Raw genomic sequence first — 119,098 nt, 5'->3', positions numbered from 1 at the left:
ACCTGTGGTAACTGTGGGTCCCAGGACTGATGTTTCTTCCCTCCTCTCCTCCTTTCTTTTCCTCATCAAGCCATTCCTGAGGATTCCGGCCACTGCTAGCTGTGCCATAGTTCAGGCTCACCGTTTTTACACTGTAAGCGTATCCATGGCATTCCACAGTGCCATGGCGTCCCAGCTACAAGTCAGTTACAACGCTAAACCTGTAGGACAACCAGACGTGACATCTGCTGAGTGGTATGTATAGACAGGCAATACATTTATAAAGTGAGAGAGGAATGTAGCAGGTGTGGTGAGTCAGAAGTCTTGATGTGGACTGAAAATGTGTTTGCTTCTTCAGAAACCAGGGATTTTTTTTTATTTTCATATTCAACACTTTTCATAAAATGTATTACCTAAAAGAGTATGACTCCCAATCATAGTTTCCTGTACCATCTCTGGATGTTAGATTATGGAGGTTGGATTGTGTTCCTTCGCCGCTGTATAAACCTAAATGGAATTTACCTCCTGGTGGGCATTCATCAGACTTCTGTGTGGAAACCTCCTTTGTGGTATTCAATGAGTGATAACTGGTATATTAATATCTCCTTTTCTGTCTCCTACTAGAGAGCTGGTGGCTAATTCACTATCTTAAGGACACTCCTCTGCATTAGAATTATTAAAGAGTGAAAATATTTGCTAAGAGCGTTAGCTGATCTGTCCTCTGCTGTGACATCTTTTATGTATGAAATGTAAATGCCAAAAGGAAATCGTAGGCCTCGGCACATGGCCTTTGGGAAGCCGAAAGCCATCCATGACAAAACTGATTTGACAATGGATGTGCTAACAGATTCTAAGCAGGAGTTAATGGCTCAGCTTTCTCAGCAGACACTCCATTGTGAAGGGAAAGGTGCAGAGTACAACCCTGAGTCCTAAGAAAGGCAATTGCAATTAATTTAATGATAAATTTGCTTTTATCACTGTCTTCTGTGGTGTTGACAGAAATGTTGGTGGAACCCTTCTTTCTCATCTGGAACCCTTCTTGCACATCTGGAACTTAAGAGTCAGTCCTGGTTAGTAACACTTTTATGTGTAAAGTCATAGCAGCTGGGGGCTGGTATAATTCCTATAGAGAAACCTGTGCTACATTCGTAATTCTGAATGAAAGCAATGACCATTAACCCACTTCCTGGTTCTTCTCTACGTATTCTCCAGTAAGCCATGATGAGAATTTTAGAACAGAAGGACCCTAGATTTGGAGGTAGAGTGCCTAGATTTGAGTATAGCCTCCATCTAGCTGTGTGATCATAGGTATGTAGTTGTGATCATCTCTCTGTCTCTTAGATCTTTGTCTGTAAATAGTCACCAAGTTGCCAAACAAGATATTAGGACAAAATGAGGTAGCTCATGGGAAAAGAAGCACAGAAAATCCTCTCAAAAACATTTGAGAATGAGTGTTTTGATCCAAGCCTGGAACTCCATCACTCTGGAGGCCGAGACAGAAAGAACGAGAGATGGAAGCCATCCTGGGCTGCTCAGGAGAACTTATCTCAACAAACAAAACAAAGAAAAACAAAACAAAAACACCCTTTTAGTCTGGGGCTGTAGCGAAGATATAGTGTGCTTGTCAACATGCACAAGGCCCTGGGTTTGCTCTCTAGTCATGTAAAACAAAACAAAACAAATAAAAACTTCAGTTGATATATATTTCAGCCATATTCTTCGAAAGAAAAGCAGGAGCTGGAGAGATGGCTCAACAGATAAGTACACTTGCTGTTCTTGCAAAGGACCAGAGTTCAGGTCCCAGCACCCACACTTGCCTGTAACACTTGCCTGTAGCACCCACACTTGCCTGTAACACCAGCTCCAGGGGATCTGACATCCTCTTCTGGCCTCTAAGGACATCTGCATGTGTATGTACACACTAACACACACACACACACACACACACACACACACACACACACACACACACACACACATATAAATAAAATAAATCTTGGCCAGGTGTGGTGATTCATACCTTTAATCCCAGCAACCCGAGGGAGGCAAAGGCAGGTGGCTCTCTGTGAGTTCAAGGCCAGCATGATCTATATAGAGATTTTCAATATGAAGGAGAAGAAGAAGACCACATTTCGTGTGTCAACCAGACAGTGTCAACAATTATCTGCTCACAGCCAGTAATGTTGCATTCACATTTCAAACCCATGTCCTCCGGATGAACAGCTAGTGCTCTGAACAACTGAGCTGTCTCCCCAGGGCCCCCCAAACCTCTTCTTGATAAAAGCAGTAGAAGAGAATCTTCTCAATCTAAAAAGGACACCTATGAAAAACCAAAAGCCAGCTCATACGCCATAATAAAAGATTGTTTCTGCCTAGAGTCGGGGATAAGACAAGAACAGCACCCCTCTTCTTCTCCACTCCCCTTTTGTTTTTGAGATGGAAGTCTTGATGCTGCCCATGCTGGTGACCAACTCCTGGGCTCACTTGATGCTCCCACGTCAGCCTCCCAAGTAGCTGGAGCTATAGGCTTGGCCCCCCATGCCCAGATTATTCTCATCAACTCAAATGAACATTTCATTAGACATTCTTTCTAGGTAAATTGGGCAAGACATTTAAAAAAATGATATCTGAATTAGAAAGAAAACAATTAAAACTGTTTTAAATTAACATGATTTTACATGTGGGAATGGGGATACAGCTCAGTGATTACATGCACGAGGCCTTGGTTTAACTACCAACTGGCATCACATAAAATAAAAACAAAAACCTTATGAAAATATTATTCCTTGATTCTGTTAATATCAATCCTCTAATTCAACAGGTGTAAAGACACAAGAAGTGACTGATGAGGCCTTGGGTGTAGAGTTTGGAGAGGGTGGGTAGGGATGGAGGCATATGTGAAGGATAGAAGCTTTTCTACAGTTGATTGTGGTGGCAATGGCCCAGCTTCTGTAACACAGTCAGTCCCTTGTATCTGCAGGTTCCACATCTTCACAGTCAACCAGCTACAAACTGGGGGTAAAACTATGCATATGGGGGGTTGGGGATTAAGCTCAGTGGTAGAGCTCTTGCCTAGCAAGTGCAAGGCCCTGGGTTTGGTCCTCAGCTCTGGAAAAAAAAAAAAAAAGAAAAAAGAAAAAAACCTATACATATGTGCGCTGGACGCCATACCCAGGGCCTGTGCATGCTAAACATATGCTATACCACCCAACAAGACCCTCAGCTGCCTGAAAACGTTCCTTTTCTCTCACTAACCTTTTAGTGTACAAATGAGTTTGGTTATGACATTGCGGCACACCTTTGTCAGTGTGCCTTGCTCATATCTGCCCCTCTTCTACCCTCCACGGTCCTTCCTCTCTGCTTCTCTGGCATCCTTTACCCAGAATTTATTTTCTCAATTGCTCCTCTTGTGGCTGGAGAGATGGCTCAGCAGTTAAGATCACTTGCTGATCTTGCAGAGGACCGGGTTTGGTTCCAATCACTCACAAGATGGTTCACATTTGTCTGTATCTCCAGTTCTGGGGATCTGATGCCTCTTTTGGACCCCATGGGCACCAGGCATGGACACGGTACACAGACGTACATGCCGAAAAACATTTATACACATAAAATAAAAATAAATAAATCTTTAAATCAATGCTTCTCTGCTAAAACGTTTAGATTTTCATGGTCTTGCCATTATCTTTTTTTTTTTTTTTTAAAGACTTATTTATTTATTATGTATACAGTGTTCTGTCTGCATGTATCCCTGCAGGCCAGAAGAGGGCACCAGATCTCATTACGGATGGTTGTGAGCCACCATGTGGTTGCTGGGAATTGAACTCAGAACCTTTGGAAGAGCAGCCAGTGCCCTTAACCACTGAGCCATCTCTCCAGCCTGCCATTATCTTTTAAACAGTATAGTATAACAACTAGTTGTGTGCTATTTTTTTTTAATGTTTTAAGTAATATGGAAGTGAGACACAGTTACATGGGAGGATGGCTACAGATTATATACAGATACTATACCATTATATCCAAGGGATTTTTATCACCTATAGATTTTGGTATCTGTGGAAGGACCTAGAACCAATGCTGTGGTGGCTTGAATGAAAATAGCCCCCATAGGCCCATAGGGAGTGGCACTATTAGGAGGTGTGGCTTTGTTGGAGGAGGTGTGGCTTTGTTGGAGGAAGTGTGTCACTAGGGGGTGGGCTTTGAGGTCTCAGAAGCTCAATCCTGGCCACTGTGTCACTGTCACTTCCTGATGCCTGAGGATCCAGCTACCTCTCCAGCACCATGTCTACCTGTGTGATGCCATGCTTCCTGCCATGACGACAATGGACTAAACCTCTGACACTGTAAGCCAGCCCCAATTAAATGTTTTCCTTTGTAGGAGTTACCGTGCCATGGTCATGGTGTCTCTTCACAGCCATAAAACCCTAACTAAGACAAATACCTTGTGGATATTGATAAATGACAATATACTGTAATCAACTGAATTAATACTTTAAGCAGGCAAATTATATTTATTTTGTGTTAATTATATCTCAATAAAGCTATATTATCTTTTAAATATTTTGTTAATCCTCTGAGAATTTCATACAATGTATTTTAATCATATTCACCTCTGTCTTTCAGCTCCTCTCAGATTCACCCCCACATCCTTATCCACCCACCTTCCTGTGCTCGCCCCCCCTCCCTCTAAATTTAAAACCACTGAGTCTGATTTGTGTAGCCCAGCTACTCTTGGGAGTGGGGCTCGCTCTGTAATATGATCAACCTACCAGGGTCACATGATTAAAGAAAATGAACTCTCCCTCTCCCAGCACTATCAGATGTTAATAGCTCCTCAGCTCCGCAGGGGTGGGACTGCATGCCCACCTTCCCCTTCCCTGCTGGGATTATGTCTGGCTTGAGCTTCCACGGGCCTTAGGCATGCTATCACAGGTATTGTGGGTTCATATGTGCTGCTGCCCTGTTGTGTCTGGAAGACACTTGGCCTGAAGTCGTCACCACCTCTGGCTCTCACAATCTTACAAGAAGCTCCCTGGGCCTCGGGGGTGGGACATGACACAGACCTCTCATTTAGAGCTGAGCACTCCTTAGTCTCTGGTCATTCCTACACTTGCCTGCACTGATTGTCACCTACAGCAAGAAGCGGCTTCTCTGCTATCTGTTGAGAGTCACACTGATCTGGGCTTCCAGGTCAGGCTCCACTTCCACAAAGCTGTCCTTTTTGAGGAGGGACGTGAGTCTCTCCTGAGTTCAGTGCCTGGAAAGCACAGCTGAGTTGGCCATTGCTCTCCTTTCCTCTTGGCTCTTCCTTCCTGAAGGCCTGTGGACAAGCTTCAGCTTGGCCCCATGGGGATGCAGCACATTCAAGATCTTGCCTTATCTGCTACCTGCTCTGTGGACTTCGGGCTTGCTTAACTAGCCCACAATCTCAGAAGCCAATTCTTTATAGCACAGTAAGTATGCTCAGTTTCTTTGGTTGGAATCTGACTTTGAGAGATGCTGGTGGAGAAGAGTTTTTCTGTAAATACTCATTGCAAGAACCTAGGCTGGACATTTGGTTGAGGATTAGGGGAGCCATGGAATCTGCCAAATAGCCAATCAACACCACTTCCCTTGGGAATGGCTATTGTGTAAGTTCTTTTCACCAGGGGTTGGAAAAGCAACCTTGTGAAGGATGGAGCAAATTGTGCTGATCCTGTCCTTATTGGACGGGAACAGCTGTCTCTCTTCTTAACCATGGATATTCCTTTATAAGATCAATTTTACAAAACCTGGAGGACACTGTGGATGATGGAGACATGCCCATTAATTTAGCATTTCTTTAGCATGGTTCTGTCTATTCCCTTACTCCTCCCAAACAATTTGATCATCGGAGAAAATTCTGAACTTGTACAATGCCCAGAATAATAACTTGGACCTTTTAGACTGAGGGTGCTGTGGTTTGTATAAATGGTACCCCAAATCTAGGTTGTAGGCATGGTCTCCAGGCGATACTGTTAGGAAATGGTGGAGCCTTTAGGAAATGGTGTGGCTTTGTGGTCATAATGGACTCATTCATCAAAGGCTCCAAACATCAGGCCCAGATGGTCAGGAACTAGAACCCATGAAATTGTGCACCCTAAGAAATCTGTTCTGTTCCTGTTAATTGTACTGAGTATCTTATTATGGTGATGAAATGTCAGCAGGGAATCTAGATGAACCGACCGTAGGGTCCATGTGGCTGCTAGATTCTAACCCACAGAAGTTTAGTACTCATCCCAAATCCTCTAGTCTTCTAGTGATAAGTTGGAAATAGAGTCTGTATTTTGTTTTTTTAGCCCATTGTACTTTCTAGCATACCTTACCTCTTCCTGAATATGCTGAGACAAAAAAAAAATAGAATGTTATGCTATTTTTCCCTCATTTTACATGCTTCCCTGGTGATCAGGATTTTGTCATTATTATAGATGAAGAAACGTGTGTACTGTGGGATAGATACTTTTCTCATGGCCATGGTGCTTACCAGAGGTAGCACTGGAAACGAAATCTAGTACTCTAATTTTAGTCCCAGGCTGGAATCGTGAGATTATTTTTCTTGTCAAAATGCCAAATTAAACTGAAGAGAAGAGTAGAACCCTGTGTTGCTAGGACAGAGTGCCTGGCTGGTGTGTTAATTCAACTGCCCAACTCTGGTTCCTTTCCAGCATGATGTCACAGTATGTTGTGGAATTAAAATTTCCTCTCAAAGAATAGAAGGAAATAAGTAGAATGGGGTGTTACTGCCTAACTCCAAGCCTGTGATCTTAATTAACTCTGATGTGTTACTGCCTCCCCAGGAGTGTAAGGTGCAAACATAAATTTGTAGACAGCCAAAGGAAAGTTTCGCCAATTGTCCAGGAGCAATTAATTTATACATTATTCATTAAGTAATAGAACTTAGCACTTGTATATTCTAGGTTTCCTTAAATAAATCTCCCTGTGGTATCATTACAAGAAATCCAATAATGTGAAAGATACATATTAGGCCACTCGTTGGCCTGGAGTGGGTTGCTGGTGATTTTTTTGCAGACTGCCATTTGTTAATGAGGCCATTGCTCTGGCTTTCTATGAAATTTATAAGTTCATTTAGATTTTCTGCAGAAAGTCTTTAACCACATACATATATCCGTTTCCTAAGTTGAGCATTAAGTTACTTATCCTCCACTCTTCATCGGGTGCTGTTTTAGGGACTGGGAGTAGGGCGATATATTGAATAGAGCTCCTGGTCTCTTTATGCAGAAGGTATTATAAAATGATAGAGCTCATTTGCGATTAAGTTAGGCTTGCTGCCTGTTGATACGCTTGTGTCCTTGGGAAAGAAGAAAAAGATGCACAGGAGCTACAGCTCAGCAGGAAAGAGCCCTGGCTGCTCCCCCGAAGACCTGTGTTCGCATCTCAGCACGTGCGTGGTGGCTCACAACCATCAAGGCTGCCCACTCGCTCCATACCTATTCAATATGGTACTTGAAGTCTGAGCTAGAACAATAAGACAACTGAAGGAGATCAAGGGGATACAAATAGGAAGAGAAGAGGTCAAGGTGTCTTTATTTACAGAAGATATGATAGATATACATGTGTGACCCTAAAAATTCCACCCGGAAATTGCTACAGCTGAAAAACCTTTCAGCAAAAGTAGCAGGACACAAAATTAACACACAAAAACCACTAGCCTTCCTATATACAAAACAACAAAAGGAAATCAGGAAAATAGCACCTTTCACAATAGCCTTAAAAAAATATAAAACATCTTGGAGTAATTCCACCAAGCAAGCAAATGACTTGTATGATAAAAACCTTAAGACATTGGGCCAGGCGGTGGTGTCACATGCCTTTAGTCCCAGCACTCCAGAGGCAGAGACAGGCAGACCTACAGAGCGAGATCCGGGACAGGCACCAAAACTACACAGAGAAACCCTGTCTCGAAACAACAACAACAACAACAAAACAAACAAACAAACATAAAACCTTTAAGACGTTGAAGAAGATATCAGAAGATGGAAAGTTTTCCCATGCTCGTGGATAGGCAGGATTAATATAGTAAAAATGGGCCGGGCGGTGGTGGCGCACGCCTTTAATCCTAGCACTTGGGAGGCAGAGGCAGGCGGATCTCTGTGAGTTCGAGGCCAGCCTGGGCTACCAAGTGAGTCCCAGGAAAGGCGCAAAGCTACACAGAGAAACCCTGTCTCGAAAAACCAAAAAAAAAAAAAAAAAAAAAATATAGTAAAAATGGCCGTCCTACCAAAAGCAATCTATAGATTCAATGCAATCACATTAAAATTCTAACACAGTTCTTCACAGGTCTTGAAAGCACAATTTTTGGCTTCATACAGAAACACACACACACACACACACACACACACACACACACACACACACACACACAACCCAGGATAGACAAAACAATCCTCAATAAAGAAGAACTGCTGGAGGTATCACCATCCTGATCTCAAATTGTACTACAGAGCTATGGTAATTAAAATAGCATAGGTCTGAGGTTGGAGAGATGGCTCAGAGGTTAAGGGCACTGGCTGCTCTTCCAGAAGTCCTGGGTTCAAATCCCAGCACACACATGGTGAATCACAACTATCTCTAATGAGATCTGGTGACCCCTTCTGGCATGCAGGCAGAACACTGTATACATAATAAATAATAAATAAATAAACAAATCTATTTAAAAAAAGGAAGAAAGAAAAGAAAACAGCATAGATCTTCCTAGGAAGGGAAGATAGAATAGTAACGGATAAACTGGCGGGGGGTGGGGCTGTAACAGGAGGATCAGACAAGTAGGGGAAGGGAGTATGAGGAGGGGACAGCTAAAACTAAGGGCTATTGGAGGGGTCATATGGAAATCTAATACAGTAGAACCTTTCTAAAGTATATACATATAGGAAGATGATCTAAATGAAATCTCCAAATAATAAGGGAGACAGAGCCCTAGCTGAACATCTCACCAAATGAAGCTTCCAGTACCAGGAACTGGTTACATCTAACCTAGTTGTTGGCCAAAGGGGTCCCATGGGAACCCCCAAACAACCTAGGCGACTGCCAAGGCTGTTGGCTGCTCTCCACCAAGTGATGGTAAGGGCCTATTGCTGAAGACAACACCTTTACAACTCATTGAACACGGAGAAGTCAAGCTGGTGCCTACCTCTGTAGCAGGGCCAAAGTTTCTCCATTTTGTCTCAGCTGAAGCCATCTTTGGTTTTTAGCCCCTGCCCTGAAAAGTCCCATGGGAAAGCACCCTCCCCTGTTCTAGAAACTCGGGGTTGAAATGCCCCAGCTAACTGCATGGTTTTGTTTTTGTTTTTTGTTTTTTTTTTTTTTTTTTTTTTTGGTTTTTTGAGACAGGGTTTCTCTGTGTAGCTCTGCGCCTTTCCTGGATCTTGCTCTGTAGACCAGGCTGGCCTCGAACCCACAGAGATCCGCCTGCCTCTGCCTCCCGAGTGCTGGGATTAAAGGCGTGCGCCACCACTGCCCGGCTTAACTGCGTGTTCTTGACTCTTGTTCAACTGCTTGCTGGTCAACTACAACCACCAGCCCGGATGTAGTTTTTTTTTTTTTTGCTGTGTTCTTTGTCTTTAAAAACTCCCTGCAATATGCATTTGGGGCTGCTCTGTGAGAAGTGTTTCTCTCCAGGCAGTCGCTGGCCGGCTGAATACAGACTCTCAATTTAAACTTCGGTTGTACTCAGTGGTCTTTGGGGTTTTTACCCCATCATACCTAGAGCCTTCACCCCTATGGACTAGTGTTCTTGGTACTGGAAGACACTCTGCATGCTACCAGAGCAGAAATGTAAACACCAACCCAGCCACAAACCCTTCCATCTATAATGGTCTATAACCTACCTGCAAGACATGCTGATACAGTAGTTACACACACTTGTGGGAGTAACCAATCAATATTTGATTTGAGTTGGAGTCCACCCCATGAAATGGAACCCATACCCAGTGCCGCTTGGGTGGTCCAGAATATAGACCAGATGGGCCAGGGACTGTTTACTGCTCTATGTCATGAACCTGGGAGAGCAGGGCCCCAAAATGAAGAGGACTAAAGTCTCGTGCAATAGTCAACTTTATTGAGAGCATCAAGCAGTTTATACCTTGAGTGTTAAGAAAGGTCACGTGAGTAAAATTCTCACGTGTTCAAGCTGTATACAATCACAAGGACAAGTTACCTGTGGCAAAAACATGTTTTTCCATAGAGGCGCATGAATAACAGCAGCTGAAGTCAACTCACTCTTTTTTTTTTTTTTCAAGACAGGGTTTCTCTTTGTAGTTTTGGTGCCTGTCCTGGAACTCACTCTATCGGCCAGGCTGGCCTTGAACTCACAGAGATCCACCTGGCTCTGCCTCCCGAGTGCTGGGATTAAAGGCGTGGGCCACCACCGCCCAGCTGTTAACTCACTCCTATCTGTTACATCTGGGAGGAGCATGAAAACACATTCCAAGAACAAATTGGTGTTTTTGAGGAAACTGAGGTCACAAGATTCATATCTTGTTTTCTTGGGGTTTTCTCACAAGCACTCAGAAATCTCCTCACACTACTCCATTCTTGGACCATGTTCCAACAAGGGACCTAGAGGAAAAACCAAATACTACTGTCCTGTTAAAGGAACTTGACAGTAAAATGACCCCCTAATGACATTCTGATATACTTACAGATCAGTGTCTTGCTCAGCCATCACCAGAGTAGCTTCTTCCTGCAGCAGATGAGAACAAATACAGAGACCCACAGTCTGACAACATGCAGAGAGTGAGAGACCTTGGAACTCTCGGCCCTAAATGAGATGTCTCCATCAATTCTCTCCTCTCAGAGCTCAGGGAATTCTGCAGAAGTGGAGGTGGGGAGGATGTACAAGCCAGAGGGAATAAAGGACACCAAGGAAACAAGGCCTTCTAAACAGAGCACTACAGATGCACAGAGGAACTCACAGAGACTGTGGCAGCATGCAGAGAAGGCCTGCATGGGTCTGCACCAAATGTGAGACTGTGGCAGCATGCAGGGAAGGCCTGCATGGGTCTGCACCAAATGTGAGACCGTGGCAGCATGCAGGGAAGGCCTGCGTGGGTCTGCACCAAATGTGAGACTGTGGCAGCATGCAGGGAAGGCCTGCGTGGGTCTGCACCAAATGTGAAACTGTGGCAGCATGCAGGGAAGGCCTGCATGGGTCTGCACCAAGTGGTGGCGGCCTAGAGCTGAGAGGAGAGGTGGACACCCATACCCATCTCTAACCCAGATGACCATTTGCACATGGAGAATTAGTTTTCTCCAAGGGAGTCTCACTGGGGAAACATGCCACTCTAAAGGGGAGGTCCTATGCCTGGCAATAGATGGCAAACACAAAACGAACTCGGTTTTGTGTTTTTATGGGTTTTCTGTGCTTGAGAACATGTGTGTCTCTATGTCTATATTGCATTTGCTGTATTTTTCCTTAGGCTCCTTTTCTTATATTTCTTTCATTTTATTTTGATTTGTTTGTTTTTGTTATGTATTATTTTATTTTATATTAGATGCCTGTTGTCTTTTAATGAGAGACAGATGAGATATAGATCAAGATGGGAGGGGGAGATGGTGAGGAAATGTGAGGAGCTGAGGGAGGAGAAACCATAGTCAGAATATAGTGTATGAAAAGAATCTATTTTCAATCAAAGAAAAGAATGGTAATAAAAATAATTCCATACATTCAATGTATGTAATTCAATGTATATGTTTTGATCAAATCTACCCCCCAATTCCCTCCTCTTAAAACCTTTTACCCATTAAATTAAATAGAAATATACAACTAAACAGCACAAATATAGAGCTTTTGTTTATAATAAGAAGACTACCTCTGTAACCCAGCTCCAAACTCAGATGTGACCCAGCATCCTCCGGTGTCCCTTGCTATTCACACCCGTTTCTCCTCCCCAGCTCCTCTCCTGGCTTTTGAACCAGCCACTCTCTGGTGTCCTCTACAGCTCCTTCACTCCTATGTGGTACTTGTACACTAATTTACTATTGTCCAGAATCGTGCTTTTAAAAATTGACATGTAGCTCCTGTCTTTGGATTTGATGAACTTTAGATTTTGATAAAGATGGTTAAGCTAAGTGCATATCATTAATGATAGTACTGACCACACATGTGTCCTGAGTGTATTCTACCCCTGTCAGTGGTTAAAAAAGTAATAAATAATGAGCCAGGCATGGCACCAGGAGGCCTGGGCTCTTAGCATTAGTAGTACTGAGGCAGGAAAGTCATTTGTGCCAAGTGAGACCCTGTCTCAAAAACAAATGAATAAAATGCTAATGAACATTTTGAGATCTTTATTAGTATCAGCTTCACACAATCTCAGCAGATACCTGATGTTGGAGGGAAGCCCCCCAAACATTTGTTGTGTCTTTGGAGTCTCTTTCGGTCTCCAGGTTTCTCCTCCACTCCTTCCCTTATGGTTTTGTATTGTTTTGTTTACTGTGGAATGCAGTGTGTCTGACTTAGACCTCCTTGCCGTCTCTATTTTGTTGACGACACACTCATTGTATTGTTCTTCTTGTTTGTCTGTCTTCTGTGTTTCTTAGAAATTGGCCCGAGGTCCAGAGGCATCATCAGACTCAGGTTCAATTCTTCTCATGCTCTTTATTTGTTTTTGTGTGTGTTTGAGATGGGGTCTAGGTATGTTAGACTTTAAACTTAGGATCCCTCTGCCTCAACCTTTCAAGTACTGGGATTACAATTGTATTCCACCATGATGATCCCTTGCCTCCTCCCTTGTTTTGACAGTCTTATTTGTATTTGCTGGGACAAGGGACAGGGGCGTCTGGTCTCCAAAGCTTGCTGTGTATATAATGGAGAAGAAGAAGTGTGTCTATCCAGATGCCCAGACAGTGCAAGCTCCTTCAGTAAGCTTTGCCCTCCATACAGATTTCAGCAGGAGTTAATCTGCTGCTATCACTCACTATTCGACATCCAGACTGTCTCAGGTTTAGCTAATGGGAGACCTTCAAACTGGCTCTGATCTTTCTAGCACTTACCCATCATTCTTTGAGTGCTTGTTACTTTCTTGCTCAACAAGATGTTCCAGGAACACTTTGACCTTACCCTGTCCCAGCAAGCCAACCATTTATTCGTGGATTTTTGTATCTTGTTTGTGGAGAATGGAGCTCCCTTCCTGTATTAATTCTCTTCTTTGACCGTGACAAAGATGGCTCCCATAATCACAATGCCCTCAGATAAGCTCCCTGTGTATAAAACATTTCCCCACCAATGACTACCTTGCAGACCAAGCCATCACCTTCACTATGGCTAACCCAGGAGAAGAAATGAAGCAACCCATCTGCTGTTCCTACTGTAACTTGTAAAATACATGTTATCCAAAACATGAAACATTTTCTTTTTAAGTAATGCCTACTCTGTGTGTAAAAGTTTATAGATGAACTTTGAACTCCATTTATTATAACCTTAAGAAATGTATTTCGGCCGGGCGGTGGTGGCGCACGCCTTTAATCCTAGCACTCGGGAGGCAGAGCCAGGCGAATCTCTGTGAGTTCGAGGCCAGCCTGGGCTACCAAGTGAGTCCCAGGAAAGGCGCAAAGCTACACAGAGAAACCCTGTCTCGAAAAACCAAAAAAAAAAAAAAAAAAAAAAGAAAGAAAGAAATGTATTTCACATTTATTTATTTTGACATTGATGGTATATATATATATATATATATAAATAAATAAAATAGCTGGAACCACCTTACTTGGTGCATGTGCTCTGTTTACGAACTTACTGCACTTGAGAATGGTTGTTTAGCTTCTTTCTGGATATACAAACTTGATAAATGAGATCTGATCAGCGGGGGAAAGGAGTGAGAAAAATTTAAATTCAATTAGCCACAGATACCAATCTTGAAGAGGTAATGAAAAAACTAAAATCTCACTCTTAACTCAATGAATGTGTTCCTAAAGTATTTGCTACATGGCTGTGAGCATGGCTGTTAATAAAGGTAGCTTTTATCTGTGTGAGTACCGTGGTTTTCAAAGCATTTAAGAGCTAACATCCCAATTTCTTCTGGCTCTGTGGCATTACTGAGACCATCTTCACTTAATAGATACATCACAGACTTGTTAAGAATGTAGCTTGTTAGCTGGGCAGTGATGGAGCACACCTTTGATCACAACACTCGGGAGGCAGAGGCAGGCAGATCTCTGAGTTCAAGGCCAGCCTGGTCTACAGAGTTCCAGGATAGCCAGGGCTATACAGAGAAACACTGTCTCAAAAAAAACAAAAACAAACAAACAAAAAAAGAATGTAGCTTGTTACTAGTAACTTAGCTATTAGAATTAGAACCCAGACATAGTTCTTTTTAAAATATATATTAAAGTATTTTATTTTATTTACGTGTCTGAGTGTTTGAGTCTGTGCACTGTATATGTACCTGGTACCTGAGGAGGCCAGAAGAGGGCTTCAGACCCCTGAGTCTGGAGTTACACATGCCTGTTAGCTCCCGTGTGGGTGCTGTGACTGAACCCTGGTCCTCTGTTAGACAGAGCTGAACCATCCCTCCAGCACCCAAACACAGTTCTTTTAACCCATAACTTATTGGTCCCTTTTCATTACTTATTTTTCTAAATTGGGATTTTTTTTCTCTCTTCTCCTGCTTGTCTTGTTTGCTATATTAGAAATGGATCATCACCTTCCCAAGTATTAATAAGTCACTCCTGTGTCACCAGGCTTGAGGCTTGAGGGCATTCTATCAACTGCACTAATCTCAATTCCTTCCTTTTTTTTTTTACTTTTTTTGTTTTTTGTTTGTTTGGTTTTGTTTTGTTTTTTTTCCGAGACAGGGTTTCTCTGTGTAGCTTTGGAGCCTGTCCTGGAACTCGCTATGTAGACCAGGCGGATCTCAAACTCACAGAGATCCACCTGCCTCAGCCTCCCGAGTGCTGGACTAAAGGAGTGCACCACCACTGCCCAGCCCTAATCCCACTGCCCGGCCCTAATCCCACTGCCCGGCCCTAATCCCACTGCCCAGCCCTAATCCCACTGCCCGGCCCTAATCCCATTTCTTTAGAGCAGCTGAAAATGCATATTGTTCCCAAAATTTATTTCCCCTTGTTTCCTGTCATAGACTGTTTACAGGAAAATGGCCACCCCAAGGTAAAGTCCCCTTCCGAGTGTGCGTCTCAGGTAGGCGTGGCCATGGGACAAAGGCAGTGATGTGCCCAGCTGCTGGTGTCCCATGCTTTTTCTTCCTTGTACCTTCTTCGTCCTGCTGCCGAGGGTTACGACAACGAAGGTTGAATCCTAGGAAGGCTATCAGGATCAGGGTCCCAAGGACAATGGAGAGAGCTATGGCCCAACCCTGTATTATCACGTTATAGACGCTAGTCAGTAGAGAGAGCCGCTCTGTTTGATCCATTGGTATTCTGACTTACCCGGGCACATCCCTATGTACACATTTATCCTTCTGTAGGCTCTACTGATTTCCCCAGCATCAACTTGCCTTCTGTCATCATCAATCAGAGCAGCAGGTAAATGACGTTGATTCCACGGTCTACCCTCCTGGGAATAGGGCCACTCCAGGTCATTTCTACAGGGTGTGAAGAACTGGCTCAATAATGAGTGTTAGTTCATTAGTGACAGTCAGCCTGCCGCCCTTCTGTGCTCCTGGTGATTGGTTCCGCTGACACAAATGATTGGAGGTTTGGTAGAGGCACCTTCTCCTCAGAAAGAATGCAGTTCCACAGGCAAACATGCAAGCCGCTAGCTGTACAGAAGCCAAGGCAAAGGGAACGTAGTTGGTGGAGAAATGTAGATCCAAGGGAATTGTGGGTGATTTCTCTGAGATTGGACTAATTCTAAAGCCAACATGTGGTCATTTCAGGAAAATGCCAACATATATCTAGTAAGATTCTTTAAGCTCAGCTGACTTGGGTTTTCTGTTACTAGCACGAAACATATCTCCTATTACACCTTCCAGTGACTTCAGGGTCACATCAGTGTTCAGTAATGCCCATCAAGCTGAGTGTAGTGACACAGGCCTATAGTTCCCAAGCCAGAGGAGCCCCTGAGGCCCAGAATTTGAGGCTAGTCTTGGGTTCAAGGTCATTCTTGGTTATATAGCAAGTTCAAGGTCAGCCTAGGCTACATGAAACTTTGTCTTAAAAAAAAAAATCAAAGATGGAGAAGTTAGCATGATGGCACACTCTTGCAATCTGAGCCCTCAGGGAGCAGACAGAGGGTAGACGCCAACTTGAGCCCAACCTAGTCTATATAGCAAATTCCAGTCCAACAAAGACCACATAGTAAGACATTGTCTCAAAATATGAAAAAAAAATCAAAACCTCTCCTTCAGTGCTAAAGTCAAGATGGTTGTGGTGTTTCCTGTGTGAAATCCCCTCAATTGCGAGACTGACGCAGGGGATGTTGAGTATTCGAGGCCAGCTTAAGTTTCCGTGTGATTCCCACCCTCAAAAGCTAAGTTCGGGTCCTCATTCCCCAAAGAAGTCGTCCGCTCTCTCCTCTCTCCTCCTAGAATCAGATACACAGTGGACCAGTCTGTCAGAGGTCATCTTTAGCGGACTCTCTAGCCTTTGTCGGAAGCGCTACCATGGTGCCCAAACTGACCTGTGGGACCTGGTGACCCTGTAGATCATACAACCTGAAGGCAGACTGCTATAAGTCCTCCCCTGCCCGGCGTTTCCTCTTTCTACTTTGATCTCCAGAATAAGAAATCCTAATCCCTTTTCAAAGAAGCAGACTAAATCAGAAGAGTGGTAGCTGACATGAAAAGCAAGTGGTCCTGGGACTCGGGTGAAGGGGAGATTTGAAAGAGAGAGAATGAATCTAGCACTAGGGAAGGAGGGGGCTGCACTGAGGAGTGGGGGTGGTGGGGGTGGGGGGAGGGGAAGGCTGCGATCCGGCCCCGGTGAGGGAATTTAGGGTAGATACGGAAAGAAGCAGAAGCATCCTTTATCTCCAGCGGCACAAAAAGCCTCTTTGTACATTTGTCCAGACTGCGAACATGACCTGCTTGGTAAGGGCGAGTAGCAAGACTCTTTGGTAATGAGAACAGAGTTATCTTCCTTCTGGAATATAAACATAATGCAACAGTGAGTCTCTGGCTGTCATGGATGATCTACTACTGAGTTGTACTGAAGAGTTTAGTGGAGACACTATTTTCAGAACTATGGACCAGGTTAAGGGATCCAGCAAAGACTGGGGAAAGACCCGAGATTCACAACAGCTGGAATCTATTGCTACTGTAAACCTGAAGAGATCAGGGAGGGAGCAATATCTCTGAGACCTGGGAAGCTGGAGCTGTGGCCATAGAGTCGCACAGCCATGGCCAGAGGGACACGGGGTGTAGCTCCTTACTTTTCTCTAGTCCCCCATTTCGGGGGGTGGGGGTGGGGAATGCTCCTTTTTAGTCATTTCCTGTGGAAAGTTATAGAAAAAGGGAGCCCAGGGTTTGAGGTCCTTGGACATCATCCTTCTAAGGGACAGAGGAGAGTGGAGAAAGAGCAGATAGATGGTGGATCAGAGATCAACCCAGAATGTGCATCACTCCCGGGTTCTAACAGTCTGTACTCTAAAGGGGGCTGTACGGCACTTACTCTGCAACTCCATTGCAGTTTCCGACCAGCATGTCCTTACCTTCCCAGGAGCAAAAGGTGTTTGAACAGTACACAAATAAACTAGGTGTGGGTCCCTTTATGAACTTACATCCGGTGGGCAAGCTCTGGGCACTTAGAATTGTCCATTCTGTGCTGCTTTTATCTTTTTTAGTGGGTTTTACTTTTTCAGAGTCCAAGAGCAGAGATGTATCCAGGTCATTTCATATGATGTGAGTTTTATGGTATATTCTGAAACAAACAAAAAAACTCTAGAATCTTAGTACACATGCTGTGGAGAACCTAGAGAGTCCCCACCACTGCCTTGTAGATACGTGTCTGAATCAGATGATTGTGGCTCTCTGCATTCCATTTCTAAGCTGTCTCCCACACTTTTTTGTTTCTTTTTTGTGATGTGTGCGTGCGTGTGTGCGTGTATGTGTGTGCGTGTGTGTATGTGTGTGGTTTATGTATGTGTGTGTGTGTGTGTGTGTGTGTGTGTGTGTGTGTGTGTGTGTGATGTGTGCAGGTGTTCATGCCTATCACAGATGTTAGGAGGCTAGAGGAGGAGATGAGGGGTCTTCCTCACAATATCCCAACATTCTGGATGTATCAGCGTGGCTTACAGGCTGTGGTCTAATTCTTCTAACAATGGTTGTCTACCAGCATTGAGGGGACACTAGCCCACCTGAGCACGTGGCCCTGGCAGGCCTTGCGCTCCTACCCCCTTTTTAGCCTTGCTAAAAATCATTAGATTACATTCCTAAAGTTAGCCATCAAGGTCTAACTTTATTTGGCCATTTCTTCCAAAAAACAAACAAACAAAAAAAAACAGCCCCCAAAGAAAGCGGGAATATTAAAAGGTATGGCTTTACTGGAGTAGATGTGGCCTTGTTGGAGGAAGTGTGTCACTGTGAAGGTAGGTTTTGAAGTCTCATATATTCAAGCACATCCACTATCTCACACCACTTTATGTTGCCTCTGAGTCAAGATGTAGGACACACGGCTACTTCTCCAGCACCATGTCTGCCTGCACACTACCATGTTGCACCATGATGATAATGGACTGAACCTCTGAAAATGTAAGCCAGCCAAATTAAATGTTTTTTTCTTTATAACAGTTGCTGTGGATGGTGTCTCTTCACAGCAATAGAAACCCTGACTAAGACACTCTTCCTGAGGCTGACTACCCAGGTGCAGCTATGAAAGTATTGAAGTCCAGCAATCAAAATGTCCTTTGGCTCACCTAATTAACATGCCCAGTTAAATTTAAACACCTCGTCCTAACACAGGAATTCCCTGTTGCAACTTTATAAACTGCCATTTTCCTATGTTCCACGTCCATCTCCCCTCTATCCAGAGGCAGTCCTTTGTCTCCACTGCCCCTGGGACAAATACCTCTGCTCCTTTTCCTTGTCCTGTTGTTTGTTTTTGCTCTTTGGGGGGCCTGCCACCCAGCTCCCAAATGATTCACACACAGAGGCTTATTCTTACTTATGAATGCCCAGCCTTAGCTTGGCTTATTTCTTGCCAGCTTTCCTTAATTGTCCCTCTATCTTTTGCCTCTGGGCTTTTTTGTTCTCTTACTTCTGTAAATCTTACTCTTACTCCATGGCTGGCTGTGTAGCTGGGTGGCTGGCCCCAGGAGTCCCCATTCTCTGGCCACTCCTTTCCTCCCAGATTTCTCCTTCTATTGATCCTCTCTGGCTGCCAGCCCTGCCTATGTCTCTCTCCTGCCTCACTCTTGGCCATTCGGCTCTTTATTAGACTATCAGGTGTTTTAGACAGGCAAAGGAGCACAGCTTCACAGAGTTAAACAAATACAACATAAACAAAAGTAACACACCGTCAAATAATATTCTACATCATTGTTCCCTCCCCCTTCTCCCTGGTTCTCTATCTCCTGTCTTGGTCTTCTATGCCCTGCTTTCTGTTCTGGGGCAAATAAATCTCCTTTGTGCTGAGAACTTGGCCTTGAGGGTCTTGGGCCGATACTTTTCTTTTCAAGCATAAAATCCAATGATCCAATAGTTGTTTGGTCCACAAGGCTAGACACCTCAGATGCTCTTCAGAATATGCCGGAATCCTGAAGAAGTAGCCTCTAATGCCAGTGAAGGAATCAACTCACCAATCTCTTTCCTCACCCTCTTCTGTCTTTGTCCAATGGGCCCATGACCAACATGGCCAGGGTGGCAGAGATGAAGGCTATGCATGGGTCGACAACATGGACTTCCAGTCACCAAGGCTACCTAGCTACACCTGTTGCTGATGCCAGATCTGCTAATAGCAGAGGCCAACACTGAGGCCCAGATATGGCACCATTCTCCAGGTAATCAGCCAGCAACCTGATGGCAAGTTGACTATATTGGACCACTGTCTTCATGGAAGGGACAATGGTTTGTCCTTAATGTTGCAGACACTTATTCTGGTTATGGATTTGCCTGGTAATGCTTCTGCCAAAACTACCATTCATGAACTTACAGAATGCCTTATCATGGTATTCCACACAGTATTGCTTCTGACCAAGGGACTCACTTCACAGCCAGAGAAGAGCAACTGTGGGCCCACGATCATGGACTCTATTGGTCTTAATCATGTTTCACAACATTCTGAAGCAGCTGGCTAGATAGAATGATGGCCTTTTTTTTTTTTTTGGTTTTTTCGAGACAGGGTTTCTCTGTGTAGCTTTGCGCCTTTCCTGGATCTCGCTCTGTAGACCAGGCTGGCCTCGAACTCACAGAGATCCTCCTGGCTCTGCCTCCCGAGTGCTGGGATTAAAGGCATGCGCCACCACCGCCCGGCTAGAATGATGGCCTTTTGAAGACACAGTTACAGTGCCAATTAGGTGGCAGCTGCATGGAGGGCTGGAGCAGGGTTCTCCAGAAGAGGTATATGCTTTGAATCAGCATCCAGTGTATGATACTGTTTCTCCCATAGCCAGGATATATGGGTTCATGAATCAAGGGGTGGAAAAAGTAATGTTTCCACTCTCCTGCCTAGTGACCCACTAGGAAAAATTTTGCTTCCTGTTCCCATGACCTTAGGTTCTGCTGGCCTAGAAGTTTTGGTTCCAGAATGGGGAGTGCCCCTGCCAGGAGACACAACAAACCTTCCATTGAACTGGAAGCTCGGACTTCTCTCTGGCCACTTTGGGTTTCTGATGCCCTTAATCCAACAGGCTAAGAAAGTAATAGTGTTAGGAGGGGAGATTGATCAAGATTACCAAGTGGAAACTGGATTGCTTCCCTACAATGGAAGAAATATAGAATGGGTAGTAGAGAAAGGTAGTTATAAATACCGACCAAGGCCACATGACCAGTTGCAAAAGCAAGGATTATATAACTGACATGCATGTTTCTGTCATATTTTGTTAAGAATGTGCTTGTGAAGATATTTGTGTGTTCTTTTCTCAATTCTATATTGTGTAATTTAATATCAATCGAGAGAATATCAGTGATTATCATATTTAAGTTTTGAGTCACTAAAAGAATGTCTCTCAAGGGACATGGCCACGTATTCTAAAATTTATTATGCATTTGTGGTCATACGTGGAGTAGTTATATCACCGTAGGCACAATATGGCCTGGTTGTCATTTTCATTTTGAAATTAAGCATGACAAAGAGATGTGATTGTGCATCAACTTGACAAGGAGTGGATTTGTGATGGCTATTCTTGGTTGTCAATTTTACTACATCTGGAATTAACTAAAACCCAAGTAGCTTGTGCACTTGGGAGAGATTTTTATTAATTAAATCATTTTAAATAGGAAGACCCATCCTAAATGCAGATCTTTTGAGGTGAGATGATCCACCTTAAGTCTGGGCCACACCTTCTGCCGCCTATATAAAGGACATGGAAGAAGGACGCTCTTTGCTCTTTGCCTTTTTGCTAGCAACTTCATTTCTTCACTGGCACTAGAGGCTGAAGACCATTTGAGACATCCAGTTTTGTGGGCTGAACAACTACTGGATTCTTAGACTTTCTGCTGGAAGACAGCCATTGTTGGATTAGCTGGCCCACAACCTGTAAGCCACACTAACAAATCCCCTTTTAAATAGACATTCATTCTCTCAGTTCTTTCCCTCTAGAGAACCTTGATTAATACAAGAGGAATTCTTATTCTCACTTTTATGGACATCATAATGTTTTAAGGGCTTCAGAATAAAAAAAAAATTACAAGAAGAAAAGAGTCATTGGCCAATGTTTTACCAGCACTTTCTGTCACATCTACTGAGGTTTATACCTGGTGTCACTGTACTATTGAAGAGCTGGGTTCAATCCTTAGTACTGTAAAAAAAAAAAAAACTGAAGTTTTAAAAGAAATGACTACATACTGACTTCCACTCTGGAAAAGGTTATGGAAACAAAAGAAATTATTGATCACCAGGGATGTGTGTGGTAGGGAAGGATGAACCATCCAAGCATAGAAGGGCTTTGGGACCGTGAAGTTATTCTGTGCAATACCACAATGATGCGTGCAATCACTACACCTTGGACCAAACTTGGAGAATGTATGACATCAAGTGAGAGCTCTGACATACACAATGAACTTTAGGCGAACATGATGTGGAAGTCTAGGCTCATCCCTGTAAGAAGCACACCACCACCGTGCTGTAAATGGTGGAAGATACTGTGCACAGATGGGAACTCCGTACTTCCGACTTAATTGTGTTAATGGACCTCAGAATTATTTTTTTTTTTTTTTTTTTTTTTTTTTGGTTTTTCGAGACAGGGTTTCTCTGTGTAGCTTTGCGCCTTTCCTGGAACTCACTTGGTAGCCCAGGCTGGCCTCGAACTCACAGAGATCCACCTGGCTCTGCCTCCCGAGTGCTGGGATTAAAGGCGTGCGCCACCACCGCCCGGCCAGAATTATTTTAAAAATACAGTTTATTAATTAAAAAATCTAAAGTTTACAAGAAAGGTTATAAGGATAATACAGAAAACTTACCAAAAAAAGTCTTAAGCCAGCCTGTCAAGGTGGCACTAATCTACAGTCTCAGAGTGAGACCCTGTCTGAAGAGGGGTGGGATGGGGGAGACAAAGTCAAATAGATAAATAAATAAATAGTAAACTCTTGCACCATGTAATCATCAACTCAGAGGCTAACATGGGTAAATATCGCTACTGATTCCTGAGCTGCCATTAGATCCAAACTCCATCAGGAGTTCCAATAATGAACTACTGCTAATAAAATTCAGGTCCCCTTCAGAGGAGAAGGAAAGGGGACTAGGAAACTTTCATCAGTTTTAACGGAACTGACATTTGATAATGGCCTGGGCTTTGCCAGATCTTTCCTTGGGTTTGAAACCAGGAACTTAAGAAAGAAAAGATGCAAGCATTCAAAACAAATTGAACGTGATTGACAGTGTGAGGATGATTTAGTCTTTAGAATGTGTGACAAAACACACAAGCCTGCTACCAAAACAGAATTCAGAGTGGCTGACAGAAATGCCAGCAACGTCAGAAGCACTGAAAGGAGTTTGGGTGAAAAGTCTGATTATCAAGAAAGCATAACACTGTGTTCACAAGAAGCTGAAGAATGGAACAGAAGACTGGAGGAATTTATCTCACAGAAAGGAAGTCTACACACGCTTAGGACATATGGAACACGTTCTAAACAATTGGAGGGGGGAGGCAAGCGTACGGGCAAAAGTGGCCAAAAATGAGAAATTGGACTCCATTGGAGAAAGATTGGAAGAAAACCACACAATGTGAGAAATTTGAAATTGGACGCCTGAACGGAGTGTGAAAGAAAATGGATTGTTACAGATGAGTTACTTGTGCAAAAGCTTTTGAAGAAAAAGTACAGATGGGAGAGAAGAAATTGGTGGCCATAGCAGACATTTCCAAACCAGTACCTGATTTACCACAATCATTATTTTTCAGCCTGCTGTATTTTGCTCTATTGATGTATCTTCTGCCTTCCTCCCATGACTTCAGACCTTACATCTATATCCCAAGAAGGCAATAAAAGGACAGTTGTTGGGGTCCTGAGCACCTCAGGCAATTAGAGAGGGGATAGAAACCACAGCAGTCATTGAGCATGACACAAATTAACAATCAAGAAATCTAAAGCAGAGTGGGAATGGAGGGCAAACAAGGGTGGGAAGGGTGTGAAAGAAGAGGTACCCATTTTGTTATGAGGGCTGGAGAGACAGCCTCAAACACTAAGGGGTAAGTCAAGAAGAGGGGAGATGGTGTTAGAGCCTGAAGGGGGATCTGGGGGTTAAGGAAGGGGTGTCTTTCTTTTTGCAGAATGGAACCTACCCCCAACCTCAGGACAACAGCTTCACAAATGGTAGAGACATTTTGATCCCTGTAGGCAAAGTGTAGAAAGACAAACGAAACTATGGAAAGAAGTCTTCCTGGAAGTCCTGGTGTAGCTGACCCATAGAGGCACTGTTCCTGTGGAATGCCATTGTTCATGAGAAAGAAAGACAAAAAAGACATCCTCAGCTCAGAGATAAATTTGATTTCAGATCAAGAACTAGACTGATTAAACTTGAGAGCAGAAGGCGCCAGGTAGTTCTTTCACCTGGGTCTCCTATTCCAGTGTGGAACTTTTTCCTACTATCACCAGGACCTGGTCGGGTTATGTCCCTTGAATTTTGTCTTCAGAATGGTACTTTTTGACTAGATGGTCCTCTTTATATTAGAACGTCATTCTTCCACAAATAGAACCAAAATGAACACAGAGCTCTCAGGAAGGGAGAGGCCAAGCTCTGGCAGAATGTCCAAGTTCTTTCAGAATAACTTCAAGGAAAAGAAATGAAATTTCATCAAAAACAATTCAGAAGCAATTTCGCTATAGATAGGGATAGAAGCATAATGATAGAAAGATGTGAAGAGCTGAACAAAAAGTCAAAGCCAAAATTCCTTCCAAAGAGATAGAAAAGAATTGATGAGATATCACCAAAGCTAGTTTATTTCTCCATAAAAGAAAGACTCTTAACAACCAGTTGAGAGTTATCTTGGTTGGAGAAACTTTGATAGTTTAAGAAGAGAAAATGTGCCTTTAATTCCAGCACTTGGGAGGCAGAGGCAGGTGGATCTTTGTGAGTTCGAGGCCAGCCTGGTCTACAGAGTGAGATCCAGGAAAGGCACAAAGCTACATAGAGAAACCCTGTCTCGAAAAAAAACCAGAGAGAGAGAGAGAGAGAGAGAGAGAGAGAGAGAGAGAGAGAGAGAGAGAGAGAGAATGAATGCATTTAGGTGCTTGGAAAACACTCTTAAGTTCCTAGCTTTCACATTGGTCAGAGATCCAAGACTAACCATTAAGGAAGCGATCCTCTTACCAATCATATCCACAAGGAAGGACTATCCAGCAATGTCGAGGAGACCAAGGGTCTGGAGACCTATTTGGATCATATGTTTCTCCCTAGGGTTGGAGGTCCCTCTGATAAAAGATTCTTCTCTTATGCCAACCCCATCTTAACTCCCATCTCCTAGAGAATCAAAAGACTTTATCCTAGTGTTCATCATGCTGACTGACAGGTGCTCAGAATTAGCTTTTGGTTCCACTCGCCACCTGAATTGGAGATGAGTGATCTGAGTGGTGTGGTCCTTCCCTTATCCTGCTGTCATGGATCTAATGTTACAGAGAAGCAGAAGAGCCTAAGGACATAAAATGTTATTTTCTAACTCTTTGCTGTAGCGTCCACATCAAAAGCTCCCATATCCTGGAGCCAGCACCGAGGAACTGCTGAGAGCCGACTCTGAACTTCCTTTCCCAACTCCAACACATCAGTAGCCTGAAACTGACCAGGGTGGGAGTATTTACACTGCTCTTCAAGCAAGTGCTGTGACCATCCAATTGGAGCTTTGCTGCAGAGCTCCCCCAGCCCACCTCCAAACCCTCTTTATCCACAGGTGTAGTGGTATTTGCTGAAAGGCTGATTCTGTGATTACACACCTATTAGAAGTTACGGTCAGCCGGGCGGTGGTGGCGCACGCCTTTAATCCCAGCACTCGGGAGGCAGAGCCAGGCGGATCTCTGTGAGTTCGAGGCCAGCCTGGGCTACCAAGTGAGTTCCAGGAAAGGCGCAAAGCTACACAGAGAAACCCTGTCTCGAAAAAACCAAAAAAAAAAAAAAAAAAAGAAGTTACGGTCATCATGGGAATACCTGTACAAATTAAGATTGACAATGTCCCAGTATATGTCTCAAATAAAATGAGACAATTTTTTGCTTATTACGATATAAAGCATGTTCCAGGTATACCACACAATCCCACAGGCCAAGCAGTCATAGAAAGATCCAATCGAACTTTAAAGGATATGCTAAATAAACATCAACAGGTAACAATGACTCCTAGAAATAGATTGCATAATGCTCTATTAACTTTGAATTTTCTCAGTGCTGATGAGAAAGGAACAACAGCTGTGGAGAGACATTGGACAACAGACAACAAAAATTCCCAAGCTAAACTAACTGGTTTACTTCAAAGATGTGTTGACCTCGGAATGGAAACCAGAATATATCCTACATTGGGGAAGGGGTTTTGCTTTTGTTTCTGCAGGAGAAGAAAAGCTATGGATACAAAATTAATAAAAATTCAATTTGAACAGGAAAAACCCCTTGATGAGGAGAAATAATAGCTCATCCACCAATGTGACATCTCTACAAGTAGTAAGAAAAATTCAACAAACAAGGGTCGGGGCAGGGTTCTGTTTTTGGCTTTACAAGATAATAGGAATTCCCATCTTCAAGAAATCACAAGTCCTTGGATACCCAGAGGTCTACAGCAGAAGGGAAGAGCCTATTGGTACTAATATACTCTACAGGGCAATATCTCACTGCCTAACATCAATATCTCTTTAACTCTAGAATAGCTGTGGTCCTGATTCAATTATAAATCAAGATGGCTTTGGAGTTGGAATGTGCCTCTCTCCTCTAAACCCAAGTATGCTGTTAAAAGAAAAAAATTAAGAGATTCTTTCTCATATCGGAAGAGCCAACTGGTGTGAGACAGAAGAAAACCAATAATCTAAGGACTGTTGTTTTCAAGATTCTATTTCTTTCCATGCTTATTATTGATTTCTCAGAATCCTTCCTCACATGTCATGTCATCTTTAGATCCAAACTTTCCATTTTGATATTAATAATGTTCAAGTTTTCCACAGTAGAAATAAGTCTTCCCAATACCAATCGCTGAAGTCTTTAGAAGGAAGATGGAGCCCCACAACAATGACTCTACTCAGTCCAGAAAGATGCCATGGTACCTAAGAACATTACTCAATGATCAGCTTTGCACTGAAAACTCTTCAGGACAGTTCTAAGATGAGATGATCCATCATACTTCACTTCTAGCCAGAATCTCAGACAATCTTATCCATTGCTGAGACTGGCTGCAGACTCTACTGCTAGCCCTATTGAGACCTAACTATCTAAGCTTTCTTACAGGACCCCACAGAGATGCCATTGCCCCCTAAACAACAGGAAGTAGTTCTAAGAAAATGAAGCCCCTCTCCCAAATGTTTCATTAATCTCAGGGTTATGGATGGATGGTTGTAGGGTTGGGGGTGGAACAATACAATTTGGACTCAATATTCTCCTTTAGAAAAGAAAAAGGGGAATGGATAGGTATACGACATTAAGGTAAATTATTGTATTTACTAGTAAACTAATTCAGTAAATATCAGCCTTAAATAATTTGCACTGATATGGATTCTTGTATATTGATGCAAATGTAAACTATTCTTATATTCCTATTTAAGATAATTTGTATATTGATACAAATACAAAACTATATTTGTTGTATTGTACACATATTCTTACTTTTGTTTGAAATATTTTGTATATTGAGACAAATGTAATATTTGTCATACTGTATGTATGTTCTACCTCTGTTTAGGATATTTTGTATATTGAAACATATTTAGGATTATTGTCACATTACATATTGCACTATACGTTCCTATCTCTGTTTAAGCTATTTTGTATATTGTCACAATTTTTAGGTCATTGTCCTTATATGGTACATCTGCTTACAGACTGTTTATCTTTTCTTGGTTTTTTTTTTTTTTTTTTGGTTTTTCGAGACAGGGTTTCTCTGTGTAGCTTTGCGCCTTTCCTGGAACTCGCTTTGGAGACCAGGCTGGCCTCGAACTCACAGAGATCCGCCTGGCTCTGCCTCCCGAGTGCTGGGATTAAAGGCGTGCGCCACCACCGCCCGGCCAGACTGTTTATCTTAATATGAAGCCTTAGTCCTTAAGTTATTTAAGTAGAGAAGACTTACTGATTTATAGTCATTCATGCTTGTTATTTCTATAGCTGTGTTAGTTAGGTTCTCCAGATTTACAGAAACATATGTCAGATGGATAGATAATCTTCAAACACTTAATAGACCTAGAGAATATAGCATTTAAATGTTTTTAGAATTCTGTTGGTGTGAGACATCATTGCTCCTGGCAGCACTGATCTGACCCCAAGAGAATGTTGGGCTTCTGAGACATTTCTGTTTGGAAGTTTGTCTTCTTTTTGGCACATAATGGACTGCTGGGCAAAGAACTGCCCTTGCCTAGACTGTTGACAGTACTAATGCTGTCCTTTCTGGATGAGCAGGACACAAGGAAAAGTGACTACTGAACTTTGCCAAGACAGGGTAAGATGGTCTTCTAAAATTCCTGCTTCTGAAAATGGTCTGTCAGATATTCTAGGCCTATAGCCAAATTGGTTGCCCCAATGATGCTGAGAAACTTTAGGTGACTGTCCAGGCTGCCAGCTGTCTCTGTTTATTCTTGAAAGAATTTTGGAAATTGTTTGCATTTTCCACTTTCTCAGGTATTATTATGTTTTTTCTCAGGTCTTTGATGGAGTTGAAGACTAGATGGTTACAGTTACAATCTTCTCATATCTTTTTTTTTTTTTTTTGGTTTTTCGAGACAGGGTTTCTCTGTGTAGCTTTGCGCCTTTCCTGGGACTCACTTGGTAGCCCAGGCTGGCCTTGAACTCACAGAGATCTGCCTGGCTCTGCCTCCCGAGTGCTGGGATTAAAGGCGTGCGCCACCACCGCCCGGCTCTTCTCATATCTTAGCTAGAACATATTAATACTAGAGTTAGAATCTTCAAGACAGAACAGCTATGGGAGTAATCTTGGTAAATATGCTATTTGCCAATGTTCTGGACATTTAGCATGCCTTTCTTATTTGTTGTTTTCTTGTTGGTTGTAGTTCCATTTTTGTTTATGTTATTACCCTTTGTTTTTCCTGGACAATACTTGATAATCATTCTTATTGTATATAGTTTATATTAAGATTAGAACCTTCTTATTTAGACAAAAAAGGGAAATGTAGTGGTATTTGCTCTACCCATGACCTTGAGCTATAGGGCCCAAAGGAGGCGGTGCTTCCTGCCATTGTACATGACCTCTTATAAGGAATTAGAGAAGGGTCACATGCCCCTTCTCCCTGCTCCTACCCGCAAGGTGGATTTGCTCATGGTCAGATCAGAGGACGACTTCTGCTGTATTTGTGAGTGTATTTCCTCAATTTATATCTTCATAAATTCTGTTGCCCATTTAATAGATCGTAATACAGAGGTCCCTGGCCCCTTGGCAACAATTCTTCCTTGTTCTTCAGTCACTGATGTGCGGGCATCTCCTAGAGCTCCCCAGTCAGATGGTCAGGGGCAATGTTTCTGCAACCCACTTCTCCTCTCCTGGACCCTGGAGGTAAGTAAAGAACAGCATGAAACTGGACCAGACTGCCTGCTGTGCTGGCCCAGCCTTTTCTCAACTGGTAATCACACTGCTGCCATTCACTTCCCTTCTTATGCAGTATTCAACATGGTGGGAGAATGTCTTCTTTATGCTGAATGCTGCCTTTGGCATAGGTCTCAGTTACAAATTCATTTTAATTTTCATCACAGTTATTCTCTTGCGCTCTGTGTGTGTATGTGTGTGTGTGTGTGTGTGTGTGTGTGTGTGTTTGTGTGTGTGTGCGCACACACATGCTTTTTGAAAAGTGTTGTTGGTGTTTTCAAGTAAGACTTGGCAATAGAAGCATCATTATGGCTGCTAAGAAAATGTCAGCAAACTAAGAAACTGCACCAGAAGTTGCTGGCTTTTTCAAAGAACTCAATTCTGAGTAAAATTCATTCCCTGGGCCATTTTAGCAAGCTATGTAACTAGGTTATTTTAGCCAGACAGTTCCTCCTTGATGCAGCAGGTGCCTGCTAATTAGGTGTCCAAGTGCTTAACAGGAGCAAGGGCAGGCTGGCTGGTCTCACGCACATGCTGAAGGTTCATCCAATTAAATTGCAGTCATTAGGATATGCCATCTTCTTAAAGATTTCAAAATGGCACATGAGATAATCGTGGTTTATTTAGAGAACACTGCCTTAAGCATTAATAGAAAAAAAAATTCTCCCTATCACTGATTTTTATTAGCCTCTGATATAACTAATTCAAAAATATCCTGGAAGCACAAAAATAAAAATTATTTTATTATTAGCCAGCTACCAAGCTTGTTTCCGGAAGAATAGGCCAGAGTCTTTCTTCCCTTATTTTGTTTTCCATTCAACCTACTAGACAAAATAAAAATATACAATGTATACGCTAGGATGTTTTCAGCCACAGAGTTTTTTAAGCCCCATAAATTCCTTAATAATAATGGGACATATGACCTCATCTGACAAGAAGTCTCAAGGGTTGGTTTATCAGTTTCGTTGATACCATGAAGGATGCAGGGAACTTCCATTCTTCAGCTTTGCTATCCTTGTTAATTTGCTTCTGCTAACTGCTCCGAGGTCCAACATTCCAGACAGGCACTGTTCTGGACACCACCACCTCAAACAGGCATCTCACAGCGGTATTGCAACCTAAATCTTATGTCCTACCTCTCTCCCCTCCTCCCCCTCCCCCTTCTCCCGTTCCCCCCTCTCCCTCCAAGCAGGACAGTGTGTGATGCATTTTTGCCTGTCTTCTTTAAGGTTAAGAAAGGTCCTTTCACCTCAGCATGGAGGTGTGCACCTGTTAGGAGGCTGAGCCAGAAGGATTGCTGGAAATTTGTGGATAGACTGAGCTACATGGTGATAGATACCAGGCCAGTCAGGGCTACACTGTAAGATCCCCTGTGAACAAAACAATAACCCCCTTTCCAACAATGTCTCAGCAAACTTCCCTGTGTATTTTATTGCCAAGATTTGAGTCTCACTCACTGGAGCCAATCATTTACAGGGAGGATGGCCAACACTGTTTTGCTCAGGACAGGGTTTCTCAAGTTTGGGATTATTGGTGTTTTGGGTGTGACCGTGTGTCGGGAACTGTACTCCCTGATGCAGAGTTTGGAGCATTTATTGGACACCTACAGTGTCTCCCCTTAAGTGGTGACAATTGGTCTCTGGAAATGGCCAAATGTCTTTTGGAAGTGAAATCAATCTTCCTGTGGAAGGAAAGTGATTGACTTAGATCAATGGTTATTCACTCCACAGGTGCAGACCCACTGCCTCTGGAGCACAGAAAGAGATCAGTTATGTATGATTTCTCAATTAATGCTAGTCTATCTATATCAGTGGTTCTCAACTTTCCTAATGCTGTGACCCTTTAATACAGTTCCTCATGCTGTGGTGACCCCCAACCATAAAAAGATTTTCGTTGTTACTTCATAATTGTAATTTTGTTATTGTTATGAATTATAGTATAAATCTCTGTGTTTTTGATGGTCTTAGATGACTCTTGTTAAAGGATCATTCTGACCACTAAGGGGTCGAGACACACAGGTCAAGAACCACTTATCTTACTGCTCAGTGACTAGTATACATAGTTTTGTGATCAGTTGGTGATGAAGAATATTTGATCAAGTGTAGCTCCTGAGCCAGGCATGGTGGCACATACCTTTAATTCCAGCGCTCGGGAGCCAGAAGCAGGAGGATCTCTGTGAGTTTGAGGCCAGCCTGGTCTACAAAGCAAGTTCCAGGACAGCCAGGATTCTGTTACATGGAGAAATGCTATTTAAAAAATACAAAAAAAAAAAAAAAAAAAAAAGCGCAGCTCATATTAAAATAATAGCATTACTTCGGGGTGCTCTCTTGTTTTTAGGAGACTCAGGTGTCCCCAGGATCAGTGTGTCTCTGCAGTAATTCAGGATCTTTCTGACGGCCACAGCTCTCGACTCTTGTCACTTTTATCAGTCATTTGATGGGAGTTAGCACTTATGTCCTAGATTCAACTATTTCTTAATGAGAAAAACTATGAACAGTTCTATTAATTTAACAACTATATATTGGGACCTGTTATGACTGGGGATGTGTGTTAATAAAGGAAAATGGCTGGGCTGAATGACTAGACTTGACAGTTAGGGAAAGCTCTCGGAGGAGAGACATTTTAGCTAAGACAGGGGAAGTGGGAGAATGAACGAGGATGAGGGCCTGTCTGATAACCATGGATCCCACTTCTGAGAGCATACGGAAGAGTCACAGAGCTTGGAGGCAGCGTGGCGGTGATAATGGTGATGTTGACGCCAATGGCGACTGTGTGCGTGATGAACTTTGTCCTCGGAACGAAGCTGGCTTTAATTCCTTGTGTGCTACAATAGCTCAGGATACAAAGGTTGCGTTCTCTCTCTGTGATTTTTATTCTAACTCTGAAGTCTGCATTGTCATCTCAGCTCTTGGTTTTCTCCTAGGTCGTTTGCTTTAAAAAGTCCCAACTTCTGTGGTTCTGTTTGATCCACTTCAGACCTCCGACTCTATGGCTTCAGACACTTTCTCTTTTCATTCGACTTCCCTGGCTAAGGGCCTCTGGGAAAGTTTCAGGAAGAGTCTTGAGATCAAGACGTCTCTCTTCTTCCCATTTATTTTTAAGCTGCTCCCACCGCTCATAACTATAGGGGCTAGATGCTTCTTAATACAGTTGTTCTTATGGAAAAATCCTTAAAGCACCCCTTCAACCATTGTTTACCAAATAAGAATCACAACTTGAGGTTAGCTGCTTGATATATTGATAACTATAACTCATTTCCCCATCTCTTCTGAGCAGTTGTGCCACAGGAAATGGTACATCAAAGTGAGTGGCATTCGTGCTATGAAAGAACTACATGGTTTTGTGAAAGAACATACTTTTGGGAGACTAGGTAGGATGGTAAAGGAAGTTTAGCTGTGACTCCACACCTCCTAAAAGGACAGGCAAAATCTCCACACAAGACGCACTTGCTCAGTAAATGTACCAAGTCAACCCCCCTCCTAATACATAGATCATAGCATCTTTAGTGCTCTTAGGGGACCCTTAAGCCAACACCCAAACTAGGGTTGTGGCTAACCAGTTACAGAGAGAGAACTTCTAGGCTAAGGGATAAGAACAGGTTTTGAAAGTGAGCAGAGATTGCTCAACTCGGAAAAGGCTCTAACAAAATGACGTCATTGATTTGTGCTCCGTATATTTACTTAAACTCTGCTAGAGAAGGCATTTCATTCATATGTTTTGAGACAGGGTTTCATGTATCCCAGACTGGTCTTGAATTCATTAGGGGCTGAGCACAGGGTCACACACTGTAAACCCAGGATGTGGTAGTATGAGGCAGGAGGGTCTTGCGTTTCCAGGTTATTCAACAAACAAGTAAACAGGGAGATGAGGCAGGAGGATTGGTAATTGAAGGCCATGAGAACAGCAGGGGTGAAGCTTGTTGCTAAGCCCAGAATTCTAGTAGAAAGTCCAATATGAAGGGGTGGGATTGGAAAGCACTGTATCCTGTTATCAGAATTTGCCCTGGTGCTAATTTCCATGATAGAAATGGGGAGTCTCTGGCTGGAAGAAGGAATCAATTACTTCTTCCATGTTTCCAGGAAGTGAGATATCTACTGAAGTCGCCACAGCCCACAGTGGCAGAGGTATAAAAGCCATCTTCCGAAAGTTGCTGAAAGATCAAGGACACTGTTGACAATGAGATCTTCTGAGGGTGATGTCATAGGCATACAGAGACGCAGGGCCTTACCTAGGTTTGCTATGATGTTGTCAATCATCAACCCTTATGTTCTTTATGAAAGTGAGATAAACTAAAGTAAGTTGACCTAAAGAACTTTAAAAAAATAATTAAAAAAATATAACTCTCCTTTTTGAGATAGACTCTCATGTAGCCTAGGTTGACCCGTTACTTGTAATACTCCCGCCCTCTGCCTCCTGAGTGCTTGACTACAGATGTCTGCCACCATGCCAGGTCAGTTTTAGACCTCATGTGTGTCCATCATCAAGTGTGTGTGTGCATGCACATGTGAGCACATGCCAGGTGTCTTCCTCAGTCATCCTTTACCTTAGTTACTTGCTTACATTTTAAAAATTCAACTTGTTCATTTTACTTTATGTGTGGATTTTTTGACTACATGTATGTATGTACACCACATACATGCCTGGTGCCCTCAGAGGTCAGAAGATGGCATTGGGTTCCCTGCAACTGGGATTATGGATGGTTTCAAATCACTGTGTAAATGCTAAGACTCAACAAGTGCTCTTAACTGCTCAGCCATCTCTCCATTCCTTACTTAAATATTTTAATGTGTGTGTGTGTGTGTGTGTGTGTGTGTGTGTGTGTGTGCGTGAGCTCACGGATGCACGAATGCACATGCCATGATAGGTGTGTGGAGGTCAGAAGACAGCTTGGGGGAGTCAGTTCTCCATTTTCCACATGTGTGTCCTGGGGCTCAATCTCAGATCACCAGACTTGGCAGCCGGCGCCTTTACCAGTTGAACTGCCTCTTTGGTTCCGTTTATTTATTCATTGACTTAAGATATTTTTTATTTCATTTATTTACTTATTGCATGTCTTTGTGCATGCATGCACAAGACATAGGCAGGTCAGAGGACAACTTATGGGAGTCAGTTCTCTCTTTCTACCATGTGGTACCCAGGAAATGAACTCGAGTCATCAGGCTTGGCAGCAAACACCTTAGCCCGCTGAGCCTTCTCCCTGCTCCTATTCATTCATTTTTGAGTCAGGGTCTCATGCAGCCAGATTGGGCTGAAACTTACTACGTAGCTGAGGCTGGCCTTGAACTCCTGATCCTCCTGCCTCTACCTTGAGAGTGGTAGGGCTATAGGTGAGCCCCACCATGCTCAGTTTATATGGTGCTGGAGGTTGGTGAAGCCCGGGCCTTTATTAACATTAGACACACATTTTACCAAACTGAAATACATCTACAGTTTCCTTCCCATTTTATTTTTTGGGGCCTCATGAGCATGGAACTGAGTGATCTGACTAGACTGGCCAACAAGGTCTCGGGTTCCTCATGTCTTGATTCCCCCGCAACTGGGACTACAAGCTTGTGATGTCAGGCCTCCATCTTTCACATGGGTGCTAGAGAAGAGCTCAGGTCTCCCTGCTCACTGGGGAAGCACAGTACTGGCTGAACCATCTCTTTGGCCCTGAGTTTAGACTTTAGAAAAAGCACTTTTGCCCTTTTTTTTTTTTTTTTTCCGAGACAGGGTTTCTCTGTAGCTTTGGAGCCTGTCCTGGACTAGCTCTGTAGATCAGGCTGGCCTCGAACTCACAGAGGTCCACCTGCCTGTGCCTCCCGAGTGCTGGGATTACAGGCGTGTGCCACCACCACCTGGCCTCTTTTGCCCTTCTTACTGGATCTTCACAACAGCACAATCCAAGTAGACAGGAGTGGCCTGTGTTCTTGCAGCAAAGATGGGCCTTGATGCAAAGCCTAATGGAGTCTGCCTTCTGTTTCTTGGTTTCCTTCCCCTGAGATAGGGGAAGTGAGTGCTGTAAGCATTAAGGGTTTGAGGAAGAAGCTAAAGATGGAATGGGTTGGGGGTGGGGTGGTGTTTTGCCTCCTTTGGAGACAGGAATATGGTTATTAAACAGGAAGTGGTAGGGTCTTAGCTTTTTTCTTAGTTGATGTTGTGTTCCACCCCCACCTCCAGCACAGAACAGCAATGAAACAGAAGCTTATGCAAGACAAAAGCCACTGTACTGGTATTAGTTTAAGGCAGCGTTTGCTGTCTTGAGAAAAGTCATTTCTAGTCATTGATATGGTAACCAAAATTGTGTATGATATATTTAGACCTTTTCTGCTGCTGGGCCATCTTGGCCTCTTCCAGCTTCCTATAGGTTTCTCTGTATCATCGTAACTGATGCCCCCGACCCCACCACCACCACCGCCGTGCACACCGGGAGCACCGTGTACTGAGTGTCCATTACAGGGCTTGTGGTGTTTTGTATTGCTTTGGCTCTCTGGCCCTTTTTCTTGCTATTATGCAAATGAGAAAGTCAAGGGAACATCTTCCTAATGTGGCTTCACAGCTTTACACTTTAGACCAGTTCTGCTCAGGGAGGTCCAATGGCTGGTCTGTGACAATTAAGTGTTTAAAACTTTATTGGCTGGCAACTAGGCCGAATAATTTTATGCATGTTCTGTGTACTCATATGTGTGTATGTTTATGTGGACACACAGGCATGTGGAGGTCAGACAGACAGGTTTTGTTTCTCAGACACTGTTCACTGTCTTTTTTTTTTTTTTTTTTTTTTTTTTGGAACTTGCCGAGTATGCTAGACTGGCTGGCCAGCACACCCTGGGGATCTGGTTGTCTCGGTCTCCTCAGTGCTGGGATTATAGCCCAGGCTACCACACTTTACTATTCTTTTGCTATGATTTCTGGGGATTGAGCTCAGTTTCTCAAAGCCCCATTGTATGTTTCAGACAGAATCTTGCTGTGTAGACAAGACTGGCCTGCAACTTGCAGCAGTCCGGAGCCTTTTCCTTCTTGGTGCTAGAGCAGGCATGCATGTCTAGCATTGCAGTTTGTTAACAGCCAACGTTCACTGCACGTGTACCTGGATATTATGTTACGGACATGTACATGTAGTTTAGTTGCTTGATGTGGTTTGTGGTTTGGGGGAGAAGGTTTCACTATATAGTCCAGGTTGACCTGGAACTCATGGCAATCCCTCAGCTGCACAAGTGCAAATATTTTATGGGCATGGGCCACCACTTACCACCTTACTTACTCTGCTGTTACCGGGAGTTTCATGAGTTAAAGAACCAACCCTGCAAAGCATAACACAGATAGCATTTTACTGAGGTGACAATGGTTTGCGCATTGATAGCCTATCATTATCCCAAGTTCTTCCTGATTTCCTGCGCTCCAGTGCAGTATCTGTCGGGGGGGAAAAAAACAGGGCTTTGTTTTTGCTTTAAACATTTAACACTGCATCCAGGGAGATGGCTAAGTGGATAGAAGATCTTGCTGCGAAAGCCTTGCGGCCTGAGTTCCACCCCTGGAACCTACACACACATCCATGCAAAACCTTGCGCTGCTCAGCAACTGAAACGACCAAAGATATTGCCTCAACAAGGTGAGAAAGACTCATCCTAAATGTGGGCAGCACCGCTGGATGGGCTGGGGCTCTGGACTGACTATAAACAAGATGCGGAGTACCATCACTCACCTCTGTCTACTTCCTGACTGTGGACGCCATGTGACCAGCTACCTCATTAATGCCACCGTACCTTCTCTGCTTCAAATTGTGAGCAGCAGAAACCCTTTCTCTATGTAACTAAAAAAAAAAACTTTAGGTTTATTAATTTTACTTCATATTTATGAGTTTTGCCTGCATCTGTGTCTGAGCATCATGTGTGCCTGGTGCCCTGGGAGGTCAGAAGAATGCATTAGAGCCTCTGAACCTGTAGTTACAGCAGGTTGTGAGCTGCCATTCGGGTGCTAGGAATCAAACCTAGGTCCTCTGTAAGAGCAGCAAGAGCTCTTAACCACTGAGAAATCTCTCTAGCCCCACAAAATAAGTCCTTCATTTCTTAAGTTGTTTTTGTCAAGTATTTTGATCACAGCAAAGAAAAAGTGACTGGTATAGCCAGTATGCCTGGTACTGATATAGCCCTGTAGGCCTGGTACACACTATAGAGCCCAGAATGGCCTCAAACTGCTAACCACCTCCTGTCTCAGCCCCCAAATTTGGGGATTATAGATGTGTGCCACATGCTTGGCTTATTTTTACATTTAAAAATTACGGCGTATGTATGTGTGTGTGTGTGTGTGTGTGTGTGTGTGTGTGTGTGTGTGTGGTGTGTGTGTGTGGGGACATCCATGGTACACATGTCGAGGTCAGAGGACAACTTTTGGGGGTCAGTTCCCTCCTCTCATCAGGTGGGTCCTGAGGATTGAACTCAGGGTGTCAGGCTTGAGGTTAGGTACCTTTATCTGCTGAGCCATCTCACTGGCCCTATTTTGACATTTTGACACTTAAGACTTCACATGCCTGTCATACATACATGTTTTAGAAGAGATTTTTTTTTCTCCAGTTTGAGTAAGGTGTTTTAAAAATTGTTTTATGTGTATGGGTGTTTTGTCTGCATGTATGTGCACCCGGTGTGTGTCTGGTGCCCAAGAGGGTGTCAGATCCCCTGGGACTGAAGTTACAGGTGGTTGTGAGCCACCATATGGGTGCTGAGAATCACACCTGGGTCCCTGGAAAGAGCAGCCAGTGCTCCTAACTGCTGTTCCATCTCTCAAGACCCTCGAGTCAGGGTTTTACTGTGGTACACTGTACAAGTTGGTCTTGAATACTGTGATACCTCCCGCCTGAGACTCCCAACAAGCATTCCTAAGAGTAGTGTTACATTAAGAGAATTGGCTAGAACTAACTTTTTAAAAAATGTGTGTGCGACATGAGTTTATGTGCACTACGTGCATGCAGATACCTGCAGAGGCCAGAAGAAGGCGTCAACTCTCCGGGGACTGGAGTTCCAGGTGGTTGTGAACCACCTAATGTGGGTGATCAGAGTCAAATTCAAGTCCCATGCAAAATAGGTAGGTGATCTTAACTGCAGAACCATCTCTCCAGCCTCTACTTTCTTAAACGGCTGGATAAAACCAGAGTTTTCTGATTTTGGTGCTAGGATTTGAACCCAGGCCCTTTCAGACACTAACTTGTGCCCAGTCCCTGGGCTAACCTCCAGAAGGCTCACAACCACCTGTAACTTCAGATCCAGGAAATTGACCCCTTCCTCCGGTTACTTGGAGCTGATGCAGAGGCCATGGAGGGGTGCTGCTTGCTGGCTTGCTCCCCGTGGCTTGCTCAGCCTGCTTTCTTACACAACCTAGGACCACCAGCCCAGGGATGTCACTACCCACAATAGGTTGGGACTCCCACATTAATTACTAATTAAGAAAACGCCTTACAGGCTTGCCTATAGCCTGATCTTATAGGAGGCATTTTCTTATTCGAGGCTCCCTCCTCTCAGATGACTTTAGCTTGTGTAAAGGTGACATAAAATTAGCCAGCACACTGTCCAATGTGGTTAAAATTATTCAATGGGCCAGGCGGTGGTGGCGCACGCCTTTAATCCCAGCACTCGGGAGGCAGAGCCAGGCGGATCTCTGTGAGTTCGAGGCCAGCCTGGGCTACCAAGTGAGTTCCAGGAAAGGCGCAAAGCTACACAGAGAAACCCTGTCTCGAAAAACCAAAAAAAAAAAATTATTCAATGGAAACAATAATTTTAAAGATTATTAAAAGGTGTTTTATTGATTCTCTGACTTGAATATAAATATTACAAGCCTATTTTTTTTTAAATTCATTGACAAGCCTGTAGGTTCCTGTAGACTAGCAGTTCAACCTCAAAGTTATGTACTTTCTGGTAGGTACTTCTGTCATAATTTCATATAAAATATAATTTTTTGTAAATTAAAATTTTATCTGCATGATGTTTTGCCTGCATATGTCTGTGCACCACGTGCACGCATTGTCTGTGGAGGCCAGAAAAGAGAGTCTAATTCCTTGGGACTGGAGTTACAGACAGTTGTGAACCACCTCGTGGTACTGGGAATTGAACTGAGTTCCTCTGGAAGAGCAGTCCAGGCTGATCTCAAATTTGTGTAGTTATTGAGGATGACCTTGAACTTCTGGTCCATCTGCAGCCACTTCCCAAATTCTGGGATTACAGATGTGAAGCAGCGTGCCCAGTGTATACGATGCTAGGGATCAAACAAACCTAGGGCTTTGGGCTTGCTAAGTGGTTGGTTTTACACACTTGAACTCGGAAATAAAAACCATGTAAGCTCGTGGCGGATCCGAGATTAGGACCCAGGTATGTTGGCTAACAGTGACAAGCATATGACTTCTGGACCACCTGGGAGCGCTACTCAACTTGTCACTCTAGCCTTGCTCTAGGGTTAGGGTCCTTGCCCCGCGGTCGCCCTGGAGCTCCCCCCACCCCATCTCCACCACTGGGGGGGCTCGCAGGCGCTTCTTCCCGGCGCCTTCCACCTCTCTCCGCAGCGCTCGCGGCCCCCGGCAGGGGGCGCCGGCGCACGCAGGCTCCGCGGCCCCGCCCCCGGGCAACCGTCGATTGGGCCGGCGCGTGATGTCACGCCGGTTTAGCCAAACAAATGGGTTTCGGGGCGAGCGTTGGGCTCCGCCGCACCGCGCTGAGCTCCTGGTCCGCCTCAGTCTTGGGGAGCGAGTCAGGCCTGCCGCCGCCGCCGCCGCCGCCGCATCGGGCTGCCGCAGCCCCGGGCCAGGCCCCGGCCGGGCAGAAGCACAGGTGGGCCGGGCGGGGAGGCAGGGGCGCGAGGCGGGCGGACACCGTGGCGGCTCCCGCTGCTCCCCGCGGCGGGGCCGGGCCTTGGGGGCGGGGACCCGCGGGTCGCCGCGCTCGGGGTGCTGCCGCCGCCGCCGCCGCCGCCGCCGCCGCGTCCTCCCGGGCGCCGTCCGCGCGGCCTGGCCCCGAGGTCGTGCGCCCGGTGGGGTCCCTGGGCCCCCGAGGCGGAGGACCCGAGCTAGGCCGCCTCCGGTGAGCTGTGTGCGGGGCGCGGGGTCGGGGCGGGGGCGGGGGTGGGGGTGGGGGGGGTGTCCCAGCGCAGGTGAGCGGCGCGTCTCCTCCACCCTCCCCCGGGGGCCCTGGCGTGTGAGCCTGCGGCGGTGAGGTCACAGTGCCCAGGCTCCGGGGGTGCCTGTGATGTCAAGGCTCTACCCAGAGAGACCGTGATGTCACAGCAGGCCCCGAGTGGCGACCTTGGCGCGCGGAAGGGCTGGGAGGACCCGCGGGGAGAAAAAGGAAGTTCAGTCCCTAGCTGATTTGAACCGAAATCGTGGGATCGCGGCTTCGTTCAGTTTGAATGTAATAATGGTCAGGTGCTTAAACTTCATTTTCAGAAAGCATCGTTAGGACGCTCTGAGGACGTTTTTGGTTTGGAAATAGAGAAGTCATGGGGGATCTTGGGGGGTGGGGAGGGTGAGGAAGGGGTATTGGGGTAGTCACTTTCAGGAAGCTAAACTCAGTTTGATGGTTTGATAACAGCAGTGGCAGGGGAGGGGTGCGCGGGGGGCAGAACCAACTGGAGTGCTGATAATTCAGTTGGCTTTATTTACCTTTTTTTTTTTTTTTTGGCCAGTCATCTGCTTGTTAGCCTTTTTATTAGCGAATGGCCATGGCCAGCAGATCTTAAACGAACTTTGTCTTGTAAGGAGGGAGAAGCTTGAATGAATCCAACATTCTTTTTAAATAATAATCGCCCGAGGATTTAATATATCCAGGTGTTTTTTGCACCACCCCTCCTCCCGCCGTTCATCAAGGATAATTGGAGGTTTTCTGTGGTTATAGCTCAGCAACAAGGCTTTTTGCTTTTTTTTTTTTTAAACCATGACTGGGGCTGTAACTTAATATAATAACACATCGGAAGCTTGCTTTTCGGGACAGGTAACTGAAATTTGGTAGGTCGTGCTTTTGAATGTGAAATTATAAATTTTAGCAGGTGATTTTGTGAATGTTGTTTTTCCTCGGGCTTTCAAAAGATAGAAGTTCTGCGTAGAACCTGGCGTGCTCAACTAACCTGCTTGGGATATTCCAGCGAATCAGTCTTTTCATCCTTTCTTCCCTCTAGAATCTGGTTCAAAAGGTAGCGGACTCAAAACTGAAGCATAATTACGATTAGGATTTTCAGCAGGAAGCCTTCCTAGGAGCTGTCCCGTGCGTCCTCAGGGACAGTTACTTATACTAGTAGGGTCCCCTCCCCCCAATACTTCCTGCTTCCCATTTGTTCTTCAAATATTTGCATATTATTTAATAACTTCTTTTTTGACTGGGTCTCACTCTGGTTCTGAGTGGTGCAGTACTTGACTGTGCGGCCCAGGGTGGCCCTGAACCCTCATCAGATACCCCTGTCTCTGGTGTGCTGGGAGTGCCTGTGTGTGCCATCACACCTGGCTCCTTGAAGAGTTTTAATGTCTTTTTGGATTTTTGCATCGATATGCAGATGAAATGCCAATTAACACAGGAAATGAAAGCAAAAATTATCTCTGTTAATATTGGATTTGGGTGTGTGTGTGTCCAGAGATTCAAGTCCAGGGTCTCCTACACAAATATTGGCACTGAGCTACATTCCCAGGTCCTTACTGTTGGATTTGACTCGAAGTTCCCAAGACAAGACTTCTCATAAATCTTATTTTATCCTCACCAAACCTTTGGTAATTCAGTAGCCATTCGGTGTATTGTTGAACAGAATTTTTCCCTTTAAAGAAATTGGAAATTGGGGTTGGAGAGATGCCTTAGTGGTTAAGAGCACTGACTGCTTTTCCAGAGGACCCAGGTTCAATTCCCATCACTCACATGGCAGCTCACGTGTAACTCCAGTTCCAGAAGACCCTCACACAGACATACACACAGGCAAAGCACCAATGCACATAAAATAAATGATTAAAAAAAGGAAATTAGAAATTGTATACTAATAATGTCCAGGTAAAGCTTTTACTAAAATTTGAGCCTTTGGAGCACCTAGCATGTGTTATTCACATGAAACTGCTGATATGGGGGTGGGGCAGGTGGGTGTTAATCTACCTACTATTTAAGGTCAAAGAATGGTCTCACAGGGGATATGTTCCGGAGTTGACTGTGATACTAAAAGGGACACCTACAGGAGCCATTGTTAAGTAGGCTCCTTCCTGGCTCTGTCAGTGGCTCTCAACCTTCCGAATGCTGCGACCCTTTAATACAGTTCCTCATGGTGTCGTGACCTCCAACCATAAAATTATTTCTTTGCTCCTTCATAACTGTAATTTTGCTGCTGTTATGAATTGTAATATCTGATTGCGACCCCTGTGGGAGGGGTCACGACCCACAGGTTGAGAGCCCCTGCTCTATGTAAATTGACTGTGCTGATGTAAATGGGAAGGGATGGAAGTCAGTCTGAATGGGAATTGCAGACCCTGGGGTGATGGCTGTGCTTGGCGGTGCTTGTCCGCCTCACTGCCTACCTTGCTTGGGTGTTAGTTTTTGTTTTGACATGGAGAAAGAAGAGTTAATAGGTGGAGAATGAAAGTCTTAGTGGGTTCTGATGTTACTAAGAGACACTGGTGGGCATAGAGAAAGCCTCCTTAATGTGTATCGTTGCATAACAAGCCATAACTATGGAACATTTGTATAACCTGCTTCTACTTTGGATGCTTCTCACCCACGCCTTGCAGATTTGGGTTCTAGGAAGCAGCTTTTACTTCTTAAATGGCTTTATGGAAATTGGAGGTTAAGCTTATTTTAAGAAATTTTGTCATTGAATTCGCTTCCAGAACTCGAAGGGACTGAAGCAGTCGTTAGTGATGTGGTATCTTTCTAATGGGTATGGAAAACACTGTGATGAGGTGTAGTGTTAGAATTCTCTCGGATAGGCTTATTGGGCCAGTTATTTTACTAACATGCAGAATTTAAAATCCTATAAGCATTTTCTAAACTTTGTTTATGCTCACCGAGTGTAATTTCTCCAGTATTGAAATGCCACTGGACTTCACTCTTGTCTTAATACTTGTTGGTAGGAGAATAGTCTTGAGAGACTTCATTTAGAGCTACTTTCCCAAATTTGCAGCTGTTTAAAACCAGATACTTGGTGGAAGCAACCATGGTGTGATGAATGCCTCTCTTGTTAGGTCATTGGTGACACGCAGGATTCAGCAAGTGCATAATCTGCATGCTGTCCTCTGGAAGCAGCAACAGAAAAGAGCAGATCAGCTCTGATGCACGGTGGGGCATTTAGGAATGGATTTCTGTCCGTCCTTGTCTACTTTGTCGCCCCCACTTACGTTTATGAGATTTTGAAGCAGATGAGCCTACTGTATCATCCAGGATGGAATTAATAATTAAAATGTATGTGATTCTCAGTGTTCATTTAAATTATTTAACCTTTCATTTTCAACTCCATCTTCTAGTTACTGCTCCACAGGACTCTGCTAGAGCATCCCGTTGGAAATACTTAGCTTCACAGTGTAAGTCTTAAGTGTGAATCCAAGCCTGTGCTAGTGTGCCTGCACAGCACTGTCAGCCAGCACACACTTTTTGAGCATCTTTGTGCCAGAGACTGCGGTACATGATGCAGTCAATGCCTACTGCACATTCTTCTTTGCATTTTCTTCTCTTTTTTTTCTTTTGGTGTGTGGGTGTGGGTGCGCACTTGCGCACTAATGCACCTTCCTGCGTGGGAAGATGTGTGGAGACCAGACATCTCCCTCAGTCGCTTCTCCACCCTAATCTTTGAGACAGTTTCACTGAAACTGAGGGTCACTGCTTTATCTAGACCTGCCTGGCTAGTGAGTCCATGGGATCCAACTGTTTGTCCCTCTCCCAGGTACTGGGGATACAGACATGTGCCACTGTGCTCAGCTTTGAATGGGTGCTGGGGATCTGAACTCAGGGCCTCATACTTGAGTAGCAAGCACTTTACTCCTCTGAGGACCTGTGTCCCCATCCTTTACCTTTGATTGACATTGACTTAGCAGAGAGAGCACGGGGTCTGAGGGATTAGAGTCAGACCGATGACTGCTGGTACACTTGGCTGGTCAGGTCTTTCCAGACTGTTAGTTTAAGGAGGCGTTAGAAACGCAGGTAGAAAGAATAGGGAGGACGCTATCATAGCCTCAGACAAAGGACTTATGTCATTACGTCACTGATTGGTATTGTCCTAGAATGAATGGCAAGGATAAGTGCCTAAGGCCAGAGCTAGTCTGTGTAGGCAATCAAAATTACATCTGTTCTCTGTTCCCCCTTTCCTTCCTTCCCTTCAATTTTTGGTTTTTTGAGACAGAATATTACCACATAGTTCAGGCTGGCCTTAAACTCACAATTTCCCTGTGGTAGCCTTCCAAGTTCTGAGACTAGGCATGCTTCACCACGCCTGACTGTCTTCACTTCTAGACGTGCGTGCGTGCGTGCGTGCGTGCGTGCGTGCGTACCTTTTTATTAAAGTGAGTTCTCTTAGTTTGTGGCCTTGAGAAGTGCATGAGCCCCTCATAGCCTTCATTTTTAGTCTTTTGACATGTTATGGGGAAAATTGTTAATCATTATAGAAAAATATTTGAATGTTGAATACCTAAATACCCACCATCTAGATTCTGTAATTCCATAATATTCTGTGAATAGTCAGCTGACTTTGTCTTACTACCTGTTTATTTCCCTCATCAGCCAATCTTTTAGTTTCGTTATATTTTATAGTGAGTGTATTTCACATGTACAGACTTCAGAATACTTAATATTTACTTCGTTTTAGGTGACATTTATAGTAAAATGTACAAATCTGTATCTCCATATCCATGTAACCTGTGTATCCTGTCAAGATCACAGGACATTACCATCACCACAGAAAGTCTCTCATCAGTTTAAGTGGCCATTAATCTTTCGCTGTATTACATTCCCCAGTTTCTTCTGAAACTCTTTAAAAACCCGCTTCCCTGCTTTGTTAGTGCACATCTGGGCAGGATTATTCTGGGTGTTAGGACAGCAAATGGACGCTCAGGTGGTGTTATCGAGCGGGTGCCTTTACCAGAGAGGCTTTGGGATGACTGACCTTGTTGTCCTGTGAGGGAGTCAGCAGGCCACACAGTGCAGCATTGGCTCCTGTGAAAGAACCTAGGTAAGCTGTTTTGTTTTAGCAGTCCTACTGAGGGAGGGAGAGTGGACCACCGGGAAGCAGTAACTGAAAAATGGGATGGGGCTGGGATGGGTTGGGGGCGGGGTAGCCGGTAGCCAGTCTGGGAGTGGGCTGCTGGGAAAGGAGCTTAAGGACAACTGTGGACTCAGGTGGAAGTGAGGAGTGGGTTGGAAACTAGAGGGCTGGCAGTCCGTGTTGAACGTGGACAGAACAGGGCAGTTGTGTCCTTGTGCTCTCTCTTCAGAAACACTTTCCGAGCAGTGGAAGAGTCACCTCGGCCAAGTGCTGCCGGTGCCCGTGGCCTCTCTTGACGACTTACTGTAATATGATGGCAACAAAAGCAAGTTCCACAGGAGATTCATAATGAAAAGGGACAAAGAGGGGACAGAGTAGAACACAGTTCAGACTGGCCCTGTTAGAAAAGAAAGAGATACTCAGGAGAGAGCATGCAGGGTGTAGCCAGGTGAACTTTGGATAAAGAGATTAGTGTGGGCCGGTGGATGCCAGGTGCTGTTCATCAAGACAGTAATCCTGAAGGCATGTCAGCTCCTTGCAGCTGCCCTGCCCGTCACAGGCCCAAATGACTTCAAGGTTCTGTTCCTCACATTCCAGTGTTGACTTCCGACTACCCCAGGTGCAGTCTAGGTCACAGTGGTCACCTCTCTGGAGGTCTCAAAGTTTAGCTGTGTGCCTCGGGCTCCTCCAGAGCAGAGTGCCTAAATTGTGTATGTGAGTGTGTATGTGTGTGTGTGTGTGTGTGTGTGAGAGAGAGAGAGAGAGAGAGAGAGAGAGAGAGAGAGAGAGAGAGAGAGAGAGAGAGGAGAGAGAGAGAGAGAGAAAGCGCACAAGAGTATGGACAGGGCATTCTGTATTCACCTAGATTTCAAAGCATGCTCTGGAGAACTTTGGATTCCAGTCAGAGACCCCACCCCCATCCAGTAGGTGGGCCATGATGGAGAGCTCCCCCACCCCCATCCAGTAGGTGGGTCATGATGGAGAGCTCCCCTACTAGGGCCAAGCTCCATGGAGCTTTAGGGATGGAATTGCCCCTACAGCCTCTGGAGTCTCCAGCTAACAACTCCAGCTTGATGAGATTTGCAGCCTGGGCTGTGTCCAGCAAAGCCACGGGAGTGGCTACTACTTGGATCCTTGGGGGCTCAGTCCCCAGCATAGTTTGTCTGGAAAGCAGGCTATCAAGGCAGAGAGACTAAGGAACACAGTCTGTGGGAGGTTCTGTACTTCGTGACAGCTTTAAGAAATGATTGGTTGATCTTTTAATGCGTGTTCTACTCCCCTTTGGAACTGTATCTGACTCACTGTTGGGTTTTGGAAGCGCTTGAACTGTTTGGTTTTTTGGTTTCACAGGCCGGTACTAGACAGCAGTTTGCTTTGTGATGATTTTCATTCATTGATTTAGTTGAAAGTCTGGACGTTAGATTTTTGAGTTGTTGCTTGGATTGCCTGAGACCTTTGGGGCTGTTGCTAAGGAGTGAAGATATTTTGTGTCGGAAGTCTGTGGCTCGAATATGTCCCCCCAGATTCTGTAGTGAATCCTAATCTCAAGGGACGATTCTCAGGAGCTTCGGGCTGTGATTAGGTGTGTCCTTAGAAGAGCCTTGTTTTCTTTTTAAAAGGACTGGAAGTTTTGGTGTAAAGTATCAGTAGTAGAGGTGCCAGAATTTAGGGAGAATTTCTTAAAAAATTGTTTTCAGCCGGGCGGTGGTGGCGCACGCCTTTAATCCCAGCACTCGGGAGGCAGAGCCAGGCGGATCTCTGTGAGTTCGAGGCCAGCCTGGACTACCAAGTGAGTTCCAGGAAAGGAGCAAAGCTACACAGAGAAACCCTGTCTCGAAAAACCAAAAAAAAAAAAAAAAAAAAAAAAAAAATTCGTTTTCAAGTGTATGAGTGGCTTCCTGTTATGTGCGTGAGTACCGTGTACTGCCTGGTGCCTGCGGAGGTCAGAAGAGGACGTCGGAAACCCTGGAACTGGAGTTACAGATGGTTGTGAGCTGCCCTGTGGGTGCTGAGAACTGTACCCGGTCCTCTGAAGAGCAGCCAGTGCTCGGAACCCTTGAGCATCTCAGTCCCCCCTTAATGACATGCTTTGAGGACAGAGGAAGGTGAACAGCGACTTGGTAAATCTCTTTCCTGTCTGTCACCATAGGTTTTGTTGACTTGGTTATTTCTGTGCCCTTTCATTTCCTGCCTGCCTCTGGTTCTCACCTTTGCTGGCAGGCACTTCTTTGTTTTCCAGATCCAGACCCACTTAGGGCTTCTCATGAAGTCACCCTTCTATTTGTACCCCATAAGCTTTTAATTTGCTAGGGTTCCCTCTGCTAAGAGGAGACCCTCTTTGGGGTATCTGTTCATTTTGTACTCACTACTCAAGATGTATGGCATTCTCCATAGTAATGGCACCAAATGGGAGTTAATGAGAAAGGATTTGTAGACGTTGGGATGGCTCTCCATGTGAAATTGAGCTTCTAGGGACAAACCCCAGGGACAGTGCAGAACTTGCCTGCTGAATGCCTCCTGCCAGCACAGACCTTAGGACCAATGTTTGAACCAGAAGCTGCCGCCACTGTATGTGATGGAGTTCTTTGGAGAAAATGTCATGTTAGTTCTGTCTTCCTTTGAGACTTTTGCTGCCATGTGATGTCATCATTGGAGTTCTTCTTCAGTGTACTGTGTGAAGAGCTGAACCGATTCGTCCAGATTATCCTTTGGGTGAAGACAAAGCCTTTTCTAGTTTTGTTGCTGCTTCCTTTTTTTTTTTTTTTTTTTTTTTTTGGTTTTTCGAGACAGGGTTTCTCTGTGTAGCTTTGTGCGTCTCCTGGAACTCACTTGGTAGCTCAGGCTGGCCTCGAACTCACAGAGATCCGCCTGCCTCTGCCTCCCGAGTGCTGGGATTAAAGGCGTGTGCCACCACCGCCCAGCGTTTTGTTGCTTCTTAACAAAGCCATGGCTTGTAGTTTTCTGAGAGAGCCTAGTGAAATCAATGGTAACATTTGTTTAATTTTTAAAATGTTGGGATACCAGAAAACTAGCTCATTCACTAGCTAGCACCATTGAGAAATCCAAAGCTGAAGTGGAATGCATACGTGTGTTCCTGACTTTATTTTTTCTTCCTTCCTTTTTTTTTTTTTTTTTTTTTTTGAGACAGGGTTTCTCTGTATAATGGTCCTGGCTGTCCTGGAACTCACTCTGTAGAAGCCTCAAACTCCTAGAGACCTCCTGTCTCTGCCTCCCAAGTTCTGGGACTAAAGGCTTTCCTTCCTTTATTTAATGAGCTCAACTTTTATGCTTTTTGTCCCTTTGTGGTCATAGTACATTTGTCATAGTTCATATCTCCTGTCCTCATGCCATATACAGAGGGGAAAGAGTCCTGTAGAAGCTGTGGGAAGGGCTCCTAAGCTATTCTGTAGAACTTTGGGCAGCATGAAGTCTGAGACCCCCGCTATTCTGTAGAACTTTGGGCAGTATGAAGTCTGAGGCCCCCTTTCTTGAGCAGAACTTTACTAACATACTGCTGACACATGGCAGTTGGAGAGGAGGGGGTCAAGGCCAAGGACCAGTAGATGCAGACAGCACACGCCCATGGTGCCATCCTGAGTCCGCCTTTCCTGGCTCCCATTGGTCAAGCACTTGTTCATGACTGTGTCTTCTCCTCTTTAAATCTGCCACTCTCCTAAGCCTCTGGTGTGGAGTAAGGATAGTCTGGTGGTTGAAGAAAGAAAACTCCTTTGTTTCAGAGCATGTTAACAGTGGGAAGGAGCATGCTAGAAGAGGTGGGAGGACCATGTAGGGTAGTACTGTCCAATAAAAATACAGTGTTAGCCACACATGCAGTTTACAATTGTCTATGCAAATCATTTTGCGTGTGTGGTTTTGGACAAAAAATTCCAGAGACGATGTTCTCTCCTCCTTCCTTTGATCACTTTCTGTCTTTGAGATATGGTGTAGCCCGAGCTGAGCCAGAGTTCAAAGTCCTCCAGGCTCAGCCTCACACCTGTGATCCTACTTTTGAGTTTGAACCCACTCTGATTTTCTTGAAAGTCATTCTTGTAACTTTTTTGTTTTGTTTTGTTTTTTTTTGATTTTTCGAGACAGGGTTTCTCTGTGTAGTTTTGGTTCTTGTCCTGGATCTCACTCTGTAGACACTTGGTGTGTGGTTCCCTTCAGTAATCCTAGTACTCCGTTTCTTCAGCTTTGCCTTGCCTTTTATGTTGCTTCAAATACAATTAGTCCAAGCCAGGTATGGTGGCATACACCTGTATTTCCAGCACTTGAACGGGAGAGGAAGGAGCATCATCAGGAGTTCAAGGCCAGGCTCAGCTATGTTTGAGGGCAGCCTGGGCTACATGAGACCTTGTCTCAAAAACAAAAACCAAAAATAACAAAAAACAAAAAACCCCCCAAAAAACCCAAACCAATATTCAAACCCAAACCACAGTAATCCATTAAAAAGAAAAATCTGTTTCCATAAAACCTCCTTGGGGTCCTCAGTTCCTTCTTACCTTTCCAGTTCCTTAAACTCCTACTATGTGCATATTGAATACTTAGCTACTTCGTACTTCTGCTTCTACATATATGCAATTGTTTAATTGTTCTGTTTGTTTCATGTGTATTAGCCTTATTTCCTCTTCTAAATCATAAGCCTTACATCTTATTATGATCCTAAATTGCAGGCGTGCAATTGAAGATTTAGCTTTCCCTTAATAAGGTTATAATATAGCTGCCTATTTAAATTTGTATCCTTGAAATTTTTAAAGTTATTTTGTTTTCTACTCTGTTGGCTAACTTTGAGATATGTTTTTAGCAGATTGGGTTGTTGGAGTTGGTGTGTGTGTGTGTGTGTGTGTGTGTGTGTGCGCGCGCGCGCGTTGCTGGAGATTAAATCCAGGTTTCACATGTGCTAGGAAAGTGCTTTTTAAAAGTTAAAATGGTTATGTGCTAGGAAAGTGCTTTTTAAAAGTTAAAATGGTAATGTTTATGTAATTGCTTATTTGAATCACTCTAGGAACGAACTACAGAGATAATTACTGATTAGCTGAAGTTTCTTAAGATAAAATCTGTATTTGATAAGGATGTCTCAAGAGGACCCATTTGCTTTATTGCTGAAGAACCAGGAGAGGCAGACCAGTTTCCAAAGTAGGACAGGAGATCTTATTTCAAGTTCAGACCTCAGTCTTAGTCTCTGGGGTTCTCAGTACCTCACAGCCCCCACTCACTGTAGTCGGAGGGTGTAGGCTGCTGTAGTGGAGGGTGTAGGCTGCTGTAGTCGAGGGTGTAGGTCTCTGTAGTGGAGGGTGTAGGTCTCTGTAGTCGGAGGGTGTAGGTCTCTGTAGTTGGAGGGTGTAGGCTGCTGTAGTTGGAGGGTGTAGGTCTCTGTAGTCGGAGGGTGTAGGCTGCTGTAGTCGGAGGGTGTAGGTCTCTGTAGTCGGAGGGTGTAGGTCTCTGTAGTTGGAGGGTGTAGGCTGCTGTAGTGGGAGGGTGTAGGTCTCTGTAGTCGGAGGGTGTAGGCTGCTGTAGTCGGAGGGTGTAGGCTGCTGTAGTCGGAGGGTGTAGGTCTCTGTAGTCCGGGTTGTCAGCTGCTCTAGGTGAAGAGCTCTCTGTGTTGTGGTATGTTGGGCCTTCCAGGTGCTATGAAGAGGACCATCATAGGATCTGGAAAAGAAGTTTAAAGAGGGTCAGAACTTGATGCTCCAAAGAATTGCTCCTCCCCCCAGTTATTTGACATGTTATGATAATAATTAGCTTGATGAAATAGAAATATGTTAACATTTTTAATTTGTGGAATTTTAAGACCCATTATTTTCCTGGGAAAGGTAAACTAGGCATGGATGCTACTAAGTGCATTAGTTTTTTTGTCTGTTTGCTTGAGATGGTATCTTCCTGTGTAGACCAGGCTGGCCTAAAATTCATGCTCCTGTCCTGTTCTAGTGCTTGGATTACAGGCATGCTTACCAGACCTGGCTAAGTCCTGTCACCTTTGCTCTTAGCACACTTTACAGATTTTCTGTTCTTTGACAGGCTTTAAGAATTCTCCACGTTCTGCCGTTGGGTTCCCTGAATCCCTATGGAGCACATGTATTCCAGAGGACCCACTCCTTACTAAGAATTTCCAAATAGTTGATGGTTTGGTTTGAATTTCTAAATAGTTGATGGTATTTTGGGTGGATCCATACCCGAGTGGAAGTCTGTGTCCTAAGGCTGAGTACTGGTCCAAGAAAATAGGGCTTGCTGGAAAAAAAGCTGCAAGACTCCAGTAGTCTTTGGTGCTAAATATCTCAGATTTAATTTATATTTCTAAAGTAAAGGAACATTTTTTTATTTTATGTGATGTAATTATTATCATTACATAGAAATATGTAGAAAATGGAATCTAAAATTATATATCCAAAAATAGACCCAACCTCAAATGATCTAAGAGTAGTCAATTTACACATGATGATTACCTGTACCTAACAGGGGCCGGGGTGCTGAGGCAGGGGGATTTTGTGTTCAAGGTCAGCTTGAGCTACACACAGTAAAACAAAACACACACTCTCTCTCTCTCTCTCTCTCTCTCTCTCTCTCTCTCTCTCTCTCTCTCTCTCTCTCTGTGTGTGTGTGTGTGTGTGTGTGTGTGTGTGTGTGTGTAGGCAAGTCTTATTTAAGGAACCCATCTCTCTCTCTCTCTCTCTCTCTCTCTCTCTCTCTCTCTCTGTGTATGTGTGTAGGCAAGTCTTGTTTAAGGAACCCAGGCTGATCTTGAACTTCATCCAGATCCTTCTGCCTAGTTTTACAGGAGTGGGTTATATCACCAAGGCTGGTTCAAAAAATAAAATTTTAGAGAACTCTTACGTTTATGCCGTGGAAAAAGGTAAGTTATGCATATGTTAAGGCCGTGTTGACAACTAGATGGGGTGGCTCACACCTGTAATCCTTTGAGGGGCTGAGGCAGCAGGATCATCAGGAGTTTGATGACAGCCTGACTTACACAGTGAGTTTCAGCCTGCCTTAAGCTACCTGTCTCAGAAAGAAAAAAAGGGAGAAACAAAACTATTGAAAAGGTCACCACCTTTGGTCAGCTTGATACATCTCATTTATTTCTACATTGAGTCAATCTGCAGGCTTGCAAGTGTTCCTATTTGCAATTCTTCAGGATCTTTATTCTTGACCCCCCACCCCAAATCTTTTATATGATTTCTTTGGTTAATGGGACCTTTTTTTGTTGTTGTTGTTGTTGATCATTTTTTTCCATAGAGAAAACAAAACGATTTATTTTTATTGTATGCCTCTGAGTGTTTTGCCCGTGAGTATGTCTGTGCAACGCCTGCATGCAGTACCCACAGAGGCCAGAAGAGGGCATCAGAGCCTCTGACATTTGAGTTCTAGACAGTTGTTAGTTGTCATGCGGGTGCTAGGATTTGAACCCTGGGTCATCAAGAAGAAGAGCAGCAGGTATTCTTAACTGCTCAGCCATCGCTCTTGTTGGCTTTTTGACTGCATTTGGTTACTTTTGTCCGTTTCTATTAAGAACACCCGATGAGAGATTAAAAGATAGCTAGTGTAGCTAAATGGGACTTATTTTCTTATCCCTTCTCAAAGGAATTGACTTCTCAGACTTTCCATTCCCTTTCTACTTTCCAACACTTTAATTCTCTTATATCTAGTATGTGGTGGTTTGACTAGGAACGGTCCCCATAGGCTCATACATTTGAATGCCTGGTCATCAGGGAGTGGCACTACTTAAGAGGGTTTCGGGGATGTGGCCTTATTGAAGGAAGTGTGTCACAGGGAGTGGGATTTGAGGTTTCAGAAGCCCAAGCCAGTCACAGAGGCTTGCTTTCCTTCTGCTGCCTTCGGATCTGGATGTAGAACTCTCCGCGGCTTCTCCAGCACCATGTCTGCCTGCGTGCTGCCGTGCTCCCTGCCATGATGACAGTGGACTAACCTCTGAAACCGTAAGCCAGCCCCAGTCAAATGCTTTCTTTTGCAAGAGTTCCAGTGGTCATGGTGTCTCCTCACAGCAGTAGAACACTGAGACATAGTGGTTCTTCCGGCGCCTAGTTCCATGCGGGATCATCAAACTACGGCTTTTGAGAAAATGTTTTTTGACTAGGTCATGTCTTCAATGGTTCAGAATGCCAAAGGTGTCGTTTCCTTCCTCTGTCTACTGGCTACCCATCCCTCTTTATAATTTCCTTTTTTTTTTTTTTTTTAAGATTTATTTATTTATTATGTACACAGAAGAGGGCACCAGATCTCGTTACCGATGGTTGTGAGCCACCATGTGGGTGCTGGGAATTGAACTCAGGACCTCTGGAAGAACAGTCAGTGCTCTTAACCTCTGAGCCATCTCTCCAGCCCCCATCCCTCTTTAGAAACAGCAGGATCGTTGTGTCTTACCTGTTCTCAGCACATATAAAAACAAACACAGAAAATACAAAGAATCTAAAAAAAATTAAGAGCAAAGTGCCATATATTTATTTTTATTAATTTTTTAAACTTTTTTTCAATCTTTACATCTTGGTATATGAACAAAGTATTTGTGAGCTAGAAGGCCTGAACAGTGGGTTAAAAACAAGTGTTTCCAATGTAAGAGTTGAGGAAGCACTTAGGCCTGGTGCAGTACTTGTAATGGTTCTTTTTCTCTCTTTTTTAAAATTAAGGTGTAATTAACTCACGTACAAGTGCTGCAGTTGTGGGAAGATCGTCTAGTCCGTCTGTCCGTCTGTACTTCCCTCACCTTCGCTTTCCAGATTGTGTAGGCTCTTTTTCTTCCAAGTGTGGTCCAGGTCCTTGGTGACCTATCTGGATCTTCAAGTGAGCTCTTCCAGGCAGTGTGGTTCAAGGAGCGAAGGGTACATGCCCACCTTTTGAAAGGAAGGTGTCTAGAAGCTGCCCCTTGGCAGCAGTTTTGTTAGCTCGAATGCGTTGTTATGGTCACCCCAGAGTCAGGGAGGCTGGAACCCAGACGTCAGCATCTCTGTGTCGCCGGCTGCCATGCTATCTTGTGAATGAGCCCTGCAAGTGGAGTTGCTGCTCGCACTGGTGGCAGCTGGAGAGCACATCTGCTTGTTCTCTGTCCCAGTTTTCATAGTAGGTGATGTCAGAAGTATAACCGAACTGTGGCCGAGGCCATCTCTAATTGGCCCAGTAGGATAGGTAAAGTAATTCTATCCTAATGCCCTAATGGACTGACATTCCCTTGAAAATGCAGCCTGTACATCAAGCTGACGTCATGCTAAGTCAGATTGATACACATGCAGCACATTTTCATTGTCCCACAGGAAACTAGTGGTTGATGTCAAAGAAGAAAGGCTTTAACTCATCACTGCTTCCCAGTGAGCTCGGGAGGATGGTAGATGGTGATGTAGTGAGGTGAGCTTAGCGTGTTAGTATGCCTGGAGTGCCAGCTACGGGGGAGGAGGACCAACCGCTGGAGTCCAGGAGTTGGAGACGCTCCTTCAAAGCAGATGAAAGGTTAATCTAGCTCTCATTGTTATTTTTTCTCCTCTGTTTTCCTTCCGTGTACATATAACCTGTAGAAGCAGCATTCACAGCCCACCTGCTTCAGCATCCCAGGGCTGTGAGTTCTAATTGTTCTCTTAGCCTAAAGAGGAAAAAACAAAGTAATAAACGTATGTCCTGTTTGGTTTGCTTTTACAGAAAGATGCATGTTTTGTTTTTTATATAATTGTTTTTGTTGAGATTCTCTAAATTTTCTTTTTACTCTCCAGTTCAAATGGATTCAGATTACATAACATATATTTTGCCAAAACTCTTTAGGAGGCTATTGAGTTTTTTCAAGTGCATTTCAATGCTGGGTGTGGTCAGGTATGCCTATAATTCCAGCACTCAGTTTACATGGTGGCAGACCAGGAAGCATCCAGGACAAGGGGCAGGTATGACTTCAGTTGTCCACCCTAGTGACCTTCTGCCACTAGCCAGGCCCCACCTCCGTGTGTGTGTGTGTGTGTGTGTGTGTGTGTGTGTGTGTGTGTGTGTGTGTGTAACAAGTGTCCAGAAGAGTAGCAGACTTTCCAGTTCCAACCAGACCAACGCAGTAGCAGTGTTTTGGCCTTTCTAGGAGGGAAGGGAACTTAATATTATAATGCCAGTGAGCATACTTTTGAATTATCACTAATTAAAGAAATTTTAATAAGAGCTTGGTACCCATGACCTAAAACAAGGGTTTTGAGATCCTTGTAGTGTAGAATCATTCACTTGCCTGGGTTCAAATTTCTATACATTTCTCTTTTATTTTATTTATTTTAAAAAAATATTTATTTGTATTTTATGTACATTTGTGTTTTGCCTGTAGGTCTGTGTGAGGGTGTCAGAGCCCCTGGAACTGGAGTTACAGACAGTTGTAAGCTACCATGTAGGTTCTGGGAATTGAACCTGGGTCCTCTGGAAGAGCAGCCAGTGCTCTTATCTGCTAAGCCATCTTTCCAGCCCCCCATTTCTCTTTTATTTTTTAACAAACAAACGACAGAACAGCGAGGCTTACAAGTCTAAGACTAGGGCAGGCACTCAGTCCATCACTGGACTTGTGGTGTACTTCAGAGTCCTTCTGAAGGTCTCACGGCCTAGGATAGAAACGGGTGCTGGCCGTGTACTTTACAGTGGGAATGGCCCGGTTAGGTAGAGATTCGTTAAGTGAATGTGTGTGAGTTGTTTTGTTTCACCAGACGTACTTTTTAGGGGAAGCTGGAGAGAGAAGAGGCCGGTGGCTTGCCATCTTATGTTTTGCTTGTTGGTATCGTCCACCATTATCTAAATACTTCGACCAGCAAGTACCTGCCCTGAGGTTTGTATTGGTGCTTCCCTGTGTCTGGGTTGCTGTCATTCGATAAATCTAACTCCTGTAGACTCTTACACATCTCCACCCTATTTAAATTGCCACTGCCAATTTTCCTTTGCGCTTCTTAGCTCCTTGGGCTTCACCTCCCTAAATGTTAGAGTCAGTCAGAGGCAGGAGTCCCAAGTGTGTGTAACAGGTGTAATTTAGGAGGAGTAAAGGGGCGGCAGGGAATAGATCTGTGATCCTTTCCTTTACCTTAGCGGTTAGCTCCTTGAGTGCTGAGTGCTGGGATTGAAGATGTGCGCCACTGCCCCTGACCTGCAATGTATTGATATTGTGCGTGTCTGCTGCTTGTAGTCCTTCTCACTCTCCGTGTGCTGGTCCTTGAAAGCTTTGCTTGTCCCCCACATTCCAAGTACTCCATAGATGTGCAGAAGACATTTGTCACGTGAGTAAAGGTAGGAAAGAGTGTAATATGAAGGTTAGCAACCAAACAGTTTACATAGAAAATATCTGTTCAAAAGTGTTTCCATTAATTAAAAAATAATTTAGGAGTAGAGCCCAGTGTGGAGGCAGAGGCAGGCTGATCTTAGAGTTCAAGGCCAGCCTGGTCTACAGAGCGAGTTCCAGGATATCCAGGGCTACACAGAGAAAATCTGTCTCAAAACAAACAAACAAATAAATAAACATAACTAATAATTTAGGAGCTTAAAATAATAAAATTATTTTGGAGACCACTGTGTTCTGTAACAATAGCAAGGCAAACATGTATGCTCACTTAAGGATTGTATATATATATATATTTTTTTTTTTTCTCTATTTTGGCACTGCTGAGTATTCAGCCCAGGGCCTTGCACATGCTGGGCAGGTGTTCTGCTGCTAGGCTACATCCCCAGCAAAGACGGTTTATTCTGTTGGTGGGAAAGGGACTGAGTTTTGGCTTGATGACTCAGTTCAGATCCCCAGCACTCACATAAAAAGCTTGGCCCTCCTACAGTGCTGTGATAGTGCTGTAATCACAGCATTAGGGAGGCACATAGATAGAGCCAGCTAGCTAGCTGGGCAGCCTGCCTGAATCGGTGAGCTCCAGGTTCAGTGAGAGACCCTGGTTTCAAAAGTGGAAGTAGAGAGTGATGAATGGTGACTTCTGCCCAAACCTGTGTGTATATGTGCTCGTCCACCTATACATATACCATGTGTACACACCACGCTGAATAGTCACAAGAAGAATCCACCGGCCTCAAGAGTGCCTTGTTTAGCACCTTTCAGCGTAATAAGCGGGATGGATAGTGAGGAAAAGCCCAGTAGATTGCAGTTGTCCTACAGTGTGCAAATGAACGGCTCTCTCCTATGGGAGCCCTCCAGGCTGCAACAGAGTGAGGCACGGCGGTGTAGTAACTTGCTTTCCTTCAGTCTTCAACTGGAGCTGGACTTTGAATCTGAAATGTCTCCCAAGTACTCCTGCATTGAAGGCTTTCCCCAGTACAGCCGTGCTCAGAGGTGGGGCTTTGAAACTGTGGCCTTGCTCAATCACTAAGCTGTATCCTTAGCCTTTTTTTAAAAACCAGGATTTTGATAGTTGCTTAGGTTGGCCTTCAATTTAGGCTCCTTCTGCCTCAGCCTCCAAAATAGCTGGGTTTACAGATCCGTACCACCAGGCTTGTAGTATCTCACTGTGATCATAATTTGCCTTTCCCTGACGGCTCATTGAGTGACCATCTCTTCTGTTTGTCAATATATCTTTTTTGGAGAAATGTCTCTTCAAAGCGTGGTTGCTTTGTTGATTATTGAACCCAATGCATGTGTATGGCCTGTCCCATCTACTCCATCTGGGGTGATACTTGTCTTCACTTGTTAAAGCTAATTCAAGGCCTATTAGTAGTTTGTTTTCATTGCTGTCGGGAGACACTTGAAAGCAAGTTGTAGTAGTCAAAGACTATCGAGACTGAGCCTGGGTAGCATTTATTTATACGTTTTGTTTGGTTGAGATATGATCTCTTGTAGCCCAGCCTGGCCTTGAACTCACTGTGTAGAGGAGGATGACTGTGAACTTCTAGTTCTTCTTTACAGCTGCTGGGAGTATAGGTGTTACTACTTGTGGTTTTGTATAGGGCTGGGGATCAAACCAAAGGCTTTGAGAATAGTAGGCAATACTTACCTGGCAGGGGAGATACCATGATCATGAAGATGGTTTTCCTAGGGAGACTTATCCATTGCACTCCAGATGTGCTGACCCCTGTGAGTTCCCCAAATGTGGGAAAGTGGACTGCATACTTTGTGGTAGTGGGGGACTTGTTCTCACTCTCCCCTGAAAGGAAGAAAAATGTTTGACAAGTACTCTGCTAACTGAATTACATCTTTAGCACCTCAGTACCTCTGTTTGAGGCAGTCTTTTTTTCTTTTTTCTTTTTCTTTTTTTAGACAGGGTTTCTCTGTGTAACAGCCCTGGCTGTCCTGGAACTCGCCATGTAGACCAGGCTGGCCTTGAATTCACAGAGATCTGCCTGCCTCTGCCTCCTGAGTGCTGGGATTAAAGGCATGCGCCACCTAAGGATCTCTTTTACTAGGGTCACCTCTTGGCAGTCCACACCACTTCCCAACAGTACCATACTAGGATCACACTTCCAACACTCGGGCTCATAGTCAAAGCATGTCCAATATGTGTCCAGTAATCGTTGGTAGTGAAGTTAGAAAGGCAGACTTGAAAGCTGGGCAGTGGTGGCATGTGCCTTTAATTCCAGCACTCGGGGGCCAGAGACAAGTGGATCTCTGAGTTTGAGGCCAGCCTGGTCTACAGAGTGAGTTCCAGGACAGCCAGGGCTACACACAGAAACTGTCTCATAAAAAAAATGAAAACAAAAACAAAGGACAGACTTGGAAATCCCTGGAGATACCAAGATATCAAGTCTGAGACTCTAGAGAGACTTCCTACAAAATGGAGAAACACCTATTTGAACACATTTTCTAGTTTCAAAGGTAGGCACTCAAAATAGGATAGTTTTGCCAGGAGTTAGTTAAATTATAGGTTAATATAATTTAGTATGAACATTATCATTGTCTTTCTCAGAACTTGGTCTTTCGGCTCTACATGACTGGACTTTGTAGCTGAGTAGTCAGTGGACGTCTTTCGGACTCAGGTTTATTACCTCTCATAGATTATTCATGTGTGAGCCAATGAGAAAGTCCCATATTTACAGATTTCCATGTTCCCTTCTGAGAAAGCAAACTACTGTGCCACTCTTAGGCAATTCGGTATTACCTCCAATCAGTACCAAGAGATAGTTTTCTAATTATCTCACCAGTGAAGAGGATGGCATCTTCCTAGTGTATACCGTTCCTTGCTCCTGCACTGCTAAATTGGATGTCAGAATAGAATTTGGAAAGAAGGACTTGGCCTTTTGCCTTTGTCTACTATAACTTTCTTTCAGGAATACTACAGGATTTGTCTCGCAAATCTGCATACTTAGTCTTTGGAGGGAGAGAATTCTCATGTTGGTGACAAATAGTTACTTGGGTCAGTTACCTGCCTGGGTCTCAGGTAGAGGGGCAGGGGCTTTGTTGTGATTGTACAGTAGAGTGGTATTACAAAGTAATTGAATGAGTGTGTTAGCCAAACACAGGCACACTGCTCGGCCTTACACGTAGAGTCATGGAGGAAGACTCCTAGGATTGAGTTAAACCGTAGAGAAATAGATGCACTCATCTATGTACATACACGTATATTTTAAATGAAAAATTTAAAGGGCCTCAAAATGTTAAAAAAAGAACATAAAATGAAACAAGTGATTTTTTCCCCCTGCTTTTAAGGTACACAAAGGAAAGAATAGTATCTAGATTTATTGCTTAGGTATTATGACATTATGCTGCTAAGGAGACTAAGTTGTTAGTAAATGCCTTAATTCTAATGAAACTGGCTCTAGGTATATGATTATGCTTATAATTTCAGTATTTGTCGTGGTGGTTTCCTACTACCTTAAAAACTAAGAAGTCTGCCGTGCATTTGAGTGTTGTACTTTTGATGATGTCGATAGTGGAGTATGTTTAGTAGTTAGGAGCACCACTCCTCTAAATCACTGGCACACTTACTGTCTCTCTCATCTGAGAAATTATTTCTAAGAATATATTGAGGTGCTAATTAAAGTTGTTATGGGTGTTCTTTGATTCATAGAAGTCAATTGCAAACAGCTTCAAAACCCTCACACAATACACAAGCTGCAGCTTCCACAGTCTCAAGAGAATAGCAGTTTCTCTCCTTTCACGTGTGTATGGAGGCTTGGTACCCTTCTGTGTGCTGTGTTCTGTCCGTTAAACTGTTTTTTATTTGGACCGTTAAATGGGTCCTAAATATGTAGAATATTGATTTTTTAAATTTCTTTTGTTATTCTACAATGGATTACTTCCAAGCCTGGCATGACGGCTCACAGCTGTCATCTCAGTACCTGGGACAAGGAGTCAGGGGATTGCTTGAGTCTGAGGCCAGCCTGCTGTACATAGGAGTTGCAGGCTATTGTGGGCACAGTGAAACCCTGTCTGAAAGCCCCTAAAACAAGAAACCTCACTCAAATTCCTGGTGTATAGTTTAGAAAGTTTTGTTATGTACTTTTGGCAAATGATGGAACTTAATTTGTTTTCACGTAAGTTTATTTATTCAGGACTTACTAGCAGCTTCAGTCTTAAATGTTGGGTTTTTTTTTTCCCATTAAATCATTGTAAGTACCAAATAATTTGGGTTTGTACCCATTTTTGTTATAGTCATCTTTCCAGTATAAAGTAATTATTTTAAAAATAATGTTTTTGAAAAGGCTGGGGAGATGGCTCATTAGGTAAAACCCTTGCCTTGCAAGCGTGAGGGCCTGCATTTGATCTCTAGGACCCATGTTGGTTGGTTGGTTGGTTTTAAAGGCAGCTCAGCCTGTGACATGTCTAGAATCCTAGTGCTCGGGAGGCAGAGGCAGGTGGATCTTTTGAACTTGCTCACCAGTCAGCCTGACCTAGTCGATGAGTTCCAGAGCAGTAAGAGGCCCTACCTGGGGCCGGGGAAAGAGCTAGTGACTGTTTCCCAGGTTGCCCACTGGCTTTCCCATGCATAAACACACAAACGTTTGGGGAGATTAGAAACCTGGGCTGGAGGAGTAAATCAGTGGTAGTCACCAGTGGGCCAGGGGTTTGCCGATCAGTTGGGTAGAAATCAGGAGTAGGCAAAGTGACGTTTGTTTAGCGTTAGCAGCTCCAAGTGTTGAGTACTAGCTCTTAGTGTTCCAGCTTTCAGTGGTACTGCAGCCCGAGTGCTGGCAGCTCGGCTCCCTGGCCCTCCGTGCCTCCCCAGCAGCCACGTCCTGTAGCATCGTCACAGCCCTCCCGCCAGCTGCAGCCCTTCGCTGCTCAGTTTGTAGTCCTGCTCCTTCACCTTCCACAGTCTCAGCTCTTGGTAGTCCTTCGCCTTCTCTGGTCTCTGTCCTGGCTGCTCTCCAGGGCTCATCCACTCTAGCTGATGGGTGTGCTTAGAGCTAATAGCCCTCTAGTGTTCTCTGCTCTTCATGCAACCAGCTCAGCCTCCTCCAACTGCAGTAAAAGATCATGAGTAGTCAATCAAACCAGTCAGGCCACAGAACTTAGTCTTACTGGGGCTGTTATACAGCACAGGGAGGCCGTGCACACAAGACGTGTCTCCCGGACCGAACCGTTTCAGGGCAAGGCAGCTTCTATAGCCAGCCATGCATGCAGTCTTAGTTCTGTCTGCGAACCCTACACTTTCTGCGTGCTCATACTAGGCTGCACAGGACTACTTGGTTTGCCTGTCCTGTGTGTTGTGAGTCATGGAGGTACAGGGGGGAAGTAAAAGTTTTTACAAGGGGTGGGGTGGGGGGGCAAAGCTTCCTAGGGGCCTGGCAGCCCATTTGGAATGATTGTGGCTGAAACAGTCTCTGAGGCAGTAGCTAATAGAGAAGCTGTTGAAACAGAAGCAGTGGCTTCTGCTGTAGCTGTTACTGTACTTTCTGTGGCCATAGTAAGACACCTTAGGATGTCTGGGGCTGAGTCTTTCTGATTGGCTGTGAGAAGTTTAGAGCATCCGTGACTGGCTGTAATAAGGACAATTCCATGGATCAACAAAGAAGTAATGATTTAGGGCTCACTGAGTGGAGAAAGGTGCTTGCCACCAAGCCTGCCAGCCTGAGTTCAATCCCAGGATCCAGGCGCACGGTGAAAAGGGAGAACTGACTGCTGGCACACACATGCACACTGAGTATTTGATGGAAGTTCTTGTGGCTTCTGGAGAAGTGGCAGAGTGTCGCTGCTGCCCTTGATGAGAACCTTAGCAATGGCAGTGCCACTGTGTTTAGCTTTTTGTCAACTTGAGTCAGTTGGGAAGAGTGAGCCTCTGTTGAGAAAGGGCCTCCATCAGATTGGCCTGTGGGTGAGCATGTGGGGCATTTTCTTTCTTTGAAATGTTTACATCTACGTGTGGAGGTGGTTTGCCTCATGTTATGTCTCTGCAGCGCTCTTGTGTCTTGTGCCCATGCAGACCAAAGGAGGCCATCAGACCCCCTGGAAGAAGTTACAGACACATGTGAGCTCCATGTGCGTGCTGGGAGTTGAAACTGGGTTTTTGGAAGAGCAGCTAGTGGTTTTAACCTCTGGCTCATCTCTCCAGCCCGTATAGTTGAGTTATGTGAACAGCGTCAAAAACAATTGCGTAATGGTTTAGGCTTCATCTACCAGAGTGAAGCTAGGAAACCATATAGGAAAGTACTTCGCGTCCTGGGGGTAAAAACAGTAGCATACGTCAGAGCAGGCTTTTGCCTTTTGCCGCTGCTTCAGTCCATTTCCACTCTCAGTGAATATATTTGAAGTGAAGTTTGCTTTAGTTTGCAGCACCTGAAGATTTTTGACAGCTTTTTGCTGACATTTCTGCAAAACATCTTTTTGAAAATTATATCTCGCATGTAGCATCCAATGCATATATTTTAAGTGTACAAATGATATATAAGGAAATAGTATATGATCTTCCAATGCTATGTTTAAAAACTGGCCTTATTTGTGTCTTTGAGAAAAGGAAGCCCTTTTCCGATACTGCATTTTAAGCAGGAAGCTTTTCACTGTGTAAAGGAGAAAGGCGGTCCATCTGCAGAAGGGCCAGGGCTTCCTCTGTCCTATCAGCTAATTCCAAGATTGTTGCATGTGATCTCCACCCATTTCGTTTGGCTACGGCCTTTGCTCTCATGATCTTAGGACTGATGATTCAAAATTGCTGTGTGCGCTTTGGCACAGCAGGAAGGTACCCCTAATAACAACTGCCATTGTCCTCTTTACAGCTTGTAGTTACTGCTACAGATACAAGGCACAACAGGAGAGCACGGCAGGTCAGAGTTCTGCTCCCAATGTGCTTCTGTGTTCCCTGAAGGACCGGCCTACTGCATTTTCTGTACAGTGTTCCTGGTCGACTAAAATGTGTTTGAACATGTGTACAATACATCTAGCCACGCTGACATTTTTCTTTTTCTTTTTCTTTTCCTTTGTAAGATAAGGTCTTACTGTGTTGCCCAGGCTGGCTTCAATCTCCCTTTGAATTCTTTTCACAGTTGTAAGCAAAGCAAAATGCATGGAAAGTTAAGTGGCCTTGATTGTATGAGTTTAATTGTATATTTGAATAGCTAAGCACTGAAATGATTTTGTGTGGCTCTTGTCTCAAATGTTTATTTACTTTTATCTAGTTTTACCCCTTTGGGGTAGTGCTTGTTCGTTCGTTCTTTCCTTCCTTCCTTCCTTCCTTTTTTTCTTTTTCTTTTTTTTTTTTTGAGACAGTTTTGTGGTGTAGCTCTCTTCTCTGTTGCTGTGAGGAGACACCATGACCAAGGCAACTTATAAAAGAAAGCATTGAATTGGAGGCTTGCTTACAGTTTCAGAGGGTGAGTCCATGACCATTGTGACAGGGAGCATGGCCGCAGACAGACAGGCATGGTGCTGGAGCGGGAGCAGAGAGCTTACTTATCCACAGGCAGCGGGCAGAGAGACTGAGTCTGTCCTGGACTTTTGAAACCTCGGCGCCCATCCCAGTAATACACCTCCTCCAAAAGGCCACACCTCCTAATCTAGTGGCTCCCAACCTTCCTAATGCTGTGACCCTTTAATACAGTTCCTCATGTCCTGGTGACCCCCAACCATAAAATTATTTTTGTTGCTACTTCATAACTATAATTTGCTACTGTTATGAATCATATTGTAAATATTTTTAGAAACAGAGGATTGTTAAAGGGTTTGTGACCAACAGGTTGAGAAACACTGTCCTAATCCTTCACGTAAGAGTTCCAGCAATTAGATACTGAGCATTCAGATATATGAGCCAATATATTTGAATAATTCTCATTCAATTCCACACTGTCCTTAGCCTGGAACTGGCTATGTAGACCATACATGGCCTTGTACTCATGACAGTAATCCTGCCTCAGCTTTCTGTGCTACGATTAGGCATGTACCAACACACTAGACTAGTAATTTCCCTTGTTAATATCCATCCCTACTGTATAATCAATCATCAGTCTGTGTGTGTGTGTGTGTGTGTGTGTGTGTTGTTGTTGTTTTGTTACATTTAGTCTTCTTTTCTTTGAGACTGGCTCGTTCTATAGCCTAGGCAGGCCTTGAATCAGGATTTTTCTGCCTCAGTCTCCTGAGTGCTGGGGTTATAGGTATGTGCCACCATGCCCAGCTGTTAGTTCCTTTTAAACAAGGAGGTTCTGGGGCTGGGGAGATAGTTTAGCAAAGAGTACTGGCTGTTCTCTCAGGAGCCTGGGATTGGTTCCCGGTACTCTGAGACCACCCCCCAGTAACTCCAGCACACAGGTTTTGACACCTTCTTCCGGTCTGCAGGCACCATCTGTGCACGTAGAGCAGACATGCTTGCAGACAAAACACCCACACATATAAAAAATGTTCAAAAATGAGAAAAAAGTAATTGCTGTGTGCTGACTTTAAATTACAGATAAATTCTTTGGGGACATGAGACAGTTGTGCCGTATTTTGTAGTTCTGTTTTCTCTGAGACAGGGTCTCACTTTGTAAACCTGGCTGGCCTTAAACCTGTGGTGATCTTGCCTTTGCTAAGCTAGGATTGCTGGCATGTGGTCCAGCACCTTCCCTTTATTGTACCTAGTAAGTGATGTGGAAGGAGAATGTCAGTATCCACAGGGTAGAACTCAGGAAAGCTTCCATATTGCTTCAGAAGGTTACCTCAGTAACATGCTTACTGGTCTCTTTAGGAGAGACCTCATGGCACCTTTATGTGACTACAAGCATTTAGTCCCATTTTATTGATTGACAAGTGGGGGATCAGAGAAAACAGGCATTGCTTAGAGTTGTGGGCATAGAATGCCAGTTTCTATGTATATATGTAACACACAGACACCTCATCATCATTATCATCATCATCATCATCATCATCATCATCATCTTCATCACACTGTGATTCTGTTGTTCTGAGGATGCAAGCCAGGGCTTAGCACTTGATAGGCTAGTGCTCTGCTACAGAGTGGCTAAGTTCTAGTCTGTCTACTCCTTCCTTAAACTTTTACTTAAGTGACTGATTTCTAGGGTCAGTTTGTCCTTTGGGAAATCCATTGGATGACAAAATGTTGACTATATGAAGTAAACCAGCATTTGATGACATGGAAAGAAAGAACAGCTCCTTTGATTTCACAGAGAACTCACTGTAATAACTCCAGCCTTAAGAATGAAGCACTAAGCTGGGCGGTGGTGGCGCACGCCTTTAATCCCAGCACTCAGGAGGCAGAGGCAGGTGGATCTCTGTGAGTTCAAGGCCAGCCTGGTCTATAGAGCAGTTCCAGAACAGCTAGAGCTACACAGAGAAACCCTGTCTCAAACACCAAATAAAAGAGAAAGAGAAAGAGAGAGAGGGAGGGAGGAGAGACATGGGGGGAGGGAGGAGGGAGGAGAGAATGAGAACGCAGTACTGAGGTAGTCAGAGGACTTTAATAGTTTGCATTTCAAATTAGTATTTCACAATCTGGTCATTATCTTCATTTGATATGTATGGAATTAAGTATAAGCTAGAACTTTTTTTTCAGCTTGAAGTATATTGTTCTTTACACTGTATCATAAGTATTAAGCATCACTACATTTGAGGATCAGATTTTCAGAAGAAAATGGTAGTTTACTAGAAAACAATATCCATACTTAAGGGTTGAAATACTTCAGCCAGTCAGTACCATACATTCTTGCTTAGTTCGCTGATACTTCAATGACGAGATTGTAGTAGGTGGTCATCAGTACCTCTTTAAGGGCTCCACACTGATTATGGCTTTTTAAATTTACTTCACTTTCCCTGTGTGTATTTGTGTGTGGAAGTGTGCTGGCACACATGAGGAGGTCAGAGGGCAACTTTTAGAGTCAGTTCTCTTCATCCAGGGGGTTTATAAATTGAATTCAGGTTATCACGCTTGCTTGTTTACTGAATCATCCTGCTGGCCTGTGGAACATATTTAAAAGCTTGGAGGGATGGTGGGGTGGGGGCCGTACCTGTATTTGGATGGTGAAAAAGTTACAAAACAACGCTTGCTTTCACTAAGTTTTAATGAATCAGTATTTTCTTCCAGCTCTAACAGTGTTAGCAAGGTGACGTTGTCACCGATAGAGTAACTGCTGTCTTTAAAAAACTTTCTCCCTTCCCTTTCCTCCCTCCACACCCTGCCATATACCCTCCTTGCTCTCTTTCAAATCCACGGCCTACTTTATTCACTAATTGTTACTGCATGCATATATGTATATGTATATATATTCCTAAATGTACCATGCAGTCTGTATAATGTTACTTGTATGCATGTTTTCAGGGCTGACCATTTGGGGTTGGGTAATCAATATGTGTGCTCCTCTCTGGGGAGGACCACCTCTCTCACTCCCAGCTTTCCTTTGTTGTCTTCTAGTTCTTTGTGGGCTTTCCCCCTCTCCTTCAGCTCTTGGTGGGCAGTCATGTTGGTGAGACTTAGTCTGGGTGTAGCTTCTGACATTACTGGAGACACACTCTCACAGCAGACTCCCTGATCTTCTTAACAGTCTGTCCAACCCTCTTCCGCAGTGTTTGCTGAGCCTTGGGTGTGAGTCTTTTGTGGATGTATCATGAGGTCTGTGCGCTACAAGTCTGTGTTTTGATTGGTTGTAGTTTTCTGTAGTGGTCACCTGTCTGTTATAAGGAGAAATTTCCTTGATGAGGGATGAAGACTATACTTGCTGAGTATAAAGACATATGTTTTTATATTTATATAAATGATTGTTGTTAGGGATTGTGCTCAGTCAAGCAGTGGTTATAGGTTCTCCTCCAAAACCAGTGACTTCACTAACATGGAGCAGCAACTAGCTTTCCAGTACCAGGTGTGCTTTCCCATTTGTGGAGCAGGATAAGTAATCTTATCACATCCTGCTTGCTGCACAAATCTTGTAAATATTTATGTTGGTCACTAAGTAGAAATTAAGGTAATAAAAACCTTGTTATTAGAGCGTGTTACTTAATTTGCTAAAAAGGAAAAACTAGAAGCAGAGGCAGGAGGAGCTCTCTGAGTTCTAGACCAGTCAGGGTTACACAGTGGAGATTCTGCCTTGGGGTTGGGGGTGAGAAGCTGGGCTGGATGTGTGCTTCAGTACTAGAGTGCTTGCCTAGAATGCCTGAGTTCCTCAATTGGATTTTGTAGTTGATTTTATATTGTGAATACATTCACACACACTTCTATTTAAAATATGCCGAGAAGAGCTAATGTCCCTGCCAGAGGAGTTTATTGCACTCCCCTGGGTTAAAGAGTAAAGATTAAATAGCTCAGCTTGTTCTGGGTTGGGGTAGCACTCTGTGAGTGCATTAGGGGGTCTTACTAGTAGATTGAATCTAGGGTTTCCAGACTGATAATTTGTGCTGATGTCACATGTCTCTAATACTGAGTTTGGGTGAAAGTAAAGATAAATTTGTGATTGTGATCATCTGCTTTTCTTTTGTTTCTTTTTATTCATGTTTTTCTCATCTCTGTTTTGGATACACTTTTTGGAAGAATTGAGTTTGTAAGTAGTTGTTCCATTTGATGGGTTTAGGAAAAGACCTCTTGAGGTTATCTACTGTTGATTTTCCAGGCAGGAGGACTAGCTTGCCAAGAACAAAAGTTACCAAATAACACATGTACTGTTCAAAATATTTCTGAGACAGGTCAGTTGGGAAGCTGTTTTACCTTAGAAATATGAGGGCATTTGCTCCTCAGTGAGAGAGGGGACTGGGGAGTGACAGTAATTCATGGATTAACTGGTTTTAAGGAAGGAAATAGTAATAAAATCTTAATATTAGTAAGAATTTATAGCAAACTGAGGAGCTTGATTTGGAACACAAAAACTGCTGGAGTGGTCAGGTGGTGAGGGGGTGAGCTGTTATTCCAAGTGTAACAAATTTATCTTTAGACTGGATAGGGTGGGATTTGCATTCCCCAAGTTACAATGAGTTTCCAGATCTTTATCAGTCGAGTATTAGGAGTGACTGTTTTTAATAGTGATAATGAGGCAACTGTTCCCAGGAGGGGACTTAGTCACGGGCAGGTTTGTCAGAGTCCTGAAATAGTCTGGGAAAACTCAGGATGGAAAAAAGCAAACTGTTTCAAAAAGAACAAAAACTTGAAGCTGTTTTTTAGGGACTGTGAGGTGGGAATTGATAGGGGTGGTGCCCATCTCTTACCCAGGGAAGCCAAACTTCCCTGAAGTGCTAAGCTTTTTAGAAGCCAGAAAAGATCAGTATTATGTACCTAGAGTAAGTACTGCAGGGTTAACATGAAGTTGTGAATAAGAGTAAATTGATAACAGCTATTAATCTGTAGTTATATTCTTTATGTAAATTGGAAAAACAATTTTACATTAGAAAAAAACATCTGGTAGCAGCTTTGTTTAAAAGAAAAGATTTTTTTTATTTATGTGTATCTATATGAGTGTATGCCATATGTGCACAGGTACCCAAGGAGGCTAGAAGGGGAGTATGGTCCCCAGGAGGTAGAGTTCCAGGCTGTTGTGAACCACCTGATGTGGTACCAGGAGCAGAACTAGGGTTCTTGAGAAGAGCAGCAAGCTTTCGGAGCCACTGAGCTGTTTCTCCAGGCCCAGGCTGGTAGCAGCCTTTTGAAAGAAAATTTTAAGTAGCATTTTGTTGCTTGAATTTTAAATGTTTTTATAATTTAAAAAAAAACCGGTACCAGATATTGGGGTGAAAGATCAAAGAAGCAGGGCAGCCACAGCCACCACCCTTTACCTCACCAACTCCTCAGCCTGAAAGACCCTCTAGTTCCTGTCTCCTCACGCCTTATATACCTTTCTCCACCCAGCCATCACTTCCTGGGATTAAAGGTGTATGTACTTTCCAACAAAGGCATAAGATCTCAAGTGCTGGGATTAAAGGCGTGTGACTCCCAAGTACTGGGATTAGAGGTGTGTGCCACCACTGCCTGGCTCTGTTTTTAATCTAGTGGCTTGTTCTGTTCTCTTATCTTCAGATAGATTTTATTAGGGTACACAATGTATCACCACATTTCCCCTATTTTGTCTAAAACAATAAAAGAAGGTTATAACATACGAAAAACTATATACAATAAGTATATATAATATGTACAGTCACGAATTACATTAACAATGTCCAGTCCATAAACATTTGACAAATTCATAGAAAATACTCCATTATCTGTCCTATTTTGGTGAATCCAAAGTGTTGTACCTAATTCACTTTCTATCCTAACTTGTATTACCAACACAAAACTATCTTTTGATTTCTTTCAGACTTACACACTTTACACCTCTTTGGTGAGTTTCTTTTCTCAATTTGTTAACAAGGAAAACTATAACTAACTAGTCGTCAACTCCCTCAGTGACCTGAGAAGGAAATAATATTTGCTGAGTAAGCAGGAAGTGCAAATAAATGACTTCCAAAAAATGTAAGAAATGACAGAAATGGGGCTGGAGAGATGGCTCAGAGGTTAAGAGCACCAACTGCTCTTCCAGAGGTCCTGAATTCAATTCCCAGCACCCACATGGTGGCTCACGACCATCTGTAATGAGATCTGGTGCCCTCTTCTGTGTACATAATAAATAAAAAAAAAAAAGAAAGAAAAGAAATGACAGAAACAGCTGGCTGCCTGGACAGTCACCCAAGGTTCCTCTGCAACATTGGGGCATCCATCTTCAGCCTTCAGGCTTAACATATTGGACAGACTCATCTGTGAAACAGGATTTTTCTGAAGGACTGTCCTATTTGTCTTGGCAAGGTTCAGCAGTCCTTTCTCTTGTGTCCTGCTTGTCCATTTTGGACAGCATACTGTCAGCAGTCAAGGCAAGGGTACTTTCTTGCCCAATGACTAACTTTTGCCACACAGAAATTCCATATGGAGTTTCTTTGATGCCCATCATCTTCTGAAGTAGATGGGTGTTGCCAGGAGCAGACATGTTTCATTGTCATTAAAAAAAAATCTGTTATTAAAATATCTTAAATGCCATATTCTGTAGACCTCTGAAGTTTGAAGACTATTTATCTAAAATATATCTGTTTGACCTTCAAAATATACCTAATATGTCTACAAGTTCGTAATAGGTGATTAACTATATGTTAATTAGTTGGTAATAATAATGTTCAAGGACTAGCAATTTGTATTACATTGTTAAATGAGCTCTATAGCTGTATACTCTTGAACAAGAGTAGAAAGATATATACAGTATGTTCCAACAAAAATAATCTCAAAGTTGTATCAATATACAAAATTTGTATACTATATATATATATATATACAAAAATTTAATTCTATTGTTTTGGGGATATTTGTTGTTAATCTCTCCCAAAAAATTACTGCAACTTCTTTGCCAAGGTTCATGTTCTGCCCATAATTTGTCAATTTCACCATTAGTTAAAGATACAACAATTTCTGCTGGGTCTATTCCTACTAATTGATGAAGTCTCAATTTTCCTTTTAAAATCAACTCAGAGATCTTTTCCACATAAGTTTTTATTTTTTTTACTCTGTTTATTTGGTAGAAATATCCATTCCAATGTAATATCTTCCCTCTGCATTAAAATTCCTGTGAGAGAATGCTTAGAGGGTAAAAATAACCAAAATGCAATCAAGCTTTGGAGCCACATGATCCACATATGCATCCTGTATTTTCTTTTCCACCAAAGCCAATTCTCTCTCAGCCTCAGCTGATAAATTCTCTTGGACTATTTAAGTCCTTGTCACCCTGTGAGATTTTGAACAAATTATTCAGTTCCATCATTTTTTACCCCAATAGTGGTCCGTAGACTAATAATCTTTGAAAGTCATTAAGAGTCCGTAATTGATCTCTCCTAATTTTCACCTTTTGGGTTCTATTTTTTTTTGTAGACTTATTTTATATCTTAAATAATTAATAGAATCTCCTCTTTGTATCTTTTCAGGAGCAATTTGTAATCCTCAAAAATTTTCTTCTTCAAACATTCTTTCTAAAGTATCTACATTTGAATCAGGTAGTAAAATTGTTTTCCATGTAATGGTAAACTATAGTTTGAGGAAGTAGTTTATCTATTACTTCCAATGGCTGTCATACAAAATATTGGCACAGGGTTGGGCTGTTAACATTCCCTGTGGGAGAACCTTCCATTGATATCTCTTAACAGGCTGAGAATTATTGTAAGTAGGCACTGTGAAGGCAATGTTTTCTCTGTCTTTTTCTTATAAGGGTATTGAGAAGAAACAGTCTTTTTAAATTATAACTATAAGAGGCCATCCTTTAGGTAACAGAGAAGGCAAAGGAATTCCAGATTGTAGACAGCCCATTGGCTGAATTACCTTGTTAACAGCTCTTAGATCTTTTACTATTCTCCACTTATTAGATTTCTTTTTAATAGCAAATACAGAAGAATTCCAAGGGCTGGTTGATTCTTCACTATGCTGAGCATTTAACTGCTTTTGTACCAGCTGTTCTAAGGCCTGTAGTTTCTCTGTTGTTAAAGGCCATTGCTGAATCATACAGGCTCGTCTGTTAACCATTTTAAAGGTAGAGCTGTTGGTGTCTTTGGAAAATCAGTGGCTGTTGTGCCCTCTCTTGTACAATCTGAATGGTCAATGACTGTTCTTTATAATACCTTCTTTTTCTCAGAAATATATGTTAGTTTATGGTTTGTTTCTGAGATTGGAGGAATGTTAATCAGGGTTTTTCATTGTTGTAATAAATCATTTCCCCATAAATTCATAGCTATATTAGCCACATAGGACTTTAATTTTCCTCTCTGTCCTTCTGACCCTATACATTCGACCCATCTCGCACTCTGTTTCACTTGAGATAATGTTCTAACCTCTAAACGCTGAATATTTACCTCCTGCATTGGATGCCAAAATTCTGGTACAGTTATTGTAACATCCACACCTGTGTCTACAAGACCTTCAATGAGAATGTCATTTATTTGTATTTTTAATTTTGGTCTTTGTGCATTTATAGAAGTCTGCCAAAAAATTCGCTTCATGATTTCTCCTGAATTTTTTTGTTCTCTCTTCTATAGCTGTTCTATCACTCCAAGCACTATGTTTTTTTTTTTTTTATAGTAGGCATTAGGTTCTTTAATTGCTCTGGGAAAGAATTTCTCCCATGGTGACAGGAAAGGACTGAACCAAATTTGACATGCGGACCTGTGAGAGGCTGCTCAGCAAGTTTCCTGATGACAAAGGATTACCTTGACTGTCCCTTACTGATCTACATTCATTAGTCCAACATCTGCCTTTACCACACCTTCTGCATAATCCAGGAGGGAGGGGTGTTCTATTTGGATTATTCAAAAAAAAAAATTTCTAAAATTATTTTTAGAAACACTCTGTTTACAGTCCCTTTTTAGGTGACCTTGTTTACCACAATTGAAACATTTGATGTTTTGATTTTTCTTCAAACCTCTGGAAATCACCTTTCCTATCCAAGCATCATCATGATCATGAGATTCAACATTAATTGTATCTTGGATCCATTCCTCCAGGGGTGCTGATCTTGTCTTTAATGGCCCAATTATCCTTTTGCATTGTGCGTTAGCATTTTCAAAAGCCAGAGATTGAATTATTATCTGTCTAACTTCTGAATTTGGTATCATTCTGTGTACTGCTGAAGTCAATCTTTGTAAGAAATCAGTGAAGGTTTCTTTTGGGCACTTTTTCATGAATTCATGCCCCAAAAGTTGGACTCCAGACTACTGGTGTTAGAGTAGGAGTGAGGAGTGTTTGTGAACCTGTAGAGCACACTATTCTTTAACACCAGGGTTTACTAATTAGTAATGGAGGCAAGGTTTGCCTCATTAGGCCAAAAAGGGTGGGAAAGGTAGACTGTCTTTATGTTTGTCTATCTTAGGTCAATGCTAAAAGCAAAAGAATCTTTTTATTTTGTGTTAGGATTTCTTTATGGCTGCCTGCATACTAGCATAGCAAGCTATGAAACCCGTTTTCCTTAAATCCAGAAGTGATAACATACTAGATTAAAACAAATCAAGTCACTCTTAAGGGAATACATGCAAACCTGTAGGTAGGTGCCTTGGTTGGACTACAGTCTGCATATTATCCTAGCTGTCTGTGCTAAGCAAATTCCTCCTTAATATGATGCCATTGTGTTCACCATCATCCTGTCTAGAAACAGCATTTGCTATATGAATTGTGTTTTGAAACAGGCCATGGTAACCTTCCCGCTCCCCACCCTTCGTTTCACCCCTCAGAGCTGAGGACCCAACCCCAGGGCCTTGTGCTTGCTAGGCAAATGGTCTATCACTGACCTTTAGTCCCCAACCTGTGGTAACTTTCCTAACTGGAAAGAATCAACCTTAAAGTTATATAAAGAGGTAGACTGATAGAGCCCAGAGAATAAAAAGCTCTTGCTGCACAATTCTGATGACCTGAGTTTGATCCAGGAGTCCACAGTGGAAAGAGAAAACTTACTCCCAAAAGAAATCCTGTCACCTCCACACATGTGCCTCAATACACACACTCAGAAATAATAATAAAAAAATTATAGAAATTATGTAAAGGTATAAACTAGAAACAAATGGTATCCCAGTTAAAACAGTGTATTTCATATTTCAGATTATGTTCACATACTAAAAGTATTACCTTTCATGTTGGGAGTAACAGTATGAAAGATCAAAGTTGTTGTCATCTTAGGGCACATTTGAGAATTTATTGAGTTGATCATTTTAACTTCTTACACAAATGTTAAATAGAAACAGTCCCTTCATAGTGCTTGAATATTGTCTTGAAGGAAACCAGACTGCCACCAAATGCATGACTTGTTGAGGTAACTCCCATGTTTCTTGAGGTGAGTTAGGTATACCCTGTGACATAGGAACAAAACAATTAAAAAGAACTTGGAGTTATGGAAAATTTGGAGAGTCAGATAGCTGTAGTTTTATTCAGGTAATACTTTTTTTTTTTTTTAGAAACTTAATGTTTCTATAATGTTATAGGACCTTAGATTATAATAAAGAAAATTTCTTTTAGGGGAAAATGATTTATTAATGTGAAAAGTTATGAGGGTGTTATGAGAGAGGTAGCACATTGGTTAAGAACACTTACGCTTTTGCAGAGTATGGGAGTTTGGTTCTCAGCACCCACATAGGTAGTTTACCAATACCTGTTGCTGTGGGATGTTCTGTATGGCAAATGTGTTGCTAATTAGTCAATAAATAAAACACTGATTGGCCATTGGCTAGGCAGGAAGTGTAGGCGGGACAAGGAGGAGAATAAAGCTGGGAAGTGGAAGGCTGAGTCAGAGAGACACTGCCAGCCGCCACGATGACAAACAGCATGTGAAGATGCCGGTAAGCCACGAGCCATGTGGCAAGGTATAGATTAATGGAAATGGATTAATTTAAGCTGTAAGAACAGTTAGCAAGAAGCCTGCCACGGCCATACAGTTTGTAACCAATATAAGTCTCTGTGTTTACTTGGTCGAGTCTGAGGGGCTGTGGGACTGGCAGGTGATAGATATTTGTCCTGACTGTGGGCCAGGCAGGAAAACTTAAGCTACAACCTGTAATCCAGCTCTAGGGGCATTGGATATCCTGGCCTCCAAGGGTACCTACGCTGAAGTGCACATACCCACACATAGACACATACGCACACAGTTAAAACAGAAAATCTTTTACAAAGGAATTATGACCTAAATAGTTGAATTTTTGTCATAGTCATGTTTTTGTTCTGTAGTTTTAATCTGAATACTAAATGCATGCAGTTTATTCAGTAGCTCTGTAAGAGTTGCTTGGAAGAACAGCAGCATTTTAAAAGCAACAGTGCTTTTCAGTCTCAACCTTCCCCTGGAGACAGTACTTTCAGTTTTTTCTTTTCATTTGCTTAAATGTTCTCTACAGGGTCTTCCTGGTCTGCCTGTCTTCCCCAGACTGGCCTCACTCATGGTACTCCTCTTTCCTCAGCTCCTAAGCACTGAGATGTGGGTATTTGCCACTGTGCCCAGCTTACCTCTCTGTTATTAACAGCATTCTTTCTTCTTTCTTCTTTATTTTTTTTGTTGGGCTGGGTTTCAAGTAGCCCAGGCTAGGCTCAAAGTTACTGTGTAGTTGAGGATGACCTTGAACTCCCTTGATCCTCTTGTCTACTTCCTCCCAACTACTGGGATTACATGTTTTTGCCACTGTGGTTGACCATTAATAGTATTCATACATTTTGGTTGTTGAGTTTCCAGCTTCAAGTATGAGGATTTCATTTTTTCCTCATTCCCAGAAATGCTTTTATTCTTTGTCTTCTAATGTGGGTGATTGATTACCAGTTTGCTTAGTTGTCATTCAGTGTTTACGTCCAAGACTGTAAGTACTTACTGTTCAGGTAAGCTAGTGTCACTTTCATAGTTACTGTTCAGGTAAGCTAGTGTCCCTTTCATAGGCCTCAGCGCTCCCTGACATTGCTGTATTTATTTACTTCTCTATTTATATTCATCTAGGTCAGCTTTTCCATTTCCTCTCAGGAGCAGACTCTTGAGGTATTCTCATAACTCTGTATTCCCAAAGATGCACTCCCATTTGGACCATCTGCTTTTCTGCTGAGCCACTCTGCAGTGTCCTGCCACCAGCATCTGGAAGCTAGCACTGCCTGGTTGTGTTGGACTTCCTGTGTAGAGCTTATGTCTTCTTTATCTTGGTTGAGATCCCATTACCCTATCTGTCCTTGTCTATGCCCTTGACCCCCACTCCCAGTGACAGAACTCGAACCCAGGGCTCTGCATGGTAGGTGAACTCTCTACCACTGAACAACATTCCCCTGACTAGTTTAGTCTTTAATTATAGCAGAACATACTCTCATAGTCCCTGCTGGAGAAAGTTAAACTTGTGTAGACACATTTTTAGTCCATCAAATATACTGCCAACGGTAGACAACACAAAGAATGTAGAACTTTTATCACAGGCCTAAGTAGAGGAACCCTGCATATTTTGTATGGAACTCAAAGTGAAGCAAGAGAGCTGAACCTTGAATGGAGCGTAGCAGGCAGAGGGCTAGGACTTATTGGCCTTCAGGGAAAGGAAAGTGGAGCAGGCTGTGGAAGGTCAGTGGACACTTAAAGCAAGCGTTTGAATAGCTCCCCAGGGGAATTTCTGTCTGGGGATAGTGTCACACCAATCTCTCTTTCTAGGAGTTAGAAACACCTGTCCCTGTATCCACTATTGAGAGCGAAGATGATGTAAATCTCTTCTATAGAAGAGGAGCTTGCGGAGCTTTCCTGTGTCTGCACAGGTGCATGTGTTACCCTTTCCATTGCTGTGGCAATACTGGACTTAAGGAAGGAAGGAAGGAAGGAAGGAAGGAAGGAAGGGTTGATGTTCGAGTGAGGAGCTAGTCCATCATGGCAGGCATGGCAGCCGTCACACTGCGTCCACAATCAGGAGCAGGGGGAGGGGAAGGGTGCTGCTCAGCACCTAGTCTCCTTTATATTTGATCCAAGGACCCCAGGCAGTGAGACAGTGTCACCCACATGCTCAGTGAAACCTTTTAGAAAATACCTTCACAGACACACCAGAGGTCAATGCAGTCAGATGGACAATTACATTTAGCCATCACAACAGATGTACAGCTTCTCGGCACAACCAATTCTAGGTATACCAAAGAAGTAGATTTGGAGTGAGGTATTTTACTTTCCCATGCCTTTAATGTCTGAAGATGGCTTATTCTGTCCTTATTATTGTTTAGCTGGATGTGGGACTCTAGTTTAAAAAGTTTTCCTCGCTCCCTCTACCTTTATTGCCTCTTTCATCTTAAAGAAACAACATAGTTTCATAGTTTTCTCTTGCTGTCTGGTTGCTTGAATTTCTTTTGTGGGTATTGTTTTTGAGATAGGATCTTTCTGGATCTTAGGCTATCTGGAACCCTCTTTTTATCCAGTCTGACTGCTTCAGGCTCCTGAGTGCTAAGATCGCATGAGCGCATGCATGAGCAACCATGCCTAGGGGAATTCCTCGTCCTTTGTCTGACTTTGTCCTCCAGTGTAGGAATGAGGAATTGATGCTGCATACTCGATGAACCTTGTAATCTGGGAACTACTTTGTAATTGGTTTGACGACTTTCCTTTTTTCTCCTTTTTCTCGTAGTTTTCTTTTGAACTCGGATAACTTGATTTTCTAGACATAATCATACAATGTTTTGTCTTTTCTATGGAGGATTTAATTTCTTTCCTTCCTCCCCACTCTGTCAAGTTTCTGGGTTCATGAGATTCCCCTGCCTCTGCCTTCCTGGTAGAGCTCAGCTCCTGTCTTCCCTCCCTCTTTTCTTCCACAGTGGCTTGCTGTGGAACATAGACTGACTTTGAACTCGAGATGATTCTCCTGCCTCTGCCTCCCAAGTACTGAGATTGTAGGCATGCCTCCCTCCCTTATGGTTTTTTATGTTAGAGATGTCTAAATTCTTGGTGGTTCTTGTTTCATAGTGGAATTTGAATAGGAAAGCTCTGAATACACAAGTAGGACTTACCAGCTAATGTTAAGTTTCACTGTTGGGTGACCTGGCAGTTAGTTTGGAAATTTTTGTGTATATATATATACACATTTTTTTTTTTTCTGTGATAGGATTTCCCAGAGACTTCATTTTCCCTTGAAGTGGAGGCCCACCTGTTAGCTTTTTGGGACAGGTATTGGTAGATGAAGCTCAAGTCAGTGCTATATTAAAGGTGGCTCATACTTAAACATTTAATTGGGATTGAAAGATGCTTAGCAGTTAAGAGCACCTGTTGTTCTGGCAGAGGATTCAGTTCAATTCCCAGCACCCACATAGTACTCATAACAGTTACAGGGCATCTTCTGGTTTCCTTGGGCAAGGCATGCACTTAAGAACTTGTTAACTCTGGCTTAAGTAACGTCGTACGGTAGCTTGAAGGGTTTGTGGTGAGCTGTTTGCACCACCCAAGTCAGCAAACCCTGCAAGTGGGCATAGTTTCTCTCCCCACCCTCCCCGACGCTGCTTGGGTGCTCACAGTTACTCACATCACGGCTGGGTCTAGTGCGTGCTTGATCACTGTGTAGTGGAATGTAGGTGGATGGAACCCTCCGAAGGTTCCGTAATGGAGTTCTGTGGAAATAAACCACAGTAGATTAGCAGGAGAAAAGGCATGCATTTTTAAAAAAATATATTCTTCCTAAGGAACCAGGAAGTTGGGGATGGATGCAGTTTTTTTGAGTAAATGGTTTTAAGGGAAAATTAATAGCCACAAAGAACAGACAATAATAGTCTGGGACAAAGTTCATCTTGGCTCTGGACATAGTGTTTTCCCAGTCATCTTTCCTGAAAGTTACTCTTTCCTGTTCAACACTTTTAGGGAGGAGGCCTTAGGACTATCATTTCTCCTGGGAGAACTTAATTTTAGTTATAGAACTTCAGAGAACATCCCTCTTATGCTTTCAGAGAGACAGGGATGGGAGAAGGTTAGACTTTGGTTTTGAGATTGCTTGTTTAGTTTACGGATATTCAGCAGGTCAGCATGCCACACTTTGCAGATTGGTTTCCGTACCCCATCACCTCACACTGCCTGCACCTTGATGGATGTACTGAAGGCCAGACAACCATCTGTTTTAAAGAGGACCTTCGGCTTTTTGCGACTGGGAGAAGGGCGAAGGGCGGTTCTGTGTATACCCGAAAGAGTGAAAGAGAAGGTAGGGAAGTTGGGCAATGTTTCAGAAAACTGTTAGTCATTCCGTTTTTAGCACTGCTACTGTTTTTTTTATTGTTAGGTGTGTGGGTGTTTACATGTGAGCATACATGTGCGATCATATGGAGATGTCTTCCATCACTTTCTAGTTATTGATGCAGAATTTCTCAGTAAACTTAGCCCTCATCACTTCTGGCTAGTCTAGCCAGCCAGCTTGCCCCAGGAGTCTGCATGTCTCTTCCTCCCAAGTGCTGAGATTGCAGTCAGCTGCTCCAGTTGCCTGGCATTTACCTAACTGAAGGCTGAGCATCCAAACGCCTGTCTTCACACTTGTCAGACAGGGGCATAGTCCACTGAACCAGCTCCCCAGCCCTTGACTTCCTGGTCCTGTGTCTTTGGGGGAATGGATGAGGTGTGTGTGTGTGTGTGTGTGTGTGTGTGTGTGTGTGTGTGTGTGTGTGTGTAAACCACAAACCCTCTTGGTATTTGGGGAATGATCAAGGCAGAGCTATGTATTTAGTCTTACCCAGGAACCTGTGATAGAATTCTTGATAAAATAGGTAAATGATCTCGACTATTAAAGAGATTTCAAAATAGGCCTAGCCAGTCTCCAGTTGGTTTGCAAGTCAGGAAAGATTTTACTTCTTGTGGGAGGAAATTTTTTCATTTCCCTGAAGTGTAACTATCTCTCGTGGTTAAACTGAATGACTTGTGCTTGTTTGTTTGCTTATGAATATGTGGGAAGATGAAACAGTATCAGGTTACGTAGTTTGGTCTTCAGGAGGACTGGACCCAGTAATAGTTCCTTGTTCCGATTCTTTAGCAGTTCCAGCTATCCGTCCCTGGCGGGTCTCGTGACCAACGTTCATCCACTCTGGTAAGCAGTTAATTGGGCCATAATCTAGTGAGACTTTGAGTCATCCGTGTCATGTGAATGGGCTGCTCAGACTGTTAGTGCCCTCCATTTCAGAGTCCACGGCATTCTTCTGCCTTGTCTCTACTGATAGCTGTATCACAGTGCAGAATGTCATGGAAACAAGGTGATGATGTAAGTGGAGGCAGCACTTCAGAGACAAAGGTGAGGTCCTTGTCATCACAGGTTCGAGACCAGCCCTGATACTACCCAGTCTCAAAATAAATGAAAGGGGGGGGGTCACGATGAATGAGGGGGTAAGATTCTAGGTCACTTAAACTCTTAGATTCCCCTGTTGAGGAATACATTCTTCCTTTTCTTTTTTCTGTTTTCTTTCTGTGCTGAATGTTGAACCCAGGGCCTTGTACATGTTTGGCATGTACTTTACCTGTTGAGTTAAATACCTGTGCTTCACACACATGCTTTAATTTTTCAAAAGATTTTGTGGTTCAAGACAGTGACTGTTGTAACTAAAGGGAATGGATTCCTGATCAAGTCCATTGTGACACTGGACATGTGAATTACACATAGACCCAGGTAAAAGTTGGAATTCAACCTTGTGAAGAATGGTAGTTGACTTATTTACTGTTATATTGCAGTGAGGAGACACCATGACCAAGGCAAGTTATAAAAGAAAGCTTTTAATTGTGGCCTTGCTTACAGTTTCATAGGGTGAGTCCATGACCATCATGGTGGGGAGCCCAGCAGCAGGCAGATGGGCATGGCATTAGAGCAGTAGCTGAGAACTTATATCCTTATCCGAAAGGAGGAGGCAGAGAGAGAAAGACTGGGTTTGGTGTGGGCTTTTGAAACCTCCACTGACATACCTCCTCCAAGAAGGCCACACCTCCTAATCCTTCCCAAACAGTTTCACCAACCATGAAACCAAGCATTCAAATACATGAGCCTATGGGGGCCCTTCTCATTCAAATCACCACAGTGATCTTTGTAAAGATTCAGTATATAGGAATATCCAGTTGCTAGGTTTTAGTAAGCATTTATACAAAATGAGGTTCCTCTTTTCTGTCTTCTCTTACTATCCTCTTCTGTGTGCAAGAGGTTTTCCTGTTCTTCTTCTCTCTAGTTAGTGTGACGAAATCTAGGTCAGACTGTGATATGGGCTAATTATTGTTTTCAGTTCTCACGAGATTTTCAGTGATTACCCTCAGACATGCATGGTGGAGGTGGGGGACAGCTTTCTTTATAAGCTTATGCTCGAGACCAACATCCTGTGGTATCTAAAAGGACCTTCTCCAGAACTTGATTCATATAAAAAAATCACCTTGAATTGAATGTTAACAGATTACCTTTAGTGAAAAATGGGATTATATGTGGTTATCTGGGTCCTGTGGTTACTAACCCTGCCTTCATCTGAAACTCATCTGCATTTGCCTTGGCATTGCCTACAACATGCATTTGAAGTACAGAATCTATAAATAAGGGAGGGACCTTTTAAAGCATGGTCTAGAGAGAATTACATAAGGCTTTTATTACTTGATTTTTGCTGGACTGAGGATTGAGCCGAGAGCCTTGTGCATGCCAGAAGAGTCTACCATTAAACTGCACCTTCAGCCATTGTTGTGGGGTTTTGAAAAGCTTACTCGAGTACTGGACCTCGTAGAAGTGACAATGAGTACCTGGTTGTCCAGATGCTCTTCTCTCAGCCTGAGGTGGTAATGTGGGCAGCTGCATTGGCCTCTCACGGTTCACTTGGACAGATAGGGTGGGCTTTGGGGAAATGTACTAGGGTATTCCCTTTTCTGTTTAGAGTCTCATAGTGGATGCTTTTTTTTTTTTTAAATAATCTGTAAGCTGGATGTTAGGGGGTGTTAAGTCTAGCTTAGGTAACATACTGAGACCTTATCTCTAAAACCCCCAAATCTTTAAAACTTTAAGGTGAGAAAGTTTATAGTTTTTAATGCACAGTCATAATTTTGTTAAAACTTCTGTGAAAGCTGGAGTACTGTTGATACGGCAGATGGTCGTGATAAAATGGGAACATGTCAACTAAAAAGAAACCAATGTGGGTTGAATTATAATTAAAAATATCTCTATGACTCACTAAAATATTTTTCATTTGGGTTAACTTGTTAATGCTGTAATCTTGTTTTATTCATCTTTTGAGAAAACCAAAGTAGACAAAGCAGGCTGGCAGGATGGCTCAGCAGGCTAAGGTGCTTGATGCTACCTATGCCTGGTGACCTGGGCTGGATCCCCATGTCTCCTCCCATGCTAGAAATAGAAGAGTTCTGACCCCGCATGCCCACCGTGGCACATGATATTTTCTTTGAAAAAAAAAAAAAAAAGCCAAGAATGGCTTTAGAATTTTTCCAGTGGTAAATTTTTAGGGCATGGCATGAACTTTCTGAAGTAAAAGAATCTTAATAAGATGATTATTTGTAGAAGCTGATAGACTTTTGCTTTCTCCACTGTTGTGGAATATTAGTTGAAGATGTGTTACATTCATTTATGCTGTGGAATATTTGTTTAATGATGTAAACGTGTTGCATTTGTTTAACTCTGTGAAGCTCTGTTACTTTGCCTGTCTAAAACACCTGATTGATCTAATAAAGAGCTGAACGGCCAATAACTAGGTGGGAGAGAGAAATGGGCAGGACTGCCAGGCAGAGAGAACAAATAGGAGAAAAGGAGGAACAAGGAAAAGAGAGAGGACACCAGGGGCCAGCCACCCAGCCACACAGCCAGCAACAGAATAAGAAGTAAAGAAAGACATATAAAATAGAGAAAAGTAAAAGCCTAGAGGCAAAAGGTAGATAGGATAATTTAAGAAAAGCTGGCTAGAAATAGGCCAAGCTAAGGCCGAACATTTATAACTAAGAATAAGTCTCAGTGTATTTATTTGGGAGCTGGGTGGAGGGTCCCAAAGAGTAGAAGAGTTAAGAAAACAAAACAAAACAACTACACTCTTCAATGAGTTGTCAGAAATGAAAAGAATTACTTGCCAGGAATACCTGGTCATCTTATTAGGAGATTATTCCAGACACCTTAGTGGGCAGAGCTTCTCCCTGTCTTGCCAAGAGGAATGGCCATCCTCAATTTCCTGTCTCTTGCATAACAGCCTAAAGTAAGCATATATGATATTTTTATTGAGATAGTTCACAGCATTTGTGACTGTTGCACTGGAGCTGTTTTGGGTTTATCATGCTTGAAATCTTACTGAGTCCAGTGAGAACTGGTTCCTGGTGAGCTGATGGTCATTTCACCAGAAGGAAAAAGGAGTGTTCTAGGTCTCTTACAAGGGTACAGGTCCTGTTTATGAGGTCTCCATCTCAATGATCTAATGATCCCCTAAAAGTCTCACCTCCAAATACAGTCACATTGGGACTAAGGGTCCAGCATAAGGGACACAAACATGAGTGTACAACAGTGCTAAATAGTACTTCTTAAGAATTTGTTGAGATAGCTTCTTACACTGTTAGTGGTTCAGCACCATCAGTTCTGCACACTACCCTTTGATTTCCCTGCTTTCCTGTTTCACATTAGTGGATCTTTAACAAGACCATTGCATGGGAACCTTTGAGGTTTCCTAGTATGTTTTGAGTTTGTGACCAGTCTGAAAATGTGTAATGCTAAGGTCTTGATTGGAGCAGAGCTGTGCATAACAGAATATAGTCCAACACTTTTGTTTTCTTCGGTCTTCTTAGAGTCCAAAAGCATCACCTTATGTTTATAAATGTACTCTAGAATTGATTCTATTGCCCCTATCTCATTCTTAATAAGAACAACGCCCCAGAATGCTCTGCATTTTCAGCAAAGCAGCTTATTACCATGGTAACAAGGAATCAGCTTATTCTAACTGAGGCAGGGTTCTGGTCTAGTGCTTTCAGGAGAATATAAAAACAATCCAGTTATTTTGTTGAAGACTTAATCGTATGACCTGTCCAGGGTTGTTCAGATAGCCTTAGCTTATAACTATGACAGAGCACAACTAAGGGATATTGTAAAGGAATGACAGTCCCCTGAGTAGGGGTCTGTCACCTTGTGAAAACACCAAAACAGGTCCAGATGGCTGCCTGTGTACCTGAGGATAACCGGATAACTTCCTGTTCAGTGTCATTACCATCCCCATCCTTCTCCCAGTCCACCTTGAAAACGGCTGACTGGCAGAGGTTTCAGAGAATAGAGAATCACATGAGAAGACAAAAGTAGAAAGTGATTTTCCTTAGGCCTGGTTGTCCACGTGGCCCTCTCAGTCTTTGCTCTAAACATGTGATGGTTGAGATTTTGAAGTACATTTCCTGGATTTTGGTATGGGACAAGGCTGTTTAGAGCCTGCATCATCTTAGGGATTTTCTTTAAGAGTAAAGCAAAGGTGTGGTGGAGCAAGTTGCTGAGCAGCAGAATAAAAGGAATACAAAGGGATTTGAGATTTGCCACCCAACCTAGTTACCCTAGTTTCTGTAGGATGAAAAGAAATTTAAAATTTTTCTGGTAGTTAGTAAAGTACAGTTTAGCTTATGAATAGAATTTAAAAGTTAGGGAAAAATCAAAGTATAATTCATTTTAGATTAGCTAAATAAAATCTATGGATAGGGATAATCTTAGAAAGTATTATATTTTATTATGCAAACAGGAAAGTTTTGGAAGACAGGATAGGAGAACTAATATTACAGACATTGTGGATAGTTTGATGTAATTAGAACATCAGACCTAAAAACAGATGTTAAAATTTGGAGGTGAAAGTGCTGGGAATTGAACTTGAGGCCTCCTGAACAATTTGTGTAAGTTGTGCTTGACAGTATTTGTATATCTGCAAATGTACTGTTTGGGGACTGGCACCTAGAGAGGTGAGCACACCCCGACTGTCCACTTAGAGATGCTGTTGTAGTGCAGGAATGTGAGCGCTGTAGCACACGTCAGGAGGGAGGGAGCGTGTGCAGAATGAGTGAGCAGTCTTTGTGGGAACAGTCCAGGAGTGTTCTGAGAAGACATTTGAGCAGACACCTGGAGGAGGAGGAGGAGGAGGAGGAGGAGGAGGAGGAGGAGGAAGAGGAAGAGGAAGAGGAAGAGGAGGAAGAAAAAGACATGAGGGGTTGGAGAAATGGCTCAGAGGTTAAGAACACTGGCTGCTCTTCCAGAGGTCCTGAGTTCAATTCCCAGCACCCACATGGTGGCTCACAACCATCTGTAATGAGATCTGGTGCCCTCTTCTGGCCTGCAGGGATACATGCAGACAGAACACTGTATACAAAATAAATAAGTAAATCTTTAAAAAAAAGAAAAGAAAAAAGAAAAAGGCACGAATGGATATCTCTGGGAAGCAGCAGGTTTTGTATCAGCAAGTGTCAAAGCTGGGAGGTAGGATTGTGTGTGTCATATTTGAAATAGAGTCTGGTTTCCCACTAAGCTGAGTAAGCACAGAGGAGACAGGTAAGCAGAAACGGGAAGTGAGCCTGTCTGCCAGAACTTCTGATGGAGTGTGGTGTAGTGGGGAAGATGGTAGGGTGGGAGCTGGGGAAGATGACTCCGTGATTAAGAGCTCTTGCTCTTGCAGAGGACCCAAAGTGGATTCCCAGCACCCACATGGAGGCTTCTAACCGTCCATAATTGCAGTTGCAGGGGAGCTGATGCCACCTTCTGCCCTCTGAGGACACTGGGCATGAGGAAGGAAAAAGGGGCCAAGAAAGAGTCAAGGTTTCCGGTGTTAATAAGTGGAAAGATAATGTTTCTGTTTATTAACATGAGGAAGACTGTGGAATGTGCAAAGGGAGTCAGAACTTTTACTTTAGACATGCTCAGTTGAGATGCTTATTTGATAGGCACATGAGAATTAAAATAGCTGGTGTACAAACTGGAGGGCAGTTTGCGCTGACTCACTGAGGCACACCATTGAGAACATTAATGGGATGAAGGAGAATAGGTCCCGAATTGTTTGAGGTGCCATGGGACATCTTTAAAACTCAGCGTGTTCATGAAAACATTGTGGTAGGGTGCACACTTGTCCACATCTGTAATTTAAATGTACGTTTAGGGATAGATGCTTGCATGTATTGTATTTCAGGGGGGCTGGGTTCAGCAGTGTACGGTTCTGTATGTGCACCTAGTAGTGTTTGTCACACACAAGAAACAGTGAGCGAGTAGAAAATTAGCACTTCAGCCAGCTACGGGGCTTACACTTGTAAGTCCAGGTCTTGGGAGGCTAAGGATTGTGAGTTGAAGGCAGTCTGGACTACATGGTGACATGCCCCACCCCCATTATTTAAAATTATTTTTTATGTGTATGGATGCTTTGTCTGCAGGTATGTCTGTATACCACATATATGTAGTACCTGTGGAGACCAGAGGAGGTTGTCAGATCCTCTGGAACTGGACTTGTGAGCTGCCATGTGGGTGGTGGGAATCAAACCTGGCTCCGCTGGAAGAGCAGCCAGTGCTCTTAACTGCTGAACCATCTCTCCAGCCCTAACCGCCCCTCTTTTGTTTTTTAAGAAAAGAAGGGGCTAGAAAGATGGCTTGGTGATTGAGGATGTGCTGTTCTCACGAGAGGACCAGAACCCATGTCAGGAGGCTCACAGCCACCTGTAACTCTAGCACCGTGGGACCCAACTCCTTGGGTACTTGTACTCACACATGCATGAGCGTATATATTTTATCTGTGTCAGCCCTTCCCTGAGCCCCTATGCCAGTGGTTCTCAACCTCTGGGTCCTGACTCCTTTGAAGGGGTCAAATGATCCTTTCACAGGGGTCACCTAAGACCATCAGAAAACAGATATGTGCATTACAATTCATAACAAGAAAATTACAGTTGTGAAGTAGCAATGAAAATAATGTTATGGTTGGAGCATATGGTCCACAGCATGAGGAACTGTATTAAAGTGTCACAGCATTAGGAAGGTGAAGAACCACAGCTCTAGACAGTAGTTTTCTAGAGTAAGGCAGATCCCCTACCCTATCCTCCAGATACATATAGATTATTTCTTACTATTTTTCTCCTATATTTATTGGTGCATGCATGCATGCATGTGTCTGTCCCTGTGCGTGTGCCACAGTGCTTCAGTGAGTGTGTGGTAATCAGAGGACAACTTTTGGGGGTTCTCGCCTCCACCATGTGGGTTTCAGAGACTGACTGTTGGTCACCAGGCTTGGCAGCAAATACCTTTACCCACTTAGCCATCTTGATAGCCCTGAAAAAAAATTTTAATTATTTTAAAAATCAGTGCAGATTGGTAGTGGTGGACAGGTGAGACAGATCTTACTCTGTAGCCCAGGCTGGCTTCAAACTCAGAATCTGAGTTCTTGGAGTACAGGCTTACAGTAGTACACCCCACTTCCAGAAGTTCTTTCTCATATATATTACCCTGTTCCTGGTTTGGTTTTGGTCTTGAAATATGGTCTCATGCAACCCAGACTAGTCTTGAACTCACAGCGAAGGATGATCTTGAACTGATCCTCTTGCCTCTGCCTCCCAAGTGCTAGTTAGGAATATAGGTGTGTACCACTATGCCCAGTTTATGTGGTGCTGGAGGTCATCCCAGGGTCTTGTACATGTTAAGCAAGTACTCAATCAACAGAGCTGCATCTCAACCTTTACCCTTGTCTTAAGCCTTAAAAGCACTAAAAATTAATTCATTTATTCCAAATATAGATGGGCAGGGATACAAACCGCTGTCTGAAAGAAAGACAGGCCTCATGGCCAGCAACAGATAGATGGCCAATGTGAAATGAACTCAGTGGCATCTTTGGAGGTTCTTTTCAGGGCTTGTTGTGGAATATTACTTTAGTTGTGTTACATTTGTTCATGCTACATTTGTTTAATTAATTAAAGGTATGTGGCTTTTGTTTATGCTGCATTTTATTATGTAAAGATGTGTTGCAGTTTCACTTTGCCTGCCTTAAGGCACCTGATTGGTCTAGTAAAAAGCTGCATGGCCAATAGCTAGGCAGGAGAGGGATAGGCGGGGCTGCTGGGCAGAGGCAACAAGAAAAAGGAGAAGAGAGGGAGACCCCCAGGGCCAGTCAGCCAGACACAGAGTAGGACATACAGAAGGAAAGAAAGGTAAAAAGCCCTGAGGCAAAATGTAGATGAGAGTTAGTGGGACAAGCCTAAGAAAAGAGCATTCATAACTAATAAGAATTCTCTGTGTCATGATTTGGAAGCTGGATGGTGGCCCAAAAGGAAGCCTGTTACAAGGCTTTTTTTTTTTTTTAAACCTTACAGGTCCTTTGCATATATATCATGGCTTCTGGCTTTGTGTTCTTCCAGGATTCTGGTGTGTACAGATAGGTGTGTCACTGGGTCTGTGTGTGTTTCTTGTGCTTTTTCCTTTGACTCCTTTTCTTCTGTTTGTTTTTGTCCTGTTCTATTTTGTTATCATCATTTTTTAGATGCTGTTTGCTATCTAAGGAGGACAGGGTATGGATTGGGATGACAGGGGGGGTTGAGGAGGATCTTGAAGGAGTTGGGAGAGGGGAAACCGTTATTAGAATATATTGTATGAAAAAAATCTATTTTCAATTAAAATAGATAAAAGGGGATTTCTGGAGGAAAAAAGGTGGGTAATTTGACTTCTTCAGTGATTATACAAAACTTTGAGATAACTGGAAAAAACTAAGAGGTGAGTTCTGGTGGATAAGGTGAGTCGTGTTTGTATGGGGCATGGTTCTTTCTCACTTCCCACCTTATTTTTTGAGATAGGCTCTCTGCACGATTTGACTAGTCTGGCTGGTCTGCAAGCCCCAGGGATTATCCTCATTTCCTTAGCTCTGGAATTACATCACCCATGCTGGTTTCTACGTGGGTGCTGAGATTCGAACTCAGTTCTTCATGCTTCGCCACAAGCACTTCACTGCTGACTGACCATCTCCCCAACACCAAGATCAGATCTCTTTGAGAGAAACATAACTCAGTGAATGAGCATCTAGAGAGCTTTAGTTCAAGTTCTAAGCAATTTGAACACTGTGTCTTGACATCCATTCAGGTATATCACTTGAAGGGGACAGCTAATAAACCAGCATGACGATTTTATAAAGAATATTTAATTAGACTTCTTGATACTTTTTAATCTTTGCATTTTAAAGGTATAGCTTTCTATTCAGTAATAATTTGAGGAAACAATTAAAAATTCTTTGAGGAGTCACATAGTTTTCTGGGATTTGTAGAAATGTGGAAGAATTGGTGGGTGGTAGAAAAATTAAACATGGATCTTTTATAATCAAAAGTCTTTGTGACTGTAAAGACCAAAAGGGAAATTCACAATGATGTGATCTTTCTTAAAATTTAGTATATACAAGATTTGTGCCAGGCATGGTGGTGCATGGTTGTAATCCCAACACTGAGAAGTGGAGGCAGGAAGGTCAGGAGTTCAAGGTCATCCTCCAGGTGGAGGCCAGCCTAGGCTATGGGAGACCTTGTCTCAAAACCAAGGATTCCTCTCTTAGCTTCTTGAGCCTCCTTATTTCTTCTGTGTCTGTTAGGTCTGTAGTAGGAAACCTGATCATTTCAGCGGTACTTTCCCTTTTCAGTACCCTCCTCTCCATGTCAAGTTAAAAGTAGCCATTTCCACTGCTCCCCTTCCCTGGGCTTTGTTTCTCTTACGTTTGGTCTTCCTCTCCCTCCCTCTCCCCTTTCCACATGAGAGCCTGCAGAAGGCGGCGGTATGTGTGGTTTTAGATTTATGGCTTTCCCAGAACTGTGCCAGAAGTTTATAGCTAAGAGCTGGGTGTGGTGGTACATGCCTGTAATCCCAACACTCTAGAGGTTGAGGCAGGAGGATCATGAAAAAAGTTTACAGCCAAGCAGCATCATATAGGCATGACATCATTTTTTTTCTTTCTAAATATAATTTCAGGGCTATAAACTCTAATTCCTCTATACTTTTGCTAATATGAAAAACTTTAAAAATTCAAATTTTTAACCTGCTTTCTGCGGGGTTTATTTCTCTCTTATTCCATCCTCCTTAGTAGTAGTTGGAGGTCTCCATACATGTTTTCCTAAAATGTATTTCAAATCTGAGACTTGAAGGGCTGATTTGACTATGTATCCGGATTGGCTGCAGTCCCCCAAAGATGTTCCTGTTTCTCTGTGATTGCTGATGTTCTGATCCTCCTATTTGTTTGTCGTTCAGCTGAACGTTCATGTTGTCTTCATGGGCTTTGTGTTATAGCCAACAATAAAAACAACCAACCACCACACCTCCTTCTGTGACCTGGTTGGCTGCAGAGCAGCTTGGGAAGTCTGACCTGAGCAGAACACTTGTGTGTGTGCATTCATGTCCCTGTCTGTCCACAGCCTTCGCTCTTTTATGTCCTGTGTGTGTGTTTTTGTTTTTTTTTTTTTTGGTTTTTCGAGACAGGGTTTCTCTGTGTAGCTTTGCGCCTTTCCTGGAACTCACTTGGTAGCCCAGGCTGGCCTCGAACTCACAGAGATCCGCCTGGCTCTGCCTCCCGAGTGCTGGGATTAAAGGCGTGCGCCACCACTGCCCGGTACAATGAGGTTCTTTTTTTTTTTCTTTTTTTAAAAAATATTTATTTATTTATTATGTACCAGATCTCATTACAGATGTGTGTTTTTAAATTCATCTCCAAACTAGAAAGTACACTTGAGGAGGGTGGAGTTTTTGTTTATTGCCTCTGAAAGGATGCTTAGAACCTAGGAGGAGCCTGAGTGACTGACTGCGAGGACCGAGACTGGTGCTGAAAGATAATTAGGTTTCCGAACTGTGGAATTGGAAGAGGAGAAACAATGTGCTTGAACGTCTAGATTAGAGGCTGGAATTGTTTTATCCTTGTTAAATGAGATGGAAGAAAAGCCCTCACAGTTAAGCACTGCATTTCTAATAGCCTGCTCTCTGCAGGCTCCACCAGATGCTTTCAGTGCACCACAGAGCTGGAGGAGGTACAGAGCTCACGGAGGTGCGCCTTGGAAGTGGTTACTTCCTTTGTGGTTCCTTTTTTTGTTAACTCTCTGGTTTATATCTGTTAATAGCTTTTCCTACACTGTTCTCATCTTCTCCTGCACTGAATGACTGCTGATCTAAAGTCATATGATACAAATTCGAGTAATGAATTCCATCCCAAAGAACAAATGTATTGATGTCCTTCCATGTATAAACCATTTTCTAGTTATGTTCTGTGATCATATGTGTGCTTTGCTTTTATAACAAACAAAATAGTCTTTTGATATCAATTTGGCTAATACTGGTTTGAAACTGAGGGTGACACATGCAGTCTAAGTACAAATCCCAGTTTGTTCTGTAGGATTTCAGTTTATCATTTGGGCGGGCACTCTGGTGCATGCTGTGTACCCCGCCCTTCCGTCTCTTACCCCCCCTCCTCCCCCCTCCCCCTCTGGGTGTGTGCCTGTCTGTGTCTGTCTTGGACAGGCTAGTCGCAAATTCATGATTGTTCTTCACAAGGCTCGGAGCACAGGCTCCTATGTCCCATCACACCTGGCAATTCTCTCCACTCCTCTCTGTTAACCGCTGCTGAAATCTTCATTTGCACATTGTTGAGCTTTCATTTTGCCGTCACGAAATCAAGGTTTTTAGTACATTGAAGCTTATCTATCTTTAGGCATTAAAATATTTTCCTAGTGAATTCAAGAACTAAGAATGTGATACTTGGTTACCTTAGAGTGTTTAATATTTTTCTTAACTGTACATTCTGTTTGAAGGCAAAATAAATGTTACTTTCACTATAAGAACTGATTTTCTTTCCTTATTTATTTCTTCTTTTCTTTCCTCCTTTCTTTTTTTCTAGGCAGCATCTCATGTGACCCAGACTGGCTTTGAGCTTGCTATTAGTCAAAGATGACCTTAAACTCCTGAGCCTTTTTCCTGAATGCTCAGATTACAGGCTTATGGCACTCATGCCTGGCGGAGAGACCTGGCTTGTAGAGGGTCTCCTTGAGTGCGAGCTACGTCTAGAGCTCAGTTCTCCCTAACGCTCTGGGTACTGCAAGTTAGCGTCAGTTGTTTCCAGGCAGTGGTGTTTGTTAATCGCTCTAAGTTTTTTTAGATGGAGAACTTTTTTTCCAGATTGTCTTAAATAAGCTGTCTAAAACTGAGATATAAGTGTTGTTCACACATGGTGGGATGATGTACTAGAGCCTGAAGTAAACCATATTGCTAAATGTTTTCATAGTGGGCATTTAGTTACCTCATTTATATCTTTTATTTTTTTAAAAAAAGTTACATTTTGCACCAGTGTATCAGGAATGTTGAGCTATGATGTAATGGCTATATCTGTGACTCTTGGATTGTCCTAGTTAGCTTTCTGTGGCTGTGATAAAAAACACTGACCAGAAGCAACTTGGAGAGGAAAGGGTTTATTTGATGTATACTTCCAAGTCTCAGTCTATCACTAAGGGACATCAGGGTAAGAACGTGGAGGTAATACCTGAAGTAGAGACCATGAAAGAATGTCGCTTACTCCTGGCTTTCCATGGCTTGCTCAGCTTGCTTTCTTAGATATCCTTGGTAGATATTCTTGGACCACCTGTCCGAAGATGCTACCACTTACATACAATGGGTTGCTCCCTTTTCCATTAATCAGAAAATGCTCCACAGATATGCCCCGCAGGTCAATTTTGATGGGGACAGTTGCTCAGTTGAAGTTCCGTGTCCCTGGTCTTCAGCTGTGCCACGCTGATGGAAACTGCCCCGCACAGTGGTCTTGACTGGTGTCATTTTCTGAGTGCTTATCTCCTTTTCTCCCTAATGGTTGCATGAGTACAGATGGTGAGGGGCTGACACAGATTGTACTCACATCAGGACCACTAACAGAGTGGAGAAAGTGGATCAGCTGGCAGAGTGGCCCCAAGATAGAAGTGACTCAGCATCAGAAAAAGCCAAATGAGATGCTGTGAAAACTGTAGGTTTAAAGCATTCCCTACTAAATATCACGCACGTGCTGCTAAGTTTAGGGGAGGTGTGGGGGGCGGTATCTATGTTGTTGTCTTACTTTTTCCAGTGGCTTACGATTGACTGCGAAGCAATGAAGAGAAGTAGCAATCCTGTCCTGAGTGTGGAAAGGAAAAGGTTGAAACCGTGCATCATAAATTCCAGCAGTTTGTTAGCTGTGATTGTGGTTGCTCGGTATCTATAAAATGGATGATAGGGAAGTAATTTGTAAAGTAGGAACTTCGGATGAAGAAGTTTTGTCGTTTCTTTTATCCCATTTCTGTTTTCTTCTATCCCCTGGATTTTCCTCCTCCCTGTGTGTCTCCTGTGTGGTCTTTCTCCTTCCTGTGGCAAAATACTTGAGAGATGCAGCTTAACTTGCTCACTTCTCCTAGGACCTGGAAAGAGAGGCCCGGAGGAGCTCTGGTCTACGCCCTGTGTAGCTAGAGTTTTCCTGCCTGGCCCACAGTCAGGACAAATCTCTCTCACCTGCCAGTCCCACAGCCGTCAGACCCGACCAAGTAAACACAGAGACTTATTATATTGGTTACAAACTGTATGGCCGTGGCAGGCTTCTTGCTAACTGTTCTTACAGCTTAAATTAATCTATTTCCATTAATCTATACCTTGCCACATGGCTCGTGGCTTACTGGCATCTTCACATGCTGTTTCTCATCGTGGCGGCTGGCAGTGTCTCTCTGACTCAGCCTTCCACTTCCCAGCTTTATTCTCCTCCTTGTCCCGCCTACACTTCCTGCCTAGCCAATGGCCAATCAGTGATTTATTTATTGACTAATCAGCAACACATTTGCCATACAGAACATCCCACAGCAACCCTGCCTCCATGTTCCCACATTTTTTTAAGATTTATTTTTTATTATTTCATGTTTATGAGTGTTTTGCCTGCATGTACATCTGTGTACCACATGTGTGCCTGATGCCCAAAGAGGTGGTGAGCCTCCATGTGGGTGCTGGGAATTGAACCCAGGGCCTTTATAACAACAAATGCTCTGAACCACTGAGCCAACTCTCCAGCCCCATGTCCTTACATTTTGAAACTAGTTCCATGTCCAGAAGGTTCCACAACCTCCCCAAACAATGCCACCAATTGAGGGCCAGCCGTTGAAACACAGGAGCCTGTGGGGGATTTTCACATTCCTACCCTAACAGTGTGCTCTGCTTTGGCCAGCGGTGACCCTTGATCTTTGCCGTCAGCCTCTTTTGTGGTTTGCTTTGTTAGTAACAGAAATACTAAAGGGCTCTAGATGTGATCTGTGCATACTTTCTAATAATTCGGAACCAGGTAAATTGCAGTTTTCTGTTGAAGTTAATAGTATATATGTTTTTAAAATTAATATAAAATTGCTATACAGAAATAACCAGGACATGATGATAGGACACAGCTTAATTATATTTTATAACAAACATCAAAGTATTTTTCTGCTTAGTATTCTCTTCCTTTCTAGTTTGGGTGTTTAGGAGTCTGTTTATCAGAAAGTTTATTGTGCTGATAATAGTTGGGCTTTTTTATTTTTAAAAATCTAGACATGCCTTTAAAATGCCTAAAAAAAATCTAGACATACATTTAAAAATGTAGACATGCCTTTGGACAGCTGTGTTTGGCATAGTGAAGACTCATGGGGAGACCTTACAGTCTTTCAGGTTAAAACTTGGTGTCTTTATACTTTAAAAAACAGGATTTGGGGCTTTTGAAAGCAAGAGGGAGGTTGCTGAATACCTACATATCTAGACTGTTCTATCCCAGAAGCTATTAGCAGTATGAAAGTTGTTTCGAGTCTATTTAATTTGATAGTATTAAAAAGTAAACGACTTTATTGTAAATGTGTTTGTTTTCACAAAGCTAGTGTCCAGAATTTTCTATAAAATCTTACATTGCACAGGAATCGTTGAAGTAACCCGAATACTGGGGGAAACTACTACTTCAGCCAGACGTCTTCGCTTTTCAGGAACATAACCAAGATGGGGTGACTGTGGCCTAGATAGCACCCTCTATTTCTGTGTCTTGTTCACCTCTCACCTGCGGGGGGGAAAAGGCACAAGATGAAGAAATGATAGACGGAGCTGCTTTATTTCTCAGCTTCCTAGGATGCTCAAGTATTGATTAGTTAGATCCTTATGATGTCCCATTTAAGAGAGTCTGCCTATTGGCTGGTTGAAGTCCTTACATTTGGCATAGATTCCATTCTACTTGATGCTTTTCCATTATAAGCCACTGTGGTACATACTCTAAAGAATACAGAAAGGAATTAAGATTATCCTACTATGGTGCAGGAGAATTGCCCCAGGAAAGCACAGTTCTGGTAATTTTAAAGAGGCCCACAGTGGCAGGTTAGTAATTTTGGTGGGTTGAGGATAGTACAGTGAGTGAGACCTGGGCAAAGAAGGGTGGTAATAGCAGTAGCCCACCATTTTTCAATTACAGACCCTTTGCAGAACACTAAAGCAATGCATAAATGACTCTGAGGAGCCAGGCATGCTGTCCTGCTTAGGAAGGAGAGGCAGGTGACATCAAGGCCAGCCTAGTCTACCTAGCAAGCTCCAGACTGTTATCTTAAAATTTAAACAACAAACAAAAAAATTGGCTGTGACAAGATTTTGTTTTTTCTAGACAGGGTTTCTCTGTGTAGCTTTGCACCTTTCCTGGAACTCACTGTGTAGCCCAGGCTGGCCTCGAACTCACAGAGATCCGCCTGGCTCTGCCTCCCGAGTGCTGGGATTACAGGTGTGCGCCGCCGCCGCCGCCGCCGCCGCCGCCGCCACCACCACCACCACCACCACCCGGTGACAAAATTCTTGATAAACACTAGGGCTTCTAATTAAGGGAAGCCTGCTTTAGTTTCTCTGTATTTCAGTTAGTGAAAACCCTGTGGTTTTTCTTTTACAGCTTTGCTACTAAAAGCACTTACCCAGAAGGCCTAGAAACCACAAGTCTTCTTGCTCCGTCCCCCAAGTGAGGATTACAAGATCTAAGTTGCCATGTTTGGTTTGCTAAATTGCCCATCTAGGCCGTGAACTGGAAATCCTCCTATCCTAGCTACATTGTCCCCTCTTCCCGGTAGCTAGGTGTCTTAGTCACTGTTCCCTTACTAAGAGGAGACACCATGACCAAGGCAACTTATAGAAAGAAGCATTTACCATGCTTACAGTTTCAGAGAGTTAATCCAGGAAGGCTGGCGGGCAGGGTGCTGGAGAAGTAGCTGAGAGCTCACCTCTGATCCACAAGTTGCAAGCAGAGAGCAAGTGAGACTAGGCCTGGCATGGGCTTTTGAAATGTCAAAGCCCACCCCACCCCAACCCCAGTGACACTCCTCTTCCAACAAGGCCATACCTGCTAATCCTTCCCAAACAGTTCCCTAAGTGGGGACCAGGCATTCAAACATAAGAGCTTATGGGAACCATTCGCCATTCACATTCAGACCACCACACTACGATTGCCAATCTGTACCACCAGACCCAACTAAGAACTAATTAAATTATTAGTTACTAATTAAAGTCAATTAAAATAAGTGACTTTGATCTGTGACCTATATTTCCTTTTAGAGAGTGGAGAAGTAGGATTAAGGGAAAACAATCAAATGCATTGTGCTTTCTGATAGGAACCTTTGTACAGTTCATTTGGTGACTATTATATATTATATAACTCATTTGACACTTGTGACTATTGGTTGTTACATGTGGTTCATATAAACATGCATGGTTTTGTTTTAAGTACTATAAAGTATACTGGGACAATATCTTAAGGGTTTGACCCCTAGCTATGCAGATGCAAGTGCTCACGCTAGTGTTCTCTCACATACACACCCTAACACCATGTATAAAAAAATGACTTAATCAGGAGAGAGAGACAGTTAATGACTGTAATCCCAGCAGCTGGGAGACTGAAGCAGGAAGATTATGGGTTCAAGACCAGCCTAGGCTACATAGTAATAATGATAGATAACCCTGTCTCAAAAATGCAAACAAGAATCAAATTTATTACTATTTTAAATGTATTTGAATGAGCGTTTCACCTGCATGTATATGTCTGTGCACCCCACTGGACGAGGCCAAAAGAGGGTTGTAGGATCCCCCTACAGCTAGAATTACAGACAGTAACAAGCCACCATGTAGGTGCTGGGAATCAAAACTGGTCCTTTGAAAGAGCAGCCAGTGCTCTTAACTGCTGAGCCATCTTTCTAGCCCCCAAGAGTTATAAATTTTAATTGGTAAGTTAGTTTGTGAAATGAGAATATTAATTGTATCTAGCTAAGTGGTCAGTGCTCAATAAAAGTGACTAAGTCACTTTGATACTTACATTCTTGCTATAAAAAGATATTTACAAGATAAGTTTTTACATATATCTTACATTAAAGTTGGTAAAAGTGAAGAGTCGTTTAATAAGATAGATTCAGGTACTATATAGGCTGTTTATAGTAATGTAGACTGGGGGCTGAGAGTCATACCTGTTTAGGGCCAACAAGACACTCCGAAGAGTGTCTGCTGCCATGCATGACGACCTGAATTGGAGTCACAGATCCCACATGGTAGAAGAAGAGAATAGACTCCTGCAAATTGTCCTCTGACCGCCACACACGTGCTGACGTAGGTACACATTCCCCTCTCCCTATGCACGCACACACACACACACACACACACACACACACACACACACACACACACAACTTAAAAAGAAAGAAAATCATGTGTTTAAGAAGTAAATTGATTGAACCAGCTTTTATGGTTCATGCCTGTAATCTATCACTTAGAAGCTCTCAAGTTCAAGACCAGCCTGGACCACAGTAGTGAGACCTTTGAACAATACATCTTGAGCTTTCTTTAAAAGAAAAAAAGAGAGAAATTGGTCACCATTGACCATTGGCCCTCTTACTTCAGTTCTTTTTTATTACTTGATTTCCTAGTATCTCCCTTTTCTTGCTTTTTAAATTGCTTCCTGATTTACTTCCTGTTCAGTTTTCAGTAATGGGTGTGGAGTGGAGTGAGATCTTATGTTGGTGCCCATTGTCTGAACCAGGAAGGAGTAATGCAGCTGTGGGACTCAGGGTGCAGAGCGGCCTCACCCACAAACCTCTCTCCACGTCAGTTAGCCTGGAGCTCCACACTGTGTAAACTCCACACTATGCATTCCTAACAAACATTTCAGGGCTCACTTTTCCAGTGTTTCCCAATGCTTCTGTCTATTTTTCTCTCCTTGAAAACAGTAAAATAGGAAAATCCAGCTCTGTACAGAAATAGAAAAATAAACTCTGTATAATAAGCTTTAGCAGTTCATTACCACGTATAGCCCAGAGTGGCCTTGAATTCCTGGTCCTGTTTTTACCGCCCAAGTGTTAGCATTATGTGTTGATTATTTCTCTTATTAAAAGGGACTCTTATTAAGTATATCCTCTCACCTTCTTTCCTGTTTTGAGTTGGAAGTTGTTTGAGGAACTGTTCGACAGCTCCCCCATGGACCGGATTTTGCTGTTCTGTACATCCCTCTGGTGGCTAACCTAATTCCCATTCTCCCAGGTTTTCCTATAAACTGCTGGCTGGTTCTCCAGGACTGAGCAGATTGCAGTTGGTAGGTTTTGGTTTTGAAAGTGTTTTTCTGTCTCATCAGGAGTCCCTGTAATGTCTTAGCATGTTTCAGTTTTGTGACTTAGCAGTTCAAGTCCTTAATACAGGAAAGGCTGTAAAATGGGTGTGACTGCTTCTGACATTCCTTCTTTCTTCTAACCACCGCCTGGGAGGAAGGCCATTTTCATTTCACTGTATTTTTGTTGAGTTAGTGTCCTGTAGGACCCTGGGTAGCAGGGACAGGATTCGGTGTTAAGATTTTCGGTATAGTGTATATTGAGTAACTAGTTGGGAACAGGCCAACTTCAAATTCCCTATGGTTTGTCTAGGTAGGGTGCTGTCTTAGACTACTTAATGACACTCCTTTCTCGGCTTGTTAGAGTTTAGTTTGTACTCAAATTAACATGTCCGTCTCTGTGTGGATGCCATGTGTAGCTGTTTTAAGGCCTTTCCCGCTGCTTTTCTAGTTTTCTTTTTCTACGGTGCTGGGGCCGTTGAGCCCAGGGCATTCAAATGCTAGCTAGCCAAGTGCTCTGTTATTGAGGTGTGTATCCCCAGCTATACTTGAGTTTTTAAAATGAATTCGCATGCTTATTTTCTGAAGTATGAGTTCTGGACTTGATTTGAAATTTGAGCAATAAAGTCCTTGGTACTAAAGTACTAGTACAGGTAGCTTGGGCATGACTTACTGAAGGCATTGGTTTTATGGTTTGTTTGCTTGCTTTGTTTTGTTGTTTTCTCTGGAGTGGGGACTTTTTCAAGATGCAGTCTTGCCTAGTACTTGTTTTATAGCCCTGGCTGGCTTCAAACTCAGGACAGTCCTCTTTGTCTTCATGTCTCATGTGCTAGGATTACACATGTGTGTTCCCCTCCGCCTTCTGTAGAAAAGAGGCTTGGAGAATACTGTTTGTTAGGCTTTCCAGTTTACAGAAAGGCCCATTTTCCATTTGACCGCACTGGGGCTCTGGGGCTCATTTGGTGTCATCCAGGGCCTTCCCCATAGTCTCTGTTAATGTTTGTAACGTGATGATACTTTCGTGTCATTTGAAAGCATATATACGGAATCCTAGTCACCACTTACGTATTTTATTTAAAGCAAATAGCTGAAGTTGGCAGCCCAGAAAGTAGAGGTTGCTAAGTGACATTTCTGTCCTGGGACTATAGTGGGGATTTTCTTCAGGTCTGTTTGCTATCTTCGCCTTTATGCATTCTTACTGCTTTTCTTCTTTCAGAACTTGTTAACCTCAGTGCCATTTAAGGATTACCCGAGTCTTTAAAATACCCTTGGACTGGGCTGAAGAGATGGCTCAGAGGTTAAGAACACTGGCTGTTCTTCCAGAGATCCTGAGTTCAATTCCCAGCACCCACATGGTGGCTCACAACCACCTGTAATGAGATCTGGTTCCCTCTTCTGGCCTGCAGGGACACATGCAAACAGAACACTGTATATGTAATAAATAAATTAAAAAAAAAAAGAAAAGAAAAAGAAAAAAATACCCTTGGACTGTTGGTGGAGATATAGAAGATATATTAAGTTGAGACAAAATTTAAGGTTTTTTAAAACATTATTTTTTTTTGCTATTTTATTTATTTTTCTTTTATGTGTATGGTGTTTTGCCTGCCTTTATGTCTGTGTAACACATGAATACAGTGTCTGTGGAAACCAGAAGAGGGCATTGGATCCTCTGGAACTGGAACCACAGATGGTTGTGAGCCACCATGCTGGTACTGGGAATCTAACCTGGGTCCTCTGAAAGAGAAACCAGTGTCTTAACCATTGAGCCATCTCTCCAGCTCCTAATGTGTGTGCACTTTATTGTACTATTCTAATGTCTTGGGTCTAATAACAAAGCCAGAGTGATCTGATTGAGCCACTCTGGACAGTACAGATAGGTATCACATTATGGCATCCCTTTCCTGTATTAAGGCTACCTCATATAAAATACAGTTGAGCAAGGCTTTGGGGCCGTAGTATTAAATGAGTCAACTACAGCAGCTGCCCTGTGCAGCGAACATGCACAGTTGCACAGGTAAAGTGTGACACTACAGATCCATTTCTTCTTCTCAGAACTGTCTGAATACATCTAGAATTCCTTCTAAAGGAAAGTCAGGAGGACAAGCCAGCTTTTCGAATTTCACAGCAGAGTACCTTACTGGCTGAGTTAGGTATGCTGAAATGATAGCCTGTAGTGACTCCTACCTATTACATATTATCTTTTTATCCTGGCCTCTGCAGCTAACATCATGCCAAATTGCAGTTTAGATTTGTACGTATATGTGCACACACACATGCATGTGAGCATATACTTGTGTGTGTGTATGCATGTGTGTAGAGGACTGAGGAATTATAGGTATTGCTCTGCAGGGGAGTGTTCATCTTGTTTTTGGTGACGGGCTTTTTTATTGGCCTAGAACTTGACAAGTAGGGTAGGCTGATTGAACCCCACTGTCTACCTCCTCAGTGCTGGGTTCAAGTGAATGTCACTATGCCAGGCTCTTTTATATGGACCCTGGTGTCAGACTCAGCCCTCACACTTATCAGGCAAGCACTTTACCAACAGAGCCGTCCCCCCAACCCTAGAGTTTTTCCAAAGACGGATTCTCTTTTTTTCCCTCTTACCCCGTAGTTTGAGCTAGTGTTTAAAATTCATTACTGAGCTGATGACTGTGCTGCTTTCCGTGCTTTGGAGAAGAGCTCAAGTGACCATGTTCCTCTGTCCTGTCACTTTCAAGGCACCTGAGGTCAGAGAACAACTGTTCTCTTCTTCCGCAGTGGGCTCCTGGGGTCAAACTGAGGTCAGGCTTGCTCATCTTCTAAGAGGCTTTTTATTTTGTATTTATTTGTTAAGAGAGTCTCATGTAGTCCAAGCCGGCCTCCAACTAGCTGTGTAACTGGAGACTGTCTTGACCATCTGACTCGGCGCCTTCACCTCCAGCTGTACCACCACCTTCTGGTTTGTGCAGAGCTGGGCTCAAACCCAGAGCTTCCTGCATGCCAAACACGCACTGTGCCAGTGAGTCACAGCCCTGGCCCAAGGTTTGTTTTCCATTTGGATAGACAAGTGATCTGTAAGTTAGTACTCCATGACGTAAGCCTGCAGACCCTGATGAACTTTAGAGGGGTGGTTTGTGAATCTCTTGAAACAGTGACAGACTTTGAAGACATGTGCCATTTCCTCAGGAGTGGCCCATTTTCTTTGATCAGTGTTTCAAAGGTTTGCTGACTGGAAGAAAAAAGTAGATGATCACTGTACTTGTTATGAAAGAGATTTTAATTCACAGGGATGATAACATTCTTCCCTGTCCATATGTCTTTTAGTAAGTTAGAATTTGTCCACTATATTCTCACCAATGAGGTCTTGAATCATCTTGGCTTTATAGAGTTTCTATCAGTTAGCTTTCCTATTTTTTTTTCCCTTCTATCCCTCTCTCTTTCTTTCCCTTCTCTCCCCTTTATCTCCTCTCTCCCCTGTCTCTTTCCATCACTCTGTAGACCAGGCTGGCCTCAAACTCACAGAGATCCACCTGCCTCTTCACCTCCCCCGTTCGGGGATTGAAGGAGAGTGTGATCCATCATTATTTTCTTTCGTGTGATTTCAAGGCATATTAAACCGGGGAGTTCTTATACACACTTGAATGTTTGTCTGTTGCAGACTGCCCCCAGTACCTCAGAATGTGACAATTTAAACAGAGGCCTTAAAAGAAGAGCTAATGCCTTGCAGTGAGCCTTTGGGGGTCCAGTGCTAACTCACTGTCACTGCTGTGCATGGCTGTTTCATTGCCCTGTGGAGTCTATCATTGGTTACTTATTCTCTGAAACTTAGTTTTGTTTGGTCTGATTTATGGTCTAAAGCTCCTGTAACAACCAACCCAGAGTCAAGTGGGCCCTGCTGTCTGTAGTACCACTGCCAGTTGTAAGGTGGAAGCTCTGGACATCCCACTCTTTAGAACTGCACCTTTCCAAAGGCCGTTCTCCCCCCCTGTTGTGTTCGCTCGCTCGCTTGGTTTTGCCGTCAATTAGGAAATAACAGGAGATTCTTTTTTTCCCATTATTCATTACTAACCATTTAACCACCCTGGGACAAATTCAGCCATCAATGCTTTGGTGAATGTTCCTGTAAACCCATGGATAAATGGGTAATGCCAGGTGTCTATGGCTCTGGCTACATGGTGGTAAGAGGACACTGAGCCCCTGAGTTCAAAACCAGCCTGAACTCCATAGTGAGACTCTGTTCTCTTAAACTGGAAGGAAATAGCTGACTCTCTCCTGACAAAGCCATCCCCTAGTCTTCTGAGCTCGTTGTAAGAAGCTCTTTTCCCACACAAAGGGTTTTTTTAGTGTTCTGTGGGAGTTGGATGCATTCTGTCAGTACTTAGAACGTGGGGTGCATTTTTCCTTGTGCTTAGAGATGTGGGGTGCATTTTTTCCTTGTGCTTCTGTCTGTTCACACCTTCCTGGCCTGGGCACCTTTTCAGTTAACAGCAGCAGAGTGTCTTGTGCCTTCTTTAAAAACTACTGCTCTGATAATGCCTGTCTCGGCGCATTACTCTGCTGTTTGGCATGTAAGAAAAACTGACCTCATTTCAGAGATAAAAGCTCTTTTATAGATGCCCTCAGAATCCTGTATAATTTTATTTGTACTGTAGATGGACCAGATGTTTTGTTGTTATTTCCGTGTTTTGTTTGAGGCCTTGATGTGGTGTGCATGCTGGCTCTTAGCTCCAGCGCTAAGGTAGTCTTACCTCCTCCTCCTGAGTGGCTGGGTACGGGTGTGTGTACTAGCATGCCTAGCAGCCACCTGTGGGAGACATTTGAAATTTGTTTTGTTTTGTGTTACTATGTAGTCCAGGCCAGCCTCTCAATTCCTGATTTCTTGCCTCATCCTCCTAAGTGTTTAATTTAATTTACTGGTATGAGCCACCACGTTAGGTTGCCTTTTTTTTTTTTTTTAAAGAAGGAAAGTGATCCTAAGAGGTTCTACGTGTTTTTAGGACTTAATTATTCTTACTTTATGTGTATGAATGTTTGCCTTAGAGGCCAGAGAGAACATTAGTGGATCCTCTGGAATTGGAGTTGTAGAATCCACCTCCCATCCTTTGCAAGGGCTCCAAGTGCTCTTAACCACTGAGCCATCTCTCAAGCCTTGAGCTTGCCGTTTTATTCTTAATATCTAAATTTTACCATGACCTAGCTCTGCGTCTGCAGAAGTCATGACTTGATTATTTTTCTTGTTACTGTGACAAAATACCGGACGAAAGCAACTTAGAGAAGGGGGGATTGATTTTGATTCACAGTTCCAGAAGATACAGTTCCTGGGGCGGGTGGCTGCGGGAGGAGCAGGAGGCCGCCAATGAGTAACTGTCCACCTTTTCCTGCTCAGGCATTTGGGACCTCACATTTAGAGTAGATCTTCCACCTCAGTTAACCGAATCTAGGAGCTCCTCATGGACATGCCCACAGATTGGTTTCTGTGGTGATTCTAGGTCCCGTCAAGTTGACAATCAGGGTGGAGCTATAAATCATTACCACCACCACCACCCTTCGCATGCATGCACGCACGCACGCACGCACGCTGTGATGGTCTGAGGAAGAAGATACAGTACTTGTTTTCTAGAAGCCTTTTTTGTTTGTTTGTTTTTTTGAGACAGGGTTTCTCTGTCCTGGAACTCACTCTGTAGACCAGGCTGGCCTCAGACTGAGAAATCCTCCTGCCTCTGCGTACCAGGTACTGGGGTTAAAGGCGTGTGCCACCACCACCCAGCCTGAAAGCTTTTTTTTTTTTTTTTTAATATTTTAGACAGGATCTTTAAAAAATTCTTAGCCCTTTTTCTTATTCTCATCACATGTTGCCTTTGAATTCCTTATTGATCAAGTTTATCCCTGTATATAGAGTTATTGTTTGGCACTTGTAATCCTAGCAAGTGAGAGGCTGAGACAGGCTGACTCTTGCCTGGACTGTAGTCCCTACCTCAAAAGACCAAGTGCTAGGGATGTAGCTCGGTGCTTTGCCTGCTCAGCATGTGCAAGGCTGTGGACTTGATTCCCGGCACTGGACATATGACAACCTTACTTTGACTTTTTGATGTGCTGATGTTCATACACAATTTTTTTGGCTGATGGTAGGGGTAAGATAAGTCTCACATCATAACCCAAGCTGGCATGGAACTTACTATGGCCAGGCTGACCTTGAACTCACAGCCATCTTCACTTTCCTGAATGCTAGGATTACAAGTGTAATCTACTACACCTCACCCCATACACATTTTTAAACACATAAATTTAATCTTTTGTGGCCTAAACTTGTGATATTATACTATCTTTAGATGTTTTCCCACTTTTTTCTTAAGATTTATTTATTTTTATGATATGTTTGCCGGCATGTATGTATGTGTATCAGTACCATATGAATGTGCTGCCCACAGAGGTCAGAAGATGGCACTGGACATTGGATCCCCTGGATTGGTTACAGATGATGATGAGCACCATGTGGGTGCTGGAACCAAACCCTTTGCAAGAACAGCCGGTGCTCTTAAGTGCTGAGCATCCCCCCCCCCCCCCCCCCCCCCCCCCCCCCCGCCTTCTCAAGCCTATGAGCTGGACTTAGATGGTATCCAACCAGAATACTTAGAGCTTTTGAAAACTGGGTTTTGCTCATCACTGCATGAAACTGTCCACGTTTTGGGTACTTGACTGTCAGTTTCACCACAGTCTGGCAAATTCAGGGCGACAGGTACGTTCTCCCTCACAGCCCAGCTTCCGAAAGCGACTCTGATAGAATTCTCTGCTCCCCCATCACAGCTCCTCACAGCGGGTCATCAAGACTCTCCCACCAGCTGACACTGTCCTCAGAAAAATTAGTCCCCCCCCCCCCTCCTAACCACATGCTGCCTGTTAATTAATTACTGACCACTTACTTTTCAATATATGCACTATGTGTTGTTCCAGACTCTGGTAGTGACTAGTCTCATTTTGGTTGGTTTGGGGTTTTTTGAGATAAAGTCTTGGGGGCTGAGAGCATGCACTCGTACATCCAATTCTTCACCCTCTACCTCTGCTTCTCAGTTGCTGTGTTTGTAGGCATGCACTAACTACCCCATTCCATTTGCACACATTCTTCTATTAGGAAGTAGTACCCGTTGATCATGCAGCTCTTGGGAGACGGCTGTTGAACAGCTGGTTTCAGTCTCTAATTGAAACCCCCCAGTGGCAGCTGGCTTCCCTCTTGCCTCTTGTCCACCTGACTTCTTATCTATTCTTTTACAGGCTCTCGAGCCGCACAGTTCTGAGAAGGCAAGCTTCCCTCTGCCTTCCCTTCTGCAGACCTGGCCCGCCATCTTGCTGCCATCCAGAGAGGAGCCTTTCTTCACGCAGAGTTAGTTGCCGAAGCCACAGGACAGACCCTTGATACTTTTCCTCTGTCCTCTAATCGTGATGAAATTCCAATCTTGCTTGTTTACATCCCATCTCCCTACTGTTAGTACCTTAGCTCAGACTCTGCTTACCTGCATTTCCCCAAAACGTCTCCTTTTGAGCCTCTTAGGACTCTGTATGTTTTCTCTCAAGGCTTTAGCTTAAAAAGTCAGGGCCTCTGAGACCTGTTTCCTCTCAAGCCCAGTGCTGGTAGCCTCACCTCTAAAATGCCCATTCCTCCTCTCTCCTTCCCTCCTGGACTCTCACAGTACCCACACCACCCTACAGAGACTGTCACATGCTGTTGTAATTGTTTAGTTTTCTGTCTCTCTGTAGCAATGACCATGTCTTACGGTTGTGCAAGTATCCAGTCCTGAATGGCTAGTAATGCTAAGTAGGGTAGCTATTCATGTGAGTGAGTTCTGCAGCTGTTGTTTTATGGATCTTGTTGCTTTAAAATTGGTTGGTGATGTGATCAGCTTTCATCTTTCTGGTCCCATCCTAACAGTTCTAGAAGTGGGACAACAGGAGGGAAAGCCGGTAGTTGCCGGATTGGCATGGACTCTAGTACTCTGTCTGTCTCGTAACCACTGACAGTACAACAGAGAGAAAATGCTTGATAACCTAGTAGTTGTGCTAGGGATGCTGAGGAGGACTTCTTTTAGTGACTTGGTATAGGGACCAGGGAAGAGGAACCTAAGTGACTCCGTTTCTGGCTTGCTAGTGTGGGTACCTGAGGTTGTCTGTCATCACCTAGTAGTGTTGGGTTTTGAGGTTCTTACTGACATCCAGGTGAAGTCTACCAGACAACAAACAGTAGGCTCTCAAGTTAGGAGAGTAGGCCACAGGAAATGGCAAGATGGAGAGTCACCCACGTGTGGGAACTAATTAGAGTTAGGAATGGTCATCTAGACATCACCTAAAAGGAATCACGGTCTGTAAACAGAATGAACCTTGAGGAGCTCTGATGTCAAGAGTCAGGAAAGAAAGCAGACCTGGAAGGTACTGTTGAAGAACCCGAGCAGCTGAGGCTGAAGGCTTGGACAGTAAAAAGGCCCTCACTTAACTGTTTCCGGGAGAGATAAAGAAGTCCATCTTTATTTACCCAGCTTAGGAGAGATGCATGAGCACAACCTCTTTGCTCTGTTTCCTGTCACACAGTTCTGCCTCACTCCTGTAGCTCCCAGCCAAAGTCAGCCCCACCATCACCTTTTGTTAGATGTGACAGTCACCAAAGTCCCCTCCAACTTTAGTGTAAGATTTAACGCAGAATTTGGGCCCAGTCCTGGGGAACTGATGGATGGGCCCTTCTGATATGTAGGTGCTATTCTGATATGTAGGTTTACATTTTATTTCATTACAAGAGAGGAGGGCTTGATTACAGCAGACTTTGTTTAAAACAGAGGCATGTAGCCCAAGCTGGTCTCAGAATCACCGTGTAGCTGAGGGTGCCCACAATGGACACTGTCCTCACACCACCTCAGTCCTCAACCTCCTGTCTCTGTCTCTACATACGGTGGGTGCTGGGGTTGTAGGCACGTGCCAGCATGCCTAGCTAAGTAGAGCAAACTTTCAAAACAGAATTTTGAGAACTGGGGCTGTAGCTCAGTGATGGAGTACTTACCTAGCACAGATAATGACTGGCATGGACAAGGTTCTGATTAAGTAATGAAGAGACTGGCAGCCATAGAAACCTCGCTGGAACTTTCCACTGTGCTTGTCTCTAGAGTGGGATGGGGGTGGGCAAAGTGCTACCATCTGTTTTTATTTTTTGTAACAGATGCTCTGGTACCCTGCATTATATCCTTAATTCACCACCAGTTTCAACCAAAACTCAGATGTTTGTAGTCAGAGTCTTACCAGAACCTAGTTTTTGTCTCAGAACTGTTAGGTCCACCAAGGGAAGGGGAAAAGTTGACACGCCTCCCCGAGTCTTCAACCAGCAGCAACACCTAAACATGGTGCCTCCTAGGCCTCCCTCCCCAGCAGTCAGTTGGATTATGGACACCTTTATTCCCTGACTTCCTTCTTTGGGATACCTCCAATTTTTATCTTGCTAAAACTGTTGATTCAGTTATTTTCAGTAGAGCGGACTTTACAGGTTTTGTGTAAACAAATGCCTTCCCCAATTACACTAATTTCTTTTCAAATGTCTCTGTCAATAATAGTACCTGTCTTAGTTAGGGTTTCTATTGCTGTGATGAAACACCATGACCAAAAGCAAGTTGGGGAGGAAAGGGTTTATTTGGCTTACACTTCCACATCACTGTTGATCATTGAAGAAGTCAGAACAGGAACTCAAGCAGGACAGGAACCTGGAGGCAGGAGCTGATGCAGAAGCCATGGAGGGGTACTGCTTACTGGCTTGCTCAGCCTGCTTTCTTATAGAACCCAGGACCACCAGCCCAGGAATGGCACCACCCACAATGGGCTTGCTCCTTCGTGGCTTGCTCGGCCCAGCATCCCAGGGATGGCCCCACCCACAATGGACTGTGCCCTCCTCCATCGATCACTAAATAAAATGCCTTAGAGGCTTGTCTGCATACAGCCTGATCTTCTGAAGGCATTTTCTCAGTTGAGATTCCTTCCTCTCAGATGCCTGTAGTGTGTGTCAAGTGGACGTCAAACTAGGCAGCACAGCACACAGCACCTAAACTACTGAGGGTAAAGGGGGCAAAGAAAACACTGTGCAACGCAAAACAGCATACACACTGCTGAAATTTAAATTTCTTCACAGGTATTCGGTAATGAAATCATTGTGTGATAACTTATTATTTCCCCCCTCTGACCTCCATTGCTCTCATTTCACTTAGAGAAGGATATGAAATCCCAGCACATAGTTGGCACAAAGAGACAGCACTCAACATGACTCATTTATTTGTTTATTTATGTATGTGTGTATGTATCATCTTGTTCTTGAAGAATTCTTTGGGGAAGACTAAATTATAGCAGATGACAGAAAGCTGTTACAATGTTGTGGGGCAGACGGGGGTGGGGGGTCGGGGAACGGTCTCCAGGTGCTTAGGGTCTGAGCTGTCCGAGAGCAGTCAGAATTGTGAAGATCTACGGCAGGATAGAGCTGGCTCCGTGTGTAGGGGTGCTTGCCACCAAACCTGAAGACCCGTGTTGATCCCTGGAACTCACATGGTGAGAGGAGGGAACCAACTCCGCCACTTGTCCTCTGCATCTCCCTGTGTGCTACAAGGCATGCACCTGTGCTTATATAGAATAAATGTCAAAGAATTGTTAAAAGGCACTTTATAGACCATAAATGCAGTTTCCATTCACATGGAAGAGAGCCGAGCCTGGACTGGAGAACTACAGAAATTAAAATGAAAGGTAAAGAACAGTGTCCACACTTGACCTGAGTCAGCACTGATACCTGAAGGTAGTTAGACACTCAGAAAGCCATGCATGCGAAGGCTGTGCCCCCAGGATGCCTGTCTGAAGCGATCTTCTCCACTCGAATGGATCTCCATGCATAGGTCTGCAAGTGTGGCCTCACTCCCTGTCACAAACCTGTGACCTCAGAGCTTTATGTTGGTTGGTAGGATTTTTTTCAGGAGACTAGACATCTCTAGAAAACACTTTCTTCAATCCTAGGGAGTTTTTGTGGCAAGGGCTAGGGTGGGTGTCATTGGGCTATCTAGTATTTCAGTCCTTCAGCTAGCATATCTACACAAACCCAGAGAGGAGACACCTTGCCTGGATTGTATTCCCCCTGTCTAGCTACTCATGATAGCAGAGACCAGGACACAGGACAGTGTCCAGTAATCATCTTTGTCTCATTTCTGAAATGCCTTCATCCTTCCCCGCCTGGCCAGGAAAGAAAAAAAGAAAGGCACCATGGCTTTTGATTTGTCTGGACTAGTTGAAATGTTTTCAGAATTAGTGACGAATATGGGCTCCATGTTTTATTTAAGATAGCTACAGCCGTGACACTTAGATCTGACACTTGGTCTTAGTCAAAAGGACAGTAAGGATGGACAGTTCATATGATTCCTATCTATAGATTCTATAGATAAAGCCCACTGCAAACAAGTGGAAAGTCATAGACAGCAGAATAGCTAACACTCTGGGAATGCTTGAGGAAATGACAATTATTTTTACATGGAGCCAATAAACTGCAAGTTGTGATGACCTAGAAAGATAACGATTAAAAATATACTAGGGGCTGAGAGTTGCTGCCATTGGGAGGCAGAAAGATCTTTTGTGAGTTTGAGAACAGCCAGGATTACAAACTGTGACACTCTCAGAACAAACAAAAAAAACCACCACACAAACAGTCTACTTGGACTGGGTATGGTATGCATGCCTGTTGTCCCAGCATTGAGGGAAGCTGAGTCAGGAAGATCACAAGTTTGAAACCAGCATGGGCTGTGTAATGAGAGACTAGTTATGGGGAATCAGAGGTGGTGGTGGGATTGTAACTCAGCCGGTAGGGTACTTGCTTAGCATCTACAAAGTCCTGGGTTCAATCCCCAATACTGCGTGTAATCTTGGGATTATGAGGCAGGAGAATCAAAAAGTCCTAGTCCAGCCTGGTCTCCATGAAATCCTGTCTCCTAAAAACAAGACGAAATGAACAATCTTGGGGTCGGGGGAGTTCTTTAGTCCTTCTACCTCTGTGCCAAGATGTAATAGGGAAGCAGTCTCAGTACATCAACTCACTTAAAGGATTCGTTTACGGTGACTATTAGCCCTAACGAGCTGAACTGTGACTTTTGGTAAAGACTTTAGAAGTTGGGAAAACACATTTCTCTTGCTAGACGCTGCACCTAAGTCAGTTCTGTTCTCTCCTGTTCCAGGGCATCTGTTATGCACCTTAAGCCATACTGGAAACTCCAAAAGAGAGAGCTCCCTCTCGAAGTCAGCAAGGACACCCTGCGAACGCCTGTGAGCCACCAAAACTCTGTCAGTGATGAAAAGGGCAAAGCTAACTACATGAAACCAACTGTCTTTCCTTCAGCCTCCCTTGGCAAAGCAACATCTAGAAAACCTTTTGGGATCCTTTCTCCAAATGTTCTGTGCAGTATGAGTGGGAAGAGTCCTGTGGAGAACAGCTTGAATGTGAAAGCCAAAAAGAATGTGCCGTCTGCAACAGTACAGCAGAGTGGAGAAGAAGGGCTGCCTGGCAGCTGGGCTATCGTCAAGCCTGGGAATACGAAGGAGAAGATTGCATTCTTCGCAGCCCACCAGTGCAGCAGCAGGATGATAGGGTCTATGAAGATCAAGAGCTCCTGGGATATCGATGGGAGAGCCACTAAAAGAAGGAAAAAGTCAGGGGATCTTAAGAGAGCCAAGGTGCACCTAGAAAGGATGAGAGAAATCAGCGGTCAGTGCTACCAGCCGGAGCCCTTTGCATGTGGCATCGAGCACTGTTCTGTGCATTATGTCAGGGACAGTGGGGATGGTGTCTATACGGGGCGGCCTCTGTCGGTGATACAGATGGTTGCCTTCCTTGAGCAGAGGGCCACTGCTCTGCTAGCTAGCTGTGCAAAAACCTGCACAAATTCGCCTGCTATTGTGAAGATTACTGGCCCGTCCCGAGGTGTGCCACCTGAGCCCTTCTGTGCTCCAGGAACCTGTGAAGAACCCACGGAAAGAGGGAATTTTGAGGCTGGCAGGCCACAGAGCGAGCCAGTCCGTGTCCTTGACATGGTAGCCAGGCTGGAGTCCGAGTGTCTAAAGCACCAGGGCCAGCGGGAACCTGGGACCCTGTCACGGAATAACAGCTTCCGTCGGCATGTCGGCAGGGTGCTGCTCACCAGTGGTGCTCAGGCCAGTGACAAAAAGGAAAAGGGCACCGAAGACGACGATGACGACGATGCACCTGACATCGAGGTGCATCCCATGCAGTCAGTGTCTGTGAGCGACCAGGCCTGGGATGGTACGTCTCAGGGCTGTCCCTCACTGCCAGCGGGTGTGAGCTTTCATGTGGACAGTGCAGAATTAGAGCCCGGTCAGCAAACAGCTGGGAACAACTGCAGCAGGCACGACATAGAAATGACAGGTGAATTTGAAGAATTGCCCTTTTCTTCTCACACTTGTCTCCAAGCCACCGAATTGCCCACAACTGTTATCAGCTGTATGAGTAGAGCCCTTGTCCCACTCGGGAGCCACAGTCCTGACCAGAGAAAGGAACCTGTGTGCATCAGCATCACTGTGTGCACAGTAGAGAAAGCGCAGCCTTCTGCTTTAGACCCCCCTGAAGAGCCTCTTCCAGGGATGCTGTTTTTCCTGTCACCGGGACAGGACCAGCAAGAGTGCTCCTCCCAGTTGAATGAACACACAACACAGGAGGCTTCGGAGGCCAGTAAGCCTCAAGATGCTGCTGAGGGCAACCGTGTCTGCGAGGAGAAAGAGGTTTCTGTGGAGCCATCTGTCCCGGCAGCCTCTCTGGTGGACAGTACATTACCAGTGCTTGAGGCATCCAGTTGGAAGAAGCAGGTGTCTCAGGACTTCCTGGAGACCAGGTTTAAAATCCAGCAACTTCTGGAGCCTCAGCAATACATGGTATGCCTGCCTCACCACATCATGGTTAAGATCTTCAGGTTACTCCCCACCAGGAGTTTAGCGGTTCTTAAATGTACCTGCCGCTATTTCAAGTTCATCATCGAATACTACAACATCAGGCCAGCAGATTCTCGGTGGGTTCGAGACCCACGCTATCGAGAAGACCCCTGCAAGCAGTGCAAGAAAAAGTATGTGCAAGGGGATGTGTCCCTGTGCCGGTGGCACCCCAAACCCTACTGCCAGGCCTTGCCTTACGGGCCTGGGTACTGGATGTGCTGCCACAGGTCTCAGAAGGGCTTTCCTGGCTGTAAGCTGGGCCTCCATGACAATCACTGGTTACCCGCCTGCCACAGCTTTAATCGGGCACTCCATAAGAAGGCACGAGGGAGCGAGACGGAAGAGGAGTACTGAAGTCCAGGCGAGAGGCCACAGGCCTGTGAAACACCGAGTCAACCCTGAGGCGTTGACTCCTTCCCCCTTTTCAGGAGTCTGCTCAGATGAGACTGCCATCGCTAGGGCAGTTTGTCAACTCTTAATTTACCAACTGTACATGAGATGCGTTCCATGGCTCGTGTAGTGGTGCCTCACATCTAACCCTTTCAGCCGGGAAGAACTCTGCCTGTTTTCCTCCATCAAGGACATTCAGAGGTCACCAGGTAGTCTCCATAAGGGGATCTGAAGTGTTCCAGTACTGGCTCTGTACTTGAGTGGAAAAGAAAGCAAAACCTCTGAGAATTATGCCTAAAACAGAAAATTGGGCACCTTACCTTACACCTTGTATGCTTGATCCTGTGAGAATGTTTGCAGATGGATTTTATGCCCTGTGGTGTTTACAGTGTATATAATGGTTGTGTTTTCATGGGGCTGTGAAAGTGCACATTAAACCTGAGCGCCTTTACCTGGAGATGAGTGCATTGGCCCCTCTGTAAATAATGTGATGAAAATCCAATATTGTATATTATGGCAGTTGACTAAACATAATCAACACAGAATAAGACAGTATCATATAATAGTCAGATTAAAACATTGTCCATCCTTTTGTCTGGTTAAAAATTTTTTTTAAAAAAAACTTCAATAAAGAATGCACATTTTAAATGGGGCCTGAGTTTACAAAGATTTGGAGGGTGGGGGTGGGATATAATCTTTAAAGATTTTATGCGTAAATGTGGGTGGTACTGGGACCCTCTGAAAGTGTGCTGGAAACCTAATCTGGGTCCTCTGCAAGAGCAACTAGTTTTCTTAACTGCTGAGCCATTGTAGCCCAAAGATGTATTTTGTGTGTGCATGTGCTGGCTCTCGAGGGCCAGCACCGTAGAAGGACAGAGGCAGCCGAGCTGTACCGTGGAGCTTGAGGTCCATGCAGTGTGAGCCACTCAGCAGACTGAACCCGAGTATTCTACCCAAGTCATCTCTCCAGCTGCTGAATGGGAGGGTTTTTAAGGTCCTTAGGAATTGAGTTGTAATAAAAAAACAAAACAACAACAAAAACAACCAAAAAACACAACCAAAGTTTGATGTGTGCTCACCAGCTGCCTAAAGAGGCCAAGAGAGGGCATCAGATCCCCTGGAACTGGAGTTAGAGTGGGTTGTAAGCCCATGTGTGGGTGCTGGGAATCCAACCCGGGACCTCTGGTAGAACAGCCAGTGCTCTTACCTGTGGTGGCATTCTCCAGCCCCCTGGTTAAGGTCCTTCTAAAGTTTTGTTTGGAAGCTTTTTGTGGTGGTTCACGCCTGTAATCCCAGAACTCTGGGGACAAGGCAAGAACACTGCTGAGCTTGAGGCATCCATGGGCTAAAAGAGATTTCAAGCACACCCTAAAAATGTTATCTGAAAGAAGGGAGGGTAGCTTTTAACTTGTCCAGTACGTGCCATATCCCCTGCACAGCAAGCAGTATTCAAGGAGTTCTCACAACCTGTCCATCGTAGTCACTTAGAAGCCACTGAGAATCTCTTCAGGCTGTGGCCAGCTGTCTGATGCTTAGTAAAGCTGAGGAGTCCTGAGCTCCCAAAAGTTGGGGTTTGGAAAAAAAAAATCCGAAGACTAGGTTGGTCTGAAATAAACCACACACACACACACACACACACACACAAAACCTGTTATTAACGGAAGTTGCAGGCAGGGAGGACAGACGACAGATGCAGGTGAGTGATAGGAAGAAGATAGATTTGGCCAGGACTCGCAGGGCGCGGAGGGCGGGATGACATCGGCCTGTGGTGAGCAGAGGGGCTTCCAAACTGGAATTAGTTTTGATTTTTTTAAGATTTAAAATGTGTGTGTGTATGTGTGTGTGTATACATACAAGTGCATTTGTCTTTGTAAGCCAGAAGATGTCTGATCCCCTGCATCTGGAATTACAAGCAGTTACGATGTGAGTGTTGGGAGCCAAACCTGGGTCAGTGGCTCCTAACTGCTGAGCCATCTCTCTTGTTTGGGTTTTTTATCTTTAGCAATAATTGCTAAGGGCAGGCTGAAACTGCAAAGTGACTCCATGCCAGGGAGGCCACCCCTGACAAATGGGCCATGCTATGCTGGCCTGCAGACTCAGGCTGAGAACAGCTTATCTTCAAGACATCTGCTCTTGGTTTGTGCCAAACTGGCAATCAGTGTCCAGTAAGTTTGTTATTTAATTCCTCATAATGTGGGATTAAAGGAGATACACAGAGGAGGACAAGGGTGTAACATACCTCATGCACTGTGTGTTCAACCAGTGCTGGCCATGGGTCTCCCTCCTGGGTACACGGGGTAAATAACTGGGTTTTCATGAGTCAGCATTTCTGACCTGGTTATCACATGCTACACAGCTGTGTGGGGCTGGGCTGACAGCAGGGGCACAGGGTGGCCCCATGCCACCTGCATTACCTCAGAAATAGATGGCCCGATTTGACCTGTGGCAGGACAGGGTTCCCAGTGCTGAATAGAGGCTTTTGCTGGTGGTATCAGAAGGCACCCATGCTGGTCTCTACTGCCAGAATGTAATGCTGCTTTTTGAGAAAGCCTACGTTGCCCCCTAGTGTCGAATGTAGAAATAACCCACTTTGATTTTGGTTTTAAGAGTCTCTGGATAGATGTTTTGCCTGCATGTGTTTGTGTACTGCCTGCATGCAGTTCTGTGGAGGCCAAAAGAGGCAATACGTCCCCTAAAATGGGGGTTACAGACAGTTGAGAGCTGCCCTGTAGGTGCTGGGAACTGAGCCCCAGTCCTCTGGAAAAGCAGCCAATATTAAGCCCCCCAGGAAAGTACTCATGTCAGCATGGGTCTCCCTTCCTGCATCGCTAAAGGATCACGACATAGACATTCCAGGGCCCTCCCCGTCCTACCCAGTCGAAGAAACTGCACTTTCAGCGCCCCCAGGAGGCACTGCCACCTTCCTAGTGCTTCTTCCACTTCTCAAGTCGTCCTCAGTTGGGAACTGGCTCCCCACCCCACTTTTCAGGTGGTTTGACAAGCTCTTGCTACCAGTTGGGGAAGGGACAAAGAGAATGCATTCGCGTTTGGTAGCAATTTGTAATCCCAGCACTTGGGATCACCTATTTGAGGCCATCCTGGGCTACGTAGTGAGACTCTTTCAACAAAACCCCAAACATAATATGCTTGTTGATGTCTGTCCTGGGCACTGCTGGCTCCACCCCAGCATCTGCCAGCACTCGGTCCTGTCTGCTCTGCAGGTGCCCGTCGGGTGCCCCAGCGTGACCCTCTTGATGTAGTTCTCTGGCCTCCGGGTGGCTAGTTTCAGCGTCCACCTTCAGTGCCTCACGTGGTACATACTTCATAACATGTTTGCAACCAATGTTTGATCAGCACGCTCAAACATTGGGTGAGCCAAATTCCCAACCTTTTTCACTTTTTTTTGAGACATGGTTTCACATAGCCCAGGACATCCTTACATTTATGATCCTCCTGCCCCAGCCTTCTGAGTGGCTGGGGTAACAGGCATGTACCATCAGACCTGGCTCCCTAGTGCCAACTCAATGTGACAGGTGCTGGCAAGTATGGACAACACTGGCTCATTCCATAAATTTCTATGGAAACCTGAAGAGAATTGAAGGATCTCTGCCTCTGGACATAGCTGATCCCAGGAAACTGTGCTTGTCTAGAGAAATTCCTACAGGAGCTATGGCTGTTTTGTTCTGGACCCCACTATACAGATGCTTGCTCTAGACTACTGCTGCCAGTAGCTCCCAAACAGCAGGCTATGGGCAGGTGCTCCTGGCCAGACCGTGGGGTTCCCTTAGGCTTTGTCTCGTCCCCTTTGTCATGTGTACTCTGGGTGTCTGTTAGCCTTTTGAGGCCATCTTGGACATGAGTACTAGCGCTCTTTGCCACATCAATCGTTGACATTTCTCTGCTCAGCAGACTGCCTGTTTGTCGTCTTCGACCACAGACTGCTTCACATATCCCAGAGTCATTTGACACCAAACCCTTCTTCACACCATGTGCAGAGTCAATAATGAACTGACATCACCTACTGCATGTCAGGTACCAAGTCCTGTAATCGTATGTTGCACACACAGTGGAATTCTGTCGTTTCAAGTCTGTTTCCTTTGGTTCACATGGACTAGTGTTAAGACTTAAAAGTGTGAGCAGTACACCATCCCTTCTGCCGTGCACACCACTCCTAACTTTATGGAAGGTTATGGCCGTAGCTGATGTCTGCAAAGCTGCATGGGGAGAGCAAACTTTGTGGTTAGGCATCTCTCTGTGCCTAGCTGTTGCAGCAGAACTTCAGTGGGGCAGCACCCACTCTAGGTGGCTGACCTTGTTGCTTGAGGGGAACAATGTCACTAGAGTTAGCAGCTGGGAACAGGACTAGAATGGCACAGAGATGGCATCCCTTGTGGAAAGGAGGAGACCTACTTCAAGGCAGTGAGGGCTGGCAAGATGCTCCTCTGATAAAGGGGTCTGCTGTGCGAGCCGGGCGTCCACATAAAGGTGGGCAGAGAATGGGCTCCACAAAGCTGTCTTCTTTCCACTACATGTCTGCAGCACACATTCCCCCTCTAATTTCTCTAATTATAAAAAAGCCAATGAAACCTTTTTCACCTTCTCCTAAGGTCCCTCAGCAGAGAAGTGAGTCTCCAAAGGTATCTATCTGTTCTAGAGGGTTTATTTTTCCCCACCCCACTCTGGTACTGGAGTCCAACCCAGAGCCATGCTAGGTAGATGGGTCACCATTAAGCTGCATGCACCTCTGCCCTTTCAAGCTTGATTTGTTGCATTTTAATTTTGAGATGGATTCCAAGTTGCTCAGGTTGGCCATAACTTGTTCTGACTCAGCCTCTTCAGTGCTGGGGGAGCACCATGCCTACTCCCTCCTCTTCCCTTTTTTCCCCCCCAGGACAGGGTTTCCCTGTGTAGTCCTGGCTGTCCTGGAACTCAGTCTGTAGAGCAGGCTGGCTTCGAACTCAGAGATCCTCCACCTCTGGAGTGCTGAGGCTGAAATCGTGCACCACCTCTGCCCTGTCCTTCTGACTTTGTAAAGACAGGGTCTCCTAATGGAACTTGGAATACTCCTCTCTCCTTCCAGGTGCTGACATTACAGGGTTGTACCATCATACTGAGCTCAAACTATTTTAGGTTGGGTTTGCGAAAATCCAGAAGGCCCTCGAATGTTCTCACTTTGAAATGATAAGCACATGCGAAGTAGGTTCTCAAGTGAGCACTGAGGGGAAAGCAGCATATGCCCAAATGAAAATTTGGTGCCTACCCCTTGGCTGAAGGCAGCTAGTAACAGTGCATAGCATGTAATGTCAGCCAGGTAAGGCTAGCTGCTGCAGCTGGTAGTGAGCAGTATGCAGACACTAGGACTCAGAGCAGCAACAGTGGGGTATACAATCTGCTGTGCCCTTTAAATGACCCCTCTCCTTTCTCTTCTGCACACACTGAACCACAAAATCAAAGCAGAGTCTCTGACCTGACAATGGTCTACTATGGAGTATGTTGATTTTCTTTTAAAAGGAAAATCAGTGGCTGGATCCAGTAAGAACAATGGGAAGTTGTATTTAATCCAGTTTGTCCCTGCTACATTGTCTGCATAGCTGTGCCTATAGTTTGGTAGGAATGGAGCCAAGCGTGGCCCACCCAGCCTGCCTCATTCTGGGACCAAGCTGATGACCTTCACTCTGCCCTCCCTCTCCAGCCCTCTCTGAGTAGCCTGAGTGGCTGCAGGGAGGGTAGTTATTGGCTCGAGTTGGCCTTATTTTCCCTCCCAAGCAGAGATAGGCTGGCTGTCTCAGGGTTCAAACTGGGACCTGTGGCATGAATGACCTTTTCCATGACCAGCAGTCTTGGCCCTGGCCTTCTTGAACCTGCTAAGCAGATTCTGAAGGAAAAAAAAAAAAACGAAAAAGAAAAAAACAAAACACACACACACACACACACACACACACACACACACACACACACACACACAAACCTACACTAGGCAAATGAGCAAGTTCATGTG

The 119,098-nt window shown here is 43.8% G+C and overlaps 1 protein-coding gene and 1 non-coding gene across 5 annotated transcripts; both read left to right on the top strand.

Annotated features, from left to right (window-relative positions):
- The first annotated feature begins 39,926 nt into the window (after nt 1-39,926).
- Fbxo34 (F-box protein 34) lies at nt 39,927-113,692 on the top strand. 4 transcript variants are annotated; one of them, XM_052733409.1, is made up of 2 exons: nt 39,927-40,062; nt 110,946-113,692. In XM_052733409.1, the coding sequence occupies exon 2, from the start codon at nt 110,956-110,958 to the stop codon at nt 113,062-113,064; it is 2,109 nt and encodes a 702-aa protein (XP_052589369.1). In that variant the 5' UTR covers nt 39,927-40,062; nt 110,946-110,955; the 3' UTR covers nt 113,065-113,692. The 4 variants fall into 4 exon arrangements, with proteins under 4 accessions (XP_052589369.1, XP_052589371.1, XP_052589370.1 ...); XM_052733411.1 differs by lacking the exon at nt 39,927-40,062 and adding an exon at nt 40,203-40,311; XM_052733410.1 differs by lacking the exon at nt 39,927-40,062 and adding an exon at nt 40,629-40,652.
- On the top strand, nt 58,373-58,533 carry LOC128108111 (U1 spliceosomal RNA). The gene has a single exon (XR_008217323.1). It is a non-coding gene; the product is annotated as a U1 spliceosomal RNA (small nuclear RNA).
- Nucleotides 113,693-119,098: the final 5,406 nt, after the last annotated feature.

This window comes from Peromyscus californicus, unplaced genomic scaffold (genome assembly GCF_007827085.1).
Source record: "Peromyscus californicus insignis strain IS unplaced genomic scaffold, ASM782708v3 Scaffold_12__1_contigs__length_115047231, whole genome shotgun sequence".
Lineage (NCBI taxonomy): Eukaryota > Metazoa > Chordata > Mammalia > Rodentia > Cricetidae > Peromyscus > Peromyscus californicus.
The sequence above is the reverse complement of the archived record's forward strand: the minus strand, read 5'-3'. Positions and strand labels throughout refer to the sequence as shown.